At 43.2% G+C, this 132,100-nt stretch overlaps 1 protein-coding gene across 2 annotated transcripts; it reads left to right on the forward strand.

The window, feature by feature from the left end:
• Positions 1 to 16,557: 16,557 nt before the first annotated feature.
• On the forward strand, positions 16,558 to 118,608 carry MB21D2 (Mab-21 domain containing 2). Of its 2 annotated transcripts, none has more exons than XM_087818240.1 (2): positions 16,558 to 16,820; positions 115,785 to 118,608. In XM_087818240.1, the coding sequence occupies exons 1-2, from the start codon at positions 16,610 to 16,612 to the stop codon at positions 117,047 to 117,049; spliced, it is 1,476 nt and encodes a 491-aa protein (XP_087674366.1). In that variant the 5' UTR covers positions 16,558 to 16,609; the 3' UTR covers positions 117,050 to 118,608. The 2 variants fall into 2 exon arrangements, with proteins under 2 accessions (XP_087674366.1, XP_087674368.1); XM_087818242.1 differs by lacking the exon at positions 16,558 to 16,820 and adding an exon at positions 115,098 to 115,207.
• The last annotated feature ends 13,492 nt before the right edge of the window (positions 118,609 to 132,100 follow it).

The raw sequence follows: 132,100 nt of genomic DNA on the forward strand, positions 1-132,100 counted from the left end.
ATGAGTCTGGTCTTAACCTCTAAATTGCCCCAAGGGAGAGGTAGCTAATGAAAAGCCACAAGAGTAAATTATCTGCTGACTACACTCCTTTGCTGAGGCTCAAAATTACTTTTGTATAGATACACAGTTTGCTAGTTATCTTAAAAATCAAATGAGAGCTCTTTCTAAAGTTCTGGCAGTGACCAAGAAATCGTATTAAAGGAGAAACATTGGATTTTACCCAAGAATCAAGAAAAACTCGTTTGGAAATAAAATAAGTACTTAAATACATAGTGTTTGGTATGAGTCTGGATTAGATAAAACATTTTCTCGACTGTGGCCCCCTTCTTTTAAGATTTGGGTGAAAAAAATTGACAGATGACTCTGAGAAATAGAAAAAAATGATTTCCTGAAGTAATTTGGATCTTTAAAAGGAAACCAGCGACCAATGGTTTTCGCTTACAAGTCAGATTTCAAATCTTACAAATAGGGTTTCAAATACTCTGTACTTCCCTGTAAAGGGCTCCTTCTAGGTTTGACTCATTGGTCTTCAAGGCTTTCACCCGCACAGCCTGTGGATATAATTTCACTTTCGTGACTGGAGTGTCCCCTTCTAGGGCTTTTCAGGAACCTGGCTTCCCTTCTGTTTATCTTCCTAACATTAAACCCTCGGGCCATTTCTCAGACCTAGGATTTTTTTTATCTTCATTGCTTTAGACCTCAGAGAACTTACCCTATTGCCTCTCCCCTTCTCCATGTTACCAACTTGTCCCACTCTATCCCTTGGAAAAGTCACCAGGGGTCTAATTTTAAGAGTTTCACTACCAATCTGAATAGGAAACAGGTATTAGCTAACAGAAACTTATGGGAAAGGTGGAAAGTTTCTAGCATCTTACAAAGCATGTAGAGCCTGTGTCCAAAGCTAGGATTGAGAGCCTAACATGTTGCTTCCTATCCTTTGCTTTCATTTTTCCAGTAAAGCATGATCCAATCTCCACACGGAAAAATTCCCCTACACACTCACACTCACACACACACACACACACACACACACACACACACACACGGGAAGAAGTAATCAAGATGAAACAGATATTCCTAGCTCTTAGGAGTATAACTTTGTTTCTGAAAACCCCAGTCTGAGCACCTCTGAAATTTTATAGGAGTCGCTGGCACAGGACATACTTAGTACTGTGGAAGTGACAAAACTAAAATAATTAGAGATCTTATTATTTGTTGGAGGGACTTTATTCTGCTTATTCTTACACTCCAACCTCTTGCCATCTTGCAAACCCTGACATCGAGTTTGATTTCGAATCAAGCTGGTCCCTTCCTGATGGTTCTTAAGATGCCTAGCATGTGTCTGTGAGAGGCCTGTTGCTTTTCTCCAAACTTTAACCTGCCAGAGGGTACCCAAAGCTGCAGGCTGCACATGACATGTCTTACTGGCCTATAATTCTAGCTACAGATAAGGAATTTAAATACATTCATTATATTAAAATAAACACAAGTATATTGTGAACAGAAAGTAAAGTTCTTATATTAGGTTGATCCATAGGAAATCTCCAATATTCTACCTCCATTTTTGGCCCATAAAGATGACGATTTCATAGGCTTTATCCTAATACATTTTAAAGGTGTCAGAAATGTTTTTCTTTGGGCTTCATCCCCAGCCCCATGGATAAAACTTCTCTTTCCATTGGTATTAGGGTTATTTCAAACAAAAGCCGGAGAAGCAGTACTTTGCACAATTTAATTTATTCAACAACACTTGGAACATTCATTGATATTGAGAATAATTGGCTATAATTCAGAAATGACTGTCTTTCCAACTAATTAGCACTGGATTCTGAGAGCAAAGGTGAAAGTGTAGGTTTCAATTTTTGAGTTATCTCAAGAGCATTGGCTTCTTCAGAGTCCTTCAGTCTCTTACCCCACACCAAAAATTTCCCCTTGTCTCTCCCAGATCTTGATCCTACAGACCCATTCAGTTTCTCTGATGTTTTCCCCATTGCCCGGAACCTAAGAATTGATCAAACATACATGAACCCACATCATGTCCTATGTGTCTCCAGCAGGATCTCTCTCTCTGCTTTCTCCTGTGAATTAGGCCAAGATAGTATTTTCTGAAACAACTGAGGGGAGAAGCTGCGCTGGTGAAAACAAACTGTCTTTATTAAAAGTTGATGGGGCAAACTGGAAGAAACCTAAAAACCCCTCATATATCAAATTCTGCTCCGTTCACATTTGCATTAAATTTTATTTGTGTGACCAGGAATCTGTTATTCTCTTTTATCATTCTCTCTCTCTCTTTCTCTCTCCCTGTCTCTCTTTTCATGTATAAAATGTAGGTGTTTAACTGGATGAATAACCCTTCTAGGTCTGGCATTCCAAGATTCTACAACTTAGGAATGTTCACTCACGTTAATAAAGCTAAGAACAAGGTAAAAATACACCCTCATTCTGTAAATGTCACCATCAACAGGAGACATTAGCCATTGTCTTTGGTCATAAAGCCAACGTGTTTTTTTCATACTCTCCTGTATATTTGCTTTATGTGTCTAGGTTTCAAGCTGTTTTGCAAAGATTATTAATCCATAATGGCCAATAAATGCAAAAGCAAGGAAAGTATTGAAAATGCTAATAAGAGGCACATGATAATTATGTAAACAAGGCAGGGTATATTTAAAATTTTTAAGTGGCATGATTCACTAGACTGCAGGAAAATATCTAAAGACAAAGCTATTCATGAAGCAGGTGCAAGGATCTGTCTGTACCTTTGCAATCAGCAGTAATCATCAAGAGCAAAAGAGAAGTGACTGATGCCCCAGAATACCATTTAAGTGTTAGTAGCAATATGTTCATTCAGAACAGAGAAGACCATGAGTTTGCTAAAGAATTTAAAGGTGAAGCATGGTAACCTTGCTGATGAGACCTGTCACAAGCTATGAATAGTTTGTGGGTTTAAGATCTTAATGAAAAGGGAGTGAGTGTAGACACAGTAACTAAAGTACTAAAGGGCTTCTCATAATACTTAGAGAAATTAGGGAGGAAGGTGACCTGACTCAACAGATTTCCAGCATATGGAGTAAATTGTTTATTGTTGGAAAAGGGGTTGGAAGAAAAGTATCTCTGTAAGGAAAAATGTGAGTACTTAGTTTAAAGTTTCAAAGGTCACACTCAAAAGAGGGTGTAGATGATGAGATTAAACCCAGCTGAACTTAAGGTAAGACTCTAATTCTCGCTGGCTTAACACAATAAAGGTGTATTTCTCACTCATGGAAGGATTCAATGTGAGTGATGCTTTTGGAGTGACACTTCATGTGCAGGAAGCCAGGAACTCTCTGTTTCATGGCTCAGTTGTCCATCAGGTCCTAGGAGCCTCTCCATTCACATAACAGACAGAGAAAGGGGTTGTGGGGAGGACACATCAACCTCTTACCATCCACCCAGAAGGGACAAACATCACTCCTCATATCTCCCATCAGCAAGAAGGAGCAGGAGCAGGAGCAGGATTATAAGCCCAGGCTGGGCATCACTTTCTGGTAACAACCCTACACTGTGAAAGGGCCTTTGGGGGTCTCCCTATACAGCTCTGCTGCACCTTCTTCTTCTAGTTACAAAGAAGTGGACTTACAGCTGACATTTCAGAACCTAACTTGTTTGCATATAGAGAAATAGAGAAATTTCTGTATTAGGTACAAAAAAATGGGAGCTATTACTCACAGTATTGAGTGCCTACAAAATGAAAGCATAAAAGCAATTTTTAAAGGAACAAACTACATTTTAAAGAAAAGAAAAGAAAGGTGTTCTATTTCAGTTTGTAACTGTGTCAAAGTCAAGGTTGGGGGATGTGTGCGTGTGTGTGTGTGTGTGTGTGTGTGTGTAAGCATAATATCCCTTCCTTTGAGAAACTGTTCCACCCTCATTCTGTAAATATCTCACTCAATGTTTCCAGGTAAAGGAGGTGGGGGAAGAACTGACCAGAGCCATCTCCCTCCCTTGGAGATTTCTATGACTCAGTCCTGACCAACCAAGCAGCTCTCATCCCTCTGCCCATGAGTTTTCAGGGATGAGTACAACCTCCCTGGGCCAAGCAGAGCTCACTATGGTGTCTTGTCTCCAGAGGCTCTTTCTCTTGGGCCCTAACCTCTGAAGCCCACAAGAGCCTGGAGCTGTTGAGAGCTGTGTTACTACTGCATGAAGATAGCCTAGAAGCCAATCTGAGAGCTGACGACGTTATTTGAATGCCTGGACCACCATGACCGAAGTCCACTACTTGAGCTTTCTAGTTATATGAGCTAATAAATTTCTCCACTTATATCAATTTTTTTTCTCTGCTTAATTTGATTTATTTCTGATAATAAAACCTTCAAAACTAAAAGGGCCCTAAATAGGACCCTGGATTTAGATTTTTTATATCTTTTCATCATGTTACTATTCTGTTCTAAAACCTTTAATGGGCTCACTAATCCCTCACAAAGCCAAATTAAAGCTCCTCTGCTTCACTTGCAGACGTTCACACAAAGGGTTCACCATCCTAACCCAAGAACATAACCCTTAGAATGCCCAAGCACTTATTTCTTACAGTGACATCTGGTTTGAGTCCATTTCTGCCTTAACCTGTCTCAACTTCTAAAATTTCACATATGTTAGCACAGTTCTGTGGAATTATTACCACTTTGAGGGTAGGGACCAGGTCTTACAGACCATGGTAATCAACAGTACCATCTGCACCCCTCCCCCTTGAACAATCCAATTCTTAGCAGGGTACAGAACCCATAAAACACTCAGAAAATACTTGTTGAATTACATTTCCACAGTGATATTTATTTGGGATGTAGACTTTTAATTTTGAAGAGTCAACAATTTTTTTTTCTTTCTGAGAGGGAAAAAACTATCTAAGCAGACCATTTGGGGAGTAATTTACAGCTTGAAAAATGTACTGATTTGTCCAAAGTCATCTTGAAAGCCAGCATTAAGGTCACTTTTTTAAAATTTCATTTTCAACACAGTTATAGCTCAGGCAGCAATTCAGAGATGGTTTCCCAGTAACTGATCTAAGTGGTAGTCTCATTTAAATGTAAAAAAAAGAAATTAAGTTCTTTACAGCTTAGCTATCCTGAAGCTGTGAAACACCTGTTCTTCATTATTCCTGGGGCACCATGGTGCCTAGTATTTGTTGAATGAATAAACGATATCCTCCTTCCCTTAGATTCCTTCCCCCAACCCCAGGCCTCATTAATTCCTGAGAAATATTAGGAAAATTTAAAATTAAGGTGTAACAATTCCTCATATCTTTTAAGTATTTTTACAGTTTTATTCACATTCCATCTTTTCACATTCCTTCTATAAAAACTTTGTAGCTAAGAAGGAAGAGTAATATCCATTTTGCAGAGAAGGAAACTGAGGCTCAGAGAAGCCAGGCAACCTAAAGTTCACACAGCTGCCAAACAACGGACCCACAGTGTCAAGGCCCCTAAAACAGCTGCACCACTTCCCACCTAGCGCTCTACCCCGTATGTTGTCACAGGTTCTGGGAGGCGACCAGGAAGGCAGCCCAGAGTGGTGGTCAAGATCACAGACTTGGGCTGAAGTAGGCACAGGCGAAAGTCCAGGTGTGCTGCTTACTGCCACATGGCCTTGGACAGTCGCATAATCAACTCAAACCTGTTTGCTCCTCTGGACATGGGAATAATCCTACCACCTCCTAAGGAGATTGTGAAGGCCGAATGACATAGTCTCTGAAATTTGATAAGTGCTCAGAAAATACTAGCTCCTAAGGACGAAGTTGTTGGAACATTGGGGAGTTAGCCAGGTGCAGAGTGATCACCACAGGCCTGAAAGCGACTTCGAGCCCCATTTGGATTAAATACACGAGTTAGCTTGTCTTTCATGCACTGTGAAGGACCGCCACTGTGGTGAACATCCTTTGGAGAACATCAAGAATAGATTGCTGGCATGCAGTCTCTAGCTCCACGGGTTTATCACTGAAATATTATCCCTGGATGAACCTAGAAAGGAATCACCCGAGTAAACTCAGACTAAAATCTCTCGAGGAGGGCAATGGCAAGATTAGGATCCCAGAGTGGAGGGGCTGGATGTCTGCTGATGCTGTGCCACCCGAGATTTCCTCTTCCCAGAGACATTTCTTGCGAAAGCACTATTGCATTCTCCCAGCACAGCAGCACTTACTCCTTGAATGATCAGCCACACCTCAGCTTTTCCAGTCCCGCCTGTGGTGGGTCAAGCCGGGAAGAAACAGATGTCTCACCCTGCTCACACCTCCACCCACCCACAGCCGGCCTAATGGAACCTGACCCACCTGGAAGTGCCTTTGACTTTTCGTAGCTTCAAGTTCCAATCCCAGGTGAGTGAGGCTTCTTCTTTCCTGTCTGCCTCGGACCTGGCCTTAGTGCTTTTCTGAGTCCCTGTCTCTGCCATGGTGATTGTCTCTGAGGATGTCTACTCTTTGGAGGAGATACTCTGCTTTTCTACCCAATGGGATAGATAACAGAGTGTCTATCCTGAGACTAGTGAAACACAATAAACTGAACCTTGTTACACTAGATTATTACTACTCTTGGGGGGAAATTTTATTTAACAAAGACCATTAGCTAGTTGATGTGATTACCACTTATCCTCACCAAGATGCTCCATGACTGTCCCTCCACACTTGCCCTTGGGAAGCACGCACAGGCACCCTGCTAGACACACGCCTGCCCAGGTGTTGTTCGTGTGCTGTGGAGGCTGACTGCCTTCCAAAATGCGATCCAATAGTTCGCGAATCCACGGTTTACAAACATGATTATTGTGGGGATTAGCATTAAAATGATGTCATGTACAATAAATCTAAAGCATTATGTAAATTAGAAATATGGTTCTTAGCCTTTATATACTTTCTAGATTTCCTCACCTTTAGAAATGATTGAACATCGGCACAAGACAGATATCCAGCTCTCCTCTGAGGAAGCTGAACTTTGATCCCCCTCGAGCATTCTGCACATCTGAGAACATCACTCCTCGGTGATGTCCGTTTATTTAATACCTCTGATCAATAACCTCATTTCTCCCTAGTGTCCCTTTTACTAGTCAGTTTGATAGAATTAATTCAAGTAATGTACTTTATGGAGATATGAGACCAGGCACCTGATGATGCCATTTCCCAGTCTGGGTCCTCAGCTTCCCTTTCATACAGTGGGAAGAAGAAGGGACAGAGGGGGAAGGAGAGGTCCAGTTCCTTCTGTTCAATTCACGGTGTTACGAAGCTAAACAAAGGAATTCCTCTAATTCCTATCATTATCATAGTTTTTGAAAATGTTACATTAGCCTCAAAGTGAGGCACATTGTTTTGAATGCCATAAAACCATCAGCTTGGGGAACAAACCCATGGCTGGTTAGTTAGTTCAGTAGCAAAAACCATGAATTCCTATGCAGGCAAAAGGAGGGGTGAGTTGAATGCAGGGGTGAGGGAAGCTGGTTGAGGGGTAAGTTGTGGGCCACATCTATTGTATGATAACTGACTAAACCAACAGCTACTCCTTGAAATGAGGGAGACACTTAGAGCATGGAAACAAGATGTCTGAAAGGAATCGCAATAAACAGAATATACGAAGCAGACGTCTGTGAAATAACAGGAGTCCTGGGTGAATTTGACTTTCTTGTGAACCCTGAGGCTCCTATATATCTTTTCTCTCTGCATACCATTCCCGTGATAATAGCAATTTAATTATAGTACAAAAATGAACAAATGCCCTTAACTGAGTGGTGAAAGCGGTGAAGTTTTAATTTTATGATATATAAATCCCCGAGTCTCTTGTTTGGGGCATCGATGCCTATATGTTCCTTAAAAGTTAGGGCCTGATAAATTTCTTCCATCTATCAAAGAATTACATGATTTTTCCAAAGACAGTTAAACTGAAACGACAAAGAATAAAGCATAGTCTCCCTTCTCAGGGATGATAAAACTCATTTTTGAAGAGTCAACAGTACCTAGTATTTGAAAGAAAATGGCACTGGCTTGTATGTGAAGGTTTTCTCTGGAGGCCTTTGGAGGAGTGTCTTGATCTCTCTGTTCCATCTGCAAATGTTTTAGTATCTTTAGAATGGGTGCTTGAACAAGCACTGAGTAATCGCTGGCTAAATAAAAGAGGTTTTGATGAAGGTTCTATATTTCCAGCCCAACTGAACCACTTAACGCTTCTGTATGCATCGCACATTTTCCTGACTCCGCACTTTGCCTTATGCCATTTCTTCCGCTAGGAACCCACCCTCCTGGGTCCCTTTTTCTAATTTTACTTATTTTCCAAGAACAAGGTTAACTGTCCGTGTTATCAGCTCTTCCTGATCTCTTTACCTTGAAGTATTGTTTCTTTTTCAAACCCTCAAATGCAGCTGCTGTTCTCTACCTTTCATGAATTTGTAGATTCATATTTGTGGATCCTTCCTATTTTCATGTATTTATTTAAGTATGACTTATGCCCTTCTTTTAGAGGGCAGGGACTGTGAATGATTTACCTTAGGACTTGACATGTGATAAACACTTAATAAATGTTTATTGAGTAGATTGTGTGATGGTCAGTTTTATGAGTCACCTTGCTAGGCTCTAGTACCCAGTTATTTAGTCAAACACTAACCTAGGTGTTGCTGAGAAATTATTTTGTAGATGTGGTTAATAGCTACAAGCAGTTGACTTTAAGTAAAAGAGATTACCCTCAATAATGTGGATGGGCCTTATCCATCAGTTGGAAGTTCTTAAAAATAACAGAGTTTTGTAGAAGAAATTCTACCTCAAGACTGCAGCATTAACGCCTTGAGTTTCCGGCCTGCCAGCCTGCCCTATAGACATGGGACTTGCCTGCTCTACAGATTTTGAGCTTGTCACCCTGGACAATTGCATAAGCCAACTCCTTGAAGTAAATCTCTTTATATATGTATATGCTATTGGTTCTGTTTCTCTTGAGAACCCTGACTGATAAAGATGGAGAGGTTAATTGTAGCTCAATATATCCAGTTTATCATTTAAATTAAGTGACTTCCTTGAACTATAAGATCCAGGAAGACATGAATTTTTGCTTTGTTCACGGCTGTTACTAGTGCTTAGAACAGTGTCTGACAAAATAGAATTTAATAAATATTTGTTGAATGAGTAAAGAAATAAAAGGACACTTTATGGAGAGTAAAACTTCTGGCTATTTACTGGGCTTAAACTTACCCTCACATATTTTCGGCTCTTGTGTTAACATGTATGGCAGAAAAAATCCCAGTTCTGCACCTGTGTGTTCTCATGTGTTCCCATAGGCAAGTCACTTCTATTTTCTGCACCCCATCTTAGTCACCTGTATTAATAAGATTTTAATAGGGTAGAAATCTGAGTTTCTCTCTATACTTTTGTTTTTTTAAATAAATCTTTATTGATTTCAGAGAGAGGAAGGGAGAGGGGGAGAGAGAGAGATAGAAACATCAATGATGAGAGAGTCCTCATTGATATGGGATCTCCTGGATCCTAGGTCAACGCTCAACTGCTGAGCCACGCCCGGCCAGGCTCCCTATGCTTCTTTAATGTCAATGACTTTTATGCGGGACTATAACCTTGCATGTATTTTTGTCATTACACGTGCCTGAATATTACTCACTACATGATGACTGTAATTACTTTTATCACTAATCATGCTATCGTCAATTACTACCTGAGATTTATAAAGTTACTTTTTTCCAAAGCACTTAAAGAAAACCTAGGACCAAACTTCTTCCATATCATGGTTGTAAAGAGATAAAAGGATTCCTTAAGGCTTCTTGCCTAAACCACAATTCCTTGTCCCCAAGGGCTTTATAAGCCGGCTATAAAAGCCCATAAATAAATTCATGCTGCACCTGGTCTTCAGAACATTGAACCTTTGCTTCTAAGTTTAGGACAGGAAATTATTTTATAACTGTTTTGCAGCCTCTTATAAATGCTTCCTGGGGTGCTTTCTACAGACAGCCTTTGTTTCCCCTCATCCGGTGGGAAGAAGGATTTCTGGGGTCTGAACTTACCTGCTGAGCCCTGGCTGGGCCCTAAGGACCCAGAGGCCCTACACCAGGCTTTGCTTCATCCCCCGCCAGCAGAGAGTAGGAGGCTATTAGCCAAGATGTGCCAAGGAGGGGGCCTTAATGCACTTACAGATTCTCCTCTCGTGATTTCAGGCTAATTGTCAGAGCTGAGATTAAAAAAAAAAAATTCTTGGAGCATCCTACTATAGAATGTCAAGTAGTGCAAGGATAGACTGGGGGAAAAATAAACAAATAAATAAAATGTGTTAAGAAATTGTACTGAGCACAAGATTGCTTTATTTGTCTTTTTATGTCAGTCACAGTCTCAGAATGTCACGCCCGGGTGATACCTTATTCTGTGCATTTACACTTGAGGAGAAGACGTTTCAGAGAAAGGGGAGGATTGTCCTCTGATCATGAAACCAGCTAATGGCAGAAGCCAGGCTACAATCAGTCTCCTGACTTTCAGCCTACTACTTTTATCTGAATTTATTTATTCAGATAAATAAATAAATTTTGGGGGGGAGCCAAGTTTTTCAGACAAACTTGTTATAGTGCAGGATATGGAGAATCAGTTTTTGACAAGCTTTAGAAAACAAGCAGGCATTACTACCATCCCCCATGCCTGCTCAGAGAGCCAGCTTCTATCATCACAATGTGAGTGTGTAAATAAATGTGTTAAAGGGAAGACCTTTCGTTTTCTTTTCCTGAGAGCTTCTCTGAATGCAATTTGGGTGTGGAATATGTGTGAGATGTCTGCGGCACCACAGCATTTCTTTGTATGGGGTAGAATGAAATAGCCTACTAGAACTGGACAGTAGAAAAGCCAGAAACAATGAGATCTGTTTCTATTTTAACCCTAGAAAAAGAAAGATACAACCCTTGATCATGGGACCTTATGGGAACATGGATATAAAACACTTTGTATTTAGAGTGCAAAACACACTTCTGTTCTGAGGCGAATGTTTGTAGGGAACTAGCTCTCAATTATTACACTCACCGAAAAAGAATCATAGAGTCGTAGCTTCTCAGAGCTGAAAGTCACCTCCGGAGCCAGAGCCTACGGCCCTTACCAGCTCAGGAACTCCCTCAAGCGAAAGCCTGACAGATGAGTAACAGGGCTCTGAACACCTCCTGTGACGGGGAGTTTATTCATTCATGAGGCAGCATGTTCTGTGCACCGTGGCTCCCATTGTTAGAAAATGCTTCCATATCCTGGGCTGAAGCCTGTATTTCTCTAACTGCTACATCTCTCCTGGTTCCACCCTCTATAGTCACCCCTCAAAAAATATAAATTAATTTCCCGTTATGGCCTTTTGTTTAATTGCTCACAGCAAAGCAAACCACACATCTATTGACAAGGTATTGCACCCTCTGCACCTGCCCCAGTGCCCAAGGTACATATAAGGCGGGATATGAATTGGTGTAGAGAACCCACCGCCCAGACTTTGGCAAGTTCAAGGGCTGGAAGAGAATGGAGCTACGTGAGAGCATCGGTGAGAGGGTGTCCAGTTCCCCCTCAGTGAGGTGAAGGCTTTCCTATAGGAAGAGGATTTCTAGAGCAATTAATCAATTTGCTTTTTCTTGCCTGATGTGTAGAGGTCAAGGCGACTGGATTTCCCCCAAAAGAAAGAGAATTGAAAATTTGGACTTAAATTTTTTTGTTATTTTCTCACATAGTTTATTGAGCAAATGGCCTGAGCTCAGATTTTAAGGTAGCAAAAAGAGGAACAAAAGGCTTTGTTTGCCATTATGGAACTTGAATTGAGCTTTGGAATCAGACTGTATATGTGAAACGCTGGGCAAAGTGTCAAGTTCTCCAAAGAGATTGTTGGTGTCTTTCTGGATACTCTGGCTGCTAACAACTGTCAGTAAAATTTGATGAAAAGAACCTGGGTCATAAATCAAAAGACCTGAGTTTGGGAACTGAGCCAGCCACCTGGTTCATTCATTTACTCTTTCATTGATCAAACATTTATTGAACAACTACTATGTTCAGACCCAGTGAGAGGTACTGGTTATACATCTATGATCAAAATAGACAGGGTATCTGCACACATTAAGCACACATTTGTTAAAGAGACAGGTAAATAATTAGACAGCTACAATAAAGTCTGAGGAAGAGCCATGAGAGTCCAATGGTGATGAGAGCCTACATGACCTAGACTTTGGTATGTGGGGTAGAGTTGGTTCAACAAAAGCTATTTGCCAGAAATTACATCTAAATAGAGAGCAGAAGGATGACAATTATTAGCTGTTGAACTCTGAAAGATTACTATCTCTCTGAACTTCTGTTTCTTATCTCTAAAATGGGAATAACAATAACAGTCTAGACTAACCTGCTTTTCTAGGAGGGTGTGATGACCAGATAAACAACACATTTTTATGATAAGTGCTTTGTTGAAACCTAAAATGCTCTATCATTTTCAGGCATAACAAATTGTAAATAATTGCTATCAGATGTTATTGCCAACCCTAGAATCTATTTTTTTTTTTTTCCCCTTTCTTCTTTTGTAGATTTGGCTCCCCTGAGAATAACAGGAGTAGAGAACCAAATGACAGATTTGGGTGGAGAGATTTATATTGCTATATTTTCTTCACAGCTAAACCATGCATACCTTCACTGTTGGGAGGGGTGGAAAAAGGTGAACCATGTGAATGCGACAGAGAGGATGGGCTTCACTGGGAGCTCAGCTTAGACTGCAATAGCGAGTCAGGAGACTTATCCCCACTGTCCTGGGAACCCCACTGATATTACAACTGCCTAATCTCACCAGAGGTAAAATTGCCCAACTTGCCCAAAACAGGGCTGTGTGCACCTGTATGGCTTGGTGAGATAACAAGGGGATTCAGCTCTAGTCCTGATTATCCACCTACTGGTGAGAAAAAGCAGTAGCCAAGTAATTCCAAATGTCAGCAAGTCCTGGTTTATTGAAATTTAACTTTTGAGTGCAATGAGTGCATTTTGCCCAAGGCCCACTCTCCTCTTTTGATTTTATTATGATTCTGGTTAAATTCCATGGCATTTTTCATGTCCCCTCTGATGGTCTGGAAACACCATAAATCTTTACTAAATTTGAAGCTAGCATGAAAAATAGAAAGAGCACTGTCTCTACTACTTATGCAAGTTCCCTTCTCCTTTCTGGCCTCGGCTCTCCTATCTGCAAAATGAAGGTGGAGGGTAAAATGTATCCCTCAAGTGCCTTCTGCTGTTACCATTCCACACGTCTATGATGTTTGCCTCTCTTTTCCCTGCCCACATTTTCAAATCATAAGAAATTCCGGCCACTTTCTTTTGTTAGACTTCTTTTGAAAATGCAACTGCCCTTGAAGGCCAGATCTTGAAGCCTGGGCTGCTATTTAAATCTGTCTGACCAAAGAAACCTTGTTTAAAATTACATTTTGTTAATCCATCATATGGTTGTGGAACTTACTATTTTTAATACATGCTCTGCACAGTCCAGTTATTCATGGCTGAGAGTTTACCACAGAACTTTAGAGCTGTATTTAAAAACAAGCAGCTCCAGAGAAGCCAGAAGAAGGCTTCTTTCACAGGCTGATAAAATTTGGGAGTGGAAAGTAGAGGGGTAGTCCTACCTGTGAGTGGGACAGCAGTTTGGAAAGGCAGCGTGTTTCTTTGGTCTGTTTCATCCTGCAGGACCAAGTCACAGAAAACCTATCTTAGTGCTCATTCAGATGGTCGACTCCATTGACCTTTCCTGCATCATTTGTCAAAACTCTAGAAATGTGCACTTTTATTACAAGACAAAGACACTCTTTAATCTCTTCTAATAATTATGCTCTCTCTCTCTCTTCGCTTTTCCATTACCCTTCTTTCTCTTAGGCCATATGACATACACAGGGAAAAAATGGCATGAAAATAGAAGCACTTAGTTAAAGTCAAGCAGAAATACTTATAACAACTCCTAAGTGATTGTTGGGAGACCATAGACAACTTACATTAAGATATTTAACTGTAGCAGATATCACCTAATGCTGGCTTCCTGGACTTTGAGGGATGGTGTTAGTTTGTTCATTCATTTATTCAAGCATATTTTTTAAGGTTATAAGATGGGCCAGAAACTCTGTTAAGTGCAGTGTTTACAAAGGTCAAGAGACATAACACTTGCCCTTGAGGAGCTCATAGTCTAAGGGCCCAGAGGTTAAAAAGTCTCCCAAAAGACCAATTCAGGAAATTATGGTTCCTGTCTTATTTTGCTTACTTAATAAGGGATATTTATACCATTTTATCAGAGTTCTAAAGAGCACATAAAAGGTATTTAGTTAACTATTCAGTACATTCTCTAAATATACAGGTTTATGGAAGGTCAATGATTCATAGAATTCCGATATGGCTGATGGGGTATAGGACCGACAATAAAGAACAGAGACCACTGACTCACTCATTCAAAACATTCAAGAACTAGGGCTTGGGCACAATCAGAAGACTTCCTGCTAACTATTTTCTATGAATATAGATATCACAAGAAAAGTAGAAAATGGGAGGAGCAATGCCTCACTCATGCTTTTGGAAATTAACAAAAAGTGCTTTGACCTTTTTGCCTAAATTATTTCAAATTGTATTACGTAGGGTGGAGGTTGTTGCTTGCATGGGTAAACGAAGATCCTTCTGATTCATGTAATGACTGTGCCTCAGCCAGCTGTCTCCCAGATGGATTGATCATGAGAGAAGCATTGGCAGCTGGGAATGGATCAATTTTTGTTGACGTTCCAACCACTTGTATAGCTTCTGCTGCTGCCCAAGTAATGGTAATACCCTCTCGGATGAAAAGTCATGGCAGTGCAGCAGACCTGCAGAAACTGGACGTTTTAAGAAGCTACCTCATTAGTCCACTAGCATTTACCTGGGTATATGTATCCCCCTTCTTTAATATTGAGTGGGTGAGAAAGCTTGTTTCAAAGAGGATACCAAAAAGCAAAATAAATTAACTAGTTATGCCAAAGTTCTTCACTCATTATTTGACTCAACAAATATTGAGGATCCCGGTGCAGGGCTAATTGCTGTGGGAAAAAAGTTTATTACAACAATAGTAGCAGTTAACATTTAAGTACTGTACTTACTGTGTCAGGCATTGCACTAAGAGGTTTACCCACTTTCTCTCTCATGTAGTCCTTAAAACAATCTATGAGACAGGAATTATTATCTGCATTTTATAGGGGAAGGCATGGAAGATCCTGGACTAATTTCTTGGTCTAACAAAACAGTGTGTATTGTTGGCCATGAGAACCCAGGTACGAAAATAAGTAAGGTACTACATAAGTCAGGGACTGCAATCTAGAGAACAGATGGATATTGAGGAATTACCTTTGTCTCTAAGAACCAATAGGCCTCCTAAGTGTTTGAGTCAAAAACCTCATAAACACTATCCTATTCCAGCCAAAGCACCTTGACTTAGATGGAATCTGCCTTGTCAAATAAGTATAATTCCACTGCAGGAACTACGCCCTTTGGCTTATCACTGACCACCAGATTCTGGCACGCTGCCTGGCAAATAGTGGGTTCTCAAACTGTATTTACTGAAGGAGAGAATTTTCACCTCGTCATTTGACATTCATTGGAACCTGGAACAATTCATCCTGTTTCCCCTCCCCCACACCCACACCCACACCCACACCCCACTTTCGTTTCCCCAGCTTTATGTTGGAGCGGACTGAATCTTATTGGCTTATTATATGTTAAGTTGAATGAGATATTATCCAGGAAAATTAATTACCTAGGGCAAAGGTAAGGGATACTTTAGTGGCTAATTTCTATTATGAGTTTATATAGGGGTGGCGTGGGCACTCTCTTTTTTGAGGCTCTTAATCCTATCTTGTTTGGCAACCTATTCAGAAAAGGGAAGAAGACTGGTTTCATAATCCTTAAGGCAGGTTCCTTCACCACCTAAAGACACTGGGGTTCTTGAGATGGAAATTCTCCCGTAGAGATGTCCTCGCCCAGGATACCGCCCTCAAAATCAGGTTGAGGAAGACTCCTTTCTCCTAGGATGCGCTCGGCAAGCCCTGCTCCCCAAGCGGGGGGAGGCGGCGAAGGAATAGGTCCGCACTTCGCACGTCGGCAGGAGCACGGATTGCCCAGTGGCATCGGCGCGCAGACCTCGGTCATTTATTTATTTCTCCCTCCACTGGGTGCGCTGTCCCTTTAAATGGGGACGCTGTTGCTGGCTCGGTAACGCGGAGCCGGCAGCTTGTTGATTTCAGAGCTGGTGAATTTCACATTGTTTCCACTTCACTTTCCCAGCCCTGGAGGAGGCTCCGGTCGGCCGGACGGCCGCGGTCGCCGCCGCCAGCCAGGGGCAAGGGAGGGCAAGGACCTGCAGTACCGGGGCCGGCGTGGGGCCGCAGGAAAGGGTGTCAGGGCCACCCTCGCACCCTCGCTGCAGCGCAGCTCCTTCCGAAGCCGGGACGCCCGGAGCGCGCCGAGCCGGGACCGCCCGCCCAGGCGCCCGCCCTCCAGCCCGCCCACGGTCCCGGGCCACCGCCGCGGAGCCCGCGAGGGGAGGAGGCCCCGGGGGGCGGGGTGGGGGGCGGGGTGGGTGCCGCCGCCGCCGCGGAGCTGCTGCTCGGCGCGTTTTGCATGAAGATGGCGGCTCCCACCGCCAGCAAGGCAGCCTCTCTGGGCTGTAACAACAAGCCGACGTTCCCGGAGCTGGATTTCAGGTCCGGAGCTCGGGTGGAGGAATTGAACAAACTCATCCAAGAATTCACGAAGCACGACCAGCGGGAATACGACGACCAGAGAGCGCTGGAGATTCACACAGCCAAGGATTTCATCTTTTCCATGCTGGGTAAGAAGGAAAAGGGGGAGGTGTGGGCGAGTGATGGGAGCGGGGTCGAGCCCATTCCCCCTCGCGCGCTCTCCTCCCCCTCGGTTTCCTGCGCAGAGCCGGGCGCCGGGGCACGACCCGCCTCCGTCCCGCTTCTGCTCCCCGCGGCAGGTGGAGCTCCCTTAGCGCCCCACCTCACTATACTTTGCTCGGGGTCCCTTTCCCCCGTTCACTGGCTCTTTTGTTAATTTCTCACCGGCCAGCGCCGGCGGGCAGGTGGCGGGATCCTGGTGAAGGGTGTCACGGGTGGGGGGGCCCCTGGGAGCGGCGCGGTCCAGGTGGGACCGGCGGCGCCTCGCAGTCGGGGGTTTGGCTCCGAGGCTCGGACCTGCGCCTGTCCAGCGCCGCTCCGCGGGTCAGGTCCTGAGCTCGGACACGGGGATAGCTTGGGGCTCTGGCTCGGCGCGCGAGCGACAAGTTGCTCCTGTGGTCCTGCGGCGCGGCGCTGTCATGCCAGAGCCCTCGGCGGCCAAACTTGTTGGGGGTTCCCTCGTTACCCTCTGGAGCAGGCTGGGCGCCCGGAGTTCTCGCAGCTCCGCTCTGCAGACCGGCTTCCCCGTGAGCGGTCGGAAGCATTTCCGGTGCTTCCCCCGGGCTCCGGCGGAGCTCGTCATTCCCAATTCCCCGGCCCCGCGGGGCGCCGGCCCCTCCTCTTTGTGTGCTGGCCGCGAGGGGTGCCCTGAGATTCGAACCTCGGAGGCGTTGGGGGGTTAGGAATATGCCGCCCGCTGCTACCCCCGGCCCCGCACCTGCAGGTCCTCGCCCTGATGGTTGAATGGGGCGTGAGATAATGGAGCCTGGCCTGGGAGACCGACCCCCCTCGGGTGTCCCGTGGTTCGGGTGCTGCTGTGGGGTGTAGTGAGAGTGTCCGCCGCGGGAGCCTCCTCGCAGCTCGCGGCCCCACCGGTGCCACCGTGGCCGGCGCGCAGCGTGTGGCCTGGCGGTTAGCATCGCGCGGAACTGGGGTCCCGAGGGTGGCGCTGCCCTGACGCGGGTCTCTCCCTGTGCTCTCCGCAAATGCAAGCTCGCCGATTTCCCAGGCAGTGGAAATTTTGATTGAAGGGGGAAGACGGAGCTCTTGGCTTTCTCCTGACAGCTACTTGGATTTCTGTGTCTGTTGCTGCCGGTTCTATTGTGGGGTACCTTTTCCCTCCACGGTTTTCTTCCTCCCCACAGCCCAAGTGGCGGGTAATAAAATTGAACTTGCGGACTCCAGGAGTGATGCTTTCAGAAGTTGGATAAAGCGTGATAAAACTTGGGGCTGGATTTTACCTTTTGGTCCACACTCCCCACGTGTATCCTAGATTGTGTTTGGGGTTGAAAAGCTCTCTATTGATTTGACCGTGCCACTCTTGAGATGAAATGAAGATGATTTTGTTGTTTAACACAACCCCTGAACTTGGTGGGAGTGAGCTTCCAGAGGGAAGCTTACAAGCTTACAAAGTACCAGATCTGAAAACCAGCACAGTGATTCTCAGGAGGGTGGGGACACACAGAGAAGGTTCAGAGCAGTTATTTAAGTTGCTTAACGATGGCTTTTCTCTTTGACACAAATAATGGAAGTCTGACATTGTGTTGTTATAGCCCCTGCATCAGTTCCGATGTTTCCTGCCCTACGTCGTTCACTGGAAAAAGATGCTGGGTCACCACCAGTCAGGATAGTTTGGGAACAGAAAATGGGAGAATGTGGGGAGGGGTAAGTTTAAATGCCCAGCACATCAGGAACCTCTGTGCTAACCCCACGGCTGATACACTGATTGAGCAAAGCCTTTACCCAGGTATGAAGGGTCTCTTATTCCTGCGTGCTTAATTTACAAGTGTGTTTAATGGCATGAGTGGCATTGTGTTGACAGGTGAACTAAATTCTCCTTTCTTCCTTTTTACTCAGTTGACCTTGCAAAAGACATCTTTCTTGCCCCCTGGGAATTTGATAGTTTCACCTGCAGGAGAAAAATCAGGAAAGTGTGTCATTTAAGCCTTCTGCCCTCTGGACACTAGAAGGCAGATGGTGAAATGAGCTTGCCTGTGTGTGGTGCTGCATTCATTTGTGAGTTCCTTGCTTTCCCTTAATGAGGTGTTGGCCGCTCTAGACAACTGAAGGTTTGGAGACAGCAAGGGTCCCCGTGTGGATTTACTTTTTCTAAAGCAGATTTTCGCTTGGCTTAAAACCCAAAATCTCTTTTTGTCACTTTGTTTCACTTGCCACAGCCTTGAATCTTTCATGAATATTCGAATGAGGTATCTTAATGACCCTCAGCTTGTTAAGGTACCTCTGGGGTGGCACCAGGCCTTTATTTCTTGGAGTTATGGGGGCAGGGGCGCATCCTCTTGGCTTTGTTCTGCCTCTGAGCTGTACCTGAGGATTGTCAGCAGCTTAAAAACATTATTTCCCTCACACAGAATGAAATGGCAGAGCAAGCCTCTTTCCTGGAGCTGTGGATGAGCTATCTCTGTTTTTAGGCAATTGGCAGCCACTCTTTATGTACGCTTGTTAGTCCTGACTGAAGCCCACCCCCTCCACCCCTCAGCTTCCCAACCCCTTTTGTTATTTCTAGTTTGGAAGCAACTATGTGCAGAAGAGCAAAGTGGTGGTAGACATTTGTCACAATCAGTGACCTTTCAGCAGCAAGAAACTCCACTGCCCTGTTTAAGCTGGGCTCTGCATAGACTGCAGAGTTGATCAGAATCTGCTGGTGGTCACTGTAATCTCCGTGGCCTGTCCTGACATTCTCTGTACAGAGATTCCGATTCTTTCGGAGACAGGTATTATCTGGAATCATCTAGACTCCTTATTTCTCTACACCTTGGTCTTTGAGGAGAGTGATTGCTGTTATATCTGGTTAATATTTGAGAGCCCAGATTGTGTGAGAGGCTGACAGTGCATAATACATACCATTTATCAAGATTCAGGGAAATTGCCAGAGTTCATTAATGTTTTAATAATATTTAGTATTTGCATAATGTCTCCGCCAGCTCCTTTGTTATCTTCATTCCCTGGTGAGGTCGGGTGGAGACTGGTTGTGTCCCCTGTTGCAGAACAGGGGCTATGCAGAAGTTAGAGAAGCCAGGAGCGAGACAAGTAATCACTTAGACTGCTTGTAGTCTGAATGAATGGTCAGTACCATGGTGTGATTGTTAGATAGCTATAATTTACTGCTTGTCTTCCCTATGCCAGGAACGTCATATAACCTTAGGAGCAATGTTTTCCCATTGCACAGATGAGGATGTTGAAATTTACTGGGGTTAAGAATCATCCAGGGCCCTATGGCTAATAAATGGTAGCGATCTTGCTAAAACACTTATTGGCCTGACTCTGACATGTTCCTCTCCTACTTGAGACTATTTCTAGTAGATGCATTAAGACCAGAGAAAGGCCTTTGTTTAAAAAAGTACTACTGTTGCTTCTTTCAGGATTTTGTTTCTGATATCAGCTATAAATATTAGGATGATCCAAGCAGCATCTGATGTGATTTCTGGAGCCGTCTGAGTAGCAGTATTTTATTCCACAATAAAATGACTTGTTTGAATTTCTGGTTAAGAAAATGATGGCCATTATAATAAAATGTTAAAATCTCTGACAATTCCACTTTGCCTCTTGCTGGCTGAGCGGTCTTAAGTTCTTTCGTCTACTAAATATGAATAACAGTAATGCATCATTTCAGAATTATGTGTGAATATGAAGTTACTTTGTAAACTGAAAAAGAATGTATACATGATTTTAATATTTATTTCAAGAAATGGACATTATTAGGAAATCTAGTGAACTTAAACTAGAATTATATCTACAGTTTGGTATCAGAAAAAACTATGGAGTATGAGTAGAGGCGGCCCAGGAGAGTATAAGCTCTGGCTACAGCGGGCATGATTAATTCTAACATGCATTGTCATTTGTTAAGCTCATACTGTGTGCTGGCCATTGTGCTAGCTACTTTGCACAAATCCATTAGTTCACGTAATTTTCTTCCAACAACTTCGTAAGGATAAATATCATGCCTGTTTTAGAGGTGAAGTAGGTGAAGTATTATCTCCTTTTTAAGATGAGACACTGAGGCTCAAAGAAGTCTAGTTCTTATGCCAAGGTCATACAGAGTTTGAATTTGAACCCAAGTGGCCGTGTTCCTTCCACTGTACTAGTAATCAGTTTCTTTCGCTCTTGGTTCAGACAACCAGAAAGGCGCCCCTCCCTGGGGATTGCTGCCCTCAGTAGCCTGCTTAGCCTCTAGGAGCAGGGAAGGTTTCTCTTTGTCTATCTCGTTCTTTCCCTCTCTTACTTTCGTGCATTCAACAAATATTTACTGAATGTTACACTGCCTGCAAGCAGTATGCAGGTTCCTAAGGACGAAATAGTGAGCCCAAGCTGGAATTCATATGGGCTTTTGGAGACCCTTCTCTCCTTTCTGGCTACCAACTTGAGGAATATAGTTTTGCTGGCTCTTGTCTCTTTTCAGGCCCATAAATACCACATGGCCGCTTTTAAGTTCTAAAGTTACGGTGTGGTACTTTGGAGTGATGCTGGACCTACCATGTTTTTAGACACTTCCTGTATCTTCACACTAGGTCATTTTGAAGCCCTGTTTTTCCGGTGTTTGAATGCCACTTTTCTCTTAATTCATTCAGCAATATTTATTTATTGAGGGACTTTATTGCGAATCACTGCTTGGTGGGCCTCCAAGTCTTGATAAGTTCTTTAGAGTTCAAATTGCTAATGTGCTGTATCTGTATGATGCACAAGATCATCTGTGAAGCCTATTCCAGCTCTGACAACATTATGCATCTAGGGCAGGGAGGTCCCTCAGAACATTTATTTTTGCTGCTAGTTTGGGTTGATTTCATTTCACCTCCATGGCTCTGGGCAGTTGCTGCCCTTTGTCCTTGACAGAAGAGCCCTAGATTTGTTGATGATCCTGGTCTTCCCCGGATGTCCTCGTGTTGCCCATGGGATAATGCATTGCTCTAGATTAGACTGGGACCCTTTTATATTCGCAGAAATGTTAGATTCCCTCTTGTCAGGCTGAGAACTTGTCATTGAATGTTAGCTCTTTAGATTCTCTTTGAGCTTTTTAACAATTCAGAATCTCTGGTCCCATTTCAGATCTACTGAATCAGAATCCCTAGGATCCCCAAACTGGCTGCTCAGCACCCCGGCATCCTGTCCTGTGTTTGACCTGATGTGCATTCCCTGTTCAGTAGAGCTGCTCCTAGCGCAATGAGCACGGTCCCACTTGACTTTTGAGACTAGAACCCGACTGCTGAGCCTAAAGAGCAGATATGTCTACTGGCTCCTGGAACTGGAGTCCTCCACCCAGGACAGAGGTGGGGAGGTGTAGTGATTGAGATGATTAGAGGGTACCCTGTATCAGAGATTGTAATAGGGCTTTACATCATCGTATCATTTAACACTTGGAAATAAAGGACTATGCAGAACAATAGGATTTGAAAAATTCAGGAGTTTCCTAAGTTTACAAGCAAGTAAGTGGCATAGCTGGGACAGGCTAATGCAACCCTTGCTTTTAACAATGACACTAGTATTATTGCCCTCAGGAGTGGGAAGAGACCTGGATTCTAGCCCTAACTCTTCCAGTTACATGCTGTGTGACTTTGGGCAAGTCACTTAAACTTTGAGCCTCGGTTTCTGAATATGTAAGTTGGGGCTAATAATTAGTCATGTGTCGCTTAACAATGGGATCTGTTCTGAGAAATGCATCGTTGAGTGATTTTGTCATGCAAACATCATTGAGTATACTTATAAGAAATCTAGATGGTATAACCTACTATACACACCTAGGCTCGATGGGGTAGCCTGTTGCTCCTAGGCTTCAAATCTGTATATACGTTACTGTACTAAATACTGTAGGCAGTTGTAGCGCCGTAGTATTTGTGTATCTACACATACCTAAACATAGAAAAGGTACAGTAAAAATATGGTCTAAAAGGTGAAAAGTGGTATACTTGTATAGGGCACTTACCATGAATGGAGCTTGCAAGACAGGAAGCTGCTCGGGGTGAGCCAGTGAGTGAGTGGTGAGTGAATGTGAAGGCCTGGGACCTTCCTGTGCACTACTGTACACTACAGTGCTTTAGAAACGCTGTACAGCAGCATCACTGCAGACACTTGAGAAGTGCATTGCACTACCACGTAACAACAGCTATGACGTCACTAGGTGAGAGGAATTTTTCAGCTCCATTATAACTATGGGACCACCATTGACTGAAATGTCCTTGTGCAGCACACGACTACCTACCTTATGCGTCCAGGAACATTAAATTCTGAATTTGAAAAGTTTTGTGCAGCACAAAGGAAGGACATGTCTGAGTTCTAGTACCAGCTCTATTTTGTACTGTATGGTGTGTGTGACCCTGAATAAAGTCTCCTTACCTCTTTTGGACCACTTTTTGCCCATTTTCCAATTACAGAAAATACAAAGATGAAAGTAAAATCACTCCCAAATTCTAAATATGTTAATATTTTATGTACATTTTTCTAGACATCTGTGTTTATAAACATGCTTACACCCACTCATTCTTACATGCATAAAGTCTCACTAACAGTATTCTTATTGGGTATGTGTTCTTTGGTAAATTCATCAACATGCTCGCATCTACCATACTTTTAAAATGAAGCTATAACTTGAAACCTGTGGAAAGATGTTCTCCTAGCTTCTTTCATTCCTCTTTTATTCCACAAGAAGATACTGTTCTGGAACTTAGAGCACATTCTGTGATTTAATAACTGAGGATGATGAACCTTCGTATTGGTGACTTCTGAGGGTTTCAATGTCATCTCCTCGCTGTGTCTTTATATGTTCAGCATGGTCACGTGACACTGACTATATTTCTCCCTTCCTTTGCTTAGGCTGTTTTCTCTATCAGCATTTCTTAACCTGGGTCCATGGAAACAACAGCATGGAGTCTATGAACTTGAATGAGAAGAAGCCATATCTTTATTTTCATTAACCTCTAACTGAAATATAGCATTTCCTTCCATTATAAAAGTAGGTAACAAAGCATAGTAGTACCTATGTCTTTCACTTTTGCTACCAACAGAAATCACAGATACTTTCATTTCACATTAAAGTTGTTACAGATATCTCAAAAAATCATTTATTGCTGCTTTGAAATTATGGTGGCTATTAGACTTGCTACTGGATTTTATTTACTGCATTCATGAATCACATGAATCACATGGTCCTCTATCACCAATTTATTCTTTAAATGCATTTTGTGTTTTAATACTATTTTCTTTGAGGTCCTGTGTAATTTCATCATATTCATTTAAATACACTGTTTTTTGCTCGGATTCATTGGCTTTTCCAGCCTGTCAAGATATCTGTCACAGAGGTAGTTAAGAGTCTCAGCTTCTAAACACAACCTCTGACACCTTATCTCTGCTTTGTTTTCTTCTCCCAGCTCAAATGCCTCTTGACTCATGAAGATTTCCTCTCTCTCCAAGGAGAAAACAATTTACCTTTTCTCTGTTTCCTAACACCTGGTCCCCTTTTCTATCTCTTAGCACATTCTTTCTCATGCCCTGGGTTAAAGAATCCCTGGCTCATTTATCTTTGCAGCACCCACTGGGGTCATGTACACAGTAGGTACTCACAGTGTTGTGACTTGATTCACTTTAAAGGAGACTTTCTGTGTGAGCTTATTTCAGGATGTATTTAAGGAATCAGCACTTTCTGACATTGTCTCTTTATGATTTTTCCCTTTCCTTTAAGCCATGCTATATAGTCTTTGCTGGGGTCAAGAAAATCTTAATCTGATCTCCTTATGTGGTAGCAGAGTTTTTTCTGCCTTCCAAGAATAAGGTCCTTAAGACTTACCACAGGGCAATTTAAGAAATGTCCCAAGTGATTACAATAGTGTGTTGACTGAGAGCAAACAGTGATTTGGGGAAATGTCCCTTTTCTTATAGACCTTGACTTTTCTTTCATAGGCACCTAGGGTACTCGTGGGCCTCCAGCATGCCCACAGGTGGGGCCTTATAGAAGCTATGACAAAGCATAAGTCATCTTTCCCCTGGAGGTGTTCCACACGCTTATCAGCCAACCTGCAAGTGTTCATATGCCTACTCTGGAATCCAAATTATAGTGATACTTTATTATGATAAACTACTATCATGTGCCCTCAATAACCCACCTTTGTACAGTGCTTTACAGATTACAGTAAATATTCACATCTGGTATGGCATGGTATTCTTTGGACAGGCCTTTGAGAAAGGTTGTGTAGGAACTATTAACCCACATTGCAGATGGGATTAGTTTTGAGACTTGGAGGTGATGTGACTTAGTGGGAGGTCTAAAGTAAGTCATAGAACAGGATCCACCCAGATCTGAGTGTCTCCTGCAGCACACAGCCTGCCCAGAGCTTTTGTAGGCTTTTTTACCCTCAGGCATCTTTCATGGGTTGCTGGGGTGAGTCTATATTCTCAGACAAGGCCAGCGTAGCACCTTTCATTCCTGTCTGGGTTTTTCTGCCCTCCCCCTGACCACAGGTATATAGCCCTTGAGGCTGATTGACTATGAAATGGGTAAGTACATGCCCTGTAGGTATGCATTCTCCACATCTGATTGCTAGGCCCTGCCCAACTAGTTCTTAGGGTCCCTGTCAGTTTCACAATGGACTTGGGTAAGCACTTGGCAGCTGAGTCATTTCTTTAAGGACAGTTTATAATTATGCCATTATGAGGCCCTCTCTCCAGGAAACAGCTATCTGTTTTTTTGTCCACTTAAGTGCCTTTTCATGAATTCCCTCTATACAAGATAAAGAAACAGATAACTAGGGCCAGTGCCACTGTGGATAAAGCTGACATGGGGAGCTGTTGTTCAATTTGTTTATTTTTTATATATTTTTTCTCAACACAAGAAGCCATGATTACTCTTTGTGAAATGAGTTAAGTTAGTAGTGGGAGTTGGTGTAAGTATTGTTTAGGTTTTTGTTTCTTCTAACAAGTATTTGTATATCTACAATGTGTGTAGAATGGTGAAGGATTCGGTCATTTATAAATTCATTCAACACATGTTGCAGTGCCTGCCATGTGCTAGTGTAATTACTGTGATACAATTACTAGATAAGTGCACAGTGTTGAATCAGAGAAGGAAGGTCACTATGTCTATAGGACTTCTGTTCTCTGGGGGATTCAACGAGGATAAATTGGGATGTGTGCTATTAAAAAAACAAAGCACAGAGTGTGATGTTGGAGGTTAACTGGTAGGATGGAGTGAAGACCCTTCGAGAAGGCCTCTCTAAAAGACATTGAAATGGAAGGGCAAGAAGGACCTGGCCACCTGAAGATTAGATGGAAGAGTATTCCAGGTGGACAGGACAGCATGTGCAGAGGCCCCAGGTGGGCTTCAAGCTTTCAGGGCTGCTTGAATGATAGCAAGTCTCATTTGGCCTCCACAAGGAGGAATGGTCTGTGTTCGGATTAGGCCCGGGGTGGAAAGAATGGGCCGCTTTCCTTGGAATGAGTGGCCTTCTTGCAGGTGAAGGTTTTCCAGGTGGGGCCACCCTTTGGCTTGGCTCTTGTTCAGGGCATTCAGGGATTGGTGGGGAGGGAAGCGGTGTTGGAAGGTTGGGTTACAGATCCTCAGAAGGCCCTTTGTAGTCATGTGATTCTCTGATTTCACCTGATAGCCCTAGGCTAGAAGCAGTGAGTGCTACATTAGATCATTTATGGGTCAAACAGCAGTTTTCATGGGACAACAATAAGCCTTTTATCTAGTCCTCTACAGTTTACCAGATACTTTTATATGCATAATCTGATTTTGACATCACAACAACCATATGAAGTAGGTTATTATTGTATCTGTCTTAACATAGGAAGACACTGATGGTCAATAGAAGTTAAGTAACTCAAGGTCACCAAAGGGTCGAGGTAGGGTCAAACTCAAGTCCTTTAAAGGTACCCCAAATTATCTGTGTTACGCTAACCTAGAACCTTCTCCCCTACCCACCCACCCTGTCCCAGGGTGTGGAAGCAGGAGGATTTCTGGCCCAGAGGGAGGCAGGGAAGATCTGGAGGAAGAACCAAGTCAATAGGTTACAAGCCTGCGCATGTCTGTTATTGGTGTTCAACTCCTAAGCACTTTTCTAGGCTGCTTCAAGATCATCCTTTTAGCAGCCGCAGCTGTTCTTATAGCAGCTGCTTGTGTGGATTGTGATTAATAAAGGAAACTCAACAGTTTGTTCTTTTAACTGTGCCCTTGGTGTATGCAGCCTGCTGTCATCCAGGCTATGGCTCTGATTTGGAATGACATAATCCTACTGGCATCAGTGCCAAGGGGCTCATAGCTCTGTTGTGAGAAGGGATGGTCTGTCTAGATAGGAGCTGGTGAGCCAAAGGCCCACTGGGGACTGGACAATAGGGACAAAAAGAGTTTAAGGAAAACGAGAGTGGTGGGCAGCTCAGTAAATGCCAACTGGTTTTTGGGGTCTGAGTCAGGCACACCTGGGAGTGGGGGACGTGCACTGGGGAGTGAGATAACCTTTTACATCTATTTACCTTTTTTTAAAAAATCCTCAGCTGAGGATATTTTTTCCATTGCTTTTCAGAGAGAGTGGAAGTGGGGCCGGGTGGGGGGGGCGGGGAGGGACATCCATGTGAGAGAGACACATGGATTGGTTGCCTTCCGCACCCACCCCGACCAGGGCTGGGGATCAAGCCTGCAACCGAGGTACATGTTCTTGGTTGGAATTGAACCCGGGACCCTTCAGTCTGAGGGCCAATGCTCTAACCACTGAGAAAAACCATCTAGGGCTACATCTTTTTTCTAAAAAGGGTCACTGCTCCCAGCCCCTGCCAGCTGTTCCTCCACTGCAATGCTATTACAACAGATTGCCAGCACCACTCCTGGAGTTTCTGATTGAACAGGTCTGGGATTCAGCCCCAGGAATTTGTATTTCTAGTCAGTCTCCAGGTGATACAGCTGCTACTGGTCCAGAACGCACGCTTTCAGAACCATTGCTTAAAGGGGCCAGGGCTGATAGAACTTCAGATGTTTTAAGAGACACGATAAATCTGGTTGTTTATGGAAAATCTCCAGATTTTTAAACACTGAGAATAAAAATCAAATCTTAAAGGAACATATGTGGTCTAAAACTGCAGGTCAAACAGAACACTGTGGCTGCCAGTGTATCTCCTCTGATCTGAATACTTTTAGGGCAACCTTATGTGCCCGCTCTGGAAACAGACCCGGAGAGGAGCAGTGCTTTGGTTCATCCCATAAACACACAGCTAGTTTCGGGGCAGAATGATACCTAGAACCTAGACTTCCTAGCTCTCTGCCAAGTGTGTGTGTGCTGGTGTTAGTCTTAGCATACTGTCTCCCAAGTGTTCCCTTTGAATAGAAAACTATGTAACTTTGAAAATAATAACCACACTAGGCACAATTCTTAGTATGTTATACTTTATGTATTTAAACAATTAATCTTAATGCCAACCCGCTCAGGAAGGGTTACTCTTCCTATTCTTATTTACTGACAAGACTTCCAAAGCACAGAGAGGTTAAGTAATTTGCCCAAATTCACAGAGCTACCGGTGGAGTGGGGTTTGAACTCAGGAGGTCTAGGTTCAGGCAGAAAATAGCAAATCACTCTAAACCGTCTTTTTTATCTCATTAAAGAGGATCTTTTCCCCCTGCAAAGTGGAAGCCATTGATGGGAATGCTATAGTTTTAATGCTGCTGATGTTGTAGGCAGTTAGACAGACATGAGCAGAGCAAGGACTGTGGCCAGGTACAGAAGGTCACCAGGGCAGAAAGCCCTGGGTGCCTAGCAAAGGACAGTTGCTGGGTGGGACCTTGCCCCCAGGGTGTCCTTTCCTCCTGACCTTTCCTCTGTAGAGATAACATTTGGGCCTCAGTTGTATTTCAGCTCCAGGCCCAGAAAAGCAGCAAAACCAGCCTTGCTGACCTCAGGACCAGCTGCATTGAATAATGACCCCCAGCTCTGGTGCAGCCAATCAATCAGTGGAGACCACAACCCTGAAAAGACACACCTGGAAAGCTGCTGAATATTCAGGTCTTCCCCTAGGACCTCCCCTAAAATCTCCACCCTTGCAACCCTTAGTTAAGACTGAGGACCCGGAGTGCTCTCCCTCCTAGGAGCACCCCTGCCTTCCCTTTCCCTTCACCCTCGCCCCGCCCCCCGCACGTTACCATTAATTTCCTGACCCCCAAGCTCCTGGGGCCCTTCCTTTGCCTCTATAACCTGTTCCTAAGCCCATTTTTTCTACAAATTACTTCTTCTACCTCTGTGATTTTATAAATAAATGTTCTCTTACAGTTGGATTCTTGGCTCTGAATTCTTTTCTAGCCAGAACTGAAGTACTGAGCTTGCTGAACCCAGGTCCCGTCTGACCTCACTGGTCTAACACCTTCTGCTGCCTACAACACTAGGAAACTTGGAAATGAGTTGGCTGGAATTCCTCCCTCCTCCATTTTACAGAAGGGGACGCTGAGGCCAGAAAGGAAAGGGGACTTGATCATCCTGAACACTGGTCTTGCTTTTGGTCCGAGTGGAGGTTGGAAATGTCCAGCAAGTAACTGCTTCCTGAGACTCTTCACTCGGAAGAGTGTGCTCCCCAGGGAGGGTCTGCCTGGGTTTGAAGGAGGGCTTGTCCCTCAGAGGGCTGTGCTTCAAGGTAAGAACATGCCTGCTGCTCCAGAGCTGCCCGCGTAGTTTGAAGTTCTCTTAATTGCTGTAAGACAAAGGATGCTAGATGAACAACCCCATGGGTATGGTGTGGTTTTGGTCTGTGTGTTTGCTTTTGTCTTGATTGTCCCATCTCCCCCTCTCTGGTTTCTTTCTTTGAAGTGTCCTTTTCTCACGCCTGTGCTGTTTCCACAGCTTTGAGGGATCACGTCAAATATTTTCATCTCTGAACACTCTGTGTCTGTAATATGGAAGGTGGACTGCAGGACTCTGGGCCAGCCTATGGGTGGGAGGAGCTGAAGCTCCTTGGGCTAGAGAGCCTCAGGGACCTGAAGGGGAGCCAGCACTGCCTTCCCTTCTTGCTGCGGGTCTGAGAGCTCTGAGCCTGAGCAGGATTTAGAGTTGTAATAGGATTCAAAGCATTATAGTGGAGCTAAGCCACTGGGGATCTTCCTGAGATCAGTTCATCTACCCCATGATTTCATGGGTGGGGAAATTTAACCCCACAGTGGATAGCGACTTGCTCAAGGTCAGACTGATGGTGGTAAGGATGACAACGATATTGGCAAACTCTTCCTCACTGTTTGCCAGGTATTGTTCTATTGCTTTAGAATCATTAACTCATTTAATCCTCACAGCTTTAGAGATAAGGAAACTTTAGCAGTTAAGTCAATTGCTCAGGCTGGTGATAGAGGCTGGATTCAAACCTAGGCAGTCCAACTCTGTCCCTTGTACCTTTCTAAAACCCGAGTGCCACCACAATGCCAGGCTCTGTTGGTTGCTGGCATATAAACATGAGGTGATGCTAAACTTTGAGGGGGGTGATGGAAGTGTGGGAATAGTGGGCAGGGTGGAAAATATGGTGGTTTTACTGTCCTGGAAGCCAGGTGCCAATATGGATCTTGTGGCTCCTGGGCTAGAGTCTCTTCATTCCATCATTTGGCCTTGGCAGCCCTCAGAGCAAACATTCGTTGGATGATTGTGGTTTTTGTTTATTGAAAGTCCTTTGTATGAAATCACATCTTACCACAGTCTTCATTTTGAAACTAAGAAGGTGTGGCCTAGCTAACTGATTGATTTAAGGCTCTCTAAAGGTCAACTGGGCCCTTGATGCTAAGTAAATTAGGGCAGTCTTATGAAAGCACAGGCTTTTTCCTTTCTCTCCTCCACTTCCCCCCCTTCCCCAAGTGGCTTTCATTCCAGATTTAGGATGTTTAATTAGAACATAGTTAATGTAGTCTACCATTGTGGGGAGAATGGGGAGCAGATCTTTTTTTCAGTGAAAGAGGCCAAAATGTACTCTTAAGAAAGTTACTTTGAAATCAAAACTTATAAATTGAATTGGGTTTTATGTGAACTAAGGGATATGCCTCTTTAGTGCTGTGACTACTTTTGAAAAATGAGTATCTGTTAAATAAACTTGTCTAGCTGCCCTCCTTTTTAAGGGCAGATGTTGGTACATTGACTTGTCTTAAAGCATTGAAGCATGTTGGCATCATGCTATGAAATCTGTTGTTGGGATGAAATAACTTCTTGAGGATGAAATAACTTCTTGAGATCTTAGTGCTGCTCATGATTCAGAGGCTTGGAATTGGAATGCTCAGAGAAGCCTCATTTCCAGCCTACTTACTCATGGGTTTTCCTGCAATAAAAGATCAGTGGGAATGGAAACATGCTAGATTGGCAAACCCACCTGGACAACATAGAACTCATGGGGGGGAATTTTATAATCTCTGGTTCTTGGGGAAGAGGATTGGTGGGAAGTGATTTTACTAAGTATCTTTGTGGAATTCAAGACCAACCAAACCCCTGTTCCTGCCTCCTGGATCCCTTTCTCTCTCTGGCTCAGAAACCGCCCCTGGGGATTAATCCCGCCCCCTTCACCTGCCATTTCTCCTTCGTTGCTGATTGCTTCTGAAACATTCATGCAGTATTCTCCATTCAAACCTTCAGCAGAGACCTTGGAGAACCTCTGTACATCAAGTCCTCTGCCAGGCAGGATCAAGAAGGGCAACAGACCCTCATCTTGTTTTAAAAGTCTTAGGAGGAGGTGAACAATGAAGAAGAAGAAAAAAAAGTACAGATTATGATCAGTAACCTAAAGGAAAAAACAAAACAAAACAACAAGGGGCTGGGTTTGTCATTCCTTCTCCAAGTTGACACTGCTGGCCGCTCTCCTGAATTCTCCCCTGGCTTCCATATATGTCCCCATAAAGGACAGACCTATATTCTTTTGTCCAACCCTCCATAACTGCTTCTGTCTCTTCTCTCCTCGCACTTTCTCCAGCCTCCCATTTTACAGCAGTGTCTCTGCTGCCTCCCAAACCTGTGTCCATCTGGATCTCTTGGCTGCCTCTGGGACAGTTCCACTTGGATGTCCCAGAGATGCCCCAAATCAGTTATCCAAGGGGAGTCTCTCTGTGCTCCAAACCTGTTCCTCCTTAGCAGCCACAGCACCATTCAGCGGAGTGCCCAAGACAGGAGCTTTGCAGTCACCCTGAGCTTTCCCCTCACCTTCCTATCCCTGTGCTGGAGAGGAACCGAGGCCTGTCAATCCTGCCTCTTTCTTTAGACTGTTTTCTTCTCTCCAGTCCCACCGTCACCACCCAGGCCGGGCCACTGCCACCTAATTCCTGGATTACTGTAACAATCTTCCCCCTGGGTTTTCTCCTTCCACTCTTGCATCTTTTCTATCCATTCTCCATGCTAAGTCATCTTTTAAATATACCTGAACCCTTCTAGGCCAGCCCATCCCTCTTCAAGTGAAGTTTAAACTCCTTAGTCTGGTTTACTAGGCCTTCAAAGACCCAGCAATTCCTGCTCACTCTCCAGCTTCATCTCCTGCCATGGCTTCAGTTTTACCATATATTTCTTGCATACCTGCTATGAGGTAGGCATCATGGGAGGTATGGACGTTGCAATCTCTCTTAAAACCCAAACATTCTGAACATGATTAGAAGGCCTCAATGCTCTACTCCTCTTCAACCACCTCTTCAGCCTCAACTCAAACCTCAGAGGCCCTCACTCTTGTTTTCAGCCACACTGGTCTTTCAGTTCCTTGGAAATACCACGTCCCCTCCCACTGAGGCCTTTTGTTGGAATGTCCCATCCCTCCTACCACAGCCCACAAAACTAACTTCTACTTACCCATAAGATCTCAACTCATTCAAATCAATGTTTTTCAATATTGGAGGCCTTTCAGGCTGGCACAGAACAGGTCAGTTTCTCCCAAACTGGCATCTTAGCTTCACAGGCTGCTTAGTTGCACTGATCAGTTATGAATTTGTAATTATTTGTGACTGATTTCTGACATTTCCCATCCCCATAAAAACTCAGTTATAGTCTAGCACATATCTGTCTTTGTCTTTTCTTTTAGCTTGCCTGAAACATGATTCAGTAAATATCTGAGAGGGGCTCAATAAATATGGCTGGTATTGTTGGCTATTTTGCTTTCATTCTTGAACTTAGCAGTTAGTTGGCATGCAGTTTATGATGATGGCCATGTGTGTGCTGAGTTTTATTTCTTGGTGTGTTTAGGGGGCTTCTTTTCCTTGCCTAGTTTCCCACCTCTCTGCAGCATATAATCATGGAATTATAAAAATATGGGCATTAATTGCCTAGTCCAATCGCTTCCAACCTTTTCTAAATATAAGGATCACTTTTTTCAGTGAAAAAAAGTATGAGGATTCAAATGATAGTGGTTATATTTTTACTGTCAGTTCATTGTGGGAAATGAGAAGTTATAGAGAGCTACTATGAATTTAGTTAATCATGTAAATTACTTTGACATTTTTCATAATAGCATCTACATATATTTGAAAAAATAAATAGTAGTCTGCACTCATGAGAGACAGTGCGTGGTGGGCATGTGGATTTACAGCATCAATAACTCCATGCCCTGGGATGGCTCAGTCAGGAACCAGCATCTGACTCGGCTCTTTGCTCTATCTAGAACTGGTTACCTGTGAGCTCTGTTTCCTCTGTACATGTGTTTGATTTGACCAGCATGGTGTTTTTGAAAATTGAAAGCACACATTTCAAAAAGTTGGGAGATTTTTCACAGCACCAGATTTCCAGCTTAAAACGTTACGAGGACTAGGCCTTATTTTCTCTATGGCCCGGATCACCTGATCTTGAACAGCAGCTGCCTCCTTTAGAAGTGCCACACTTTCTTTCTTAGGTTTGTCACAGTCCTCGCTTCTCTCTCTTGCTACACAGCAAGGTGCTGGTATGAGCGGTAACAGGCAACCCGGTGACTTCCCTCCGGAGTGGGTGAGGCCCCCTGTCCATGTCAGAGGCTTGTGAGCAGAAAGAGCCGCCAGGAAACCTGGGTCTTTGTCGCCTCACCGTTACTGACCAGCTTGAGGACACTGAACAAGCTATGCAACCTCTCTGACACCTGTCACCAACTTACAGTAAATACCTCCTGGCCACCAGAGAGTTGTTTGATCTGTTGAGGGAAAATTATTTCATATAACGGAATCTGTTTGTTAATAACTACACCATCTTCTCTTTCCTTGTCTTTTTCGTCTCTCATGGAGGAGATTTATTATTTATTGTTGTACCTCGATGCTCCTTTTAGAAATATGAGAGGGGAGTGATTGGCTCTCCCTCGCTGTCTCTCCCACTATTTCTTACTCCTCATGTCTAGAGGCAGCTCTGCTCCTTTCATCTCATGTCCTCTGCTGCTGCTGGCGGTCCCATAGCCATAGGCAAACTGCTGCAGTGACACCCAAGACACCCCAAAGTTGAGTTCCGAATATCAAAGAATTGTAGCTGCATTATTGCCTGTTGAGATAGTAGCTGGCCAACTGTGGCATTGCAAAAATCCATGAAATGCTAACAGGACACCAGGCTGACGTCCTTGTCGGCAACATTCGTGGTTCTGCGTAAGATTTTATTGTTTGAGAGGAACAATGCCAGTGCTTTTGTCCTGAATCGGGAAGGGAGGGCTGGTATCAGTGCCACAAATAGGAAATACACGCCTGTGTCTGTCTCCGAGGTGACGGAAGCAGGGTGGGGCAGTGGGAAGAAGGAATGTGGACTTTGGAGTCAGAATTTAGCTGTGAGGGGATAGCTGTGTTACCTAGGGCAGGCTATCCTTTCTGAGCCTGTTTTCTCTTTAATAAAACAGGGGTAAAAGATGTCCTGGAGCTTCATGGTGAAGGTGGCAGTTCTGGAAAAGCTCCTGGGGATGAGGCAGGTGCTAAACTAAAATTCACACTTTTAATGGTGACAGACAAAATGCCATTTGTGATTTAAAAAAAGATGTTTTTCATCTTTTAATTTTATACTCTGTTTTAGTTTGTAAGGATTTTGATGAGAATGCCAACTTCACAGGGTTGTTTTGAGGATTAAATGAGCGGGTGTGTAGCATATTAAATGAGCAACACAGTACATGAAACTGCCCTTTTCTCCCATGGCTTTCTGAAAATCATTTTTTGTTTTGTTTTGTTTTTTTACCTCCTCGAAATGGGATTAGTGGGTCAGCCGGTGAACAGAGAAGTGGATAAAAAGTTATCTGAATAATAATCATGATGATTTAGCATCTAGTGTAATTCTTTGTTCAAACATTTTGGCTCAACATTTTCTTACGTAGGTAGAATGGAGCTCTTACTGATTTTTTTTCTTTTGTTTTGTAAATAAATGAAAGCTGGATTTTTCCAGGAAACTAACAGATATTTCTTCTACCTGAATAGTTTCCCAGACATTTCAAAAACGTGTAGGATTGACCAAGCAGGATGCTTACCCGGGCACTCTGTAGACCCAACTCAAGGGGCCCTGAAGAGGGGACAGAGCCTCCCCCATCCTCCATAGTGGTGGGCTGCATGGATTGAAACCTCTTTCCTGGCTAGATTCAAGTACAGTTCATACTTATACTAACAATTGTCACTTAGAAGAAAGGGAGATGATTTAGGGAGACCCGACTTAAAGATGATTGTCGTATGTGCTTAGGTGCGGGAGAATGTGGAATTCCCACGTGAAAGTCTGCATATGGAGTTGAAGATTATACTAGTTCTTTTAAGAATTTAGGGTGTGCTGGAGGTTGGGCACCTGCTGGTGAAATGAAGAAGGTGGGCCCCAGACCAGATGTCAAATAGGTAAGACACTTCTGCTCCTCCAGGTCTCTTGAGAAGTGGGGGTTGTGGAGTGTTCCCTGGCCGGCCCCCACTCACCCACCCACCACCCACTTCCTTCTTTTCCTGCTTCTGTCGGACTCTGTGACTGGAGGGTTGTGTGGAGGGGGTTGGTGACGTTGCTGAGGAGTTGGATACCAAAAAGAATCTTGGAAAGACTAAGAAGAGTTTGGGAATGTGTTCTGAGATGCTAGACAAAGAGAAGATTTCTTATCAGTGATTATCTTGCTTCTTAATCTTCCTTTTTTATTGTGATTGGATGAAAACAAGCCTATCTTGCCCAGCCGGGTGTGGCTCAGCGGTTGAGCGTAGACCTAGGATCCAGGCGATCGGGGTTCGATTCCTGGTCAGGGCACATGCCTGGGTTGTGGGCTGCAGCCGATCAATGACTCTCTCATTATTGATGTTTCTATCTCTCTCTCTCCCTCTCCTTTCCTCTCTGTGAAATCAATAAAAAAAGATATTTAAAAACAAAACAAAACGAACAAACCTGTCTTTTCCCTTGAGGGCTGGCTGCCCTGTGAGATGGGTACAGCACTACTAAGAATGCCTGATCCTGTTGTTCAGGTGGGAGATGGAGGGATGGGGTGCTGGGTGGGGAGAAGGGAGCGTCTTAAAGAACTGAGTGGTGGAGCTTTATCAGGAATAGAAGAAGGTGTAATAATGCTCAAAAAAATTAGACTATACCTTGTGGACCATGGGCAAGGTTTGTAAGATTTTGGCAGCTTTTAGATGTTCTTGAGTTTGTTGTTCCAATTACCTGTTGCCTCTGTTGTGATGAGAGGTAGAGATTTCCAATATGAAAAAGGCCTGTACTTGTCTTCAGAGGGTTCAGGTAGAAGGCTGGGCAGGCAAGAAATCTGGGGGAGACCAAACTGTATTTGAAAACCATTTGGGGAGAAAAGAGCCTGGGCATGGGGAATGCCTGGGCTGGGTCCTGAGAGATGGTCAGGGAGCCTGTCCCAACAAGGCTAAGAATTGTAAGGGATGTTTTGCAGGTCTTTTAGGAGGTGGAGTATTGTCCTGTAATGGGCATTTGAACCATATTATGTCATCTTCAGCATTACTTCCCCTCTCCAGCCTTCACTTTCCCCTTCCATCAAATGAGGAAACTGGGATGCCCTTCTGGTCGATAATTTTAGGATTTTGTAAGTACAGTCATTTTACTCTTACTGGTATCAAAACTTGGCATCAAATCGCTATACATTTGAAATTCCTGGGGTAGATGTGGCGATTTGCTACAGTGGTTGGTTTGGGGCTATTTATTTTTTGAGGGAATGTTTGGAGAGCAGTTTCTGTTCTCATTTGAGGAAGTCATGGCGTCATGTCACAAGACACAGTGGGGAAGCTCAGATCCCTTCCTGTGGCTTTCAGCAGGATGACTCATTGAGCTCCAGGAGAGTTTGGCCCAGGCTCCGAGGTTGGTAACCTGGCCCCTGCTGCTACTGGTGGTGCAGAAGCTCAGGGCTGCCCACTCAGCTGCTGTGACTGCACCGTGGAAGGCGCCGAGAAAGGCCCCAAGCGGTGTACACCCACAGTGACAGCCAAATATTTTCGTGCAAATTAAATAGCACACCAAATGGGAAATGCATCTTAATCTGCTTTAAATACTTACTGCTCATTTGCCAAGGTTCTAAGTAATGCAATTTCAAAGGTTCAGAGGCGTCTAATACAATTTTCCCCCTTCTGTACCTAATTCTATGCCCATTGTGTAACTATTAGAAGCATAAGGGTAATTATAGAGCTACTTTCTACTTTTCAATTGCTGTAACATTAGCCCCGAGTCAGCCTGTACTGGCCATATTAATAAGCAATGACTGAAAATTAAGAGGAATTCAGCAGGCTCCTAAATTAAGATTTTTCTGAGCCTTTCTACCTAGTACTTATGGACTACTACAGGCAGGCAGACTGATACATGGGGATGTGCTTTGGATTAGATGTTCAGAGACTCAGTTTCTAAATTTGCATCTGTAAAATGAGGACGAAACTGCCTGAACTCCCAGTCAGTGGTGGGTGTGAGGCTCACTGAGCCTGTGAGAGTGAAAACACTTTGGAAGCTGATGAGGGACCGTGCAGATGCTGAGCAGCGAGGGTCGCTGGCTATTTCGCACCATTCATGAAGTGTAGGCAACAGGAAGCTGCCACTTTCTCGTGCGCTTCTGGGTGGTCTTATGATTGTGTTTCCTAGAACAGAAATTTTATACTGAATATGTGGGCTAGCATTTGTTTATATTTGACATGTACAATGTGATTTTACCCCCAAGCCCTGTAAGGAAAGTAGTTTTTTATTTTCCCATCCTGCAAACTGAGCAGTTTAGGTGCAGATGGGTTAGGTAATATGTGTAAAATCAGATTATACTGTTCTAAAATAATCTGCTAAAACTTCTGTCTGTGTTCACAGCCTCCTGAGCTTTCCTTTTCTTACTTGTCACATTATACCTTGGAAAGGGCTTCCCATCCCCTCTAACACAGGAATGATAGCTGATGCTTAGCAAAACGTGGCCTGTGCCAGTGCATTGTAGAGAGGGGGACAGAGAGGCAGAGATGTTTAGTAGCTTGCTGAAGGTTACATTACGTGGCAGACCCATCTGAGCTTTTCTATACTACGGCTACTAATAGAGCATTAACATTTCTTGTTTGTGTACTCGGTGCCAGGCACTGTGTTAAATAATGCCCATTCAGAACCTCATTTGGCGGTGCACTAGCCCTGGGAAGGAAGCTCTTGGAAATGTCCTGTAGGTGGGAACTCCTATCGCCTCCCCTCTCTCTCAGTCCATTTGCAAGTACCTGCCTTTTGCTTTTCTCTCGCCCGTTTGAAAACAGCCAGAGTCAGTGCCTCTTAGGATACTTTTCATCTTCTCCTATTAGTCATTATTCTAATTCAGCTGTTAGACATCAACTGTCTGCAACCTGAAGTTGGCTCGTAGGCCTGTTATATTTGGCCTTGATTGCATTAAAAACAAGCACGCAATTGAATTAGCACCGTCTAAGAATTCAGGTGGCTATTAGAAAAACTGGTTGTATGCTTTCTCTTAGAAACTGTAGCAATACGGGATCTGCTTATTCACATACCAGTGTCAGACTACTCCCTGTAGACAGGAATGATGTTCAGTTTCCTCTCATCTCTTTTCTCCATTCCCTTTCTAACTACCACACTGAGATTGCTAGGAGTGTATACTCTTTATAACATAGAAAAGTAAATAAATGTTGGCATAGAGAAGAGATTCCGTAGTGTATGTTGAATTCAAGTTGGTAGTTTAAGAAATAGGCTTAGTTTGGCACCAGAATACTAGCTATTTGTGAAGTAACTTGTTCTCATGGTACTTTTTGCATAGGTGGGCATATTAGGCTTAACCTGTTATTCTTGAAAGAAGGGCTTTATCCGGCTACTTGAAGGTTCGTGACTTGTCAGAAGTTAAAAGGCGAGATACTTAGACCTACTCTTGATAAAATTACTTTTATTGTACTATACAGTATAACGAAATATAAGGAACCAATGTTTTCTCTAAAACTAGTTGTGGATTTGATGAGTTAAATGAGATAATGTATGTGAAAGCACTTTGTGTATTGTTGGGTATTGAATCAGTAAGCTATTGGAGATGTTTTGAGAGCATTGGCACCTTGTCATCATTTCAAGCTTAGACTTCTTAGATCTTTGCTCTCTGCCACTTTGTTCCTAGCTCGACAAGCCACTTACCCTCTCTGAGCCTTTTTCATGTAGTAGATATAAATGCAGTGGATGTTATCTCCCAGCACCCAGTACAGTGCCTGGCATAGAGAAGGTGTTTGATACTTTTATGCTGGATGAGTGAATAAATAAATGGGGATTTTTGAGACTTTACTGAGTTAGTGCACAGAAAACATCAAGCAGGGGGTAAGCATATATGAAAACATTTGCAGTTTTTATTTTAGGCTGTTTCTAAAACTTATTCCTGGACACAGACTGGCGGACAGTCTATATTCTTAGATGAAGGGAAGCCAGAGCTAGTAGGTATGCTGACAGGCAGGTGACAGGAGGCCGCAGAACTCCAGTGTGAGACACCGGATAGATAGAAGCAAACTCATATAAGTGACAGAGCTGCCCAGATGCTCTGATCCATGTCCTTCCACCCAGAGCGTGCTGGAGGCAAATGATCAGGCAGGGACAAGATGAGCTCCTATGCGTGGAATTTCTAGACCTAGAGATTAACACTATTGGAAATAACAGGTCAGAGCTAGAAGGGCCCTTAGCAGACATCAGGTCAGCACTTTCTTTTTCCTAATGCCGTGTAGAGGTGTGGGAAGGAACAAAGGGCAAGGACCTTGGAGTTGGATAGTCCTTGGTCTGAATCCCTGCTTTGCCTTTTCCTGTCCAACTGTTAGCATGAGTCTTAGCTTCCTTGGCCCTCATGGCAATTCATTAACTATGGGTGAGGCTCAGATTAAGTATAAAACATCTTTAGCACGGTATCTAGCATGTAGTTTGTATAAGGAAAATGACAGCCGTCATTGTTACAGAAAGGAAATGAAAGCCCGGAGGGACAGGGATGGAGGGTCAAAGGTACCCACTCTGGGGAGTGGAGCTGGTGCTGATACCTCCTGATGTGGGGGTGAAGGGAAGGGAGGAGGGGGTGAAGGGGGGGAGGGGTGTACTTACTATGGCCAACTTTGAGCTGCCTCTTTGGGGGAGTGAGAGCTAAGAAAGCAAGTCGAATACCACCTTGCTCTCTCAGCTCTCTTGCCTACCTCTTTGAGATAAAATGGCTCACCCAATTAATTTCAGCAGGGGTCTTCCAGAGGAACTTTATATAAGTCAGAAGATGTTGTGTGTTTTGTATTCTAAATAAATCTTTGATTTCATCTTCCCCCGAGTGGTGGTGTTTTTCTTTGAGATAAGCTGTTAAGAAATGATTAAAATGACCTCTAAAAACACAACTTTGAGCATGTCACCATAATTTCCCCCCCACTCAAGACAATTTTGGAATTTTTATTAGGTAGTATTGTAAAATTGCCATTCTTTCTCCCTCTCGCCATTGCTTTGCCTGGACCTGGTACTTAGGGACTTCCAGAAGGCACGCACATCCTGCATCAGTAACCACCTGCCATGGGGGGGTGAGGGCCGCATTGTAACTGTATGCCATAGTCTCATACTAGGTACCTTTTTTTTGCTGAAATTCACTTGTTTCAAAGGTTTTTATAAGATAGCACAACCACTTGGCTCCATGGCTTTCAGAATTTATGAGTCTGTAACCTGTGCAGTCAAGGGGGGGCGCGGCATGCCAACTGCTAACTTTATAGGTGAGGTTTTTTTCTTTAATTCTTTACAATGTAGATTGCACGAGACTTTTTCAATGTCTAGAAAATGATCATGCAGGAGGCTCCGGTTTACCTTTTGTTATGATGCCTCTTCAGGCGTTAAAACCTTACCCCCTCCCCATCCTCCCAAACCCAGGCTTTCTTTAAAGGGCAACTGCAAGCTCTTTATTTTGAATTTTTAAGATTCACTCACATCATGATCTCTTTAAGTCTAAAAAGTTGAAAAGACTAGGAAAAATCTTCTTAGTCCTTTTATGTCTCCTAGGAATTTCCCCTGACAACTGTGACCTGTGAAAATTGACTGTCTGCACACTGATGAGACTTTGGTTTGTTTCTGCGCGTTACTGTTAACAAATTGCTTTTAAATATTTGATCCACACACCTCTCCTACACCGGAGTCGGAAGCATTCTTCAGGTACTTGTTCCAAGGAGCTGTTTTCACAGAAACGCTGAAGGATGTAAGGAAAAGGTTGCTCTTGTTTCTGTGTTTTCTGGGAATTTGAAAAAGTCAAAAGAATTGTTTTTCTACTCACTGTCATTTCACAAATGACATCAGACATTTATTATTCCTTGAAATCCATTCTTCACAGAGAAGACATTTCTAAAGTCCACACTTTGGTTTCTTTTGGGTTTCCTACTGACGCAGCAGCATTTTTATTATTTTACTTTGTTAAACTCAGTGCCTTCTCTCTGGAGGCGGGTGCTCAGCTCCTGAACGGAATCTTTGTAGCAGAGGGTTTTGAACTGAATTTAATCTGAGGAATGGTAGAGTTCTTTCTCATTGGGGATGGAAACCTGAACCATAATATGTTAGTGTTAGGTTGCACACTTGGCAAATAATCTGTAAGACACTTTTCAAGTCTTTGTTCTCTGGATGCGTGTTGTTTTCCTTCTTCATTCAGTATTTTGGATGACAGTGTTGGCTGTGTTGTGAGCCCTGGAACATGCCTCTAGAAGCTGTGTGGATGCGTTTTGTTATCATCTGTGTTATCAGCTGTGTGGTATACTCTAGGACACTCTAGGACAGGTAGGTAGGGCAGGTAGGGCCTGACTGGGCAGGTAGGTGTCTTGTAGTTTCCCCGCAGGGGACAGCCCCAAGGAGATGCTTCTGGGGCTAAGCACAACAAAACTTAAAAATAATCCATATTATGTAAAAATTAAGTATTAAGTGCAAAATTAAACATTCAGAGCCAAGAAACCTCTCAGAGTGACCAGTTCATTGAATTCTTTTCTCCAGGGAGCTCCAGCAGTCTGAGCCTCTGCATTCCAGCCATTCCAAGCAGCTCATGGGTCTAGGTTCTCACATGCTTCAGTGCCTTAGTTCATATTATACGAATATTTCAAGGCTCAGGCTGAAAAATGATCTTAATGGAGACCTCCTTAATTCTTTCGTCAGAAGGATTCCCTCTGCCTGTTCTACCGGAATTGTGTGTGTGTGTCAAATCAATAAATATATTTTCATTTTTTTGCTGGTGACTTTTCCACTGGATTGGATGTTTGTTAAAGGCAGGGACAGTGTGGGTTTCTTCTGTAACCCCTCCCTGTGGCTAGTCCCTGTCATGCCTGTGTGTGTGGCGAAGGAAGGGCATGCATGCTGTGATCCGTTTCTCTAGAGCAGCAATTTTCAGCCTTTTACATCTCATGGCACACATAAATGAATTACTAAAATTCTGCAGCAGACCAAAAAATATATTTTTGCCAATTTGACAGAAAAAAAGGTATAATTTTGATTCACACTGGGTTGCTATTGTGTTGGCTGTTGTCATTTTTCTATTTGATAGTCTAAGGGAAAAGAGGTCAGTGCTTCAGACTAAATAGTCAGGTAGCGCATGTTTTAGAAATTCTTGCTGCACACCTGTTGAAAATTGCTGCTCTAGACTTTGGATAGCTTGAACTTTGGAGAACTTGGACCTGGAGTTCATAGGGCAGAGGGTGTAGTACCTTCTCCATTACATCACGCCCTGTTGAGAAAAGCAAGAATTAACAATTTAGGAAAAATATTTGCAAAGAGTGAAGGGATTTGGAAGCTTATAATTAGATTTCAGAAGAAAATGAGTAAAGACAAAGCATTTTAAGTGAAATAATTCACATAAACTGTTTAGTGCTTACTTAGCACTTAGCAAGCTCTCAACAAATGGAAACTATATGGTCCTGTGGTAATAGCTTAATCACAAATTGGACTGGCTAATTGAGGGAATCCCAAATTATTATCCCCGCCCTCTGGGCATGGCTAGTCTAACAGATAGTAGAGCAATCTCTAAGTACAGAAGATTCTGGTCAGGTCCACCTGATGACCATAAAACTAGAGGGACTACTTGTATTTTGTGGGACAATATTTTTCATAGGTAGAAATGCTTTATTTTTTTCAGAGATTTGATGATTGTTCAGGAACGTGCATATGTAAATAGATTTTATTTCTTTATCAGATGGAATTTAACAGTTTCCAAGCTATTTTGCTCTTTTAACCTCCTCACAGTATGTTAATGATTCCCATGTCTTGCCTGGGCCTCTGAACTTTGACTTCTGGACATGTGTCTTTGGTTTAGTCATTACGTAATAGATTCTGGAGCAGAAATCTTTTAGAGCAGTCATTTCTCATTGTTAGTTAATGAGTTTGGATGAAGGAGGCTGACCCTGATAGAACAAACCCAGTTGCTAGGATTCATTTGTTTTTGTACTGTCCTTCGTTTTGGTAGTTGCCACTGAGTGAGTAGTGGTGCTTGGTGCTGGGGTGCGAAGGGGTGGGGAGACCTTTCTCCAGAACTGAGCAGCAGTGCTGGTGCCCCTCTAGGCCCCAGGGAAGCAATCTGAATAACGCTGCTCCCCACCTGTTCCCTGCCCTCAGGTCCCCTGCTGCCGTGCCACTTAATGGGTGACCCGTGGTGGCAGCTGCACCGGAGCTTGTTAGAAATGTGTCCTTTCAGGCCCTGCCCCAGTCCTGCTGAACAGCAGCCACGTGATCACAGGCTCCAGGGCAAATCGTGTGCACATTGAGTTGGAGAGCACCCTCCATTCTAGAACAGGTGAAGCAGGTCTCAGACCATGAGTGTTTGAAAAATATGCTGCTTTTTATTTCCACCGAAATGTGAACCAACTTGTTAGTGAGATGAAATTATTTTTTTGTTTGGGCTAAACCCTTGTTGAAGACTTTTTATTTTTGAGAATTTTAAATGTAAAAGTAGGGAGACTAGTATACTAAACCCACATTACCCATCACGTAGCTTCAAGGGTTACCAACTCAACTAATTTTGTTTTATCAATTATCTCCACCCCACCCAGGATTATCTTAGAGCAAATTCCAGACATGTCATTTATCCCTACATATATCTTTTGCCCTTTTTAAAAAATTTGTGGTAAAATGCACATAACATCAAACTTACCATCTTAACCATTTTTAAGTGTACAGTTAGTTCACTGGTGTTAAGTACATTCACATTTTTGTGCACCCAACCTCAAGAACTTTACATCTTTCAAAACAAACTCTACAGACATTAAATAACATTTCTTTCCTTTTAACATAACCACAGTATTGTCACACTTCAAAAAGTAAATTTTTTTTTTTTTAAAGATGCATCTTTTTTTAAAAATATATCTTTTTTGATTTCAGAGAGAGGAAGGGAGAGGGGGAGAGAGAGAGAAACATCAATGATGAGAGAGTCACTGGTTGGTTGCCTTCTGCATATCCCCTGTTGGGGATCGAGTCCACAACCCGGGCATGTGCCCTGACCGGGAATCGAACCGAGATCTCCTGGATCCCAGGTCGATGCTCAACCGCTGAGCCACGCCTGGCCGGGCAATATTATTTCTTTAATAGCATCAAATACCTGGTCAGTGTTCAAGTTTCCCAGGTTGTACTTCAGCTAAAAGAAATGAAGACATTGAGTTCAGCATCTTCTCTACAGGAAGTTGATGGCTCTGTTTGTTTGTTCAATGAAGAATCTAGAGACAGTGGTGAGAGTGGAGGCTTTTCTTCCTCTAACTTGTAGCCTGGCAGGATTTTGTGTAAAGATTTTGTAATTTCCAGTCGTCTTCTATTTTGAGAAATCAAGAGTTTTGCTGGGAAAAGAGCATGAACTCTGTGTAAGAAGAACTAAGTCTCAGTCAGTCATTGCCTCTTAGACTTGAGCAAAATAGTGACTCTTTCATCATTTCAGGCACAAGGTTACTGTGAAAATTGAATTAAGTTGGAATATCATATAGCAGTTAGAATGAATGAAGTAGTCATATTTCCAACATGGGTAAATCTCAAAACATAAAGTTTAGTAAAGCAAGTTACAGAATGATTTGTACCACACAGCACCATTTATTTAGTGTTAAACCAGAAACAATACTATATATTATTTATGACTACACATGTGTGGTAAAAGTATGAAAAAATGCTTGAGAACGATATCGGCACATTTCAGGATAGTAATCGCCTCTCTAAATGACAGGAGAGTAGAACAGAATAATTGAATCTGTAGGTTTTTTGTTATTAAATGTTATTATTAAGTTATTTTATTCCGAAGAAAGTGTGGCAAAGTGTCAAGATTCGCTAATGCTGCCTGATGGATACATGGGTATTCGTGGTATTATTTCTGTTATGTAGTTTGGAAACACTGCAAAAGAAATATTTTTTAAAAACCGATCAATTTATGTGCAATTTATGTGCAAATAGTTTGTAAACTCAAGTACTCAACAATGTTAGTAAGTATGATACATTTCTACCCTCAGCTTATCACGAAAAAATGGGTACTGTGTACAAAAATTACAAAAATGATGTAACTGGTGGGGTTCCTGTTAGGATTAAAGACATTAAAATGAAAAGGATCCCCTTGTGAAGTGTGTGAGATTGTCCCAAGTTTGAAGTGGTCTGTGTGCCCTGCGCACCTGATCTGTGTGGAGTCTGGTGAAGTTCCAGAGAGTTATAACCTTGGGCTAGGGCCATTTTTTATTTCATTGGAATTTGTAGTTCTGCTTCCAAGGAATATCTGAGGTGACAGGGTGCCAGCTCTGCTGTGGCCTGTGGCCTCACATCACGGAGCCTGCGCATGGCTCTCCCTTTCATTTGTCGCTGCCCCATCTGTGGATAGCAGTGCTTCTGAGTCATCTGAGACAGATGGTGGTTTTAAAGATCCCGAGAAGGGCTTCTTGGGGCTTCCTGGAGGACTGTTGCGTGCTTAATCCCTTCTCCTTCACTCTGGCCTTCCTCTCATCCCGGCTTTCCTAGTGGGACAACCGATCACCCATCTCATGATGATAATCCTTGCCTGGAGGGTGTGTTAAAGGTCACACATTGGATATTTATTCATGAGTATGGAACTGAAACCAATCAATGTGGATGTTCTTTTTGGCATTTGGGAAGATTCAGGCTTTTAAACCGAAGTATGTGTGCTGGGGGTGGGGAGCAGAAATGTTAATTAAGCCACATTGACAAAAGTGATAGAATCCTCCTTGCCAAGAGTTTAAATAATGTGCTGTTCCTGCAGGTTGTCTAGCATCAAGATCCCTTGGTTGTGGGTGTTTTATTGTTAGTAATTAAGCTGGGCTCACAACCGTTGGCACACATCCGGTACCTGAAGACAGCCCGAAGGTCTGCCTCTGGTCTAATGTAACCCTTGCAATTATGATTTTATTTCCCTCACAGAACCGATTTTTGTCCCCTCAATCATATTTATTGCTCTTATCTCAACTCTCAAATATCTCTAATCTTCCAGAAACATATATAATTATCTTTTAAGGGTCTGAATTGTGCCAGATGTAGCAGAAGAATTGCTTCCTGGCTCTTGCATGGCACTAAATCTTCTCGCATCAGCTCTTACCTCTTTAGGAGTGATCCTGTCCTCTCTCTCTAAGTGATTCATGGATTTGCCCTCTCACCCAGGTATTCATCACATATTTACTGAGCTCGTCCTCTGTGTAGGGTGCTGTGGTAGATGCTCTCGAGGAGACGGAGTCCTGGGTAAGAAAGAGATTCTCAGCGCAACCAGTTTTTTGACTTTGATCAGGATGGAACGATCGCTGATTTTGACACAAACCCATTTTCCACTATTTAACTCGACCTCCTACCACAGTAGTTACTTGAATTTTCAATTGCAGATAGTTAAAAGGGAGAGCTGTTAGTGCAAAATCACAGAATGATTTACTATTTTGAATGGTGGGGAAGTTAAGGAATGATTGGTTTAGGATATACACAGTAGCAACCAAGGAAATGCAGTCTGATTCTATGCTAACATCATTGCATAGGCCCTGGACCCTGACTTTGAAAAGGAAGGGACGTCTCATCTGATGTATGTGATACATTCCCATGCCAAGACTTGAAACTTGGGTTTTCATGTGTGTGAATCTGTGTCCTTGTGAATCTAAGTGGTTTTGACTCATGTCCAGCTTTTTTACTGTGACAAGGAGACTGAGATTCCAGGAGACAACCATACAAACAGGCCAAGCCCGAGAAGATTGTGAGATTTCATCAGAATTGATTGATGCCCTCAGGCAGCAGCACTGTCATTAATAGAACCGATTTTTTTATTTTTATTTTTTAAAGCAAATGAAAGAAAGACTCTCCTGTCTTTGGCTAGCACAGTGAGATTCCTCTACACAGAATGAAGGTAGCTGCAACAGAAGTGAATTAACTCTTCCAAGTCAGGGAACTATTTAATCATCACATAACTGGGAACCGGGATTTAGAGAGAAGCGACTTCTTGTTTGACAGCAGCAGCCCTGCGACTGAAATTTCAGTCTTGGACCCTTCCCATGAAACTGCAGCTGAGATTGTAGCTGTTGTGTAGTGTTTCTAGCTACCTTCTAATGTATTGCTTCCTTTCCCCCCTTCTTTTAGGGAATGTCAAGGATTTATATCCTTTATAATAAATAGAAAATCTAGGCATGAATTAAGCTAGAAGCAATTCCTTTAATCCCCTGTACTTTGGTGTATCTATCTCCAGTTCTACCCTTTCTAACCTAAAATATAAATGTTTATTAACGCGTTTTACTTCACATTGGGCAAGAAACTAGATATTTTTTTCTTGCATTTCTCCTGTCAATGTGTAATTTTTAAAAAAGTTATAAACATTATGTTCATACGAATATAAAATGAGCATGTCAAAAGAAGTATTTAGCTTAGAAATGAGGGAATCAGTAGGAAGATAAAGCTGGTTCAAAGAGCATTTGAGGAATTGTGTAGTTATAGGCACTGAAGAATATTGGAATAAGTTTGCCAGGTTAGATGCAACACTGGTTAATGTCCTACAGGGCAATGAAACAATTAGATTTGGGGCTCTCATTCTTAATCAGAATTTGTATGCATCTATAATGGATAAAAATCCACAGATTTACATGTAACTTCACAAAATCCTAACCCGAATCAGTGGTAATTTGCCAATCAAACCAGGTACATCCCTTAGAAATCAAATAATCCTTGAGTGTGTCCATTAGATAACATTCCAGTTTGGCACCGAAACTACATACTGCCTTCCTTTTGCTTCATTTTCAAGCATTGCATAATGTTTTCTAACATCCTTCGTGTCACTGCACTTAGCCAAGGATCCTATGCATTCATTTATTTGTTTATTTTGTTTAACAATTACTGAATGTCACTTTTGAGCCAAGTAGTAAGTAGAGCAGGCATTAGAGATGAGCTGATGAATGAGACAGACGATCATGCTCTCTTGGGCCTCAGAGGCTACTCCATGAACATCCCCATAGGGAGGCAAGGCGTTGTTTTCAGGAATCAGAAGGAATGGGAATGATCTTTTGGGGCTCACAGTCCCTTTGGGTCTCAGTGTTTTTAAGGCCAGGAAGAAACACAAATACTACAGAGAATGACAACCAGAGCCCAGTACTTTCAGGGACAAGAGCAGACAAACACTGATGCCACGTAGTCTTGCTCACCCCTCATCTATACCTTTCTAGTGGTAACATTTCACAGGATCCAGACTTTGCCACCTGACATGGGGGCTTCCAGTGGCCCTCCTGCCATGTTTCTCAGATGCCTTCCTCTGTTTGCCACCACAGGTACAGATGCGCTTACTCTTGGTTTGATCAGTTTGTGACATAAACTTTAGCTGCGTCTGTAGCAAAGACCCGAGAGCAGCTGCTTTTCTCAGAAGGGTTTTGATAACTGAGAGCTCAAACTTCCTGGCTGTCAGTACAATTTTTTTACAGCAAATATAGACATTTATTTTGGATGTTTGTCACATTTAATTTCTCATTTCAAAAAATAATGGGGTGGAGGAGTGGCTGACATTTGTCGTTGAACCATAAAACATCGAGCTGCAAGGAGTTGCAGAGCACTTTGAGCTTCCTCCCTCCCCCAGCTAACAGGTGGGGAAACTGAGGTACAGAGTGGCCAGAGATTAGCCTTTGTTCTCTGTGGTAAGTCACTCCTGGATCGAGACTTTGCTGTAGCCTTCGGTTCCTTCTTCCAGAGTGGAGTAGTTCTTGCCTGGAGTCCTGGGTGGGATAGAGAGGTCCTCCACAGAGTGCTTTGTTTTGAGTTTGCACCTTTGTATCTGTTAGCAAAGATAGATGCTGGTTACAGAAAATTCAATTAATACTGAAAGATAACAAGAAAACAAAAATCCTCTGAAATCACAGCACCCTGAGATGACTGTACCCAACAGTTTTGGACTATCCTTCTAGAGCTAGACCATCCTCTGTATACATATATGCATTTACATCTGTATTTGTGTGCGTATGTATAAATATATAATTTTCAGTTAATGGGATGAGCAACATTTTCTTGTGATTGATTTTTCTTTAATCTGAAAAATGTCCACTTAAAAAGTACAAATGGAAATATTTTCCTATTGCTTTGTATTTTACTCCAATTAAGAGATCCCCATTCATACAACTTAAACTTTTTATATTCTTTAAGTTAATCATAACTACAAAGACAGGTCATGTCTTTGGAAGAGGTGGGTGTGCTAACCACAGAGATGCTCCCCTCAGGTATCCTCTGCGGGAAGGGCTTGCTGGCAGTTGGATGGAAGGAGGTCTGCAGACAGCCTTGTGTTAGCTGGCAGTTCCCTGAGGGTCCACCTGAGCTGCAGTTGTGTGGAGAGGTGCTCACTGCTGACCATGCCCTTCCTGGGGCACCTGCCTCTGATGCGATCTGCCGACATGGGGTATGAAGGTTCCCCAGACACCAGAACACCCCACCCATAGGCTCAGGCTCTCTCTGGTTGCTTTGGCATTCCCATCTCTTCTTCTGCCCAATCTGCTTCCACCTTCCTTTACAAAGGTCCATTCCTAATAAACATCTTGACCACAAAGTCCATCTCAGCTTCTGCTTCTGCTTCTGGAGAACCCAACCAGAAACAGTGGATTTTGCAGTGGATTTTGTCATTTGTGGAATGGCTCAGTAACCATTGGCAGGACCGGCTACTGCAGTCCCTCCTGCAGTGAAGTCCTGGGAGCCAGTGACATCTGCAGCTCGGATCTCCCTAATCCCCTCCTCCTCCTCCGAGTGAGCTCACCCTGTCCTCTCTAGCCCTCCTCAGAAGTTTGGCATTTGAAGAATTTGGCTTTAGGCCAGGCTGATGCTGACCGCTCTGTGGTTTTAAGGGAAAACTTAAAAGGCTTTCTTGCTATGGCATTCTCTACAATAAAAATCTATTTTAATTGTTTGTGACATTAATCAATGAAAGATTTATCCGCTTTAGGAGAAATTTCTCTCTGTCAGTTTGAAAGCTCCTGCCTAGGAGTTGATTAAGAAGGGTTTTGTGTGTGTGTGTGTGTGTGTGTGTGTGTGTGTGTGTGTGTGTTTTATCTCTAACCAATACCCCCTTTTTCTCCCCCCTTACTTTCAACCTGCCACAAGATGAATAGTTTCCTCTCTTGAGGTCCCCTATTTGCATAACCTCTGGAATCACTCTTTAATTTCCAACTGAAATTATAATTTCACTGGTCAGCCTGAAATGCATATGGAGATGGAGATGCCTTTTTGAAGCCCGATGGGGGTTTGTTCCAGTCACTGCATTTGCTCAAAGGCTTTGTTGTCTTGCTTAATGCTGGGAGCAGCAATGGACCTTGTGCCTCCGTCTTCTCCAGGGCCCCAGGGAGACCTTCATTTTAAGGCTGTTTGTGGTTCCAACTCTTGTGCTGGTGACATCTGGCTTAGAAAGAGCCACATGTGCTCTGGTGTCCCTTGGAATCTCTTCTCTCTAGTAAGTACCATTGGAGGCAGAGAGAGAGTTATTTTTTTTAAAAAAATGTTTTTATTGATTTCAGAGAGAGGAAGGGAGAGGGGGAGAGAGAGAGAAACATCAATGATCAGAGAGAGTCATTGATCGGCTGCCTCCTGCACACCCCCAACTGGGGATCCAGCCCGCAGCCCGGACTTGTGCCCTGACTGGGGATCGAACTGTGACCTCCTGGTTCTTGGGTTGACATTCGGCCACTGATCCAAGCCACGTGGGCCGGGCTAGAGAGCCATTCTTGATCCACCCTCTTAATCCCCAAAACTCAGTTTATTGTAGTGCCTTTAACCTTCGGTCTTAGCCAGCAACTGCTATGTGCATTTTAGAATATGTGTGAGTTTAGGGAGATAGGAAGGCCTGCACTAGGCTTGGCCATGGCTTCTTTAGCACCTCTTTCTCTCTTTTGGGGGTTGGGGGTGCTCCTTTAGAGCTGTGCTGACACAGTAATCCTCCTCCTCAGCACGAAGTGCCTACCTCGTGATCAGCAGGTACGCCGGCGAGGACTTAAGAGGTCTGCAAGACACAGTTCATATAAATGCAGACATTCAAAACCCTCCCTTGCTTAATGGATGTTTTTCAAAGCTATAAAAAGTTATTTTTTCTTGAAAGGGCAAACTAGACCAGAAGATGCTGCCGAATGAGTCCTTATTCTGTAAAAGGTAATAGGCAAAGACCTGATATCAAAGAAGTTGTTAAGCTTTTTATTCCCTGTTCAATTTTCTCTGTCGGGGAGAAAGGTATATAAAGGCACTCATCTGTGTCCACTTTTTTAATGACAGTCCTGCTTGGGGGAAGAGAACTTGAAAGTAGATAATACACCATAGAGTCAAAAAGTCTTTTGAAGTCATTTAGTTCACTGCCTTCATTTTGTGTGGTGGGAGATGGGAGGAAGGAGAGGGACTGTTAAAGGTGAGCATGTGGTAGGACAGTCCCTACCTCTTCCAAGTCTTCTCGCCATCATGCTGCCTCTCTGTATTTTGTTTGTGTGTGTGTGTGTGTGTGTGTGTGTGTGTCTTTTGCAACCATAGGTTTGTGTGAAAGGGGGGTTATAGTTCACTTGAGAACCCCAAATTCCAAACAACCGGAATCTTTAACCCTTCCAAGTTTTGACAACAAAAATGTCCATCAGAATTTAGATATGGAAACTTCTGGAATGAAAGATGTGTGAAACATATGCATCGATCTGGAATACTTGCATGTGAGTTTACAAAACCCTCCCCTCCCCGATCTGAGGAGCCTGCTATCGCTTAGCTGTTACTCTTGTTAATAAAGGTGCCATTAGCTGGGAGTTTGAGCTAGATTCCTGGGGCAAACATAACTACAGATAAGTGACACACACACTATGTAACTACAGGTTAACAATGTATATTTGAGTGATTACAGGTGAACATGGAGCCCATGGTAAGATCTCTATATGAAGGCCTGTGGGAGGACAGTGAGATAACTGTACTGTTACTGTCACAGCCATGGATGCCAGGGGAGCCTTTTATTTGAGATGGGCAGAGCTCAGAGTGGGAATGGCGAGAAGGAAGTTTCAATATTGGGAAAGTACATGCATGACATTTTTGGTGGAGGGCACCTAGTTTGAAATGGTTCTAAACACTCAGAAGGATTGTTACAGATTTCATTACTTTGAAAGTTTAACTTCAGATTAAAAAAAAATTAGGACCTACATCAGTATGTGTGTTCTTTTAAGATGACCTTGGAATCATCTAAGATGATTTGAGGGTAATAATACAGCTTGAATACAAAATAATAGATATAGGGAATATAGTCAATAATATTGTAATAATTATGTATGATGTCAGGTGGGTACTAAACTTATTGGGGGAATCATCTCATAAGTTATATAAATTCCAGTAAATGTTGTACACCTGAAACTAATATAATATTGAATGTCAATTGTAATTGAAAAATAAAAAAATGAATTAAAAATGGTTAAAAACACCTCCCCTCCCCAAAATAAATATGGTGATGTCTGGAATTCATTTCATCTCCTAAGTTAGAAAACTAAGAAAATGTAAGTGTGCAGCCAAGGCCTTTGTGGACTCCTTGGCATCCTGGCCAGTATACATCCTCTGTAGTCCAGGGTCTTGGGCTTGCTTAAAAATTGGTTGCTTTTCACCCCTCTCTTCCTCTTCTCTCACTGTCATTCACTTTTATGCATCCACCCACGAGCATATATTAATTATCACGGGCAAAATGCTGTTCTAGATCCAGGAAATAAGTAATGAGCAAGTCTCTGCCCTCAAGTTTCACTCAGAAAACAGACAACTACAATCCTGAGTGATTCGTATCAGGTGCTACAAGAGCACATAGGAAGAGCACCTTACCCAGTTTTGTAGCCCGAAAGAAGATTTTGGAGAAGGCTGGAGTCTGAAGGGCCAGTGGTAGGAAATAGCTGGAACCAGATGGAGAAGTGGAGAAAGGGTAGAGTGTACTAGCCAGAGGGCATATTATGTTCAATGGCCTGGAGCCCAATGAAAACATGGCCCTTGGGGAACCACAGGTAGCTTAGTATGACTGACAATGGAGTGAATGGAGGGAGTGGCAAGAAGTGAGGCAGAGAGTAAGAAAGGGCTAGAGAATGAAGAGCCTTGTGCACCGACCTCAAAATATAGGGCATCATCCTCAAGATAAAGAGCAATCGAAGGGTTCAAGCGGGGGAGTGAAATGCACCTTGGGAAGACCACTGTGGCTACAATGTGAATAGACTAACTGAAGGCAGTGGGGAGCAGTCACTGAAGGAGGAGTGTATTGCACTAGTCGGGGGGAGAGATGATGGGGGCCTTTTATGGAGAAGGCTGGGCAGGCTGGTTCAAGAGAGAATTATAAGGTAAAATTGATCAGTTGACTGTTTTTGATGTGGGTGATAAAGGAGAGGCAGAAATCCAAGGTAGCAGCCAGGCTGCTGTCTTGGGCACAGGAACACATGGTGGAGCCATTCACTGACGACGAGTGTGGAGGGCAAAGGGGAACAAGTTTCCGGGTGAGATAGAGAGCTTGGCATTGGGCCTGTTGCGTTGGCAGTGGCTGGGGAACATCCATGAAATTATATTGACATTCCACCTTTGCCATTGGGTATCCTGACACCACAGGTAGTGAACATAGAATGTCAGAACTGTAGGGATTCCCAGGTTTGCCAAGGAACCTCTGATTTTATGCATAAAGAAAATGCTTAGGGTCACGCAGCTACTTACTGGTTGACCTGGATCTCGAAACTAAGTCTCTACCATCTGTCTAGCAGTGGAAACACTCCTGTTTGTTGATTTGAACATCTGAAAAGTGTGCAGAAATAAATATATGTGGCCATGCTGTCCCCCTCTCGGGAAGAACTGCTGACATGGAAAATGTGGGCCATGAATCCGCATGGGGACTGTGCCCCATTTACATATCATTCAGTTCCATCTGCCCTGTCTTAACATGATTATGGCAACTTTGTTAGGCAAGAGGTTGCTTCACACAGTGGAAAGTCTTAATTACTCTTTAATAGCTTTGTACAGAGGGAGAGACAACTTTCATGTTTAATCATTTGGTTGTTTCTTGAAAAAGTTTATTTGAAATGTGTTCCACTTGTGCACCCATAAAATATATAAATGCATCCTTTTTACATTTCCATTTTCATTCCAGATTTTAGTGACAAAATATTTTCTCTTTAAAGTATTATTGCTGTATAAACAAAGCAAATTTAATGAAAAATTAAAAATTAAAAATCCACCCACAGTCTTTACATAACAACAATAAAATTCAGGCTTTATTTTCTTTTACTCCCTTTCCCCATCCATATGGTATGGTAATCCTACTTTACATTCACTTTTCTAACTTTTATTTCTCGTCAGATATTTTACCATATTGTTGGTTCATTTATTCATTCACTCGTTCTTGCATTTGGCCAACATCTGAATCTCTCATAGTTGCCAGATACTCCACATGGTATTATGGGGGTAGAGCAGTGTCCTCATGAAGCTGACCTGTGAAGAACAGGGTAATGGTTGGGTGGGTGACATTTTAACAGGTTACAGATAAGACTTAGTACTGAGTTAATAAACGTGATGCAGCTTGTTCTGGTGTTGATGTAACATAACTGCTTGTTCGACATTGTATCTGTCGAGGTCTCAGGAACGAGCAGGCGGCACACCCATGTTAGGGTGAATGGAGGGGGCTTCCCATAAGGACAAAGGTGTGGTCCGAGTGTAGGGAAACCACCGGGATGGTACAGTTCTTTAGCGCTTGTGACTAAAGAACCTGCTCACCTAAAGGGGCCGGGGGAGGGGACATGTTAAAATTAAACATTATAAAGCACCTTCTGTGTGCTAGGCAGGCATGTGTTTATGCTGAACTGAAGGGAGCTGATATACTAGGGGATCTTCCACCTCCAGGGAGTGAAGCTCGCGGACAGGACAGCAGGTCAGGGTGGACGAGGAGGGGTGAGAGGGGAGGGGCACAAAGGAGGCCACTTGGTTTCTGCCCCTGTGAAATTGGCTGGATGGTGGGGAAGAGGGAGGGAAGGGAGGGCAGACTGAATGGAACTCAGTTGTTCAGTTTTGGGCAGTGGAGGGGTTATAGATGGGGAGGGGGGAATGGGCAGGGAGGCCTCCTGAGACTGGTTACTTCTGGCCCCGGAAGCCTCTTCCTCTTCACCCCAGTATCACACAAATATTGTCACTCTCTTTTGTGTGCTATGACAGGAAGTTAGGGGTGTCCAGGGCTCTTCCAATTATCAAGTTCTGTCATTCTAGAAATTCCCCTTGTAGTGTCTGAAGCTATACACTCGAGTACTGGTAATCTTTACTCAATAATGTAATCATATCAATAGTAACTGTGTAAAGGGCCCATTCCATTGTCAAGGTGTGGAGGGAGGCAGATGGGGTTGGGGAGGGGTTTCATTTTGAAGAGTGGGGATGATGATGATGATGACTGAATAGTGTCTGGTCGGGAAGTTGCCCTGAGGATGGAGATGACCAGTCAGGCCACAGTGATTGGAAGGAGAAAGGTGCTGAGTTATAGCCACAGGAGACCATTCTTAATTCGGAAGTCATTTAACAAGGCATTTGATGAGAAACTATCTTTGGACCTGCCTGCTTCAGCGTGGGTTTTGTGTTTTTTAAGTACAAGGGTAGCATGACTGAAACCCCCAGCTGCCCTGGCTAGTTTGGCTCAGTGGTTAGAGCATCAGCCCATGGACTGAGGGGTCCCAGGTTCGATTCCAGCCAAGGGCATGTGCCTTGGTGGCAGGCTCAATCCCAGCCCTGGTTGGGCAAGTGCGGGAGGCAACCAGTTGATGTGTCTCTCACATGGATGTTTCTCTCTCTCTCTTTCTGTCTCCCTCCCTTCCACTGTCTCTGAAAAAGCAATGGAAAAAATATCCTCGGGTGAGGATTAAAAAAATAATCCTCAGCTGATCCGTGTGCTCACTCATTGCAGTTATTATGCCTTAAATGTTTTGGTTTACTTACCCATTTTATAGGTGAGAAGCTGGGAGTCAGAGGATATCATTTACCAGGAGACTCGGCTGGGGAGTGGAGGTGGGATTCAGATCCAGGTTTCCTGACTCAGGTTGAGGTGGTCCTCTCTGTGTTCCCAAATGAGGGGTGGCCCTGATTGCATAGTTTTGGGAGCAGTTCTAGGCCAAGATCATCAGTATTTGGTTGCGTAATTTATTTCACAATGATGATTATTGGCCTTTTTCAGCAAGCCATTCTGATAAGTCTCAGGCCCTTGCTCCACCCAGGCATCATCCATCCAAGTGCCATTGCTGTATAATTTACTTTCCTTTAGGAATTGTGCCGTATGCCTCTAATATAACATGACTTCTGCAGCTGCCCTATTTCCTGTTGTTTGATTTCTGTTCTGAGCTCAGTTCAGATTGTAGACAGTGCTGGTGGTTGCCTGGAGAGCAGTGGTCTTTTCCTTTATTCACGGTGCTAGTGGCAGGTTGGTGGCTTTGGCCTGTGCAGGCTGGTACAGACTCATGGATGGCAGTAGGTACAGCTGCTCTTCCTTCCTGTGGAATTGGCCATAGCCCCAAGTGCATGCTGAGGTCAAGGGTGGTGGGGTGAGGTTTGCAGAGCAAAGTGTTTCATCTAGCTAATTGGCAGCTTTCACTTTCCTGTGAAACCCAACCATGTTGAGAACCTGGGTAGGGTTAGCCACATGCTAAGTGACTCTGGATAATTGAGCATGGGGTTTGTTCTAGTGATGGGGAAGACAGGATGGTTAGCCCATCAGACCTCTGCTGGAATCAGCCTCAGATTCTGGATTGTTTTCATTCACTGTATCCATCTCCTCCACTACCCAGTACTGCCATGTTATTCTTCTTCCTCTGATTTTATTACTAAACACAGTACATTTATTTAACTAGTCTGTGGCCTACTTAATCATTTAGTGTTTTATTTTATGAATACATTTTCAGTTAGTAGCATAGTCCCCAAACTTACCATTCATTAGCTTCAGTGTTTCCCACTGTGCTTAAGTAGTTTGCTTAGCTACCCATTAATACCAATCTTCTGGGTTATCTCAGGTTTTTCACGATTGTGTGTGGCAGAGAATGCGTGGAAGAGTTGCACTCACAGAATCCTAGGGATGTTAGAATCTTTCCTTCCTTGGACATGGTTCAGTCCAGTCTTTTCATTTTGAAAAGGACTAGAAATTGGAGCCCTGATGTGCTTAAAATTTTTGTCTGTAGATCTTTTCTTCGCTTTAAGACGATTTCTGTCTTTGCCACTGAGGACTGATTGGCCAAGAATGGAAGAGCGCAAGGACCAGTGATGCCCCTTCTCCGTTTACTGTCAGAAGTTTCATCAGTAGCCAAATATCAGAAAACTCAACACAAACTCACTTAAGCAAAGTGTGAGTTTATTGCCCTGCATCACTGACAAATCCATGAGTGGGGCTGGCTTGATGAAAAGAGTCGAATGATGTCCTCAGTCCTCATTTCTTTCTTTGTCCTGGCTTTGTCTCCCAGTGTGTTGACTCCCTTTTCAGAGAGATTCTCTGCTGTTGCTCCACCTGCCTCTTCTCTGTTTCAAGTCCGGTGGTGGTGGTGGTGGCGGTGGTGGTGGAGTTTTGGGAAGCTCAGCCGCTTCTCCAGCATTCCTGGCAAAAGCCTCATTATGTCTCACTGGCTCTGAGTAAGTCATTTACCCACCCCTGAATCAATCACTGTGATCAGAGGGATGATTAGGCAATGGGCATAGGGGGTGGGGTTACCCTTGAAGCAGTGGGAGGTGGGTCCCCTCCTTTTATGTGGACTGAGAGTAGGGAAGGGGTGGTTTTTCAAATGAAAATCTTGTTATATAGGGAAGACTCAGACAGTGAAGGTCCAACATACACCATGCGCCCAGACCTCTGACTTCTGGCTGCCCCAGTGACGATGGGGTAGGAAGTGGAGAACCACAGAGATACATAAAGGTCACAGTCATTAGAGCTGGAAGAACTTTTGTAGGTCCCTGTTTCAGTTATTGATGACTGCATAAAAACCACCCTAAAATCTTGTGGCTTCAAGTGTAACAACTTACTATATTTGAGGATTCTGTGAGACCCCTTCAGACAGGGCCTAGAAGGGGTGGTTTGTGATTGCTCTCCGGTTTCTGTACCTCAGCTGGGAGCTGGTAGACACCTCTTTCCCTCACTCCCAGTCTCTCCCCCACCTCCAGTCTTTCTGTGTGCCTGGCTTGGCCTTTCTCTTAGCATGGAAGCCTCAGGGTAAGTCAGACTTCTTACACGGAAGCTGAAGGCCCCCAGAGACAGTGCTTCAAGAGACAGAAAGTGGCAGGTGCTACCTTCCTAAAATCTGGGCCTGAAAACCTGCAGAACGTCATTTCCGTGGTATTCTAGCGATCAGGCAGGCACCAACATTCAAGGGGAGAGGACCTCCTCCTTCACAGATGAAATACCCGAGGCCCTGAAAGAAGCAGCGATTGATCTAATTTCTCACTGCCCTCTTTTCAGAAATAACATGAAAACAAGCAACGACCTGGATAAAAGTCCGTACCTTATTCTGGGCAGAATTCCTGTACTCACCGCCTTTTGCTCCTTCCCCTTTTGTGTGTACGGTGAGCCAGGGGGCCCAGAGCGGGGTGAGCCAAGGTATATGGTTTCCTCCGCAAATAAGATGCTGACAGAACGCTGCCTGTCAGTTTGTAGGGAGCTGTTCTGATCAGCCTTGGGCTGCTGGGCTCTGCTGGGACTCCTTCCTCAGCCAGGAACAAAGAGAATAAGGCTGTTGGAATTGTGCTGTGGAGGATCCCCCCTTGCTTGTTGTATTTCTCCGTGGGAGGGGATTGGGGTCGGGGTGGAAGGGACTGAGGATCCCACTGCTGGCCCCAGCTGCCCCTTCCTCCCGTCACCCCAGCCTTCCCACAGGAGTGGGCCATTGGCATATTCTTGTTTGAAAGTCAGTCATTTCATAACCTAGTATTTCAGTATTTTCTGTCTTTTGTTCCTCTCCAACCCGTTGGTTGGTGCCAACTGATTGCATGCATGCCCTAAGAGAGGCACGGGAAATAGTTTTCTCCATTCCCTCTGGGAAAATTTACCACCTTTCCGCACACAGGGCTTGGCCTCCATTTCTAGCTGTGTGAGGAAGGAGGAGAGAGATGGTTAGACAAGGTGGTTATGCAGGGCATTGTGGCAATTTCTCCAGAACTCAGTGAACTCTCCTCTCCTAAGGATGGGAATGTCTTCTCTCCTCTGAGTTACCTTATACCTGGTGTGAGGACAGATGGCTTTTTATGTCCTTATGTTTCATGTGATCACTCAAATGCCTCAAAAACAAGCACTGTCTTCATGGAAATGCAAGACAGTTAAATGAGTTTAGAATTCATTTACAACCTGGGCACCTGGAGAAGAATAAATTACAATTCAGAATCATGTGTGTGCGTATGTACATGTGAGCGCTCCCATGTATATGTGAGTGCGCCCATGTGTGCTGAGATGCACCGTGTCTTTAACATTATGGATCAGGCAAAAAGACATCTTTTAAAGCACACATATTATGTGCTGAGGAGACTGATTAAATGTAGCCTTCATTTATTACCTTGAATTAATTCCCTTCTTAATTAGAGAAACATAACCAGAAGATGTGATCTAATGGACAGTTTTTGTTTTTTGATCCTTGCAAAGTAAAGGGACAATGCCAGTAATGTTTTTAGTTCTTACGGGAAGAATGTAATTTCTGCTTGCACTCGTACCTTGTAGTTTTAGTCTGTATTGAAAGTTTACATTTGCTTTCTTTTTAAAAAAAAATAAATATTTATTGATTTTTAGAGACAGAGCAAGGAAGAGGGAGGGAGAGAGAGAGAGAAACATTGATGTGAGAGTGAAACATCCATTGACTGCCTCCTGCACGCCCCATACTGGGGACTGAGCCCACAACCCAGGCATGTGCCCTGACTGGCATCCTTTTAGTGCATGGCATTATACCCAATCAGCTGGGCCACACTGGCCAGGGCTACACTTGCTTTCTTAACCTGAACATTTGGGAGAAATTCTGAGTACTGGAAATGAACAGTTAGCTTAATATATTGCTATATAAAGAAAAGTCCGTGGGGTACAAGGGTCAGTGGCTTTGTTCTGTTTTTGAAGAGTTGATTACATCATTACCCATGGTATCAGCAACTTCTGGGTGCTTGCTTTATACAGGGGGCAGATATGGTCATACATTGAACACAGAAGAATGATGGAGCTGGGGCTCAGAGGGGCATTAGAGGGGCTTGGTAGAGCAGGTCTGCCCCCTGAGATCCATCACAACTCATGCAGCCCACAACTTGTGTTCCTGCTTTACCTTTGACTCATTTCTTAAGACCCCCACATCCAGAATGTGGATTATTTCAATCACATGCATGAATGCCTCTTACTTGTAAGATGAAGGAGAGCAGGACTTGATCTTTCCGTCCTTTCACTGGAATCTTCAGTCATGTCGTTGGAGTAGTTTACTCCCATTGAATTACTTTTCCCAAAATACAATCCCAGAAGCCCTTTTATATGCTTCAAAAGAAAAATACAAAGCTATGACAGCAAGAGCATCCGGGGGGCAGGAGACTGGGATCTAATCTGGGTCAGCCTCTAACCTGCAGTTCACCTAACCCCTGGGCCTCCTTCTGGCCTCATCGACACCACTCAGCTCCCTGGGTTGCTGTAAGAATAAAACCCAGAACATGTGAGAGAGCCCTGGAAGGGGAAGCTCTATACGTGAGAGGTTATGGAATTGTGTTTGGAGGATGCTCACAGCTGTCAGATGTGACATGCTGACGTCCTCTCATGCTCCTCCATTGTTGGGAAGCAGTGTTAGTTTCATCTCTGCCTCTCCCTTCTCCAGATGTCAGAGTGAGGGGAAATGAATGGATTAGAAGTATTTGGGGGAGTGGGGAGACCATCTGTCGTGTCTTCTGCCCAGTTTTTCATCAGTGAGAATCTTAAGTTTTTATATCCCCACTAAAACTGCAAGGTGGGCACATCACCAGTGTAGGGAAAGAATATAGTGGTCTAGTTACTCTAAAATGAAACTTGAAAATGACATTGTGCTCTGGGAGGGAGGAGAGTAACTGAATAGGACTCTTAAAATTCAGGCTCAAAGATCCGAGCACCTGTGAGGTTTCCAGGACTAGTTCGTGTACAAATTGGGATGCTCTTGAGTTTATCTCTTGTCCCACCTTTTACTCTACATCTGCCCATATCTGGAGAAGTTACTCTAAGGCCTCTGAGCATGGGCTCCTTCCCTACCTTGTTCAGCAGGAGCACACCTATGTTTAGAGACCTAGTGTAGATATAAAACTCTCCCCTGTTACACAGTCACAAATCCGTCGCTCTCTTTGTAAATGCCTCTGTTACAGCACCCATCACTGATGTACCGACATCTCTCAGGTTATGGTGGAAGGTGGGTGTTTAGCTCTTTGAAGGAATCATTAGTCCTTCATCCTTGTGTCCCCAGGGCTTAGCAGAATTTTGGTCACGTATTAAGTATGCAGCGAATGTCTAATAATTGCATGAATGAGTTAAAAAGAGACAAAAACTAAAGCAGGTTCCTGAAATCCCTCCGATTCAAGAATTCATGGTAGTTCCCCATCAAAATTTTTATTTAGGGAACAGCCATCAGTTCCTAAGGCATAGACAGAATGTCACCAGGTTCAGGTGTTGGGATATGTATTAATTTCCTAGGGCAGCAGGAACACATCACAAACTAGTGGCTTTAAACAAATCGATTCTGTCACAGCTCTGGAGGCTAGAAGTCTGAAATCCAGGAGGTGGCAGGACCGTGCTCCCTCTAAGGCTCTAAGGAAGAACCTTTTCCTTGCCTCGCCCTAGTTTCTGGTGAATGCTGGCAGTGCTTGGCATTCCTTGTCTTGTAGCTGCTTCCATCTTAACAGAGCCGCCTTCCCTCTGTGTGCCTGTGTTCAGATTTCCCTCTTTTTAGAAGGACACCTCTTCTTACTGGGTTTAGGCCCCCCCAGATTCAGTAGACCTCATATCAACTTGAACATCTGCAGCAACCCTATTGCCAAATGAGGCCCCATTCACAGATAAGGGGACAGGCGGAATTAGGACTTGAATGTATCTTTTTTGCAGGATACAACTCAACCCACACAACGCTTTGACCTCCCATTGTGGGATCTGGACTCAGTCATTCCTCAGCCTCCCCTCCCAATGGTTGTCAGCCTCACTTCAGCATCTCTTCTAGCACCGGGAAGTTACTTCACTCAGAGGCAAATTTTCTATATTTCAATAGCAACTGTTGGGGAATTTTTCCCATTATTAGACCCAACTCTACCTACCTGCCACCTCCTTCATTCTACATTCAGCGTGAATATGGAATAATAAGCTCATTCCTTTCTAGGGAAAGAGGGGGAGCTTTCAGGGTTTGAAGATGGTGCTCCTGAACTACAAGGCTCTTGCCCTCTATATCTCCCCAGTTTCTCAAATCATCCAGGGTGTAGTTTTATTACCAGGCTTCCTCCATGCTGATGGAACTGCCTGTTTGTGTGTTGGAAATGAGAATCTCCAGGTGTGGTATGAGCACAGATCTAAGCTGGCACATCTACTTCCAGGAAACACACTTCTGTTCCTGCAGCCTCAGTCCCACTATTTTGGTGGCCAGTGCACACCTTTGAAACATTTGAATTTGCTCTTGGTGGCATGTGATGCTGCTAGGCTCTCCTCTTATCTAGCATTTTGACCCCAAGAGCAGACCTGGCCCTTGTATGGTTATACTTTTCTCAGTTGCACTTGGCCTGTTGCACTGGCCTATGGCTGAAACACCTCTATCCCTGAGTTGTCACTGTAGGGATCTCAATGGGGGGTAGAGGAAGGGGCCTTCACTAGAAATGGGTCTATGTTAGAGGCCATCGTGTTGCTTCTCTGTCCCCAGATAGCTGATCAGAACAGAACCCATATATGCTTTGGGGCCAGCTGTGGGAAACGCTTCAGAGTTTTCTGTTCTTATTCTGATTTGCCAACGAGGTAGGGGACAGCTCCTTCATACCATTGGGTGGGAGATCTTCTCTGACACTTGAGTGCTGGTTGGGTGCATGTTGAGTCTGGTGTCCCACCCCTTTCCATTTGAATGGATTGATACAGATGAATAAATGAATACCATAGATGGTCAGAACCAAAAGGGACTTGGAGCTGATTACCTGAAGATTATGTTATTTATTACCAGTCTGCTTTTACTTACAGAATAAATAAAGGGAAATAAATAAAATTGGTATTTGAAACCTTTCTCACCCGAACACTGAGTTTCTCAGTCATGCCTGTGGGTTTATTTCAGGTGTGTCTGGATTACTGATGGGGAATGGTTGCCCTCTGAGGCAGGACATAAGTGAAGACATGGCCCAGACCTTGGTAATGCCACCCGCTTCTGCCAGGCAGCCCTGGAGTGCTGGTCACGGGGCAGGCACAGTGCAGAGGCTATACGTGCACATTCAGCACCTGCCTGCATCCTGAGGTCCTGTTATCTCCATTTACTGCACAATGTGGACTATATTTTCTCTCAGTTTTCTGTGGATTGGAGAGGTGCGTTGTGCCAGCTTTCCTAAATTGCCACCATCAATATTGTGCTGCCTTCATTTTTTATGCATGCTACTGACTTTTCTCCTTTTGAAATGTGATTGTTTTCCAAATCAGTCTTTGCAACATTAAAAAAACAAAAAAAAAACAAAAAAACTTTAAAAGAAAAAAAGCCTCCCTACATCACCTTGAGAATTTCTGCCTGGAATTTTGGGGCATGAATCTGAATAGGGGTGGAAAACACAACTCTGCAGAGCTGGGGAGACCTGGCTGGCCTTTCTGGGGGGGCCCAACCCAGAGCCAAGGCAGCTTGAAGAGGGAGGCGGGGTTTGTCTCAGAGAGTCTCTTGGCCTGGTGAGCAACAGCTTGAAGCCTGTGCTATGTGCATTGGCATTCAGAAATCATTCTCCCCTGGCCCACCCCCTTCCTCCCAGCTGAAATGCTTTCTTAAAAGGCCTCTGTGAGTTTGGGGACACCAAAGTGGCCTCCTGAGATTGGGTGGTAGCCTTCTACCCCTATGTATACAGTATTGTGTGTATGTACTTTACCAGACCTTTGGGGCTCATTCTGCGTTATCTCTGCTTTAGTTTTCTTTATACATTGTATTTTTCAGACAAAGGAACCCCTCACTGGTGTGATGTGGCACTGTTTCTGCCATCTGTGGTATCTACTCTGGTCCCTACTTCATGGCAATGTGTGTGTTTTCTCTGAAGACCACTTCCCATTAAAGATGAGATCAAATGTTGTCGTTCCTGAAGCCTTCTCTGATTTCTGATATTCGTTTATTCATTGTTTGAAATTATCATTTTATTGAGTACATAATATGTGACCAGTGCTGTGGATGAAACACCGAAGAAAACATCACTGCTCATGGTCCTTACCTTCTGCTCTGAGGAGAGAGGGGAAAAGGTATATATGGGATGTCAGATGGTGGAGCATGGTTGTCATTTGATAGAATGGTCCAGGAGGGAGGACTCTCTTGGAAGATGAGTTGAGCTGGGATCTGAAGATGGAAGAGCTGTGTTCTTGCTCTGACTGACCGGCTCCTGGCGCGCTCAGCTCTGTTGTGCGCAGGGACTGTGGAGGAAGGGAGGACATAGGGGAGCGAAGGAGAAGGAAAGATGTGTGCGTCTGTGTGTGTACACACTTCCATAGTGCTTAATGAATGACTTGAGTTCATATTGTTGGCCAGGCCTGTTCTCCTGGTATTCCCAGTGAGGTGAAGCAAGATTTGTTCTGGGAGGGATCAGGGACCCCTCTGCGTCCATGGTCTTTGGTGAAGGTGCTGCTGTTGCTCTCTGAGCCTAGCATCCAAAAGACCCTTAAAAGGCTTAGTTTTCTCAACCTTAAAATAAGGGAATTGAATAACTGACTCCTAAGAGCTCCCTCTGCTCCGGAGTTCTTCCATTTTGTGTAATGAAATCCTTGTTCAAGTCTCATCCTTTGTGGATGAGTCCAGCTCATGGCTTGTGCCACTGTGAGTACTCTGTTCTGTACCCTGAAAATTGCATCTACAGGTGTATTGTCTTTGGTACTCTGTGTCCTGGGAAAGTGTCTTCTCCAACTAGTTTGTGAGCCCTGGTATGACAGGCCAGGGGACATACCTTGTCCCCTTTGTAGCCTGCAGGAGAAGACTGTGTGCAGGGTTAGTTGATTCATAGCTCCACTCATCTGTCCATTATTTATTGAGTACCTGGAAAGTTTGATAGGCCCTATAGTAGATACTGGAGAGACTTTTCTGAGTTCTCTGAAGTTCACATGTCAGATGAATAATATTTTTTGCTAAGCACTTTTTTGTTTTCATGGGTCTTTTACATCTATTTTATCATATTGATCTTTAGCCATCTCTATGATTGACGTAGGACTTATAATATGATGATATATTTTGTGCTCTTTCAATTATGGAGTGTGATAATATAACTTGAAAAAATTGAGAGAGCAATTTCAATGGTGCTGGTGACTTGGAGTCTAGAGTCCCACCATAAAGCAGTGTCCTTAGGGGCAGGAGATGGCTGGTGGAGAGGTAAGTCTGTTCTCTCCTTTGGCCTCAAGTCTCATGTTCCTCTCATGGTATATGCATTAAAATACACTGGCCCTACCTTTTGGGTAATTTTAGGGATTTCCAAACCTTTTTTAAACATATGTAATTTTTGCGTTATCCGTTGACTTAGAACCTGATTGCCTGATGTGATTCGTTCTCACCTTTTCCCTGTCACAGTTGAGACTATCTCAGGGGGCGGAATTTCCCTCCCCTCTCTGCATGAGAGGCAGGGGGAAAATTGACCACATGCCTTCATAACCTGCAGCCAGGGCTTTGTCTTCCTTAGCCTCATTTCTGTGATACCATGGGGACTATGGGCATGTGGACAGGTACAGAAGCTGGGCGAGATGTGCAGGCTGGATGGGTTAACGAGAGTGGCTCCCTTTGAGGGTGCAGTGGCCCTGGTCTGCCTCGGGCTCCTCTTGGCCTGGGTTGGAGACACTGGTTCTGAAATCTGTAGCTGCTTCTCCCCTGTATCTAATGAACTCAGACTGACTTTGAATGCTCCTCTAACTGTGGTTCTTTAAAGCCCATCTTTCATGTGGAATTGGTAGGTTCATTTAATTGTTGGGAGCCAGATAAAAATGCTTGCTTCTTTGTTCCTACATTATGCCATTTCGCAATATCTCTTCTCCCACAAATTGCTGAGACTGTTCAATTTGGGCTTTCAATTGCTTCTCTCAGAGCAGATCTTTCAATTTATATTCCAAGGCCTGTTCTTTTTGATTACACATTTAGGATATCAGTTAGGTTTCTTAATCTATTCATTCATATTTCTTTTGCCTTTCTCATTTCTGCCTTTAAATGTGTCCCATTATGAAAAGCATGTGGTCATGTGGCTGTAATGAAATGCAAGTACTTTTTTCTTGCTATAGTGAACGGTATTTTATTTTTATTTTTTGCTTAATTTTTTTCCTTCTGTTTTGGGGTCCTGGTGATGATGATGATGAAATTTTTTTCTTTTTCAATCAGTGCCTGCACTTAGATATCAAGTTGGCAGAAGGTTATTAGTGAACAAGAAAAATACCCAGGAAGCCATGACCCAGATTTCAGAAAACATGCCAAGTGCAATGCCAGCTGTGAAAAAGACAAACTGGACCTCTTTGCTCATTGTACTTAGAGTCTGGATTCCTCCATGTTTCCTCACTTCTCCTGTGGGGCACCCACTGTGTCTCATTAAACCCATGAGAAAACTGAGACTAAGGGTGCTAAAGTGATCTGTAGGAGCTCACACAATTAAAAAGCATCAGCTGGGTTTTATTTTAAAAAGTTATTTATTTATTTATTTATTTATTTATTTATTTAAGAGAGAGAGGAAAGGAGAGAAACATCCGTGTGAGAGCAAAACATCCATCAGCTGCCTCCTGCACGCCCCCAATGGGGATTGAGCCCGTAGCATGGGCATGTGCCCTGACCAGGAATCGAACCTGCAGCCTTTTGGTACACGGGAAGATGCTCAACCACCTGAGCCACACCAACCAGGGCTTCAGCTGAGTTTTAAACCCACATGTGGAGGCTCCAAGGCTAGTGTTAGAGTCTGTGTGCTAAAGAAGACATCCCATGTCTTACCTGCTCAAACATGACCTCTGATAAGACTCTGGGGGGGCCAGCCCCTCCTGAGTATAATTGAGGTTCCTCTGATTTCCTTTATTCAGAGCATTGGAAACATTATGACATGTAGATCTCTGGTACATTTGTCTTGTTTTACAACTTCTCCAAGCTTCCTTTTTGTGTGTGTTTTTTTAATCCATTAAATGGAAGGGGGTGGAGACTGAGGGAGAAAGGGAGAGGAGGTTAATATTCCAGAGAATGGGTTCTGGAGTCAACATGCCTAATGAATCCCGGCACTGCTGTGTTTTGACTCTGTGATCTTAGAAACTTGAACCTCAGTTTACTTATTTGTAAATGGAGATGATAGTGCCTACCCGAAAGGTCACTTGAGGATTTAATTGAAAAAACAAAGAAACAAACATGAAAAAACCCAGAAACATATGTGAAGCATTTAATACAGTATCTGGCATTTAGCATGGTGCAAAATATTTACAGGTATCATTTTTCTATTTGGGGCTATTTATTCATTTACATATTTAATGTGCATATATTGAGCAATACTCAGTTTGTCATCCTGACACTGTTATTATAACCCCAGGTCTGACCTATCATAGGAAGTCAATAAGGCTTTGTAGATAAGACATGGTTGCATTTGTGGTGACCTGAAACTTGGTGAGTGTCAAATGATAAAACCACATTGTATTAAAACCACATTACTACCTTAGTGTGGAAAATTGCTTGTCACAGAAGTGCCCCGTAGAGAAAGGAGTATTGAATTCTGATAGGGTCATCGTGGAATAGAGTGACTGCTGGATGGTGTAGGGATGTGGAGTGAAGTGGCCTGAAGTGGGAGAAGAGCCTGGAAGGCTGATGTGGTTGGTGGGCACGTTCCGTCTTAAAGGCCAGGTTAAAGAGTTTAGGCTGCATGCATGCAGGCATTCATTCATTCGTTCCTTTTGTTCTTTCCTTCATTTGTTTTGTTCATTTATAATGTTGGGGTGTGTGAAGGTGTATCAAAGAGTCAATAAACTGAAGATAAACCAGGTCAATGGAAAGTAAAATAGTCTCAAAGGGAGAGAGATGCTGAGGGCTGGATTCAGGGCAGTGATAATGGAAAGAAAAGTAGCTGAGAGAAATGAAATATGATGAGATGGTATAAAAGCACTTAAAAAGAAAAAGAATTTGAAGTTCTGGGTGGTGATGAAGGGAGAAAAGGCAAACCCAAGTAATTTGGAAAGGTAGTAAGAGTGCTACAGGCAGAGAGTAACAGGCATCTGGATGGAAATGACCCAGAAAGACTGTGCAGAGGGTCTGTGGTGGGGAGTTCATTCTGAATATTTCTGTAAGCGACAGTTTGAGGATTGGCTGGACAACTGAGCTTCACCTGCTCTTTACCCATCTCCTAATTATGTCAGTCCTACTGACAAATTTTATCTTGTTTTCGTTGTTTTAAATTTCCTATATTTACAACTTTTCTAGCAAATGGCAAGAAAGAATTTTTTCTTTCCTCCATAAAATAGACTATTTTCCTTCTCGTATTTGAGGCTATGTCTCATTTGCCCTTCTTCTGTTTTTTCCTCCGTTGAACATTTCAGCTAAGGACATGTATGTCGCACAGGCTGCAAGGATGGTTCAGCTGAGAGGTAGAATATATTGAAGACTTTTTTACTGTCTGCCAGCTCAAGCAAAGAAACTGTTGCTTTGAAATATGTGCCTATGTGTTTCCCATGGCATTCTCTCTACTTTCAACCCTCCTTTCCAGTTCACTTATTTTTGTAGTCATTGCATCAGTTAGAGAGACTGTATAAATAAATAGGCCTGCCTGTTGGAAAATGATGCTGTGCATGCCAGTTGCAGTCTCTGGTTATGAACCCAACTAAAGGATGAGGTAGCCCCCACCCCCACGCCCATCCTGCCTTTTCGCCTCTTTTCTCCCTGAACTGGTTCGTCCAAGTTCTGCCACTGACTCATTTCCCCTGTCGGCAGAGCCTGCCTTTGCCCCTCAGCCACAGGGAATCAGTGCATGCTGGCGCTGCTCCAAGGCCCGGGGAGAGAACTTTGCCCAAGTTGGCCAGTCCTTCCTCACAGCTGCTCAGTGGTTCTAGTCTTTGTTGCTACTTCCTAGAAAATCTTGGCTCCACATTTGCCATTGGTTACTTAGTTTATGTGACGCTTAGCTTGTCTTGCTTTTTGCTGGGGACTTTAGGGAACACAGTGATAAGACTTGGGTACCATCCTGGAGAAGCCCATAGTGTCCGAGGAAGAAGAGGAAAATACCTTCCTGACCAGGAATTGAACCTTGATCTCCTGGATCCTAGGTCAATGCTCAACCGCTGAGCCACGCCATCCAGGCAAGCTTTACCTTTTTAAGTCCATTTGTCCTCACATTAAACCTACTTTGTTGATACAACTGTAATCGCCATTTGATACCTAAGGAAGTGGGCATCGGTAAGTCACACAACTAATAATTGGCAGAGCAGGCTTGGTTTAACCCCAGTCTGTGCTCTTAATCCCCACATAATCCCCACCCCCCTTTCAGAGGATATAAGACATTGAAAAATGATTATAAACATGGAGAACGTTACAAAGGTCTTAAGTGACTACTGTGGGGTCAGTAGCTCAGAGCTGGGGTGGCCTGTGGTTCGGGAGTGGCTGATACAGTGTGAACCATTCTTAGATGCCCTTTGGTTATGTGCTTTGAGGCCAGCAAAAGTGATGTGTCTGCATGGAGATGGGGTGGGGCTCCTGATCCACTGCCAGGGTTGGTCACGGCTGCTGACTCAAGCAGCGGGCGGGCTGAGCCTGAGGCCTGAGGTTTTCAGGTAGTCTGTGTACCTGGGTGGGGCAGGGCCAGGGGCAGGCAGGGACTGGAGAGCAAGCAGTTGTTTTCTGCGGGAATGTAGAGGAGTACTTGCAGGACTGAGGGTGTGCTCAGCTCACCGTACGGGTGATGAGTGACCGAATGAATGAGACATACCATGGGCGGGTGCCAGATTAGAGAGCCCTGAACCGCAAATTGAAGAGTCCATGCAGTGAGGTGCCTTGGAAGGTGTTGAAACCTGCAGTGAGTGATGAGATGCTTGCTTGCTGGGTGGTATATGTCCTGCCCAAGTCTGCACATATTTCTCTTACTCTGCCTGAGCTTCTATCCAGCAGCTGTCTGGGTTCCTTTGCAGGTTCTTTCCTGTTGCATTATAGGGTGACTGCCCTGGAGATAGAACTTCCCATGCTGAGTCTTTACCCTAGTACAGCCCCAGGGAATTGTTCTGTGATAGAATGCTCCTGTTTCTGGCAGATCAGTTTTTCATTCAACCAATATTTGAGACCCTGCTATGTGCTAGGAAGTGTTCTAGACATTTGAGACCAGCATCATTAACAGAATGGAGGACTCCCACTCTCTTGGAACTTAGATATTTTATCAGGGAAAAGAGCCAATCAACAAATGACATAATAAATTTTATTTTATTTAATACAGTGAAAGTTATTTTTAAAAAAGGAAAGGTAGAGCAGAATAAAAGGGGATGGGAAGAGGTGGGCATTTTAAATAGAGTAAGAAGGTGATGTTGAAGCAAAAACTTGCAGGTGGTTAAAGATGGACTATAAGGGCACGAGGAGGTGTCTTCCAGCCCCGGCAGAATTCCAATGTTGGTGGAATAGCACGCAGGCCAGCGTAGCTGGTATTTGCACAGGGGCCGTGGCGGGAGCAAGGACTCTGGGCTTTTCCTCTGAGTGCAATGGCAGCATTTCAGGACTGAATACAAGACTGACACATCTGTACATGCGGTTTGAGAATCTTAGAGTGATATTAAACCTTTAATATGTTAAGTGCACTTCTTTGAGTGAACAGATGAACTACTCACCAAATAAAAAATCATGACTGTGGTGAGTCCAGAATGGGGAATTCTGGAGGACTCTGTAGGCTTCTAGGGGCCCTCTGAATACTTTTGCTTCTTTTCTTGCCTTTGGTCAATCAGAGCCTCAAGGGAAAGTCACCACCTCCTACGGCAGAAGCTTAGCCATGCCCTAGGCATGCTTGGTGGGTTTTCCTGCTACTGGCTGCACATGACCAGCCAAGGGTTTCATTTGTCCTGGGAAGTTTTAGCAATTAATATTGAATCATTTATAGTATATGCTCCTGGGCGCTATTATAGGTTGGTTTATTTTATTTCACAAGGTTTTCTTCAGGTTAGAAATATAAACTCAGAAGTATACTTTTAGTCTGCAAAATACTTTGTCTGTTACACAATGCCAACTTATCCCATGGGGAGTAGGAAATGGTTCAAACACTAGTCACATTATCTACTGTGTGAATGGACAGCCTCTGTGGCATTAGTGTCTAGTGGCATTGTATAAAAGCACCAATGTTACTTACTTTATGTGGCTTGGTGTGGGGCCTTCTCTGGGGCAGAATGTGTGGAAGATACCTTCCGTGTGTGAAATTCATGCTCGAGCTCTTGTACTCCCTCTCCCCTCCCCATTAGAGATTTGTGCGATAGCTCTTTGGCATAATGTCAATTCAAATGTTTGCAGAGATGGGTGAATGAATTAAAAAGCAGAGTAGGCATTTAACTGGCAGGCTAAACGGAAAATGTCAGTTTCTGTGGGTTAAGCAGATCTTTGCAGCATATTTAGCACTTGACTTCTTCCAAATTTGTCTACGTGAAATAACCTCTCTGTTTTCACATAGGAAATATTTGAATAACTTTAAAATATGTATATAATGCCGGGTATGTGACCAGATGGAAGAGCATTTCTTGGCCGATAAGTGTACACAAGCTGCCACTAATGCTAATGTTACAGCTGTAGACATAAATATATTTGTGTTGGTTATATTTTATTTGTAAGAGTGTACGGTTCTTTGAAGCTAAGCCCAAATTGAGTTTCTATTTGAATTTTGTTGATGGAGCTTTCATCTGTGTATTGATTTTACCTCCCCTTACTGGCTAGAATATTTTAACTCCATGTGTAGTGGATACAACTGTTTACATTTTTCAGATCATGTCCAAATAATCATTTCCAACTGTAGTTCCTCTGGGGGGAAAAGTGCCCTGCAAACAGCTTTAGGATATTGTAGTTAAAGTATATTGTCAGCTAAGTGGGTGGATTATGGAGTTTGCAGAGTCTGGAAACTGATCTGCTGCTGTGTTGAATCAGGGGTCATTTGTCTGGCAGGAACTTACACTTTGGGCTGTCATGAGGAATGGTGTCCCATTGTTATAAGCTAGAAGTGAAGATAACGGACCTACTATGTATCATGAACCATCTTGTTACCTGCCATCTTGTTTCATCCTAACTCATCGTGTCAGTTGATGTTATTCTTATTTTATAATGTGGAGAATTAGCCTTTGAGAGACAGAATTTCTAAGATCCCTAACTACTGCTTTTCACTGTCTTTGGTTGACTCTAAGGAGGGAGCAAGGTGATGTTTGTCAACATATACCGAAGGATTGGGTTGGACATATCTAGTGTTTCTTTAAAGAAAATAATTTTTTTTAATCCTTACCTGAAGATATGTTTTTATTGATTTTTCTTTTTTTTTTTTGAAAGAGAGAGATCAGTGTGAGAGAGAAACATCAGTCAGTTGTCCCCCTGAACGCACCCTGACCGGGAATCCAACTGTTACCTCCTGGTTCATAGGTCGATGCTCAACCACTGAGCCATGCCTGCTGGGCCCTCTGATTTTAAATGAAACTGCATGGCTAGCTTGTTCAGGGTAGCTTTGGTCTGTTTCAATAGAAAGGGATTTGTCTGGGATCCCAAATCTCCCAATTCCATGAGAGGGCTAGGAGTGGGCTAGGAGTGGGGTAAGCTATGCTAGGAGTGGGGCCAGTGGTGTAGATCTGGGTATGTGCACATAAGAACATTGATCCAAGTGTGTGGTTTGTGGCATGGGGGAGGAAATGGAAAGGGGTAGTCCCAGTAATTAGTTAAAAAAATAAAACCAACAAAATGCCAGAGCAGCCTACGTCATATGACCATTATGAAGATTTTCCGAAATAATACATATGAAGTGCTCTAAGCTTGGCATATAGTAAGTACTCAATTAATATTGCTTTTTTATTATTACTCTTGCTGTTATTTTACATATAAATATATATCAAATGTACATGAGAGTGAGGCTTGTGAGTGAGTAAGATGCTGTGTGAGTTTCATAACATTTATAACTGACAGAATTAGGAGATGACTGCACTTAGGGTCTAAACCAGACATGAGGATGTTTGGTTTTCACTCAGAATTTTATAATGATTCTGCTAAAGGCATTATTTAAGACAGTAAAGTGAACGTGGACTCCCGTGTGCCACTTGTTCCAAGCCTCTGGTGGAGGGAAAAGGGAGTGGTCCAGAGCGACATCTGACATTTCAGACTCTGCACCGCCCTTCCCGGGAGGCCCTCTCGAGTGCTCTGGTGGGGACGGCAGAGATTGGCAGCTGTCGGGGAGGAAGCTTGAGTGCCGAGGTGTGAATCATAGGTTAAGGAGGCCAAGAATTGCCCACCTTCGTGAACTTTCTGTCCTGTGGTAGCCGTTTATGATTGCAGCATAGGTGGGGATGCTTAGCAAGGCAGGGCTGGAGAGAACATTCTCGAATGGCAGTTTTGATTGTTGACACAAGAAGGCCTCCACCATGGGCTCAGTACCGTGGCAGGAGAGCCTTTTGGATGCCCTGAGCTAGCAATGGCTGGTGCTTTGTTCTTTCTGGGAGTTGTAACTGATGGAAGTTACTCTTTCCTTGACTCTTAATTACAAGGGGAAGAAAACCTTGCTCAGTAAATTATGTCATTTGAAGAATATGTGGTGGTCCTGGTAATGGTTCTCTTACAATGCTGTAGGTTTTTTCACCATTTGGTCTGCAACTTCCGAGCTTCCCAAGGAAATGGGACAATGAATACATGTGTTTCTTTTCACTCGGGATCAGATTTACTTAGCAGCCAAATCTGTAGAGTAGAGGATCACTCTTTTTAAAGAGGCTGTTAATCACCGATTGTGTAAGTTCCAAGTGGGAACTAAAGGCCAGAGCTTTAATCTTGTTGGCCTTCCTCTGGAGGAACATACGGAAAGAGGCTGCCAGCCGCCTGGCTGAGAGATGGGAGGTTGGAAGGGAACTTTCTCCTGCAGATCAAAGGAGGGCCCTTTGCTTATTCCAGTTTCTCTTTTTCAGGCACATATGGCTTTGTGTGAATGGTGTCCTTGTGAAGGGACAGGCTGGAACCAGGCCCTGAGAGCTGATGTGGGGAAGGGGCCGTGTTGGGGGCGAGGGCTTGGAAGCATTCTCTCTCTCTCTGGAGTCCGCACCCTGTTCTTAGAATATGGGAGCTCTGTTATAGAGGTGTCTTAAGCCTCCACCAAGTTTCTTTCAGTGTGTTTTGCTGGCTTCATTTGCCAGCAGAAAGAAATGACCAGAAGACCTCCTTGTAAAGAAGTGGGTGATGCCATTTGTTTACCCACCTCCTTTGTTGAGTTGCATTTGAAGCTTTGGCATCACAGTTGGTCGGTTTGTGGAAGGGGATAATGACTGCCAGTTTCCAAAGGTTTTAGGGAAAGGGTGTTTCTGCCTGTGAAACAACACGTTAGTGTGGGCATCCATCCACCTGACGCCAGGGCAATGAAATCTGGGAGATTTAATGCCCATGAGCACTAACGAGCATTACTGTAACAAAAATTGTCTAAACTCACTCTCTATAAAAAGTCCGAAGGTAAAATAAAAATAAACTTGAATGTGGATGGGCACGGTGTGTTCAGGCCCGATCATCACAGAGGCAGGGACAGGGTAGGTGCGAGGGCCAGGCTGCATTAGTGATCGCCTCCAGCTGGCGAGGGGGGGGCCCCATTCAGGCGGTTTCAGTGTAGGTCTCTGACCAAGGGAGGCAGAACTAGAAAGAACGGCATTGAGCAGGAGTCAGAACCAGGACGATAGCAGCATATTTCATAATCAACAATGATGTGCTATGGTATGAAAGGAAAGGAGGTAGTTCTAGAGCTGGGAGGGCAGGAGTTCTGGCCCAAGTCTGGCAGTTGGACTCAGTATACAAGTGGGGCTCAGTATACAAGTAAATTCCAGGGGCCCTTAGTCTGATTCTGCTTACAGAGTGGCCGTGGCTGCACACAAGCCTGGGCTGGGGATGGAAGCAGTTCTCTCCTGTAGTCTTCTTGACTACTGGGAAGTGGCAGAGCCAGGATGGGAATACAGGTTTTCTGAGCTCTTTCTTTTCTGACCCAGCTCTAGTTTTTACATGTACAAACTGGATACATTTCCTTTGACAGATTTCACTGTTTCACAAATAGAGATATGCTTATGTTTCTGTGAATTTATCAGGTTCAGTTTTTATGAGCAAATGTTTCTACCTCTATTGCTTTTGAACCTGGAAGGGCGCTCAGTGTCTCTGTAGTCCCAACACAGTACAGGGTCAGCAGAACTGTCCCTAAGCTGCGATGACAGTACTGTTTCATCATAGGGGATGGAGAGACAGGTTTCTGAAGCTGGCTTCCTAGCGCCTTCCCTCATAGGAAGGCACATCAGCACACTGCTACAACATGTCAGCGACAGGAAGGAGCTTGCTTTTAGCACTTGTCTTTTGTAGTTTCGCCGATGGGACTTACTAAGTGATAGTCCTTGACCAAGTTACAGATGCGGTTGATTGAGCCTCTCCCTATCCAGGGTTCAATCCTGTTAGTTACTTCCTAAGTAAAAGCATCCATGTCTCCTCGCTGTCTATGAGGCCAAGTTCAAACTTCTGGAATTCCAAGCTTCTGCAGTTTGGCTTGGGCCTCCCTTTGCAACTGGTCCCCTATTAATGTCCCTCCTAGGCATCCATAGGGCCTATGCTGGAAGCCTTGTAGCAGGACAGTAACCACCTTTTGAATGTCACTTTCTCCTCTAATTCTGTTCCCCCTTCACTCTTGACCACTTTCTCTACTAAACTGACCCATCCCTGCTTCCAGAAGCTCATGTACTCATCTCTACCTCACAAGACCTAGCAGCTGGCTGCGTTTATAGGAGACAGGTTCAAGTTTTGTTTCCGAATGAGATCAGTAAATCTCAGAGCATAGTGCATTCACTGGAGGCTCTTTGGGAGAATCTTCCTTCCTCTTCTTTTTCTCCGGCATGGGATTAAGTGAAAGAGGAAGAGTGCTGGGCTAGGGGTAGAGAAACTGGGATGCTCGTCCTGATTGACTCTCCAGCCTGTGTCACTTGAGTCAGTAGATTTACATCTCTCTCAGCCTCATTTTTCCCAACTGCAAAATGAGTGTGGGTCAGCCTTCCCCCCGTACATGCCAAACAGATGTGCACTAGGAGAGGCCACATGTGTTCTTTCCATCCCAATGGCATGTTCCTTCCTTTTTCCCAGGCCCTTAAAACTGCCAAAGACAGTCTGCCTAAGGGTAGGGCCCTTTTGTCAGTTTTTCTGCTAAAGTTTCACTAGAATGGCCAGATACTCAGCATGAATTGCAACTTTGACAACCTCTGAGTAGTTGAACAGTGTCCACTTCCCAGAGAATCCCAAAAATCCCCACTGAATCTCCGTTGGCATTTTGACAACTTTTCTCCTGTTACATAGGATGACTGGACGAGATTGATAATACCAATATTGCTTCTCAGTGCTTCCTTCCTCAGACCTGTCACTGCTGTGAGAGATTGTTTTTGAATCTTCTGTGTATCACTTCCACAGTGAGTCCTCTTTTATCAGTACTTGACTTTATTTTATTAAAGATAACAGTATAATTTGGAGTCAGTTCTTGCAGTTGAGATGATCTAAGAGAAAACAAAGCTTACACATTTACTCTGATTTTGTGTTTGTAACATCTACAATATTTACGGCATTAATTTTGTAGCGCGATGCGTTGTGTACCGGAAGAGCATGTTATATGCATGAGTGGTGATGCTTTGACAGAAGGATGTATCCCTGGTAGCTTTGTTGTCAGATGTGTAACTAAGATGCACACAGATTAAATGACCAAGGGAATGTGTGGAAACCTCCAGCTGTGGCAGGTGGCCGTGGGAGGCCAGTGTGACCTGGTGGGCCACAGTCATCATGCACCTCTCTTCAGCTCTTCTCTCCATCCCTATTTCAGCTGCATTCTGGCTCAGCTCCGTTCATTACGGAGGGCTCCTGCTTGACTTCCCCGTCTCTGTCTTCACGTAGGTAATCCATTTTCTACATGCCCGCCAGTGGGAACTCTTGGTCCTGGGTACCGCCTAGCCATTTCCTTGCTCAAGGACCCTTGCTTGCTGTCTGTGGCCTGAACAGAAGTGGGCGACATGCTGGTCTGGCGTCCCTGTCTCTGCACTGCCCATTGAACTTGTCTGATACTTTCCTGCCCCTCTGCCTGGCTCACTCATGTCCGTGGCATGTTACCACTCCCTCACCTCTCACTAACTCATCTCTCCTTCAAAACCTATTTTTGGACAAAGAACTTCCAGCCTCCAGGAGTTTCTCCCTCTTCCAAACCTTGCAACTCTTAGTGCAGGCTAATGTATTATTTATTGATTGATGGCCACAGATTACCTCACAACTTAAAACAACAAACATATATTACTTCCCACAGTTTCTGAAGGTCTAGAATCTAGGAGTGCTTTAGGTAAGTGGTTCTGACTCAAGGTTTCTCATAAGGTTGCAGTGTGTGAGCCAGGGCCAGAGTCATCTGAAGACTTAACTGGGGCTGGAGGAACCACTTCTAAGCTCACTCAAGAGGCTCAGGAGACTTCAGTTCTTCTCCGTAGGGCCAATGATGTGGCAGCTGGCTTTCCCAAGGTGACTGGTGTGGGGGGGGGGGGCGGGGGGGGGGGGGAGACACTAAAATGGCAGCTCCAGTGGTGTTTGTAATCTAATCTGGGAAGTAAAGGTAAAGACCATCACTTCTATTGGTCACACTGACCAACCCTTTCACACTGTGGGAGATGACCATTCAAGGATGTGACTAACAGAAAGTAAAGTCATTGGGGGTCACCTTGGAGGCTGTTTATTGGACCTACCTTGTTCTTTTTTTTTTTTAATTGATTTTGGAGAGAGGAAGGGTGGGGAAGAGAGAGAAGGGAGAGAGAGGGAGAGAGAAGGGAGAGAGAGAAACATCAGTGTGAGAAAGAAATGTTGGTTGATTGCCTCCCACATGTGCCCCCACCAGGGATCGAATCCTCAACCTGGGTATGTCCCCTGACTGGGAATTGAACCTGCCACCTTTTTGGTGTATGGGACGATGCTCCAACCAACTGAGCCACACCGGCCAGGGCTGGACTTGCCTTGTCTTTTTGCATGTGTATATTCTGTTTTTCCAGATAGGCTGGGACTGTTTGAGATCAGAGGCTGGTCTCATTCACTGTTGTGACTCCTTTAATTCATACAGAGTGCTTTTCATGGATATGTTTATTTTGTCTTATAATAACCTGTTGGTCTTCTTATTTTTCATTTTTATAAACTAATGCAGGAAACTAAGGCCTGGAAGAGTTATGTGGCAGAACTTGTGAATTCAGTACTAGGCCTTTCTGATCTAAAATCTGTGTTCTTTCCATTATCAAACCTGTGTTCTTTCCATATTCAAACCTATGTTCTTTCCATTATGAAGTCTGTAAGCTTTGGTGATAATTAAGAGGAACAACTGGATGGCACCCAATGATATGGGGAAATATTTATATATTATAGTTCCAAGATAGGAAAAGTTTCTAAGAAGTTGTTTAAATCAACTGAAACCTCATCTTCCTGGCCTTTATTTATTCAGCAGTTGTCTAATCAATGCCTCTGATTCATCCGACTGCTCTACTGAGTAAGGCAGCTTAGGAGGCTCCTCAGAGTGCCATGCTTCAGCAGGGTTTTTTATACTTGGTTATCTGGGGAGATCTAGTCTATCACCTCCCACCACAAGAAACTTCCTACCACAAAACCTTGCTCATCTGTTTCAAACAGGGAAGGCTCTTGGAAACAGACTGGGTTTTCTAGATTTGGTGGGATTGGGCTGTAATTTAAAATGGAATCTCTCGATAAATTGCCCTAGATATGCTGTGTGACTCAGCTTCAGAGGGTGGGGGGGGGTGTGTGTGTGTGTGTGTGTGTGTGTGTGTGTGTGTGTGTGTGTGTGTGTGTGTGTGTGTGTGTGTGTGTGTGTTGGGGGGGGATTGGGGGAAGGGAAGGGAAGAAAAGAAAAGGAAAGAAAAGAGAGAGGAAAAGTTCTCATTGTACCTGTACCCTCAAGCTCAAAAGTTATGGTGGTTGAATTGAGGAGCTTTGATTTTCTGTTTGATTTTGAACTAAACTCTGGCCCCCTTTGTTCACTTTCAAAGTGTGGAATGAGTGTAAGTGTTTCTAATTTCAGTCACTCTCCCTTTATTCTCTGTGGAAAGAGGGACACTGCAGGTGGCTTTCTAAAACTTGAACCCCTCAATTTTTTGTGTTCCCTCTCATGATCATCCTTTATGTCCGCAGGGGACATTCAGACTTATTGTTGTAATTCTCTTTGGATTTTTTACTTACTGGCTAAAGATAGATTTTTAAAAAATTCTATTTGATTTAGATATGTCCTCCACCCCCCAATGCTTCGAAAAGTATTGAGTATTGTTTTTTCAGCTCTTTCCTTATCTCTGCATGGATAGACTTTTTTTTCCAGTAATAGCCATGGGGTACTTTAATATTACATGCCTTCCCACAACGAGTTTCTCCTGAACTGTGGGATTTCTTGGTTCTCTAATTCAAAGAGTCCAAAAACACTAGGGGGGAGGAGAGGATGAGAAGGGGATTTGAAAAAGAATTAGGGATGAGCTTTCTCAGAGACTTTCATATTCCTAGGTGATTGTAAGCTTGTTTTTTCTGTTCATTGCCATTTTCTTAGCAGTTGTACTGTGAATCAAATTCTTTTCTCTGGAGCTCTGAGGAAGATCCCATTGTGGTCACAGTAGAATTCTGTCTCACTATTTAGTTTTCATTTTGTGTATATCTATATTCATATGTCTATCTAGATAAATAATGCTTAAGTATATATATGGAGACATACCAGCAAGCACAAAATATTTCCAGAAACATCCGTGTTTATTTGCAATTCCTTCTTACTCTCACCTTCAGCATAAATGGACATTTAGAAATTCAGGGGAGCACTTGTAAGTCCTCAAGAGGAGTTACTGTTCATCAGGGAGCTTGGGCAGTTGTTTTGCAGCGCTGTCCAAACATAATTGCTAGGAACACCACAGGTAGGACATGTCCACTAGAGAGAAAACACAGTCTGAAGCAGGGAGCTGTCCCTGTGGCTGGAATTTCCTTAGAGACACTAAGGGGCTTTGTTGCCCCTAGAAGGAAGTTACATGAATCCAGAGAGGGTGTATGTAAAAGGAATTAAGGTGACCTGGTATATTGGCCTGTCACCTTCCGATATGTATGCCCTGGCTTATAATAAACATGTTAGTATCATAGTTATTAGTATGCGTAGCACTTAGTTATTGGTCCAGTACTGGCGTGTATTTTATCTTCTTTGGCTTCACCGAATCCCTGCCCCTAACTCCAACCCAGACCTATGAAACAGAGCATCCTATGAATGGGGTTTTGGAATTTATATTAAAAACAAAAAACCCTTTCAAGGTGAGTCAGATGCAGACAGCCTGAACATGTCCAGGGAATATCCTTGGGGAGCCACTGAAGTAGAACCCTGTCTTTTTCTTCAATTCAGCTCTGGTAACGAAGGCTTGCTGTGGATAACTACATTTTAGCTCTCTTTCAGGGCCTGATCTTAACCTCATCTGTAGTAGAGGAGCATGCCTTGGGATGATGCACCCTTGTTATATCTGCAGCTAGATCCGGTTTGAGCCCCATCTGGTGCTTGGCGTGGAGCCGTGTCCCCGATCCGGCACGTGTGTGACCAGGAGCCAAGAATGGAAATAGGTTCCAATGCAAATATTGAATCTAATACCTGGTATTAGTCTTAAAAACAGGCATGTTTATGTTTGAGTGCCTCTCTGTGTATACAGACTTCAGAAGGCCTGCTTGGAAAGAAAAGAGCACAGCAGAGAGTCAGTAGCTGTAGCAGCACTCACTGCAGGACCTTGGCCTGCTGGGATGAAGGAGGAGGTCCTGGTACCTACTCCACTCAATAGATGCTGACAGAATGCTCCGCACACACACGGCATATTTCAGTGTGTGTTTTGAGTTCTTTAAGGAGATATCATAATCTTAATATAAAATTAGTCCTTCCAACTTTATGACTGTACACTGGGTATGGTTTCTGACGTGCACCATTTGGATGACGAGGCCAAGTTTTAATGTTTTGTTGTGTGATCTGCATTTTTTAAAGGAAAAAGCCTGAGTGGTTGAGGGAAACTATTTCCCCCTAAGAGCTCTGTTCTACTAACTCTTGGCATTAAGTAACTATGTGACTTTGGGAAAGTTACTTTCTTGCTTTAGACTAAATCTTTTCATTAGAGAAAGGAGAGATATAGGGATGATCCAAGTTCTCGTCTAAACAGATGAATCAATTCAGCATTGTATTAGTTGACCAAGGCTGCTGTAACAAAATACCAGAGACTGAGTGGCTTAAACAGCAGACATTTATTTTCTCACAGTTCTGGAGGCTGAAATCCAAGGTCAAGGTGTCAACAGATTTGGTTTCTCCTGAGACTCCTCTCCACTTGCAGATGGCTTTCTTCTCACTGTGTCCTCACATGGTCTTTCCTCTGTGTGCTCACATTCCTGGTGTCTCTTTGTGTCCAGTTTTCTCTTCTTGTAAGATACCAATCAGATTGGATTAGGGCCCATTCTAATGGCCTCATTTTAACTTGATACTTTTTTAAAGGTCCTATCTTCAAATACAGTCACGTTTGGAGTTAACTAGGGGTTTGGGCTTCAAAATATTAATTTTGGAGGAACACAGCTTACGAATTACACACAAATTACTTTTGTGTGTTATGGATCTAGTGTGAACAATGGCTGGGGTGGGTGTCTATAACAGAGGTAGAATAGATAAACACCTGAAGACATCTGATCTTTTCCCCGATTTTCCAGAAACAAGTTCAGAGATTATCCCTATGTGTTAGTAGAGTCAAAGTTGGAATCACAGAATGCTGGCTATAAAGGGGAACTCTGAGAGATGCCCTTATTAATATTAGAGGATGCTGAGGCCCAAGGAGGGAATTGTACAGCGTTTGTAATTAAGTCTTTTGATTTATAACCCAATTCCATCCACTCAAAGACAGATCAGTGCATATAGCCATGTTCTCTGATCTCACTACTGCTTCTCCAGCACCTGTGAGATACCCAAGCTAGGAGTAGCATGACATTTTTTCATGCTCCAAGGAGGGAAGGTTATGATAGCACTTCATTGGGAATGTGCTAAGAACTTCTAAAAATGATGACACCCTCTAATCAAAAGCTTTTTGTCTGAGGGCTTTTTTTTTTTTTTTTTTTTTTAAACACTTTCTTGGTCTTCCAAAGGAGGGTAGTTTTTTTTTTACTATGAGCTATAGGATTAAGGCTAGTAAATCTTCAAATTAGAAGTTTTGTTATATTTAAACAGGTAAAGAACAGAGAAACAACAATAGAATGATCCACTTCTTTAGTTTAATTTCAAAATTAGTACCAAAAATGATTTTTGATGTCTAAGTAGTTTTAGACCCAATAGACTGTTTAAAAGTGTTTTAAGAAATTACATCAAATTGTCATCCATACTTTGTAGAATCCATAAGTGACTTGGGAATCAGAGATGTGACCTCGCCCTTTCTCTGGGTTAACTGGAATAAAATGTGCAATTGTTGTGAACTTTTAAGACATTTTTTAAAAGATCGAGGGGGGCAAATCAAATAAAAATAATCCTCTCAAATATCTTACCTGTGGAAGAAAGCAACTGTCTACATAATCCAACAGAATTTTCAGTCTTTCCTGGAAAAGAAATTCTGTGAGCATAACATTGGTGGACCCAGTTTGTCTTACGCTGATGATGAAATAAGTAGCATTTCCTGTGGTGAACCCCCTGAGAAAAGAAAGACTGCCCACACATTTCCCAGAGTCTGAAACAGGCACATCCGAGTTGTGGGCTACATGCTATTTACATATCGAATTACCTGAATGCAAACACAAATATCTTTTCATGTTTTACAAGAACAATTTGTGACTTATTGTATATCTGCTGTTCATGAGACAGAATATTTGTACCACAGACCCACTCTCTATTTTTGGAGAGTTCTTAAATGATTTATTCGTTCAATACATGTTTAGTGAAGCTTCCTGTGCTAGTCTCTAGGGATATAGCAGGAACAACAGCAACGAATACATGTTTCTACTCTCAGGGGTTTTTTATTTTAGTGAGAAAGCTGGCCTTCATAAAATAATTGTCCTTTTCAAAGTGTAAGTGCATGTTGGGGTAAATTCTCCAAAGGAAAGGAACATGACTATGGCGGACATGGGAACAGATAAATAAGGCTGGAAGGCTTCCCCTGAGGACTGATTGTGGGTTGAGAAATGATGGATGGAGGGAGATGCTAAGTTGGAAGGTCTGCGAGGCGGTGACAGAAGACAAGGGTCAGACAGAGGGAACAGCACAGGCAAAGAGGTGACATAATGGAAAGCAGTGGGCTGGGAATGAGAGAATTGGATTTTTGTCTTGTGTGTGTGTGTGTGTGTGTGTGTGTGTGTGTATGTAACTTTGGGGAGAAAAATCACTTCTTTGGGCCTGGTGTCCTTATTTGCATAACGAATGAATTTGAGTCAGGAATTGTAGGGACCTCAAAATGCCTGAACTAGATTCTTTCATTCACATAAACTGCCCGAGCACTTACCATGTACCAGGTAATTTGATTGGTCCTGCAAGTCAGAGATGAATTAACTGGGATCCTTGACCTCAAGCAGCTTGATCTAGGAGGAGAGACAAACATTTGAGACAGACAAATGAGGTGCCACGGTGTGAATGCCTGAGGGTCGTGGGAAAGACAGATGAGACTGGGAGGAGAGGGACAGTCGCGAGGACCTCATGCAGTGAGACCATTTTCCACAAGATCAGAGTGAAGCTGGGCTGGCAGCCGGGATGGGACAGCAGCGGGTAGCACTGCTTCATATTCCCGAAGTCCTGCAACTTCGTCGTGTCCTTTTGACACGCCGTGTGCACCCGGTCCCCAGGGTCGATTGCGGAAATCCTTGCCCGGTGTCTCCTTGCTCCGTGGGGCTGGGAAGGGTGGAAACGGTTGACAGGCTTTGGTTTGCTTTCCCATCTGTCAGGAGATGCCCTTTTCACAGTAGGGTTCCAGGGACTTACGTATTGTTTGTGGGGTATTTAGAAGTTCAGGTCAAGGATGAATTTGTGGTGCAAAACTGAAGGCACATGAGTAATGTTGAAAAGTGAAGTGGAAGTTTTTCTGTTTTGGCAGGGAAGGATGGCTTTGTTTTTGCTGCCATAGTTGGGTCAAATTGTCAGAAGATTATTTTATCTACCAGAGAGAGACTAGAAGAGCCTTTTGAGAAGCTAGTTTAAATTTATTTTCTGTTTATTGTCTTTAAGTATTTGGCTTGAATAAGAAATAGTTTCTTGGCCCAGATAGGGTTGGCACTCCTGCGGTGTTTTAAAGCTGGCCATGGGGTTGGCATGAGAGGAGGTACCCACACAACTTGAGGAAGAGCTGCTAGAAATTGGGCTGTCATTGCTTAGTCTAAATGTGATGAGAAACAGAACAAAACAAAACGAACAGTATTGATTTTAAAATGTACTTCCTGCTACTTCCAAAAGGACTTGAAGGTCTGGAAAAAAAAAGGCATGACTATAACATGACTATTAAAATACGGGACAAACCAATACCTCACAAAAAGGTTTGGATAGTAGCAACTATGCTTTTGGGTGTGTTTTTTAACCAAGGCATATAACTATTGTTAATATTTTTATTGTTTGGGGGCATGAATTTTAGGTGAAAAATTCCTGACAGTCTAAGCAAAAAAGGAAATATGGTTGCCCAGCAACTGTTATTAACTGATGAAAAAGGAAAAAGGAAAGCGGTCAGTCAGCCTGTCAGGAGCTATATTCCTTAATATATTTGTTATGAGGATTTTTATGCTACAAACATTAAATAGTATAATTTAATTTTTTGTTACTTCAATAAATTTTCCAGTCAATGGCAAACTGTAGTTGGTAAGACAGTTTTTGTTTGTTTGTTTTTGTTTGTTTGTTTGTTTACATTGACCCTCAATAAAATCTTATACTGCAATGAAGGCATTTTTTTATATGGGAACATAGCTAAGGAAACCAGGTTGTTATTTTCTATTATGATTTTATGCAAGGAAAAATATTAGTAAGTGGATGGATATTATCTTGTTTAGATCAGTGTTTTAAACCCCATGTGTTCATAAGAACTGCCTGGGGCCCTTGTTAAAACATAAATTCCAGTGCCTGCCCATTTCAGATTTGCTGAATCAAAGTCTCTAGCAAGGGGCCTGGGTGTATATTTAACAAATGCACCAAGTGATTTCTTATGCCCAAGCAAGTTTAGGCAACACTGCCATAGGAGGTTTTCCCTGATTGCTGTTGGGCTTCATAACAGTCATTTAAGCATAAATTTTGATAGGAGCTCAAAGCAATAGCATTAACAGTGAGATGATGAACCCCAGCAGAGCCAGCTTAATTAGCTGGTCTGGAACCATAATGTTGGTTCCCTTTTTCAAGTCCTGGTGCTTCAGGATGCTGCCCATCAGGCCCCTCCAGGTGCCTTCTCATCTGTTATACCATTGACCCTTATAGCATGTCTGTGTGGTGGGCAGAACAAACATAAGGCCATATTTCATCGATTTTATGATGCACATTTTCCTACAAGTTTTAATCTCTAAATTAGTATGCATTTTAGAATCGATGATGTAGAAATTTGATGACACCGTTTCCCTGCCCTAGTGATAAAGGAAATAATGGTGCCTCTGCATAGTCAGTGTTGAGCATTTGATGAACTGTGGTTGCTCCTTTTACAGATGAGGCATCTATAAAAGGTGATGTGACTGGAAAATCACTGCTGATTGGAGGAGCCCAGTCTCAGACCCAGCTTTCTGTCTTTGTACTAGTTATTTATAGCTGAGTAACCAAGTACCCTAAAACTTAGTGGCTTAAAGTAATATTAAATACTATCAAACAGTGTCTTGGAGTCAGGCATTTGAGAGTGACTTAGCTGGGGGGGTTCTGGCTTGGGGGGGCGCTCCCTGATGAAGTTTCAGATGAGGTATTTGCTGGCCTATAGTCATCTGAAAGCTTGACTGGGGCCAGTGGTTTCATTACAAGCTGACTTACTCACATGGCTGGCAAGATGATGCTGGTGTCAGTGGGAGGGAGGCCTCAGTGCATCCCTGTGTGAGCCAGTCCACAAGTTCTTGAAAATGTCCACAGCATAGTGACCGGCTTCCCCAGAAGCAAGTGGTCCAAGGGACCAAGGCAGGAAAACACTGCAGTGCCTTTTTAAAAAATTTTACTTTTCAAATACAGTTTAAATTCAGTTTTATTTTGTATCAGTTTCAGGCGTACATCATAGTGGTTAGACAATCACATACTTTACAAAGTGTTGCCCTCGATATTTCCAGTACTCACCTGGCACCATACATAGTTATCACAATATTATTGACTATATTCCCTATGCTGTACTTTACATCCCGTGACTATTTTGTAATTACCAAAATTTGTACTTTTCAATCCCTTCACCTTTTTCACCCAGTCCCCCAACTCCTGTCCCTTCTGGCAATCACCTGTTTTTTCTTGTATCTGTGAGTCTGTTTCTATTTTGTTTGTTCACTTATTTTGCTCTTTAGAGTCCACATATAAGTGAAATCATATGGTATTTGTCTTTCTCTTTCTGACTTATTTCACTGAGCATAAAACCCTCTAGGTCCATATGCTGTCACAAATGGTAAGATTTTTTTTATGGCCGAGGTAGTATTCCATTGTATGTATGTACCACAACTTTTTTTATCCACTTGTCTGTTGATAGGCACTTGAGTTGCTTCCATGTCCTGACTATTGTAAATAACACTGCAATGAATATAGGGGTTCATATATCCTTTCTAATTAGCATTTTAGGTTTCTTTAGATATATACCCAGAAGTAGAATCTCTGGGTCATAAGGCAGCTCCATTTTTAATTTTTTGAGGAACCTCCAAAATGTTTTCCACAGTGGCTGCACCAGTCTGCATTCCCACCAGCAGTGCCTGAGGGCTCCCTTTTCTCCACACCCTCGCCAGCACTTGTTGTTTGTTGATTTATTGGTGATAGCATGTGAGGTGATATTCCATTGTGATTTTAACACCAAGAGAACAAATAATCCAATTAAAACATGGGCAGAGGACCTGAATAGATGCTTCTCTAAAGAGGACATACAGATGGCCAACAGACATAGGAAAAGATGCTCAGTGTCAGTGATCATTAGGAAAATGCAATGCCTTTTATGGCCAGACTCCAGAAGCCTCACACTGTCATTTCTACACATTTGATTTGCCACACAGACCAACCCTGACTCAGTGTCCAAAGGGACCACACAAGGGCACGAATATCAGAAAGTGAGGCTCACTGGGGGCTGGCTGTTTCTCACCACACTGTCTTTCCAGTACAGTTTTGCTTGACCATCGCATACCCTTAGGTCAAGTTCTTAAATTGAGTGAATGAAAAGTCTTTAGGATTTCTATCCTGTTCTGACACTTTGGAAACTTTGATGTACCCACGACTTCCCTGGGTCTCCTGTTCAGGAGGTCCAGAATGCAGCCTGAGATTCTGCCTTCTAACAAGCTCCCATATGGTGCCCTTTCTTCTGGCCAGAGAGCCACGCTTTGAGTAGCAAAATGAACAGAGCCAGCAGGCCTCCAGCAGCACTCTCTGCAGGGCTGCCCTGCAACCAAGTCCTTTTTCCTCAAGGGGCACTTGCCTCCCCCGTTTGCTTTGGCAGAAAGACAAATGGTTTGGGGAGGAGGAACTAGGGAAACCGGCTACTTCACTAAGTTGGATAAGGCGGGGAGAGGTTAAAGCAGAGAAGAGTCCATGCATTTTTAGGTAGGCAGCCTCTGTAGCTGGGAGCCGCTTCACGGTGAAGGTCAGGTTTCAGACAGCAACAGCTGGGTGCTCAAAATGGGGAGGTAATTAGCCTGCAGGGAGTGGGGGTGGGATGGAACACAAACTGCTTAAAATGAAACGTGTCAATGCATTATTCAGAGCTCACTGCCGTCAATGGATCCCCCCTCCTCCTTTCTTGCCTCTCTCCTTTCTTCCTCTTACACACACACGCACACACTCAGGAAAATTCTAAACCCACAGTCCCATAACTGCTGCCACACTTGAAGCTGCTTGGCTGAGATCTGGAGTGCTGGCCCTGGCGCTCTGCCTTTCTTCTTACCCATGGCACAGCTTCTGCCCTGTGCCTTCCTCTGCATCAGTTAAGAGGGACGTACTGGGCTGCAAGCTCAACAAGAGAGGAACTGTGTCTGTTTTGTTCCTTTCTCTCTCTTTCTCTCTGCAATACACACGCATATGTATACATGATAAATAAATAGAATAATGAATAAACCAATATAACGTGTTGAGAGGGGGACTCTTGAACCTTGTGAAATTAGCTGGATAACCTAGTGAGGTCTCTGCTATGGGACACAGGGAACTTCATTTGCACATCCTAGTGGTTGTTAGGGCCGGTTGGAAGGGAATCAAATTTATCACCTCCCACTTCTTTAGCAGCCATGCCAGTCTATAACTGTAGGAGCTAAGAATGATATTTACTGAGCATATACTCTGTGCCAAGTGTATACATTACATCGTTTACTCTCCCAGCAACCTGAGAGTAAGGTAATGATCACTTGCAGTTTGCGGAGGGAACCAGGCCTGTGAGAGGTGAGAGCATTTATCTTACTCAACGAGTAGGTGGTGGTTTCGCAGTCCATCTCCAACAGGTTTTAACCTAAAGCTGGTATTTAGTGTCTACCGAACAAGCTGTCCTAGGGAAGGAAGAGGAGGACACTGAGCCTATCAGAGCTGGGAGGACTCTCGGCATTTAGTCTATGCACTTGTTTTGCGCTTGGGGTTCCTGGGATGCATTTCATGGGACCTTTGCTCCAGAAGAGTCTATACATCAATGACATATTACCAGGAATTACAGTTATTATCTGAGCCTACCCATTAAGTATCAGCCAGTGCGATATTCCCACCATGGCTGGAGATATAACAAAGTTTATAAGAAAGTTAAACACACATCATACACTTAACAAATGGCACAACTGCCATACTCCTGAGTATTTACCTGGGGGGAGAAAAGGAAATTTATGTCCATACACAAAGGCCACACATACAGTGTTTACAACAGTTACTCATATTAGCGAAACAGAACAAAACAAAACACCATAAAAATCCAAAATAACTGAAAATAACCCAGTTGGTGTCAGTTGGTGAGTAGATAAGCAAACTGTATCACATTGATACAGTGGAATACTGTTCAGCAATAAAAAGTAGCAAGCTGTTAATTTAATTAATTCATCGACACAGATGAAGCTTAAAAACATCATGCTAAGCAAAAGAAACCAGCCATGAAAAGCTACATACTCTCTTATTTTTGTGCCATTCAGAAAATGGAAAAACTATGGGGTGAGAAATCAGATCGGACAGTGCCTGGGGCCTGAGCAGGGAGGGGGTTGACTGCACAGGGGCATAAGGACATAAGTCATACCTAAAAAAACATGGCTTTAAAAAATATATATCAGTGGGTTCAAACCCACCACTTCCAGGTAGGGAAACCGGCCCCAGCCGAGGAAGTGACTTCCCACAGCAGGTGTGAGAGTTGGGAGGACAGGTTTGGCCCCAGGCCTGAGGCAGAAGTGAGCTGAGACCTTGGCCTCCTGTCCTGGGCCCCCGCACGTGCCAGGCCGGATCCCCCACTCAGCGCGGCGCTGCGGGCGGCTTTTCACAACTCACTGCGGCGCTGCTCGTGGGGCTGTTGGCCTGCGCTTGGCTGGAGAGCTCTTCTGTGTCCATATTCCAGCCTTCTTTTCTTCTTTTATCCTCACCTGAGGATATTTTTTTCCATTGCTTTTCAGAGAGAATAAAAGGGAGAGAGAGAAACATCGACAAGAGAGAGACACACGGATTGGTTGCCTCCCGCACTCACCCCAACCAGGGCTGGGGGTTGAGCCTGCAACTGAGATACGTGCTCTTGGCCGGGTTGAACCTGGAACCCATCAGCCTGTGGGCCGACGCTCTAACCACTGAGCCAAACTGGCCAGGCCACTCTCCTTCTCTTGAGAGAGGTGAAAAGAGGCAAAACAGTACCGTTAATTTATCCCATAGAGTGCCTTATAGGCCACTGCCACCAGGTTAGTATAGAAAAACCAACATGCCCCAGAATTGACACCAGCTTCTTGTCTCAGAAGCAGGCGAGAGCTAAAGAGAGCCGGACCTGGTGTAATTCCCAAATCTTTCACTATCTGACTTTAGGTCCTTAAGTAGTCACTTAACTTCTCGGTGAGATAGTGACAGTTTCTGCCTCCTAGGGTTTTTGTGAGGTTTAAATCAGAGATTGGGAGATAGAGCACTTAGCCCACCTAGGGTAGACTTTTCCAGCCTGCTGAGACTGGGCTTTGTGCTTCACATGCCTATCTAAACCTTAACAGTCGTTATCCGCACTGTGGAGACGTCAAACCCAGGGTAAGGGGTCAGAGAGCATACCACCTGGCCAGAACCACTGGGCTACGTGTCGATTCCAGTAAAGGACTGAATCTGAAGTGACCTCTATTTATAAAATAATTGATTGGGGAGGTTGGAAAGAAGTGAAATTCTGCTTCTTACTTTGAGAGAGAGCCTTATTTCAATTTTGTTCATTTATTATTTTATATTTTTTGCTTCTAAGGAAAGAATGGAAAGACAGTTGAGGCCAACAATAGGGCCCTGAGGGAGTGCCAAGCTCCCGGGTGAGGAGAAGTCACCCTCCTCGATCACATCTTCACTCAGCCTCCTCTCTCTTTGTCCAGAAAAAAATACCCCAATGATCCAAGAATCCTTGTGCTACCTAAGGCCCGGCTAACCCCAGAGAGCCAGGGAGTCTTTCCACGTGCCCCTCAGCAGGTGACTCTCTGGGGACATGCTCTGCAATCTCCAACCCTGTCTGCCTTCTGAGATTTAGTAGCCAGTTTGACACTAACTGAAATAGGGTGGATTTTATGAAACTTCACCAAGCAAGTTTTCTTCCATTTCACTTGAAAATATTTCTTATTCCTTCACATAGCCAGTAGAAACCTAGATTTACAAAATACCAGCTAATTTGTTTTAATCCTCACACAAGGATATTCTTTCCATTGATCTTTAGAGAGAGTGGAAAGAAGGGAGGGAAGGGCGGGGGAGAGAGAGAGGGAGAGAGAGAAACATCAATGTGAAAGAGACACATTGGCTGGTTGCCTCCCTCACGCACCCCGACCTGGCCTGGGATCCAAGCTGCAGCCCTTCGGTCCGAGGGCCAGCGCTCTAACCACTGAGCCAAACCAGCCAGGGCAACACCAACTAGTTTTAATAACCCAAGACACCTGGCAGATATCAATTGGCAGACTTACCAAAGACAATAGAATTGGTTTCTATACTGTGTGTATTTAAATCACTTCATTTTACACTTGTGCCTGGGCTCAGTTTTGCTTTCCTAACCCTTGTCTTCTAGTGTGAAGTGGCCAGTTAGACTTTGAGATGCCAGTGCCCTGGGTGCAGTTTGTGCCCTGGCCGTCTTCCTCAAAGGGCATGATTTAGGCTGAGAGTAAGCATCGTGGGTTCCAGCGTGTAGAGAGTTGGATACATGTTAAAGCGGTGTAAGCAAACATGGCTTAGGTGCCGGAGATTTCCCTACTGCCCGTGGCAGAATTATTACCCTCTTAAATAGTTTGGAGCCTGAGGACAAAAAACCTGGAGTCCAGGCTAGTGGTCAAAGTGAGCCTTTAAAGACAGTCTTCCAACACCCAGCCCAGAGCTGTTTTCACTGGCCCACACCTCGTTTCCTTTGTGTAGGTTATTTAATAAATTCATTCCACAACCCATAGAGCACAGTAGGAAACAATGCAATTACTGAACCGTAGGAACACAGCTGCCAACATCTTGTTGATTCAGAATTGTCCAAACACTTCCATGTGGGGGTGGGACTGATACAACTTGCTGGTTCAACATTTGACAGTGACAGATTGGAGTTTCATTTCCTCAGCCTTCTGTTGGAGGTGCTAATGAGCACTGAAAGGCTGGAGAAACTCGGGAGGGAGAGAGACAAGACTTGCCTGATCTACATGCTAAGTAAGCGAACCTGGGCGATATAGACTTGACACCCCTGGGTAATAGGTGGACACAGTTGAAGGCACTAATAAAGGCCAACTAATATCACCACTGTGAAGAGTTTAAGTTCCCCTTGCAGGTTATGTGGGCTGCTATCTTCATTTATTAGAGAGAATGTTTGTGTTACCTAATATTCTTTTATATGTTTCCTGAAGCATTCTTTTATATGTCATGCGGCACTATGCCAAGATTCCTTGGCTTCTGGAAAATGAGGGGGTTGGACCAGATGATCTCTGAGGTCTCTTGCATGCTCCATTTCTTGACTTGCTTGGCAAGAGAATTTGCCTGCAGTGAATTCCATTCCTCCCTCCCCTCACACACATTGATGGAGAACTCCATTTTCCCCATTCATTTCCTCATTCAGTAATCATTTTGGATGCTTACTGTGTGTCAGACTTTGTGCTAGGAACTAGAAATAAAATAGGGAATAGGCCAGAACACCACCAGACCCTTACTCTGCAGGGTTTACATTCTAATAGGGAGATAGGTAAGTAAGTAGTGTTTCAGCGACATGTTAGGGGGAGCCCACAGTAGTCTGAAAGCACATAGGAGGACCCTTAAGTCAGACATACTCAAGGAAAGCTACTTGATGATCTCATATTTTAAGTTGCTCCTTAAAATAAGGTGAAGATTGGGAAGAAAATGGACTGTCCTCTGTGTAACTCCCAGGACTCTTTAGCACCTTTTCTGTATATGGCAGAATGTGATAAAACACAGGTTGTGCTTGGTGTGGAGAGAAGAAAGAATGATTTTTGGAGAAGGGATGACAAAAGATTAACGCTCAAAGTTAAAAATTTAAAATGAGCCCTGGCTGGTGTGGCTCGGTTGAGTGTCATCCCATGCACTGAAAGGTTGTCAGTTTGATTCCCGGTCACATACCCGGGTTGGCAGGTTCAGTCCCCGGTTGGGGTGTGTATGGGAAGCAACCAATCAATGTTTCCCTCGATGTTTCTCTCCCTTCCTCTCTCTCTAAAATCAATAAAACATATTTTTTAAAAATTTTAAATGAAAATTTTAAAATGATGTTATAATTTCCTCCTTAAATAGAGTCTGTGGACCACAATTGAAGTCAAGCACATCTTTATGAACGTCATCTATTTTAAACAGATCACCAGAGCTGAAAAATATAGGGTGTCCCAAAAAATGTATCTACACACATTGAATAATGATAAAGGCAGTGTTTATTAAAATACATTTCATTTTCAAAGTGGAGCCATCAGCTGTTACCGCATGTAGACATTTTTTGGGACACCCTGTATTTTAAGTTGTCTATACTCACATGAGGCAACTGATGCCCAGAAAAGTTCATTATTTTTTTCAGAAGTTCTTTTAATTGGCAGAGCCAGCTCTAGAATCCACCCACATCCTCAGACCACTTTCTTTCAAAATTTTGCTCAAGATATTACCTCCTTTACAACGCTTTCTCTCATACTTGACTCCCTCCCCTTATTTTCTAACAAACCCCAACTTTAAACTTTCCCTCATTTTAAAAAATGACCTGAATTCTTTGCCAAAATATTTGAGGTCTTATTACACCTTCCAGCATTCTTCAGTAATTTTTTCTTTTTTCATCGGACCAGTGTGCATTAGACTTTTACATCAGGGGCCTTAGGCACTGAGGACATGGTTCTTGTCCTCAGAAGCTTGCAGTCTAAGAGAGGAGATGGATAACAGGCCTTAAAGAATGAAATCTCAAGCTCTCCCTTTGGGATTTAAGTCCCTCAGTGATCAGAACCTTTCGGGACTAGGTAAAGCTGGGTATATTGCCAACACAAGAGATTGCTACTTATATTTACAGAGTTCTCACACAGACGAATTCCTACTGAATGTATATCAGCGTAGAGCAGAGGTGCAGTGATTTTTAATTGTCTTCTTGCCCTGAAGGTCATCAGGCTGTCTGTGGGATACCCTTCTTGTATAAGTATTTTTCTTATGTTTTGGAATAGGAGCCAATTATTTCCAGGATTTTTATATTTTCTCATCCTTTTTCTCTATCAATTTCATTAAAAAACAAGTGGATTTGAATTACTTATACGAATGTGTACCTAGAAGTCCAAGCCAGCCATGAACAGTCTTTTCCCTGTCTGTTCAGCTCTCAGTCAGAAGAGTAGACTTACCTTGGAGAAATGCATTTCTTTAAGCTGTGAGTAGACATAATTAGGAATTCTCCAGCTGCCAGTCATTTTAGAGATTCTCGATGTTTATTTACTGAGTGTTTTTAAAGCAAATTGTATCTGTTTTTGTTTGGCGTTCATTAGAATTAAACCTATTTTAAACAGATTTTCCTTATAGGTAATCTTGATTTTCTTTCTTTTAAATGTATTCGCTTTAAAAAAAAAAAAGATGTGTTTGCTTAAAGCCATCTATAAATAAACTATAATTCAGATTATTCAGTGTGAAAATATGTATGAAGATGCAAACCAACTTTGAGTGAATACTATACTGGCTTATAAATGTATCCACATGACTTCTATCATTTTATGTTACCATATTCTGGCATGTCTGTAGTGGAAAATGTAGAAAGTGAATGTCAGCTGATTGCTGGCATTAGTCTAATCATGGTCAGGCTGTCCTGTAAAGGATTTGTGTTTATAGTTTATAGCCCATCTCACCACCTCTTTGTGGTGACACTTGACTCTTATACTCTTAGGGCATCAGAGCAGTGGGTGAAGAGTTAGGAGACCTTGATCTAGTCATGGCTCTGACACTCACTAGCTTTGTGGGTTTTAGCAGTCAGTGTTCTCATCTATAAAGTGTAGCGGGTAGACTAGATGTTCTTGGGGCCCATGCGCTTTTGAGATGAGTGAATATGAGTGATGGAATGTTTCCTTCTGTTTTGTACACAGAGAAGCAAAAGCCATATAAGATATGTGACCTGCTTGTGGCCACAGAGAGTGTCACTAGCTCAAAAGGAATAGGTCAGGCTCTTTCAGATTTTTAGGTCCGGTCCTCCCCATCCCTTTGGATCTCGTGCTCCCTCAGAGTCACCCTGATACCACCTACCTGGCATTGGACTTTATGGTTTACGAAGCCCAGTCATTTGCATTTGCTGTTATGTCTGTTAGGATAACTTCTAGGTGGATATTTAAAAGGCGTGAGAGTAATAAAGTTGGCAAGATCCCATTTTAATAATTCTCTCCTACCATGCCAATCAAAATTGGTGCCTTAAATGAACCTCTCTTACCTTTTCTATTGAATCTCATTTTGGGGAGAAACCAATAATTACAGTGGAACAGAAGAAACCACTCCCCAGGGCATTACAGGCTTTCCCCGAAACTGCTTCTACTAGGAATGACCAATGTAAGCAGGTTCCCCACTCTCCGTTTTCCTTTGGATTAATACTGTGAAGCTTGCTTGTGGGGCTTGTGATTAGCTTGTGACTTTCTGTGAATGCCGCTTGATAGCCGCACATTTAGGATTATGATGAATATATGGGGTGGGGCAAAAGTAGGTATATAGTTGTTCATATGGAAAATAATACAATAATTAATAAGAATACAAGAATAAACTCTGTTGCGCATACTCACAACTGTAAATCTACTTTTGCCCCCCCATATATTTGATTGCTCAGCAGCAGATCACATAGTTCCACGTAAAACATTCTAAATAATTTGTAGGTTCACAGGTGCCATTTCAACGCTGCCTGCAGCTCAGCTGTAATACTCATCTTATTAGCTTGTGCCTGGGGAGTAGGAGTCTGCCAGGAGGAAGGAAGCGGAGGAGCGCTGAGCACTGTTTTGAAGTTAACAAATCATCTCCGTGGCACTGCCTGTTGAGGCCCCCTCTCTGACCTCTGTCGGACCTTCCTGCACTCCAGCGGCCCACCGAGGTCCTTTGTTAATCTATAAATCAGCCCACTCAGTCAGATCACCCGTTCCGGCAGGGCAGCTGGTCTCCACGGTGGTGAGAATGTCACACGCTGATTGAACACACTTATACTCAGGAGTATATGGTAATTAGAGCCTTAACTTCCAAGAAGCAGTTTCTGTTGTTGTTGTTTTATTGTGAAAATGAATTGGATGGGTAGAATTTCAGGCAGGAGGAGAGGGAAAAGACAGAAAATTCAGGCCTGAAAGTGTCTCCAGGTCAGTTCTTCCATTTCCTCTTTGAAAGCCCCAGTTACACTGCCATCTCCCAGGGAAACAGCGAAGTTGTGGGGATGATTGGAGGAATGGGGGAAAGCAGACGTGGAGAGTTGTCACCACATACCTGTGTGAGATGTTTGTAAGTCAACTCTGTCTTTTGAGCCAGATGTCTGGGTTCAAAAATCAGACCTACAGCCCGGCCGGGCATGGCTCAGCGGTTGAGCGTCGACCTAGGATCCAGGCGATCGGGGTTCGATTCCCGGTCAGGGCACATGCCCGGGTTGCGGGCTCAATCAATGACCCTCTCATCATTGATGTTTCTATCTCTCTCTCTCCCTCTCCTTTTCTCTCTCTCAAATCAATAAAGATATATTTAAAAAAAAAAAAAATCAGACCTACAGACTATAACTTTGGTAAGTATTTAACCTCAGAGTTAAATTTCTTCACACTACTCAGGGGCATCATAAAAATGAAAGACAGTGCATAAAAAACCCTTTGACTAAAGTAGATGCTCAGTTAATAGGTTATGTTATTAAGAGGCCAAGAATGGTTGGATAGCAGCATTGGCAATATCTGGAAGGCAGCAGCACCCAAGAGAGTTTTCTAATAAGTGATAGGTATGTTGTTATTTGAAGGGTGGCTAATGTCAGAGTATTGTTTGGTTTACATAGATTTCTGGGAATGGCAAATAAGCGGTGAAGCTGCGATGTAGGCACCTCCAGATGTACACAGATGAGGCCAGCGGAGCTGCTCTGAGGACGATGGGGCCCTTGCAGACAGCCAGGCAGGGTGCTGGAGGAGGGTTGCAAACCCAGCAGAGCAGGCCCTGAGATGCACGCACTTTCATCAACAGTCAAATGCCGTAGGTCTGGGGCGAGAATCAATACCAGAAGGAGAAGTGACAAATCATTCATTGCCCAGAGACTGGCTATAAATCCAGTGCCCGTTATTTTCTTTGTAACCACTTTTAAAGAGACTTCCACACAAGTCCTTTGCCTGCAGCACAGAGCCTCACCTCAGGACTTCGAAAGGTCTTTTGTGAAGATCTGCAGTTATCTTTTGTGTTGTTAGGAGTTGTTCTTTCAGGATGATTAAAGATGTATCCTGCTTCATTCTGTGTGAGCTATATCAGCATTCATATCATCTTTTCTCACCCATCTGTTCTTTAGTACTCATGACTTTTAGAGAAATAATCCGTCTGAGGGGTCTGTTTGCCTCTGTATGTGTCTGTGGGCATGCCCTTTACACCTATTACCTCTGATTCACTCTACACTCACTTTTAATACATCTCCTCCTCCATCCCCTCAACACGGAAACACAAACTCTTTTTCTGCATAGACTCCTGAAAGTCAAAAAGAACATTAAAGACCATCTAGTTCAGCGATTTTCAACCTTTTCATCTCGTGGCGCAGGTAAACTAATTACTGAAATTTTTGATCTGACAACATTCATACTGGGCAGCTATTGTGTTGGCTTTTGCATGTTTTTTTTGAGGTCAGTGCCCCTGACTGCTGTGCATGGGTTGGAAATCGCTGATCTAGTCCAACCATTCTCTGGTAGTGAGGAAGTGGCCAGGAGAGGGGAAGTGACGCCCTCTCGGGAGCACCAGGACTGGGCCTGGGCATCCTGCTTCAAGTTCAGAGCTCCTAGGGATCCACCGCTTGTGCCCGGAGCATGAGCTGCAGATGGAGGGTCTGCTCTCCTAGCTGCCTGCAGCTCCACAGACTCCTGAGCTGTGGTGGAATTTCTGGAAAGGGGGAGAGATAGTCAAATGAGCCAGGAGAGTTGGCACAAGGTGAGCCTTTTTAGACAGCGTTGGAATGATTAGAGCAGGGAGCTGGGGACCCCACAGCAGTGTTCTGTAGAGAGTAGATCTTTTGTAAGCACTGATTTATTTTTCCGCTGAAGGCCAGCCTCAGGCAGAATTGGGAAATAGCCAGCTAGATTTGATGCAGTGGTTTTTCAAACCTTTCCTCCCCTCCCTTTTAAAACTGTAGGACTCTCACTTCAAATAGAAGCATCAGAGGAAGCCCAGCACGTGAAAGGAATGAAGTTGGTTGGGGTGCGGGGGGGAGGCACACAGACTCCCTGTGCTTCTCACCTGCCCGCACCCTCCACTCATGACAGGACTCCAGGAGAGGCTCGGCGCTTGCGTTTGTTGGGAAGCCACCACTGCAGTGAAAAGCCAGTGTTGGAGCTCAGACAACCCTGTGTTTTTTACCTTAGGCAAATCCTGTAACCACTGGGCCTGGCTTTCTTTTCCTGTCAATTGAGGGTAAAGCCACAAACTGAAAGGTTTTTGCATGTAAATATTGAGATAACAAATAATATGCTTGGTTCATAGCAGACACTCTGGAAATGTTGACTCCCACCTCTCTCTATATTTTTCTTTTCCTTCCCCCTTTCTGTGCCTTTTCCCCTTAGATGTCCTTTCCCTCTTCAGGAGCCCAGTGGCCTCTGGCTCTAGCATTCTGTGGACGTGCTCAGCTCTCCAGGAAAGCTATGAGTCACTTATATTCTAGTGTCTGCTCAGGTCAGCTCTGTCTTCCCCCAGCATCTCTGATTTTCAGTTAGATGAGAGCTGGCTTGAGCAATTTACATTCACAGTAATTGCCCAGAGGGACTTCACAATCAGCAATCATTCCTTTTCAGACCAGCAGGCTGACTTCTGTCCCTGGTTGAAGACTAGTCTAGACATTTATGTAACAATACAGTGTACACATTCCTTAACATCTTCCTGTTCTGCAAAATTGCCTTCTAGAAACAACAGGGATTGTGGAAAAAACAGGGTTATGAGCAAATCACTAGAAACCCATTTGACTTTGTAACCAGGACATTAAGAAAAGCAATGACAATACCAAAAAATAAATATTACTCTAAGGTAGGACTTTACCTTTAAAAAAAGGTTAAAGGTGCTCGATAAAAAGGGTTGTAAAGAAGGGATACAGGTGCTTAATTTTAGAGATAAGAATAAAATGGACTAAAATCATAATAAATATATACACAATAAAAACAAAACCCAGCATTTCTTTCACAGACCACATGCCCTCTGAGCCAGGAGGGGTGTGTGTATCATCTCTCTCCAGGTCAGTGATTATATTTGGTTTAGTTGCTCTTCCTTGGTTGTACAAAATATTACCATTCTGGGAAACTTGCATATAAGCTGACACTACTTTCATTATGCTGACGTAATTCCACCATTTGCCAGTTCTGTACAAGCCAGTTCTTAGTACAGTGTCACATTCTGTATCAGGATAGACCGTTCTAGATCTCAGGAGCTTAACCCCAGACAGAGAATTCAGGGGGACACTGGCGAGTTAGGCTCCATCCCTGACCTCAAAAAACTCACATTCTTGTGTGAGACATGGGATTTCTGCCATGCAAGTCACACTGTAAATCATACAAAATATCAGGTGAATCAGGAAATTGTACAATATCTGATTGTGGGGGGTTTAGGAGGCAAAAGATGTTAGGAGGAGAAGAATTGGCAGGATTTCACCAGGCAAGAGTGGAGGGAAAAACGAAGATAGTGAGCGAAGGCTCTGAGCCAGAAAGCACAGGACGTATTGGGGGAACCAGCGTAGTATGGGGGCTCCACGTTGGGGCTGGAGCCACTGAGGGACATGTCAGGTAAAGGCTGAAATGGTAGTTGGCTCAGAATGTGGGAGGCCTTGACTACAAAGGGTTTTGAGCAGATGAGTGATGTGATTAGAGTCATGCTTTTAGAAGCTCCTTTGGCAGCTTATGCTGGGTGAGTAGAGTTCAATTAAGAGGTGTTGCATTTGTCCCTGTGGGAGATGGGAGGGCCTCAGCTCAACTGTGACAATGACGCACAGTGGCAGCGGGATGTGCGGGGAGGGCACAGTGCAACAAACATCATGGAGACAGAATCTCAAGCATTTATCAACTGAATTGATGGTTTAGGGCTCTGTTTGTACCTGTCTCACGATGAGAGATTTACTGGTTTTGCTTATGATAGCCAATAGGAAGCTTGGTTTTGGAATGTATAAGAGCTCATGCTGAGGCTGGCAGGGCCTACGGCACACCTGGACTCTGGTTGGTCTGTACTGAAATGTGGACAAAGCTGTGACCCTTAGGTTACTGCTAGGTGATCCGTGCAGGCAGAGTAAAAGAGGTTGCCCTCAGTTCTGGGAGGGGAGAGGGTGCTCCCTCTATTGACAGACCTGCCCACCTGAGCCCAATCCCTGGTCATGTTCTGATTGTAGGACCATAGCATTTTTAAATTGGAAAGACCGGAGAAATCATCTTATCTCCAAATCCTTTGCTGGATGTAAAACTATCGCCCAAAAAGGTCAAGTGTGTCCAGGGTAAGTCAGAGGCAGAACCCAGACTAGAACCTAGGACTGTCACTTCTAATCTTGAGAAAATCTTGTGAGTAATCTCTTTGTATTAGAGTGCTCAAGAGAGACAGAATCAATAGTGTGTATAGAGATGATTTATTACAAGGAATTGGCTCACATAATTATGGAGGCTGAGAAGTCCCCTACCTGCTGTGTGCAGGCTAGAGACTCCGGAGAGCCAGTGGTGTCATCCGTCTGATTCCAAGGACCTGGGAACCAATGGTGTGAGTCCCAGTCTGAGGGCAAGAGAGATTGTGAGATGAGATGTCCCAGCTCAAACAGCATAGCAGGAAAAAGTGGGGGTGAATTCCTCGTTCCTCTACCTTTTTGTTTTGTTTAGGCCGTCAAAGGATTGGCTGATGCCCACCTGCATTGAGAAGGGCAGACTGCTGAGCCCACCATTCAAATGCCAGTCTCACCCAGAAACACACTCACAGACACACTCATTAATACTTGACCAGAAATCGGGGTGCCCCTGGTGCAGACAAGCTGACAACTCTCATTAACTGTCATAGGCTGTTTGGAATTATTGATCATGATACTTTGTTCTTACAGAGCATTTTCTAATTTTTCAAAGTTTTAATTTACCCATTTCTTCTTTTGAGCCTCATATGACCTCATTGGTAGCCAGGCATTGTTCCTCTTTACAGGTAAGCAAATGGAGTCAGGGCAGGTGTGACTTTCTCTGTCACACATCTAATAAACCCTAGAGCCTGGGTTTCTCAATCTGATTCCATTTCTTTCCCGCAGCTGAGTTGTAAATTCTGTGACTGTGTTAAACCAGCAGTTCTCAGAGTGTAGTCCTGGACTAGCAGCATCAGAATCACCTGGGAACCTGTTAGAAATGCAGGTTCTCAGGCCCACCCCAGACCCACAGAACCAGAAACGCTGGGGGCCGAGGCCCGGCAATCTGTGCTTTCACAAGCTCTCTGGGTGGTTCTGCATTTAGTTAGAGAACCACTGTGGTAACTGTACGGAATCTGTTCACTCTCCAGGGTTTCACTACATTTTACTCATTTTTCAAACTGATCAGCGAGCAGGAAAGATGGTATTATAAAACTGACCATAACAGTAGTGCCTCTGCCTTTTCTTTCCCCCCTATTTCCCTCCCCACCCTTTCCACTCTCTCTGTGACTTCTCCCTACCAGGTACTTTGTGGTAACCTTTCACTGAAAGGGTTTCTGTGCCTTGCGAAGCCGGTAGAGTTGTCCTTTCAGCCCCCACTGCTTGACACTTACAAAGCACGGGGGACAGTAAAATCAAAGGAAAACAAATAAGAAGGAAGGGAGGGAGGGAGATGGTTGGATAGATAAATACTGGGCCATTTCTTTAAAAAAAGGCACATGCCCAAGTAGCAAGATAAAACCAGTGTTATTAACTGACTTGGAGCAGTGTGAACAGAATGCTATTTTAGAAATGAAAAAGTACATTTTCTCAGCGCCTGTAAAGTTCCAGAAACTGTATTGGGAGCTTTATGTACCTGTTTCTGTCACATCTCAGAATAGCCTTGTGAAAGATGTAGTATCACCCTCATTTTTTTAAAAGTGAGGAAACTAAGGTTTCAAAAAATCAACTTAATTCAAATGTCTTTTAGTTAAAAAATCATGCAGCTGGGGTTCTCATTCAAGTTTTTCTGTATCCTAAACTCATAATATCTCCATCACATTATCCATGCTATCTCTTAGGATAGCTTTCTTTTCCATATGCCTTTTTTCATCTCAAAGCAACGGCGTTTTATCAGTGGCTGACACCCCACCGTTTCAGTAGGATCCCTGCAGACAGCATGTGGGCATCTGGGCCGTGTCGGTGAGAAGCACCGCTTCTGGAACCCAAATTCATTCCTGACTCACTTCGAGAGCACATCGGTAAGATTAGGTATGAATTTAAAAAATATGTACCCAACCTGCAGGCCCTTTTCCTCTCCTTAGTTTTTTTTTGTGAGAGCCTGCGCAGCAACTGAAAGAAAAATTAGGAAGGCGTGACCTCTAGTGGAATCCCTGAGAACTTCCATGTGGTTTTGTCCGAGCGTTTCTCTCCAAACTCCCCTCTTCCTGTTTTAATGGAATTACAGAATTTTTCATCTGAGCGTTACTCTCCTGACCAGTCTTGGGTCTGTGCACAAATGCTATTTTTTGTCACCACCTTAAAAATGGGATTTCTGCATCTCAGATTCACACTGCACTTGGGTTTGAGTCCTTTAATGACTTTCTCACAGGCTCCATCTTTTAAAAGAATGTTTGTCATTTAGTCTTTTTCTCACCAGTATAAAACCTAATCTGGCTGGATTTTTTGGAAGGGACTCTGTCTGAATGTGGGTGTTTGTATTTAGTCGATCGTGTCTAACTTTGCTTCCAGGACAGTCGGTAGCTTTGGAAATTGTATACTTCTCTATTCAAACTGTGCGATCTCCGGTTTCAAGGCCTGGGCTGTCACTGTGCCCATCACCACCGGTTTATTGCTTGACTGCCAAGGCAGCCCCACAGCTGATACGCACTAACCCACATATGTGCTCCCAGGTGAGGGCTGGTGTGCGCCAGGAGCCCTTAAGGAGTCTTGGTTGTTATACAATTGCTTTTTCCAAGCTTAAGATTGAATAGAGGACAGAAATCAGCCACTGCCTGCTAGGTGGAGGGAGATAGAAGGTGTGAAAAAATATCCAGAGCAAAAAGTAGATCTTTTTCATTCAAAGCAAAATTAATATCCCCACCTCCCAGCTATTTATCTGTCACCCTTTGTGAGGAATGAGAGATATCCTATCTTTCCTGAATCTCAATTACTGTCACATTTCCAAAAGTTCCGCCAAAGTTGTCTTTCCTGATTTGAAGAATAGGTCATCTCAGCTCTTGAAAATTTTAGAGAGTTACTGTACAGTGAGTCCCTCCCTCTAACTTGACAGCTTTGCCTTTCTTGAGTCCATGCAGTTAAACTTTCTGCTTTGAATTTGAGGGGGAGGGAGCAGACAGTCTCAATTTAAAACATATATATTTTTTAAATCCTCACTCGAGGATATTTTTCCCATTGCTTTTCGGTGGGGGTGGGGTGGAGAAACATCGATGTGCAAGAGACACGTTGATTGGTTGCCTCCCACACACACCCCGACCAGGCCGGGGATCGAGCCTGCACATACAACTTACACTCATCTGCTGGAGTCCAAGACTTACAGAATTGGCCCCTGATTCAAACAACATCCTTCAACACTATAAAGTTAAAAAAAAATAGGCAGCATTTTAGTTCACAATTTCTGGCTAGAATATCGAGTTTCCATTCTTATATCCCCAAACCACTGATTTGTGCTCTGTTTTATGACGGTTGGAGGAAAAGTGAGAGAAAGAAGCCATTTCTCAAAATACCAGTTCCCACTTCAGCATGAAGAGACTTGCTTTTTGACTTTCCCTTTGACTTTCCTCCCTCATTGTGCAGGTTCGGATTTCAAAACACTGCAACAATCGGCCCCTCTTTCAAATGTTCTACTCAAGCTTTTAAACCGCAAATTTCAGCTTCCCCACAGGGCTTTGGTGGGTTTGTGTTTTTTTAAGTCTGATTTCTTTTGATGTTAACCTTTTCGAGCTCAAACGATAAAGTGTTTTTACCTGGATACTGAAAGTAATTACCAGGTGGAGAATTGTGGCTCAGAAGTAGACTCTGCTCTTCATTGGTCTCTCAGGCTGTCAGTACTCTTTTTCTTGCCTGTTTTCCTTGGAAACATTTATTTGATACCTTAGCCCTGCCTTAAATTTTGGGTATAGGTGTAGTTGTACTCATCTGAAGTGTTATGTGGAATATTCCAGCTTTATACAATGGAAAAACTTATATGACTTCTTAATGGAGTTATTTCTTGAAATAGCAGAATTTTTGGATGTTACTACTTTGTTGTTTCGAAACTTGATTGAGGTTATTAGTGTTTGAAATAACATTTAAATGAAGATAAAGACAATATAGGTCACCATTATTAATATATTAGGTATTACAGCAATGAGCCATATGGAAAATTAATAACTGTTGATTTGACACTTAAAGACAAGTTATTTTCTAGGCATGGTATGTGTCTGTTATGCTGGTGCAGATAAGGAAAGAGGGCCATCTTTTAGTAACCCAGTCAGTGTAGGCATGACTGAGACCTCTGGGTTTACCATCTCTAGATTGCCCCTGGCAGAGCAGCTTTGCATTTTGATCCGTTTCTGTCCATCCTGCAAAAACAAATTGATAACCTGGTGAAGAATCCAAATGGTATGCTTCCTTCCTTCATAATAATAGTGTATGGTCAGACTAGTTTTCAGTCTAGGTAAAGTCAAAGAACTACATTATGCCTATTTTGTGCACGTGTATGGGCCAGTCAGCCACCAAGAGCCTCAGTTTCCACCTCTGTGCCATGAGAACTGTAATGCTCTTCCCAGAATTGTTGCTGAGAACCAATGAGAAAATGACTGTGGCCGCTCTCTGGGAACTGCCGAGCGTCATACAGTGTAAAGCAATGTTTGTTTTGAGTTCATTGATTGAAACCAAGTTTTAAAAAAATCAACTTTTTTAGTAATCATCTGGGCTCCTCACATCTTTCAGCGTATTTACCTGTAGTCAGAATCTAACGTTTTGCAGAAAGAGGAGTGCCTCATCGTCATGACGTCGGGGACTGTTTCTTCTGCCTTTTCTCTCCCTTATTCCTGGCACCTGAAGCTTTATTCATGTCTTTTGTTTTTGTTTTTTCACCTCAGCTGCAGCAAATGAGAGAGCTGAAACTCTGTGTCTTGCAACAAAGTCTTCAATACACTTTGAGACTCAGTTGTCAACCACTCTGCCTGCCCAGACAGGGCAGCTTTCAGCCTTGGGTCAGCCTAGATGGTGCCCGTCAGCGCCAGAGTTACTAGATTCCCTGTGGGAGAACAAAAGGCAAAGTTGTGAGTCACTGGTGGTACCTGGGGACAAACAGGCCCTGGGGTGATGCTTTTAATATAGTCTTAACTCCTTGCTAAGCCTCTGTTTCCCCAGAGCTTTCATTCTAGGATTTTAGGACTTGGGAGCCCTTCTAGAATCTCTCAGTGAATGGATGGAGTGAGGGTGCCATCTCCTGGCACTTACTGGGAATTGCTTAGTAAGACAGACTTGCTTTACTCCTGTCTGTTCTTGCACATCAAAGGAAAAGTGTAGTCATAATCTTTTTCAAAAATACCGTATTAGACTTTGATCTTAGATCACACTATAATTATATAGTCATTTTTCTCCTAGTCTCCGGCTATGATTGTTGACTGAAAATTGGTAGTTTGGGAAATGTCCTAGAGTTAAATTATTCTCAGAGAACAAGAGGAGGTGCCTTTGTGTAGTTACCATAGAGTTTGTGGTCAGCTCATTAACAGGCTCCTAGCTTCTCCCTTCCATCTCTTCTGAGTAGGTAGTATGATTTCCATGCTTGCAGATACAGTGGCTCTGAAGTCTTATCATGTCTGGAAGTGACACTGTCAATCTATGTCGCCCTGACATTTTCATCCTGGATGATTCCCGTAAACTCTATCTTTAGGTGATACCTTCATTCATTCCTCCAACTGACTTCTTTTGTGTTAGGTTTGGAGATAGTCCACAGGTCATCAGACAGAGGGACACTGACAGGTCAACAAATGATGGATAGTTGGTCTATGCACTACACTAAAGAAGGTGTGGACAAAGGTCATTGAATGGAGAGATTAAATATGTCATTTGGACTTTTTCCCCATACAATTTAGAGAAACAGGCAGAATAATCTCAAACAGAGGCTAAATGAGAAATGGTACTTCGGTCTTTGTATACAGCTTGAGACATTTACATCTGAATGAAGGGGGTCCATTTGAACAGTCTCCACTCTAAAGGTTGGTTCCTGCAATAAACTGGGAAGCTGCACTCACCTGTGTTTCAACTTTTTCTCCTCAAACCTTGCTCCCCATTGTTTTCTTTGTAGTATGAGGAAGAAGGCCTGTCTCGAAGTAATGTATGAAGTTACATCTCTCCAAAGTTCTCCAGACCTGGAAGAGGTTTTGGAATGTCCCTTGGGAAATGAGAAAAACTGGGTTATCAGCAAGGCAAAAAATGAATAGGCAAGGTGCTACCTCTCAATGCACCGGAAAACACATTTGCTTTTTTGGAGGCAGCTGATGAGCTCTTTTTGAGAGCAGTGCTCAGATCTAGTTTTATAAGATTCATGCACTAGATCTGAGGCTTGATGTGGGAAAGCAAGTAATTCAGTATCATCGGCTTATGCTTCTGTTCTTTTGGCCAATTATACATCTGAGGTGTGATATGATCCAGAATTATTAGCAGAGATGAGCCTGGCCCCCCCCCCCCCCCCGCCCAGTTTTAGAAAGAACCGCCATGGTGTGGTAGCTCATTTGGGAGGTGAGAGAGCAGAGCAGTTGAAACGGAGAAGCAGGAAAAGTCAACAAAGGGGGTCTGTTCATGAGCTAAGTGTACAGACCCCCTGGAAATTTGTGTAGAACCTATCTTAGAATTTTTCTTTTCCTTTTTTTCCACCTTAGAATTTTCCCACCAGAGTCTGGAGAAGCTGGGGCATTTGCCCACTGACTCCTGTCCTCTGTTGGCTGAGGGTTGCCCCAGTGACACCAGTTCTACTGCATTGACTCCCCTGCACATCCTGGTAGATCCTGGAGTAGAACCACTGGCCTTGAGGAGGGAAGCTGCCAGGTGCAGGAAACTACCTATGAAGCTGCAAGTGAAATCAAGAGCAGTCTGGGGACGCGGGGCAGGGCATCAACAGTGTCTCCTCCACACACACCGAAACATACTCATGTATTCACATGTAGGAGGAAACGGTAAAATCAAGGGAAGCCTATAATAATAATAGGGAGTTACTATTAATTTTGTTTACATATTAGAGTAGTGCATATACATTATCAAACGAGAAAGGAATGCAAAATGGAAACCCCCCTGGGCTGGGTCCCAGGCAGAGGTGATTGTGATACAGTTGACCTAATTCAGAACATCTCCATCACAAGTTTATTGCTGCTTCTGATCCTGAGAAAGGTAGTCTGTCATCACTGATACGTTCTGTATCCTTCTGTAGCCCCTTGATGCCATATTGGCAGTACTCTTGCTTTTCACCTGCTATTGTTTTTATCTGTCAAGGATGAGCCTTCTGAAGTGAGCACTCCTTGTAAATGGAAAATCTAGCGTTTGTGCCCTGGGATGACTGCGGGAAACTGCTAAGTGGGGCCAATTAGACTCCCCTTTGCGTCTTCACAGTAAGTTCTGATTGGCAGAAACCATGAGCTTTGAAATGATTCTGAGAACTAAAAAGAAAGGAGAGGGCAGGCCTTAGGGATGGGGAGAATATATTGATAACGTGTGCGGGCACGTGCTGAGCCCCCCGCTCACTGACCGCCAGCTAAGCACCTGACCACACAGTGACTGGGTGTGCCGCCCCTTTTTCCTTCCTGTGCCACCCAACTTCATTTAGGAAACAGGCCCAGGGTGTTGATTATGTTGGCCATAGATGAACTGGACTTGAATCCAGGCCTAGCCCACGTGTGCGCTCTCTGCACAGTGGTTTAGTAGACTTCCAAAACGCCGGCCAGTCTTTAGAACTTGAGTGTTAACGTTAAGAATGAAAATAATGAGAAACCAGGCTTTTTTCCTCCACCTGACTTGGATTATTAATAAGTGATTTTCTTAGACATATGCTGACTATATTTCATGTTATATCCTGTAGCAAGTGTCATGATCCCAGGGTTCTGGTTAATGAGGTATACGAGTTGGAGGAAACAAACCGCACATTCAACAAGCAGTTGCCGTCTACCCCCACGGCCTGGGTTAGCCGCGGGTTAGCCGCGGCAGTGATGAAACCTTGACTACCCGGGCTTCTAGGCTGTTGACTATGATCATATCTTTCATTTGCCGAGCCTCTTTGCCAGTTACTGTGCCAAATGTTTTACACTGTTATCTCATGTAGGAGGGAAAATAAACCGTGAGCACAGCCCCCTGTGATAGTAGGTGTTGAACGTGCTGATGTAAGAATTCAGATCAAGACCCTCCCAGAGGGGACGGGTTACGTGTTGCACAGGGCAGTGGCCCTCAGGGAGCAAGGAGGGGCTGGAACCCCGCCTGGCCTCCGCCGTGGCCTCCGGCAGAGCAGGCACTCCCAGGCCAGCAGCCGGCTGGGGCGGCCGAGGGAGAGCTTGCCCGCTCCTTTCCTTTTCTCTAACATGCTTTGTATGCCTTACGTGTGCTAGAGGTTTTCGGTAGATTATCTTGTTCAGGTAAATCTTCAAAACAACTCTGGGGAATAGGTGTTATTTGGTTAATCCAGTTTTATAGGTGGTAGAGAAAGAGAAGAACATATGGGGAAATTAATGCAATATCTACTATCTGCTTAGACATTTCATATCAACCCGAAAAGGGCAATTTTATAGGGTTTTTGTTTGTTTTAAATAGATGAGGAATTGGAAGCTCAGAGAGGTTAAATAACATGTCAGACTTATTTAAGTAGTAAATGAGAAACCTAGGATTCAAACCCAAGCCTGTCTTACTCTGACAGGCTCTTGCACACATATTAGTGTCAGAATGAGGAAAGATCAAGGAGGACTTCTTTGAGGAGGCATTTTTTGAATCATTTCTGTTACTATATATAATTTGGTCAGTAGGTCATTACCATATGTGAATTAATCAATTTTGGATTTAAATAAAATAACATTCAGTTATCTCAGAAATCATGCCAAATAAAACTGATTCTTTGATTTATGAACATATTACTATAATTATTAATATTAATGACCACTCAGCATATTATTGAAAAGCTGGGAATCTCTATTGGTGTCTGTCTTCTGTATTTCTTGTGTCTAATAGTATATTTATATCAGAGTACAGTACTAATAGCTTCTTGCAAGCCGGGTCAGGTCCATTCTTTCCTACAATTAATGTGGGTGGTCAGATGTGTTCTGCCTGTCCAAGGTTATATTCCAGCTTTGACCAACGAAAGCATAAAGCTGGCACTTTGCCTCGTGACCTCTGCTACTCCCCTTCAGGGCCACTCTGCATTCATGGCAAGTTGGGTCATTGTCTTGGGAGAACAGTATGTATGTGGCATTTTGACCTTTGCCACAAATGTGGAAAGAAGACAACATTGTTAATCTGTCATTAGGGCTGTGTGACCTTGAATTTGTTATTTTTCCTCTTCAAACCTTAGTGTTTTTTTTACAAACATGCTTTGTTAAAATGAGGGACTTCATATATATGATTTCTGGTTATGAATGAGGGAAATGTTAAAATATTCCCCAAATTGAGGACATTAAAAATCCCATAGATGGGTGACTCTGTTAGAAGAAGGTGGCCATGCCTACTTCTCAGAATGTCAGGGAAGCTTGGCAAGGATATTTATCCCTTTGAATCATAAATCATAATATTTTTATAGGAAGGTTTTACTTTGTTGATTAACAACCAAGGAAACTGCTCCCCTGGGAGTGTATCAGAATCACAGAAGGACTTTGTCAACATGGTCCCATTCTGTACCCTCCCCCCATGAAGAGTCATTGCAAGGAGAAGGCGCTGTTGTTGGTGCCACAGTTGGGGCAAAAGGAATAACATTTTCTTACAAAACAACAAATAATATGGAGGTATTCAAGTCCTTTTTAACTTCATAGAAACCTATTTATATATATGGGCAAAGATAAAGAGATAAAATGTATCTGGTTCTGTGCTTTAATGATAAGACATAAACCTTTTACTCCTCTGATAGATTTTTCTCTGCTCACCATAGGTAACAGGTTTTTTGTGTGTTTTTTTTTAAGGAATCTATACAAGTACTAATTTCACTCAGCTACTTGGTATTTATTAAGCTACCTGTCTGATTTCAAATGATGCCTAGTTCCTGTGCCCTGTTATTAGTATTCTGGCATTTTGTGTTTGAGGGATGGAGGTTAGTAATTTGAATTCAATGGAATGTGCTAAAGTTTTATTCATGAGAGTACAAGGGAGTCAGGGACAGAGTTCCATTTTGTACCCTATATTCTAAAGAAAATCAGCAAAAAACACAGTGGGTGACAGGGAACTGATTCCTTCAAGGCCCCAGTAATATTAAGGCCTTCTTAAGCAGAAACTATGAAATAAACTGAAGTCGAGGAGTCAGTGATAGGAACTGAGGCAGTTTTACTTTGTGGTTTAAGAACAGACCTATGCTAATGCTTCCACGAAAAGACCCACCGAGAGGAATAAGCTCTTTCTCCATCCCACCTTTTCTTTGCTTCCAACAAGCTCGGTGGTCTGCGAGCGTCTTCCTTTTGTTGGATAACTTACTGGTACCTAAACAGCCAGAGGCTCTCAATCTTGCCCCCCTGCAATTGCGCAAACATCCTTGGATCAGTTCAGGGGTGGCACTGGCTGGAACTGATGCCTACAGCCAAAGCGTACAACTGCATTTCCCCCCCTTTTTCCTTCCCAGCCCCTGGCTGTGTTTTAGTTGCGTGGCAACCCATCTGCTGTGATAGCTGATGTCAGCTCATTTTCACTTAAACTTGGCCCAGGAAAGTTTTCAAGATGGGCACTTGAGTTTGCATAATGCTGGGGGAAGGCTCCGGTTTATGTTACCAAATCATAAAACTGCAGACTAATGGTCTCTGGCAGGGGAAATATAAATGCAGATCACAGGGGATTAGCTTTCAGAACAGTGTGGCCTTAGGGACTTCGTTTCTAACTTTTTAGGAGCTTAGCAAATGAGCCTCAGCCATATTCTATTTGCTGCTGAAGTTCTCTCTGTGCTTTAAAGGAATAAGAAGTGTCCAAAATTACCCTAACTCCTCAATATTAGCATTTAGCCAAATACTTGATATGCCTGTTTTTGAAAGAAGGGCCAACATTTTCCCTGGGTGCCTAAGCAGCAGTTGGGAGGAAAAAGGAGTCATCTAGTGTATAATAGGTAGAAAAATATTCCTTTAGTCCAGCAGAGGGCAGAAGGGAGTTTTAGCTTTTTCTCACCTATGACTATCCAAATTTGTGACAATCCCAGGCAAAATTCAGGGACATGTTTGTAAACAGATGATTGCCCAGCCCGTTACTGCCTGAGTTATTCTGGTTGTAAAGACAGGCTCTAGTTACTGTGCTCAGAGCCAGTGTGATCCTGTCTATAAAAGGATGCACGGAAGACTGAGTTCTTTATGCCTAAAAGGGGACAATGGCGTTGTACCCAAATAATAGCACCGCTCTCCATTGATTCAGATCTTGATTACTAACCACAGTACGGCAGTTTGCAGTTTTCCCCCATTTATGTTTGTGGCACTCCAAATAGTGCAATGAAAGAATATTTGAAACAAAGGTGAGGAAATTATTTCATTATCAGATGTTTCTCTTTTAATGTAACAGTACCTACATGTAACTCTATAAAATAGTGAAAATGGTTTTCACAACCTACTCTGGCTTCTGAGAAGTCAATATTACCCTCTTACCACTAAGCTGCAACTTGGGGCGGCAGTGTTGGTGCCATTGTCAGATGAGGTTAATACTGAAACATGATGACAATTAAGAAATTAGCCCTGGCCTGCGTACTGCAGGGTCCCAGGTTCAATTCCTGCCAAGGGCACGTACCTCAATTGCAGACTCGATCCCCAGCTCCGGTCAGGGTCCATGCAGGAGGCAACCAGTAGACGTGTCTCTCTCACATTGGTGTTTCCCTCTCCCTCTCTCTCTCTCCCTCTCTCTCTCTCTTTCCCCCTCCCTCTCCCCCCCTTCCATTCTCTCTGAAAAGCGTGGAAAAAATATCCTCAGGTGAGGATTAAAAAAAGAAATGAGCCTTTGTCTTGGTGTTTATATAATTTTAAATCCTGCTTATTAACCTTTGGATTTTAAAAACACTTTTAAAAGGAACATAAATTTTCCACACTGATTTGTAGGGAAGGCTGTTTTTGCTTGGGGTACTATGTTGTATCTTTCTTTTTTCCTGACCTCTTTCTCTCTCTCTCTCTCCCTCCCTCTCTCTCTTTCTTTCTTTTCTTCCTTAGTATGATATAGAGACTTAGATTGGGTTCCCCAGGAAGCAGCCCCTATAATGGACGTGGGATATTTCCTGAGGAGCAGCCCTGGCTCTGCACCTGTGGAAGGAGCAGGGAGGGGAAGGAAGCAGGTCAGGCAGAGGGAGTTTGATTTCCCCGCGGGCCCAGGGTCGGCCTTAGCTCCCCACCGGGAACTCTGCATTCACATGACTCCTCAGAGTGCCCTGAACTGGAGCCCTCCCACGCCAATCAGTTATTGGATGTGTACCCTCCACCCCCACCCCAATCACGGGACAGGGCCTTGGTTGAGGTGGCTCTTTACAGCTCACACAGTCATTAAGGGGTTACAGCACCCCCAGCAGCTGGGACAAGCTGTCCTTTAGTGAAGAAGGTGGCTCATCTAGCACAGGTTGGGTGAGAAAGAGCTCCCAAAATTAGGTACTTTGGATTTTCTTTTTGATAAATTGTTGCCTCTTTACCATTGGATAACTTACTGATTGCTTTAAAAAGAAATTGATAGCTTGCTATATTCCAATCTGTAGGGAAGGAGATGGTACTAAATAAGAGACTTTTTCATGGTTAGTGTGGTTTGAAAAATAGGATTTTAAAGAATGAAAATGAGAATTTTTTTTATTTATAAGTAAGCGTTAAATTCTGAAATATATAGTGGTAGCACAGATACATATATATGGTTTATTTATTTGCATTGGTGTTGTCCTATGAATAACAAACTATGTTGATTAAATGTAATTTCAGAGAATAATGGCATTGTAGTTTGTGGTAGTTCTTTGCAATCGATGGGCAAAAGTTGTTGAATAAATCACAGAAAGTGATGCTGGTCGTCTGTCCGATAGTAAAGCACAGGAGGCAGGGATGGTAGGTTTGTATGCTGTTCATGGAACCGTCACTTATGTCTAGTCTTTATTTCAGCACTTCATGTTTAAGCTCTGTTAATTCCATCTAGCCATTTGTCATTCAGTCATAGTAGCTTCACTTGTGTGCCTCCTGGGTGCGGACCCCTATGCCTGCTTAATGAGACATGGTTCTCACCCTCAAAGAGCTCAGAATATCTTTAAAAAATCACATTTGTAACGTTACCACCAATCTCATCAGAAGAGTATACTATTTGGGAAAATGTTAGGTTCATGATGAAGATCAGTTTTCTAAAAGTTATTTTTTATTGAAAGCTCCAGTTTTTACATTGGCAGTAAATATTTCAGTTGTTTTCATGAAGACAGGCTCATTGTGGTAATTTTTAAACATGAAAATGTCTATCAAATACCCATCTGAATACCCATATTTTATTAATTGTTTTTAAAGTAAAAATGGTCCTGGAGAAAAGCAGCTAATTTAGGCCACAGCTCAGAGTCACATTTTTTTTTTAATTTATTGATTGATTTTTAGAGAAAAAGGATGGGAGGGGGGGAGAGAGAAACACATAGACTTTTTGTTCCACTTATTTATGCATTCATGGGTTGATTCCTGTAGGTGCCCTGACCGGGGATTGAACCTGCATCTTGGTGTATTGGGATGGCTCTCTAACCAGCTGAGTTACCCGGCCAGGGCACATGGGTGCTTTTCTTAGAGACAGCTTTTGTGTTTCAGTATGAAGAGGAAGTGCTTTGTGGTTCCTTCCCATTTCTCACACAGGGTATCAGGATATATGAAAGGTGGCTCAAGAGTTGGCATCTAACAAAACTAAAACTAATCTTTTTTTTTCTTTTTCCCCATTAAGGATTTTCTGAAGTGAAACTGGATTTTTTTTCCATGCCAGTGCATGTCAGTAGCACAGAATCCGGTGACTGCTCGAACGGTTTGGTCCCACCGCCGTGACTAGTGCTAAGGTGTCAGCAGCTTTGCTTTCCCATTGCTTTTGTGCCATCAGTTCAAGTGTCAACACAGTGAAAAGGCAAACACTACATTAGTATTATGAAGAGAATTGTGACTTCACTGCCCCCTGAAAGTGTCCCACTTCCAGTGTTCGGAGCCCAGGTTGACTTTTGCTGGTGTAGAGGACCGTTTTCAGCAGGGAGAGCCTGGGGGGGAGGCTGCTTTGGCAAGAGACCAGAGAGCCTGGCTTTGTTTGACCGCAGCAGAGAGAGACCCGGGAAGGAAGGATTGAAGCTTACTGGGGTTTTCAGCCTGAGCAACTAAGTGGATGGCGATACCATTAACCGAGGTGATGACTGGGGAAGAGGAGCCCTGGTTTATGATCGGAAGTGCTTCTGCTGTCACTGAGAGAAATCTATTATAATTCTCCCACTTGGAAAAGGGTGGATTCAAGCTGGGCCGGTGCTGGAGCCTAAGGTCCGGTTTTGCACAGATGACGAGTGGTGGCTTTTGGAGGCTCCGCACATTCTGTATTAATGCGTGGCTCTCGTGTCTGCTTCCTGTAATAGTACTTTCTCTTTCTGATTCTAGGAATGGTGCAAAAGCTGGACCAAAAGCTTCCAGTGGCCAATGAGTACCTGTTGCTCTCTGGAGGAGTCCGGGAAGGCGTGGTGGACCTGGACTTAGATGAGCTTAATATCTATGCCCGGGGTACTGACTACGATATGGACTTTACCCTTCTGGTGCCAGCCCTTAAGCTGCATGACCGTAATCAGCCTGTGACACTCGATATGCGCCACTCAGCCTTGTGCCACTCTTGGCTGAGCCTCCGGCTCTTCGACGAGGGGACGATCAGTAAATGGAAAGACTGCTGCACCATCGTGGATCATATCAACGGTGCCACCAACTACTTCTTCTCCCCAACCAGAGTGGCCGACTGGTTCTATGACTCCATCAGCATCGTCCTGTCGGAGATCCAGAAGAAACCCCAGCGTGGGATGCCAAAGGTGGAGAAGGTGGAAAAGAACGGGACCATCATCTCCATCATTCTGGGTGTGGGGAGCAGTCGCATGTTGTACGACATTGTCCCGGTGGTGTCCTTCAAAGGCTGGCCTGCGGTGGCCCAGAGCTGGCTCATGGAAAACCACTTCTGGGATGGGAAGATCACGGAGGAAGAGGTCATCAGTGGGTTTTACTTGGTGCCTGCTTGCTCCTACAAGGGGAAAAAGGACAACGAATGGCGGCTGTCCTTTGCCAGGAGCGAGGTGCAGCTGAAGAAGTGCATCTCCAGCAGCCTCATGCAGGCCTACCAGGCGTGCAAAGCCATCATCATTAAACTGCTGTCCCGGCCCAAGGCTATCAGCCCCTATCACCTGCGGAGCATGATGCTCTGGGCCTGCGACAGACTGCCCGCCAACTACTTGGCTCAAGAAGACTATGCAGCCCACTTTTTGCTGGGCCTCATTGATGACCTGCAGCACTGTCTGGTCAACAAGATGTGCCCCAACTACTTCATCCCTCAGTGCAACATGCTGGAGCACCTGTCGGAGGAGACCGTGGTGCTCCAGGCGCGGAAGCTGTCGTCTGTGCGCTCAGACCCCGCGGAGCACCTGCGCACGGCCATCGAGCACGTCAAGGCAGCCAACCGGCTGACGCTGGAGCTCCAGAGGCGAGGGAGCACCACCAGCATCCCCTCCCCGCAGTCGGACGGAGGGGACCCCAACCAGCCCGACGACCGTTTGGCCAAAAAACTGCAGCAGCTGGTGACTGAGAACCCGGGGAAGTCCATCTCTGTCTTTATTAACCCCGATGACGTCACAAGGCCCCATTTCAGAATTGATGATAAATTTTTCTGAGCATTTTGCTGCCTTTTCCCCCTCCTGGTTCTGAAACTCACATCCTGTGTCATGTGGTTTGTGCCGCTCCGCTGTCTTTCCGTTTTTACACATCCAGCCCCGATTGGATGTGAAGGACGCAGTTGAAGTCTCCTGTTTCTGCAGGACGGTGCAGGCTCTGAAACAGTATATTACTATTTCTTATTCTGCCTCTGGTTTTGTTTACTGTTTATAGTTATTGTCACATAGTTTTTTGGTTTTTTTTTAAAGAAGAACTTGAGCCATAGACGAAGATGCCCATGAATTCTCTTGCTTTGTCCTGTTTCATACTTTCTGCGAATTTGTTAATGGGAATGGGGAAATAGACCTCTTTCTGACACATAAGGATTCTATTATTTTTTGTTTTGGTTTATTTGTCTTTATTTTTTTTAATGAGCTGTCATCACTACAGCTATCTGAGAATCTCCTGAACCTGGGAACTACCTGGTGTGCTAGGCGGATCGAATTCTTTTCACCAGTGGCCAGAGTAGTTTCCCCTTTCCACCAAACACTGTCGACTTCGAAACTGATAATGCTACAATTCTGTTTTGGAGCAACTTCATTGAATGTAATTGTCCTCAGATCAGAACTTTGGATGGTTTGGAGGGTGTGTTTGACAGCTTTCCAAACAGAATTAAGGTTCCCAAATGGTAGTTTTAGTGTGTGTAATTATTTGAAGCCTTATTTAAACCTTATTAAAGAACATACCATTATAATTGTTATTTGCACTAATGAAACCATTGCCATTGTCAGAGTTCCCATGTGTGTGTTTCAGTATAAATTGACATTCTCTGTTGAAATGCTATCTTTTTTGTTTTTAGCCCATTTCTCTCAATCAGTGGAGGGATTCTTTACACTTGTTTACTTCTTTAATTGTGGGCTCCTGTTTTGCCCTCTCTGATGGTCCTGGTTCCTGTCTTACTGAGAGAACTTTTTAAAGCTTTATACCTGCTGAGTGACTTTACCTGAAGCTGGGAAAATATATACTTGATAGAATAGGTGTCTTTGTATGTATTTCTTTTGGGGTTATAAGGGTAAGCTTTTTTTGTAAAGTCTCTTTGCTTCTACTGAGAGTTTTGAGGAAAACTGGCAGGAAGAATTTACAATCCCCAAATAGAAGATATGCCTGTTCCAAAGCAGGTCGGCTATAGAGCAGAAACCAGGATGTCTCTGTGGGCAGCAGCCATGGTGTAGAGCTATCCCATCTTCATGAATAAAATTTCCTGCCATGCGTAGGTGCCACAAAGCATTGGCTCCGTTTTGGTACGGACTCACTGCCAGCTGTGGTGGTTGAGAGGTCAGGGGCCTGCTGATCTCTCAAAGAATGACCTCGATGTCTACTATTGGGAAAGTCAAGCAACATTGTGGTTTTGATCTTGAATGTCCAGACTTACAGGTTCGATTGAAATCAGGCATATGTGGTGGTCCTGGGGTTTTGCATGGGAATTAATGTAATGTTTATAAATGAAAATGAAATCATCCAACCATCTTAAGTCAAACATAAAAATAATCATAATAAAAGAAACATACTGGCCTTGGAATTTTGTTGTTGCTGCTGTTGTTAGTTTGTAATGAGGCTACTATTTTCTTGTTAGTAATTCCAACAGTAATTTTCAGTAAAATTGGGGCTTACTATTATCTTTGAGACCAGATTTTCCTGTAGTGAACACCCAGTATTCTTTCTTCCCTTCCCCTATTTGTTTTTTTTACTAGTATCTACCTGTCCTCCACATAATCTATGTCCTTCTTGGAAAATGACTGTATCCCAAGCTCCAAACTGCACCGATTGGTGTAGGCCAGTAGACATAACCATTTCCCTGGCCACAGTCACTCACTGGGCATTGGCGTGGAATGTAAGCTGCTCCAATCAGACATGCTCGGGTTCCAGATCAGGATGCTGGGCAGAGCATGCACTCTGGATATGAAAGACGAAGCCCTTGGCCTCTGTCACTCTCACAGCTGTCACAGAATCATGACTAGAGTCAGCCTGAGGATGAAACTGACACTGGGTGACAGTGAGATGGGGAGTGGGTAACATAAGTCACCACACTCTGCCCTACCCCCTCCCAAGTCTGAGACTTCTCCTCCCACTGGACTTTCTACTTAAATGAGTCAACACTAGTTTTTTGGTTTTTTTTTAATACTCACCTGAGGATGTTTTTTCCATTGCTTTTCAGAAAGAGTGGAAGGGAGAGAGAGAGAGAGAGAGAGAAACATCAGTGTGAGAGACACATCGATTGGTTGCCTCCTGCACGTGCCCTGACCGGGGATTGAGCCTGCCACTGACGTCCATGTCCTTGACCGGAATCCAACCTGAGACCCTTCAGTATGTGGGCCAACACTCTAACCACTGAGCAAAACCTACTAGGGCAACACTTAGCTCTTTTAGCAGTTTGAATGTGGTTCAGTTCATCAAAATATTTAAATTGGCACACTAAACTCTCGAAGTGTATTTAAACTATTTAAGTTGTTTGTCTCTTTTCTTTCTAGGAATAGATATCAAGGGTATCCATGCATTTTATCTAAAAATTGGTTTATGCTATCTGATTTAATTAATTCCAAAGATTAGCATAGCCTCTATAACTAATAAATATTTACCTGGTGAAGTCTGTTAAAATTTATTATACTTTGACCTTTATGCTAAACTTCCTGAGTTAAAAGAAATTGTTATAAACCACTGAAGTAGCAGGCACATTCAAAGGCATTGGCTCCCTTCAAAGCCAAGTCTACACTGCTGCTATACCTGTGTTTTGAATTGGCATCTCCAATTAAGTCACCAACATTTACGGTATTTCAAATGCTGTTTGCAGACAATATTTTGTTACAGGTGTCATAAGAACCTAGCTTCAGTGATCTTTTTGGCACCTTTTTTTTTTTTCTCCTTTTGCCACCTCAAATTCTAGTGAGGAACTCTACAAATTCTTGCTAAACTTCATTGAAAAGTCCAGAGGCCCCTGGGATCTAGTAATTTTAAAACTTTTTTTAATTCCTGGAATTACGATCAGCACTATAAACCTAAGACTCAAGCCAGACCCCGTGTTGAAGGTAGGTAAAAATAGGATGGAGCTGATACCTTTCCTTGTCTGGAACTTAGAAAATCATTGAACTACTAACCTTTCTTCTGAAGCCGAAACACTGGTAAAATCACTTCTGTTTCAGGTACAATGTAAAATGCCTTGAGGCTGGAGTCAGAATTTCAGCTTTACTTATAAGTGATTTTTTTGGCTGTGGGAATTCACAGGCTGTAACTCAACAGGTTTTCAATTGTCTGATGAGACCTGGTTTCACATATGTTATGAGTAGCTTATTCTCTACCCTCTGCCTTTCTCATATGAACTGTAAGATCCAAAGACATTTGAAAAATAGGGAGTATCCCTGAAATTGTTCAGAATTGTTTCAGAGAAAACGAGAGGCAGGCATACCTGGCTCATTTTACTTTCAGGTGGAGATGCGAGGAAGCGGGGAGGCAGGTGTCTTCTGGGGCTGGTAGAAGAGTCCTTAGTCATTTCTGCATGGCCCCCCTTACACACACCTGCACACACGCACACACCCGCTTTCGCATCACTGACGAGGTCGCTTTAGCCTGACTGTTCATAACACTTCCTGCGGGGATTAGGCCCGCTGGCTGGTCACAGGTACGAGCTGATTATTTGGGATCAGGCCGCCTTGCTGAGGAAAGCTTCCTGGCGAGTCAGCCTTGCGTGGGCTTGTGCTTAGCAGCAGCTGCTGGGCCCGGGGCCGGGCGGCTTCCCGCTGCTCCAGGGCCCTGCCGTGGCCTTCGGGGAAGTAGGTGACCGTCGTCTGCTAAGGTCACTCCAGAACCTCCTCCTTCGGGTGGTCCAAGGGCTGCCTGCATGGCCGTCTCCCGCCCAGCTGATCATTAGAGGGGTCCAGGAAGGATTTTTATTTCACGCTCCCCATATGCTGACCTGGAGGGTAAAACTTCTTGCCATTAAATGGAGCCCTAACTGCTGTTTATACTAAAGGAAGATTGGGCATCATTTTCTGTTACTGTTACTTTGTTAATATCAGATAAAAACATACATATTTTTCACTGATTGAAGTGATATAATTAACGCTCCTCTCTGAGGAAAATAGCCAATTTAAAAAAATGTACCTCTTATTCTGTCATTTCCTCAGTAGGTAAACAATATATGATCTAAACATTGTTTAGAATAAATATTCGCCAGTGGAGAGTTATTGGCAACACGTCCAAAATTCTCTTCTGTTAATTAGCTGGAAAATATATTGTTTTCTTTTTTTTTTAACTCTCACCCAAGGACATTTTTCCCATTGCTTTTCAGAGAGAGGGGAAGGGAGACAGAGAGACAGAAATATCAATGTGAGAGAGACACATTGATTGGTTGCCCCTGACTGGGGCCGGGGATCGAGCCTGCAACAAGGCACCTGCCCTTGACCAGAATCAAACCTGGTGCCCTTCAGTCTGCAGGCCGACGCTCTAACCACTGAGCCAAACCGGCCAGGGCTTTACTTTCTAACAGAACATTCATTGTATAAGCTAGAAATCAAGCTGTAATAATTTAACTACAATAATCGTATCTCTCCATTTTATAGTGATATCCTAATAGCAGTACATTCAAAAGCATCATGCTTCATAGATCATTTGCTGTATGAGACTAAACTTTTATACTAATGTAGTGTGATCCTGGCCGCCTGAGTTCGGGTGGCAGTTTTCAATCTACAATTGGGTCCAAACATTCATCAAACATCAGGGAGCCCATATGCCTGGGTCTGTGCGTTAAGAACAATGCAGACATTTCAGAAAAGTCACATTTTAATCCCCCACGTAAAAGCACTGGTGTTCAAAGATCTTCCCAGACACACTGAGCCTCATGTTGGTATGGCAGTTGAGATGAGAATGTTTGATTTTCTAGATCACTTCCCGTTTCTTTTCAGGATGAACAGACTCTTCATGTGACTTTGGTAGGGGTAAACACATTGATACAGCTTCCATATGCCCTCTTCTGCTCCACCAATTAATCACAGACGCTAAAGGGGGCTAAGTGTGGGTAGAGGCTAAAACTTGTTTCTCTGACTTTACTTCCACACCAGTGAAGTGCAGAACCGGGGTAGCTGCTCCCTTCCTTTCTGGCTTTCCCAGTCTAAGATTGCCTCTGTTGCAAAATCATCTCAGTTTTAGATTTATAAATTTATGTACACACCTGACATTAATTAATGTACAATTTACGACTGATAAATGGGATTTGCAGACCCAGACAGGGGCTCCAGATGACCGGCGGCAGATGGAAATGGCAGGGAGTGCTCAGATGGGGGAGGTTAATGAGAGGAGGCTGCTTTTGCTTACCCACCCCCCCTCTTTTCACTCTAGGTGGCATTACTGTTCTGCCAGCTCCCCAAGGCCAGTCTCGTGGTCATAAGTACAGATCTCTCTGCGCCCTCTGCACAGCTGTCTTTGTGACATTTTATAAAGCTGTGGCTTACAAAAGGATTTTACTGGAAAACTGAAATTCTTTTGGCTCGCAGGTCACTAAATATAGCTTGAGCACTGACCTTAGCAAACTCACACATCAGTTTTGTTCAGCATTTTTTTATGCAAAAATTCTGAGAGAAACAAAGCCATTTGGGGATTTGCATGACAAGAAGGTAAGACTATACTGAGTATATAAATTTGCTTCAGTTAGTCTCTAAGTACCACGTGCACCTCATGGTAGAAACCTTTGGAGCAATGTCTCCCATCATAATCCTGTGACTCTGACAAGATCACAGCAGGACTCCAGCCAGCGAGGGCCTTCTTTGCTGTCGTATTGACCTTCCAGTCGTCTTGTGTGTTTTTTATGCTAATAGTGTGGAGTAGAGTCAAAGCAAAGTATAACAGAGAATAGGACAGAAGAACAAAGTTGAAGAATGGTTTTGTCATCTTCACAATGAAGGTCCTAGCCTAGAACCTTGGCATTGGCTCCTGTTTATTTTCTATTTTTTTTTACATCCAGACTCAATCTTCTGTATTGTTTTAACAGCAGCTATCATGTAGGACATTGAATGGCCCCACATCATTACATAAAATTCCGTTTTCTGTCTCCCACCTTAAAACATGCTGCAGTTTTTTGATACACAAAAACCTCATGCTTCGGCTTCTCCTAGTAAAATTCTTAGACACCCCTTTTTACTTTTCTATTATTAGAGAATCTCTGTCTTTTAAGTATTTTTACCAGCCAGCCAAAAATATTTTGACATGCTTTCTAAGGGTTGTATAATTATAAGGTTTGAAAATTATAGGCAGGGGATTTTAAAAATAAACTTACAGACTATGTTTTTTCAAACTATACATTCTCCTAATTCCAGAATACCATTAGCAATGACATTCTCCCCATTGAGAATCATGTATCTACATAGAAGGACAAGTGGATATTATAGGACTTCTCTAATTCTCTTCTGCCTAAATTGACTTCATAGAAGTACCTGTCTCGCTGGAAAGAGTGATTCACACTGAAATGTCTTCATATTTAGTTCATCTACAGATTTTGTTCGAGTCAAATCCCCATGATGGAGAGGGGGCCCCATGGAGTTTTCAGCCCAGTGAAATGGAAGTGAATGTGGGGGTGGAGGTGAAGACATCAGCCCTGGATGCTCGGATATAAAAAAATAGAGGAGTTCTAACCACACACACACACACACACACACACACGCCTAGTATGAGGAGTTCTAACCACACACACACACACACACACACACACACACACACACACACACGCCTAGTATGATAAGAGATTAGTTCAACAAAATAGGAACCCTTGTCCTACATCTGTCTTTCAAGGCACTTACTGAACGAATGCAGCTTCAGTTAATGACCATCACTATCTAGCCTTGTAATTTATTCTAGTTACTCTTACTTTCTACTTCAGTTTTCTCAATTGTTGTTTGAATGGGTTGGATTTTCAGTGTTCGCTTTAGGAGATACAACAGTGTTCTGGCTATCGAGCTCCAGATCCCTCACCTTTGACTTGATGGAGCATCTCTATTCTTACCTACCTTAAGTGTTAGATTTTCCCACAATAAGTCATTCAAAGAAAAGGTGTCACTGTCTTGAATATTACACATCATGAGATGGTGTCTAGATTTCTGAAGGGTCAGCAAGTGTTAAACCAGTGTGTTGTGGAGTGAAAGAAGAGTGGTTAACATTTCAATACTCAATTATTCATTCAACAGATGTTTACTGTCACCCAAATAAATGAAAGAGGACCAGTGTCCAGCCTCGTAAAGTTTTCAGTGAAATGGGAATGAATGTTGAGAGAGGACATCAGGCCTATATTCTTAGATATTAAAAAAAATGGGTCACATGAAAACTTCATAATTAAGGAGATAAATATTGAAAAATGTTTTCACATATCTCAGCGAATGTTGGTTGGCACAGTAAATTGGGGTTTCCTAACCTTGATACTATTGACATTTTGAGCCAGATTAATTCTTTGTTGTGGACAGCTGCCCTGTGCATTGTAGGATGTTTAGCAGCATCCCTGAACTCTATTCACTACATCCAGTAGCACCCTGCACCTCCCACTGTGACAAACAAAATGTGCTCAGACATTGCCAAATGTCCCCTGGGGAGGAAACTGCCTATAGTTAAGAACTATTGCAGTAAATAATTCCACTTAACCTTTATTTCCTGGGCATAGAGACAATTTTAGGTTCATTTCTATGTCTAACCAAAAGTAAGTAAATACCTAGGATCTGTTGGTTGAATTAAATTTGTAGCAGCAGAGTGCTGATGAGTCTTTCCAGATTCCTTCATTCATCACTTTTATGTTTGTAACTATCAAAATACTTGCTTAAGCAGTTAATAAGCCAACATTTCCCAGTGTTTCAGCTATTGCCAACAGAGTCTACTGAGTTGTATTCTAAGATGTAGCTTTTTCCCTTGAGGAACTTACGGCATTTATGGGGAAATATTGGTTGTGTAGGTGAATATCTAATAAGCAGAAAAAGTTATATACAGAAAGGATCAAATGGAAAGACCAGCTAATAGTTGTCACAGGAGTTGAGCGTAGAGAGAAATCTTGGGCTGGGATATTTAGGGAAAGCTTTGAAGGATACAAGGATTTATAAAACTATGGAGATGGTTGGGAAAAGTGTTGTAGAATGAGGGAGAATCTTAGGAAGGTATGGAGGGGCCACTATGGGAACGAAGTATAAGAAATTCAGGTAGTTCCATTTTTTCAAATACTGAGGTCTGAAAAATGCTGCTGGAACTGAACTTAAAGCTTGGAAAATATATCTGCTGCAAATTTGTGTGGAAATGGAATCTCATTTCTTATTCTAACTTTTGACAGAATGGGGAATATATAAAGCAGTTTGACGGTACTTGAGATTCAAACTTAAGTTGTCACTGGAGTGACTTTATAGCTGAGTGTCACCTATAAGCATTGTTTTGTCCTGTTATTTTTGGTTGGTTTCATTACGAAGCATTATCAAGCTTGTAGCAATAGCTAATTTTCAAAGCCATTCAAGGTTCCACAGTAGCCATGGAGGGCTGTCCTTCTCATAAAGAAAATTTGTAACCTCAGCCCGGTGCCCAGAAAGATCACAGAAACAGTTCCCTGGTGCTAAGTCACCAACTCTCTGTGTGGTTGAATAGCGAAGGCTATCCAACTTCTATTTCTGAACAAAAGTTCTCAGAATTGCCGATGGTTTTATCTACAAGAGTATGTGAAGTTCACGGTTGATGCCACTGGGTTTATATACATGATCAATTCAAATATTGCCTCAGAATACCTGCTGATGAATGGCAATAGGCTTAAGTATTACATTTTTACAGGTTTTATAAATGTGTCAGTCTAAGTTCTTGTTCTGCTCCACACATATTTTAACTTCCATCAGTTGTGACACATCTTGGCAGATTCCACTTCAGGTTCTATAGAATTAGTGCTTTTCTTAACTTCTTTGAAAATGTTCTCACCTGTGCTTTTTCCACAGAGACTAACAATCTTTAGTCACCTCAAATTCTGTTGATTCCTCAAATAGACACCAACTAAGCAGTGTTAACACCTATGAACTCATCAAGAGCTAAGAAAAACCACTCAAAATCATGCTTTATTTTTAAATTGACTATTGATTTTGTTCCCAATATCATTTTGTCTTCTATTTGGATTACCCAGTCCCGTTTTTATTTTCTCTAGCATTGAAATTGCACATTAGCATAGGTTTTGGTTTGACCATTCTGGGGAATATTTTATCAGTTCCCTGGAGTTTCACTTCAGCATATGTATTTGAGACTTTAAAAAAATTTTTTTAGAATGTTTTCTTTTCACATTGTGTCTTCATTCTCGGAGAAACCTATTTTTTTTTTTTTTAAATATATCTTTACTGATTTCAGAGAGAGGAAGGGAGAGGGAGAGAGAGATAGAAACATCAATGATGAGAGAGAGTCATTGAATGGTTGCCTCTTGCACGCCCCCCACTGGGGATCGAGCCTGTAACCGGGCATGTGGGGGACCTTCTCATCCCAGTAGAGCTCTGACATGGGTCCCTGGGCTACTGCTCTCCCGCCACCCAAGACACTCTCCTCTCCTGCTAGTGCACCTTCTCCAGGCTAATATGCCCACTCCCCGCCCCAACCACGCACAAACACACATACTTCAATTCATGTGGATGCCTACCATGTTTGGCTTTATCTAATAGTTTTGGATCAAATTGTTTGAAGAGAGGAAAACTTTTTCATAATTATTTCTGGAGATCTCTTCGTTCATGTTTCATGTCCTTCATATACTTTCTAATTAATTTTTGAGCTTTTCTATTTATGATCTGTGCTGTTCTATCAAAGGTGCAATAGTTTTCTTAATGTATTTTAGCTCATTTTGTCATCCGAGTTTTTACCTGATTTATGGGCCCATTTTTCTAGGTTCTCATAGAATTTTATAAAGTTCATTTTAATGTTGTTGATTTTTTTCTTATAACTTGTATATTAAGGGGTTAAATTGTATTTTTCTCCCCTATGTTTAAATAAGGCGAGTTTTCTGGACTATTAAGAGGAGTTTCCTGTTGGTTGGGAGGGATGGAGGAGGTATCCTTCCCAGCTTCAGAGCTCAATGGCTTCCTTCTCTTTTATCATGAAAATTTTAAATATGGCCTCTCTGTGTAGCTTTGTTAGAGTCAGATACAGTGGATTCAAGCACCAAGTTGGATTCGATAACCTTTTCTGCCCCTGGCCCTGTGTGCTCCAGCCTCCACCTCTACAGGCCTTGCTTCCAGGTTGGTGCTCTCTGCTTTTTCTTACTTCCTAGGATCTGCTTTCTCAGAGCTCTTCCCCGTATCGTCACTGTCCCTGCTCTGCTCAATTTCCCCCCCCCCCAATATTTCCCCCTCAGCATAGGGCTTTATCTTTCTGGAAAAGAATGCTTGATGGTTATATCTGAGATTTTTGAGGGCTTCGATGGCCTTAACACTTTTTATCCATGTGATCCCCCCTCTTTTTTTTTTTTTTTTTTTTTTTTTACCTTTATATGTACCAAAACTCTGGCCTTGTGAAAGTATTTCCCTTTTGATATTTCTCAAAACAATGCATACAAGTTGCCCATCAGAATGGTATTTTTCTCTTCTTGTAGAGGAGCACTTGGTAATTTAAAAATATTTTTGTTTATATTTCCTTTCCCCCCCCTTTTTCCCTCTTTTTAAAATATACTTTATTAAATTTATTGGGGGTAACAATGGTTAATATGAACATACAGGCTTCAGGTGTGGGTTTCTATATTACAAGATCTGTATATTGCTCTATGGGCCCACCACCCAAAGCCATATCTTCTCCCTTCACCATCTGTTAAGACCCCTTTCACTCCCACCCCTCACCCCCTTCCCTCTGGCTACCACCACACTGCTGTTTGTGTCCACAGGTAATTTTTTAGTTTCGATAGGTTTTAGGATATGGTAGTGGACTTCTACTACACAACAGTTCTTTCATGCAAGTCTTGCTACTATTGTTGGTTTTGTAAAAATGGCTTTTGATGATCTCGTTAAAGATGTTGTTCATGTCTTTTCGCCCCTGTCCTGGTGATTGTGTTTCTTTCAGGAAGTTCTGGTAAAATTATAAACAACATCATGCAATGCCAACTCATGGCAAGTACCTTGGTTTTTGAACGCAGTGAATTCTTCCTGGGCTAGTTATTTCCAATAGGATAGTTTGGAAGGGCCAGGAATTCTCTCTGATGCAGAATGAAGCCCCACTGAAACAGGGTTTGTGGTTATTAGGGGATAAGTCCTGTTCTTCACTCTGGATGAGAAAGATGAGCGACCGCAGAGCTTTTTGTCTATCACAGATTCTCTCCTACCTGCACGTAGTAGCTGCTGCACCTGCTTGGAAGCTTCTTTTCTTTTGCTTTTTTCCTCATTTATCCTTCATTTCTTTGCCTCTTTCTATGTGGTATTAAAGGGGAATCAAAGAGGCTCCCAGGTGATACTTCCTCATCCCCAAATAAAAGGTCATTGATTTTGCCTTCCTTCATGTGCCTCATATTTTAGAGGCAACTGGTTAGCTACTTCCACGAGCTCTGTAAGGAGCATGCTCCCACCATGTCCTCCTTCCCTGGTCCAGTTTTTACGACCCTTAGAAGTTCTTCCTCAAATATATGTGACTTGGATCACGGGGGTTTCCTAGTTCTGTCTCAGAAAAGATTTTGTTTTTTCTCACTTCAGTTGATTTGCTACAAAATATAAGCAAAGATATCTTTGCTTCACCATTTTACAACTCTTCAGCTATTTATTGTTTTTTCATATACAGAAATAGAGATTTTTTAAACCTAAAATCTACTAGTCTTTTTATTTATGATTACTGATTTAAAAATTTTTCTTAGAAAAGTCTTATAAGAATGTTCACATTTAGTTCCTTTTCATGTTTTATTTTGTACATTTAAAAATATTTAATTCCCTAATCTTACTGGAGTTTATTTTTAATGTAAGGTTTAACTTAATTGTCTCATTTACTTATTTTATGAATTGTTGGTCTATTTTCCTCCTACCACTTGTTTATATATGTCTTTTCCCCACTATTATGTAATACCACAAATGTATTAAATTCTGATGTAGACTTTCTGGAGCTCAATGTACTATTCTATTTCCATCTTCCGTCATTTCTGTTTCTATTTTATATCCACAGTGTTTTAATTATTGTATCTTGACTATGTGTTTCATTATACAAGAAATAAGTTTATCTCACTATGTTTCCAAAATTTGTCTTAGCTATTCCCTCTATTTTTGAGGCATTCTGTTAAATTGATTAATTGATATTTTATACCATTGAGGTCCCTTTCAGAAACATAGAATTCATTTCCTTTATGTCAGTGTATCAGTAAAGTTTTCTGTTTTTCTTAACAGTTCCAACTACTGCAAATGTGATCTCTACTCTTATTTCATTATATAGTTTTTTTAAATAGTAACTATAGCTATAGAGAAAGTTTAATGTCAAGATAAGACTGACCTTGTGAAATTAATTGAAAAGACTGCCATTAAAAATTCATCTAAAGGGTTTAAATATTAAAAATGGCATATTCCTTGAATATTTAAAGAAATACCATTATAATCAACTAGGACTGATGCCATGTTATAGGAGGGCTACATTTGCATTTTTAAAAGTTTTTAATAGATTTTATAAGACACAAGAGAGACAAAACCATCCACTTAATTCAGTCATATAACAAACATCACATGCCAGGCACTGCAGTGTTGGGATTACTGAGACAAGATATGTTCTTTGTTTTCTAGCTTCTTGGGAGTTTAACTTATTAAACTGGAAAATATTCTGATATTAAATAATGATTACACTGGCAAAATAATCTGAGTTTAAGATCTTTTGACAAATCCTTCATTTGAGGTTATCACTCCTTAAAGTAACTCTGGAAGGTTGACTGCTGTAATCCTAAAGTAAGTCATTGATCAGCTTTCTAATTGAGTTCCCACTATAACTTCTAGAGTAGCCTTTGTCAGTCTCATCTCTATCCCATCCCAGCATCTCTATCCCAACCCATTCCTTGGGTTAGAGTTTAAATTGTTTGAAGAAACTCCATGTTGGTTCCCTACCACCCACTCCACACATGTGAAATCACCTTTTTGGAGTTTATGAAACTCACAGAAATCCTTTTCTTATGTATAAAAGATACATAATTGTATACATATGTATAAGATATTACTTTTTTTTTTCCATTTGCTTCTCAGAATATCCTATGGGATATTTAGGGCAAAGATTATTTCCTTCAGTTTACAATGGACAAAACTGAGGCTTAAACAGAATGACTTTTCCTAGGCCACAGGGCTTGAGGAAGGAGGTATTGTTGGAAGTGGTCATTGAGAGGACATGACTTTGGTTTACCTAAGAGCTGGGCTCAGGCAATCAGGCCATGATAGGAGGCTCCTCACCCCTTCCCCTGTCCTTGGGATGAGCGATCTGCCCACCATTCCCACACTAGATGCAGATTTCAGGGACACAGCCTTGAGAGAGTAACATGTTGTTGAGACCATCTGGACGGCACATAAACTAAACCTGTTAAGGCCTCTATATAAACTTAAGATTCTAGCGAGTGGGTGTGGGGATCTGCTGTCTTGCTGTGCCAAATGCAAGCCTTGAATGTAAGTTCTCTTGCTTATCAAACCTGCCACCTACCATCTGGAGCCCCTTTCTTCCAGTCTCTCCTTGCCCTTCGTGTATGGGGCCAGTTTTCAAAACAACAGGCATAGATCCAGTCTCCTTACTCCAAATGTTGAAGAAATAGTTTTTAATTTACATAGTTTCTACTACAGGGAATGATGATCTAATTGTTCGGGCCTAAATTCTATTTGACTAAATTGCTTTTGAATTATCCTGTAACTGGATAGTTCTTTCTCTATGCCTGGCAAGGATCCTATGCTTCCTTTTTAAACATGAGCTAGAAGGAGCCTTTGGGTTAGCTATTGGGTCCTGACAGAAAGTATAGACCTTACTTCTTTAGGAAGATGTCTTGTTTTATCTTTCTAGCTTTGTCCAGTTTTATCACAATCTGTTATTTGTAATTTTTCCCCATGAGGAAAATAGAGAAAATTAGCCTGTGTAATGAGAATAGTAGGGAGATGTAATTTCATGTTACTGAGATATAATTTTCTATTCTGTTTTATATTTTATAATGAAAGAAGAACTTTAGAATTGTGTCATACCTTTGGGATCATAGTCTTTATTTATTTTTTTAAATTTTTGTTTATAATATTACAGATGTCCCTTTTTCTCCCTCATGGCCCATTCCACCCAGCCCCCTCCTCCTCCCCAGTCCCTCTCCCCACTATTGTCCATGTCCTTGGGTTGTGCATATATGCATATAAATTCTTTAGTTAATCTCTCCCCCTCCACCCACCCACCCTCCTCCATCCCTCTGACATTCGTCAGTCTGATCCATGCTTCCGTGTCATTGAATCTATTCTGTTCATCAGTTTATTAAGTTCTTTAGATTCCATGTGATATTTGTCTTTCTCTGCCTGGCTTATTTCACTTAGCATAATATTCTCCAGGTCCATCCATACTGTCCCAAAGGATATGATATCCTTTTCTTTACAGCTGTGTAGTATTCCATGGTGTAAATGTCCCACAGCTTTTTTATCCACTCATCTACTGATGGGCACTTGGGCTGTTTCCAGATCTTAGCTATTGTAAACTGCACTGCTATGAACATCGCAGTGCATATATTCTTTCTGATTAGTGTTTCAGGATTCTTAGGATATATTCCTAGAAATGGGATCGCTGGGTCAAAAGGCAGCTCCATTTTAATTTTCTGAGGAGCCTCCACACTGTTTTCCATAGTGGTTGCACCAGTCTGCATTCCCACCAGCGGTGTACTAGGGTTTCCCTTTCTCCACACCCTTGCCAGCACATGTTGTTTGTTGATTTGTTGGTGGCGCCATTCTGACAGGTGTGAAGTGATACCTCATTGTGGTTTTAATTTGCACCTCTCTGATGATTAGTGAAGTTGAGCATTTTCTCATATGTCTCTTGGCCATCTGTATGTCCTCTTTGGAGAAGTGTCTATTCAGGTCCTTTGCCCATTT

Source organism: Miniopterus natalensis, chromosome 6, assembly GCF_054644295.1.
Source record: "Miniopterus natalensis isolate mMinNat1 chromosome 6, mMinNat1.hap1, whole genome shotgun sequence".
Taxonomy (NCBI): domain Eukaryota; kingdom Metazoa; phylum Chordata; class Mammalia; order Chiroptera; family Miniopteridae; genus Miniopterus; species Miniopterus natalensis.

Excerpts from the sequence above, each read along its gene's own strand:
- MB21D2 (XM_087818240.1), top strand. The coding sequence starts at position 16,610 with ATGAAGATGGCGGCTCCCACCGCCAGCAAGGCAGCCTCTCTGGGCTGT. Across the intron at positions 16,821-115,784 it reads TTTCATCTTTTCCATGCTGG|GAATGGTGCAAAAGCTGGAC; the intron begins GTAAGAAGGAAA and ends TTCTGATTCTAG.